General features: G+C 37.9%; 1 protein-coding gene and 1 long non-coding RNA gene across 9 annotated transcripts; one reads left to right on the forward strand and one right to left on the reverse strand.

Moving 5' to 3' along the window:
• Positions 1-633: 633 nt before the first annotated feature.
• On the forward strand, positions 634-117,005 carry PTBP3 (polypyrimidine tract binding protein 3). 8 transcript variants are annotated; one of them, XM_032308468.1, is made up of 15 exons: positions 634-845; positions 3,789-3,822; positions 39,508-39,589; positions 60,547-60,716; positions 64,782-64,928; positions 70,955-71,119; positions 80,486-80,596; positions 82,055-82,229; positions 101,075-101,152; positions 103,652-103,791; positions 104,036-104,069; positions 106,598-106,690; positions 108,218-108,434; positions 111,589-111,666; positions 111,814-117,005. In XM_032308468.1, the coding sequence occupies exons 1-15, from the start codon at positions 838-840 to the stop codon at positions 111,944-111,946; spliced, it is 1,665 nt and encodes a 554-aa protein (XP_032164359.1). In that variant the 5' UTR covers positions 634-837; the 3' UTR covers positions 111,947-117,005. The 8 variants fall into 8 exon arrangements, with proteins under 8 accessions (XP_032164359.1, XP_032164360.1, XP_032164361.1 ...); XM_032308469.1 differs by having other exon boundaries at positions 39,508-39,580; XM_032308470.1 differs by lacking the exon at positions 3,789-3,822.
• On the reverse strand, positions 82,267-103,388 carry LOC116570878. The gene is made up of 3 exons (XR_004277587.1): positions 103,313-103,388; positions 100,316-100,441; positions 82,267-82,334 (listed from the first exon to the last, which is right to left on the reverse strand). It is a non-coding gene; the product is annotated as an uncharacterized LOC116570878 (long non-coding RNA).
• Positions 117,006-138,624: the final 21,619 nt, after the last annotated feature.

Here is a 138,624-nt window from a genome sequence, read left to right on the forward strand (position 1 = left end):
CTCAACTGAGAGGTTCTCAAGTTCGGGCAGTCTCTTTCATTCATTTAAATCTCAACCACACCTATCGGGCGGGAGCGAGTCTCAGCAGTCGGCTCCCAGGACCCGGCGGACGACCCGCGGGGCCTCGTACTGGCGGGAGTTCGTGGCAGCCCGTATCCCGAGCCGGGGCTTCCCCGGGTTGCAGGGCCCGGGGCTTCGAAGACCACGGCCCCCACCGGGCCTCCGTGCATGGGGTCCAGCCACCGCCGCCACCAATCCACGGCGGTTTTCGGGTCCCGGCGAGACACTCCTACCTACATTCCAGAGCCGGGTCTCCAACGCTTTTCCCACGGGGAGACCGAGGTGTCCGAGCCCAGCAGCCCGAGGCAGAGCGGCCGGAAAGCTGGCGGGGCCCGCGGGTGGGCGGGCGGGGCGACTGAGCGGGAAGCACAAGGAGCGCGCTCCCGTGAACGCAGGAGGGAAGCGGGGGCGATGCGCGAGCACGCGCTGGGGAGAGAGGCCGGGAGGCGGAGTCTTAGGGCGACGGCAGGAAGAGGGCGCCCTGGAGCCGAGCGGGAGGCCGGCTGGGGGCGGGGCAGAGGGAGGGCGTCGACCCCTAGGGGGCGGGGCGAGGCGAGGCGGGGACGCGCTTGCGGGGTGGGGAAGGCGGGGGCGCGGCTGTGGCGGGAGCGTCCCTGGTCTCCGCCCCTGTTTCCCACTCTCCTCCACCTCCTAGCCGGCGGGGCTCCGGAGAGGCGCCGCTTGTCCGTCCCCGGAGCCACCCGGCTGCCGCCGCCTCCGCCCTCCGCTCGCGGTGAACCCGTCAGTCCCCGCACCGTGCGCTCGTCCGTCTGGGCCATGGATGGGTAAGTACTCGAAGGCGCAGCGGTTGTGCGGGGCTGCGGTTGCCCCGCTTCCTTTCGGCTCTCGGCCGGACGCGCCACGGCCGGGGAGCCGGGCGCTGCGCCGGCGGCCGGGGGAGCGACCCCGGCCGAGTCCGACGGCGGGGCTTCCGGGCGCCCGGAATCGCTGAGGGGCGGTCCGCCGCCCCCTCTTCTCCCCCGGCTGGGGCGCCCCCGTAATATCAGCCCCTTCACATCCTCACACCCGGAAGCGGAGGAAAGCCGGGTGCAGCCGCCGGGTGCAGCCGCGGGGTGCCGGGGTCCGCCCTCCGCGCGCAGAGTCCGGGGAGCCCGGCCGGGCCTGCCGACACTTCCTCTCAGAAAATGGTGCGCTGCGCTGGGGGAGGCGGAGGCGGCGCTCGGGGCGGGCGTCCTCCCGCTTGGGGAGTTGCTGTTTACCGGTGAGGTGGGGCGAGCGTTGGCGCTTCCCCTGGTGGGGAGGCGAGTGGCCGCGGAGAGGCAGACGGCGAGTGCACGCGTCGGGGCACGTCTGGGCGGCGACCTGGTCCCGAAGCCAGGGCCCCCCGCGGCGTGTCGACGTGCGGGGGAACCCGCCGAGGTCTCCGAACCAGGTCTGCGAGCTGTGCTAAGATCTCTGTATACCGGGCGTCTGGACCTGGTGATCGTGGACCGCAGCCCCCACATACCCCCAAAAGAAACTTCGTGAATTTCTGCAATTTTCGGGAGCGTTCAGACGCTCTGAAAGTGAATGAGGTCCGTGGCCAAAATAAAAATATTCTGGATTCACGGATTGAAAAATTTCGCTGAGAACCCAGGGATATGGCTTGGAACCTGATAGATAATTTAATATTCAAAGAAACGACTAGATTAGGATCTTCGTGTATTAATTGTAGCATGTGCATATCAAGATTTAAAAAATATCTCCTGCTCTGTTAGAGCTTGCAAATCCACTATTCATTCTCATTATATATTTGAGTTTTTGTTTGGCCTTTTACTTGCTTTTGAGGACAACATATCTGTAACCCCCCTGGTTGTAGAATATGTGGAACTTGCGTAAACAGTAAAAGCCTTGTACATGTTACCATAGAGTTGATGACTGTTGCCATGCTGTGTAAAGACAATGGAATCTTCCAACAATTTTTGCCTTCGTTAGACTTCTTTTATCTACTTTCATAACGTTAAGTCTGTATGATATTTGGATTAACTCATTTGAATGCAAATTGCACTCTGCTGCAGATTTTAGAGTGCGGTTTTAGATTTCACTGATGGTTGTGATGTTCTATATTTTGTTTTAATTGAAGCGGTATTCGTTGTTTAATTGAAAGTTTTCTGAGGACATTGTTGAGAACTCATTTCACATCACCTGCTTCGGTTACACTTTATATGTGTGCAAAGTTTTGCTGCTTTAATTTGTGTGATTATGCCAACATTTCAGTTTAGAAAGATTGTGAAATTAGCGTCTCACTGTGTGTAGTCCGTTGTCGTTAGACAGTTTGACTTGAGCCATGGAAGCAGGCTAGCTTTTTTGTATTGGAAAATTGATAGTGTGATAGTGATGACAAAAGACTCCACTTACGCATCTTGGCTATTAAACTCTTGGGTAACTGAGAAGTGCAAACTTACTCTTTTGGATAGTTTAATAACTCTTCACCCTATATGTGGCTTTAAAGCTAGGAATGAGTTTTTTGGTTTGTATACGTGGGGCAGTAAGACATTCTGGAAATTAAGTTCAGGACCTATACAGTCTTATTTTCTATGCAGTGTTATTTGTCGCATTTAAATTTCAGACAAATGAATTGCAAGTTTCCAGAGTCTATAAGAAAAAATTAAAAATCGACATGGTTATTGTTTATTTTTTTACATGGTTATTGTTTAAAACAAATTTGCATCATTGAACAATCCAGATTCATAATTTTTTTTTACTTTTATTAAGTAATGGCATTATAGGATATTAACAATATATAGAATTTAGTTAGAGCTTTCTTTTAGGAGATATGAAGGAAGACTGTAATTGATTGTTTTGGTGTGAGAAAAGATGGATTTCTGTTTGGAGAACTTTATAGGAGTTTTTACACCTTGGGGTTAAGGGATGTGGTTTTGAACCCAGTGACTGCTTTCTGGAGGCTAACTAACTTTCTGCATTTTCCCACACAGCCTGAAAAGATCCTTTTTCATTATTTTGGATAGTTCAAAAAGAAATATCAATCCACCAGTCAATATATCTTTCAAGTTCTTCCTCAAATCCCAACTGTCGTGTGTGTGTGTGTGTGTGTGTGTGTGTGTACGTGTTCATTTCCTCCTGAGATAATTTATACTTAAACACAGTTTTGATGTGGTAGAGTTTTTTTAAAAAGCAGATCTTGAAAAAAAAGAAAAGAAAATAAAAAGCAGATCTTGAAAATTTTCATGTCTGAAATTTAATATTTGCATTTATTTTAGTTCTGAGAGACTATCTTAGTTGTATTTTGTTGAGCTGTTTTGGGTGGTAGATGGAAATTTGCAAGATACCTTCTATTTCTGTAAAAGCCACTCAACTAGTTTAGTTTTATTTAAAGTTTTAAAACACGGTCATTCAGACCAGTGATTTAAAAGAATGAACTTTGGCAATTTTAAGTTTTGATTTGGATTTGTTAAATAGAGGTAAATAGATAAACACATGTTAGTCATTTTATTGAAACAGCTGTATTTTAATAAATGCTGAAAGAATTGGATTTACTTTTTATTTCTTAAATTGTGGTTGAAGCTTTGCTTTATACTCTGCTGTTGCTAGACTGTCCCATCACTTTCCTTTGTATTAACATTTCACAATTCATCACATTCTTATTTTTATTAATTTTTATTATTATAATGCTTTTCCTTTTTTTCTTTAATCTTATTATCTCTGTCTTTGAAAAACTTGTTCTCTAACTTTGTTTCCCATTTTCTCTTTTTACTTTTTCCATACAGTGTTGTTACAGATCTTATAGCAGTCGGTTTAAAGGTAGGACTCTTTTACTATCCTTTCATAAGCTTTTTAAAATCTTTGTTTTGGCATTTTTTTTCCCCAGTGGTGATAATCATCTCATCTGTTCATAAAATTATGTTTTACTGTGTGATAATAATCTTTCATTTTTATTTAGCCCCAAAATAAGTGGATCTGTAGCTGATTTTGGATTTTACATAATTATATAGATTTTGGATTTTACATACAACATTATCTTGTATGACTAAAATGAAAGTTAGCCCAAAGTTACTTTTACTTTCTTACAAAATACTTTACTTTTACTTTTTACAAAGTTTTTACTTGAATTATCAGAGTTCATTTATTTGATTTTGTTTTGTTTTACGAGTTAGATGTAGTCTAGATTGTATTTCCCTATCATGTTTGTTCTTCTATTTTCTCTTGGTTGTATTTATGAGAAATAAAATAGTAATAGCAGCTAAAGTTTCTTCAATTCCTAGTATGTGTCAGCTGCTTTACACATATTTCACTAATTATGATAGTTTTTCAAGGTAGGTATTAAAAATTCCCATTTTATTTTATTTTAAAAATTTTACTTAATTGACAGAGAGACAAAGCGAGAGAGGGAACACGAGTAGGGGGAGTGGGAGAGGGAGAAGCAGGCTTTCTGCTGAGCAGGGAGTCTGATGCGGGACTCTATCCTGGGATAATGGCCTGAGCTGAAGGCAGATGCTTAACGACTGAGCCACCCAGGCACCCCAATAAATTCCCATTTTAGAGATGTAAAAATAGGTGCAGAGAGTTTGTTTTCAAGGTGTTATGCACCAGAGTTCAAACGCATGTCTTCCTGGTTCCAAAGCCTGACTTTTTTTTTTTTTATATAACTAGCTGTCAGTAATAAGGGTTCTGTCTAGAAAGTGAACAGGAGATCTGGATAATTAATATTTTACAGTAATAACTCTTCTAAGCTAAGTCACATTAGTTTTATCAGTTTTTTCATTTATTGAATTCTAAAATATAAATCAAGTAAACAATATTCACCAATATGAGGCTTTTAAAATATAAACGGGTGTGTTAAGGTTTCCTTTAGCAATTTGATATTTGATGTACCTGAGTTAGGAATCTAGTTCTAGAGGCCACTTATGGTTTGGATTACTACAGAAAACAAAAATAAATAATTCGTGTTTATATTATATGTATTTTGTATAAGGTTGTTTCACCACTTTCTGTCTTCCTGTATCTCTTCTTCATCTCTTCTTGCACTTCTAGCAATTTCAGTACTTCCACATTTGCAGTTACTGGATGTGGTGGCGGTGCTCTTATTCTTAAAATACCATAAAAAATAAGCATAATAGCATATGAAACTAACAATAGGATTCTTAACATTAACATAATAGGGAACCACTGCTTATACTGTCATTTGAGGTTGGGTGGAGTTAGCTTGCTTTGGCAAACTTTGAACATATTTTATGAATTGAAAATAAATGAAGGAATCTCTTTAGTGAGATATGCTTTTCTTTTTTTTTTTTTTTTTCACAGATACGTAAGTTACTTTCTCTTTTGGGAATGACACTAAGAGATTAGAAACTGCAGGCTCATATCTAGGACCACTTTTGGTGACTCTATAGGTACCTGTGAGGGAAAGGATATCTAAAGTGAATGTTGGGGTGCCTAGGCGGCTCAGTTGGTTAAGTGACTGCCTTCAGCTCAGGTCATGATGCTAGAGTCCTGGCATCGAGTCCCACATCAGGCTCCCAGCTCCATGGGGAGTCTGCTTCTCCCTCTGACCTCCCCTCTCATGCTCTCTCACTCTGTCTCTGTCTCTCTCTCTCTCAAATAAATAAGTAAAATCTTCAAAAAAAAAAAAACAGTGAATGTTGTTTGGTTTTAGCTGAAATGTGATTTGCGATTCTAAAGTTTATCTGGCACAATGAATACATGAGACATTTAAAAAACTTAACCATTTTTGAGTAGAGAAATTATGCTTGAAGGGATATTATGGCTTTTTTATTATGGGGGAAAATATATCTTAACGATAAATAAAAGAAAAAGATTAGACATGGCAACCAGGTTTGAATACATGATTTTGATTTCTTACTACCTGTTCAGTAGCAAGCACTTTGAAAACAAAGATCACATCCTGCTCTGAAGAGATCAGCTGACTTAGTTGTTTCACTAGGCATTCTATATTTTTATAGACTTAAATATTGGAAATGGCAATAAATTACTCATTATATAGAAGATTTTTCTTAAGATAGTTCTCCTTCTTTCTTGGATCCCATCCAGGGAGTTTAGTTACCAGGTAATAGGCTGATAAGGCTCATAATTCATCTAGCTTATATAAACCAAAATAAGCAAATTCAAATAAGTCCTTTAAGAATGTCAGTTACTAGGGGCGCCTGGGTGGCTCAGTGGTTTGGGCTGCTGCCTTCGGCTCGGGTCATGATCTCAGGGTCCTGGGATTGAGCCCCTGGGATTCTCTGCTCCGCAGGAAGCCTGCTTCCCTCTTTCTCTCTCTCTCTCTCTGCCTGCCTCTCTGCCTACTTGTGATCTCTGTCTGTCAAATAAGTAAATAAAATCTTTAAAAAAAAAAAAAAAGAATGTCAGTTACTTAAAAAAAAAAAAAAAAAAAAAGGAATGTCCGTTACCTTCCTCTGTTTGTTATCTGAATATGACAATACAACAAATAGTTTCAGCCAGTGGCAAAAGTGGATTTCAGGTTATGGTTCATAAGCTGCTTTCCCGGATTCAGAAAAATATGCATTTCATTTTTAAAGAATTAAACATATCCTTAAATATGAAATCCTTTATTTTAGGGGAAGAAAGCTGCATTATTTTTAGAGATGACTGATAATGAAAATATGTCAAGAACTTTATTATACCAGAGTGTCTCATTTGGTTAAAGGATCTGCCTTTAGCTTGGGTCTTAATCCCAGGGTCCTGGGATCAAGTCCTGCATTGGGCTCCCTGAAACAGGGAGCCTGTTTCTCCCTCTGCCTCTGCCTCTCTGTTTCTCAAGAATGAATAAATAAAATCTTAAAAAATTTTTTTTTTTATTATACTGGATAAATCAGACTGTCAGCATTGTGGGTAACATAGCTTTTTGTGTGTGTACCTAAGTATATTTTAAATTTACAGCTTATATTTTATTTACTAACTAGTTTATCTGAAACTCAAGTAGTTCCCATATTTTTGGTTATTTTCCCAAAGTACTGTAATCGTTATTAAAGCAAATGATTTTTGGGCACCTGGGTGTCTCAGGCCATTGAGTCTGACTTTGGCTCACCCAGGTCATGGTCTTCAGGGTTTTGAGATTGAACTCCCTGTTGGGCTCCCCACTCAGCAGTGAGTCTGCTTTTCCCTCTCCCTCTTCCCCTGCTCATTCTCTCTCTATTTCTTCTCTCTCTCTCTCTCTCTTGAGCTGGGGAAGGGGGAGACCAGAGGAGGAGGGAGAGAAGCAGACTCTCTGCTGAGCTGGGAGGCTGATGCTGCTCAGTCTCAGGATGGAGAGATCATGACCTGAGTCGAAATCAAGAATTGGCCACTTATCCGACAGGCACCCGCTCCCTTAAAACCTGATCTTTTTAAAATGATGATAGTCCATATGTTTTCTGAGTAGTCTTCCTATTTTAAATGATTAGATGAGTATAGAAAAACTCACGTTTAGTGGACTAAAATTGGCTTCTAATAAGTACCGCCCTGTCAGTATAAAGGAGAGAGCAATATAACAAATTTAAATTAATTTTGAAGATTCATTTTTTATTTGCTTGACCAGAGTTTAGCAAACTCCAGGCTGTGGACCAAATCCAGCGTGCCACCTGTTTTGTAAATAATTTTGTTGGAACCGAGCCATGCTAATTCCATATTGTCTGGTGACTTTCACAATAGAATGGTAGAATTGAATAGTTGAAGCAGTTATCATATGACCACGAAGCCTAAAATATTTACTTTCTGGCCCTTTTTAGAAAATGCTTGCCTGCTGCTGTGCTTGAGCTGTACAAAATGTGGAAGGCCTTTGCTGGAATTTTTTTTTAAATCGGGCTGTAATTTACATAGAGTGAAGGGTACACAGTGCAAGGGTACACAGTGTGTACTCAAGGGTACACAGTGCAATAAATTTTAACAAATGTATCCACCTGTGTTTCCTCCTCCCCAGTCAAGGCACTAGAATATCACCATAAAATATTCTTTGTTGTCTTTTTCCAGACTCATTGTAGGCAACTGTTCTGATTTCTATCATTGTAGATTATTTTTTCCTGTTTCTGAACTTAAATGGAATAAAATATTTACACATCATATACACAGCTCTTTGATGTCTGACTTCTCTTACTCAGCAAAATGATTATTTGTTTGTTTATAGATTTATTTATTGGGGGGGATGGGCAGAAGGAACCAGAGAAAGAGTCCTTAGCAGACTCTGCATGGTCTCTGCCCCATCTCCTCACCCTGAGATCACCATCTGAGCTAAAACCAAGAGTCGGTTGCTCAGCTGGTCCCTCAACCGACGGACTGAGCCAGCCAAGCGCCCCTCGGCAAAATGATTTTTAGCTTCAGCCATGTTGCATGTATCAGTGGTTGATTATTTTTATTTCTGAGAATATTCCATTATGTGAACATATTACAGTATTTAAAAATCTGTTCTTGGGGCGCCTGGTGGCTCAGTGCGTGAAGCGTCTGCCTTTGGCTCAGGTTGCGATCACAGGGTCCTGGGATCGAGCCCTGCATCGGGGTCTCTGTTTGGCGGGGAGCCTGCTTCTCCCTCCCTCTCTGCCTACTTGTAATCTCTCTCCTCTCTCTCTCTCTGTCAAATAAATAAATAAAATCTTTAAAAAAAAAATCTGTTCTCATGTTGGTAGATGTTTGGGTTCTTTTTAGATTTGGGCTATTCTGAATAAAGCTGCTATGATCATTTGTTTATGTCTTTGAGTAGATGTATGTTTCATTCTACACCATACCTAGGAATAAAATTAGATAATGTATATGTTTAAATTTGTAAGAGACTGTCAAACTATTTTCTTTTAAATGTTGTACCACTTTATACTCTTAACTAGCTTTGTATTAGAGTTTAGGTTGCCCACATCCTTGTTTACATGTGCATTTTGCCAGTCTTCACTTTTATCCATTCTAGTGGGTTTAACCAGAATTGCTAACGGTATCTCATTATACTTTTAATTTACACTGACCTCATAACTGGTAGTGGCACTTACCTTTTTGCATATTTCTACCCGTTCGTGTGTTTTTAGCCATTCACATATCTTTGTGACTGTCTGTTTTTTTTTTTTTAAAGATTTTATTTATTTGTTGGACACAGAGAGAGATCACAAGTAGGCAGAAAGGCAGGCAGAGGGGGAGGGGGAAGCAGGGTCCCTGCCAAGCAGAGAGCCCGGTGCGGGGGCTCTATCCCAGGACCCTGAGATCAAGACCTGAGCTGAAGGCAGAGGCTTAACCCACTGAGCCACCCAAGTGCCCCAGTCTATCAAGTTTTTTACCTTTTTTTTTTTTTTTTTTTTTTTAAAGATTTGTTTATTGGGGCGCCTGGGTGGTTCAGTCGGTTGAATGGCTGCCTTCAGCTTGGGTCGTGGTCCTGTGGTCCTGGGATTGAGCCTTACTTCGGGCTCCCTGTTTACCAGGGAGTCTGCTTCTCCCTCTGCCTCTGTCCCCTGCCCCACGCTCTCTCGCAAATAAATAAAATATTAAAAAAGAAAAGATTTATTTATTTTTAGGAAGAGAGAGGGAGGGAGGGAGGAAGAGAGGACATGGGGAGAGGAGCTGAGGGAGAGTCTTAAGCAGACTAGCTCTGAACACAGAGCATGTGGGGCTTGAGCTCAGGACCCTAAGATCATGACCTGAGCCAAAACAGAGTTGGGTGCTTAAGCAGGTGCCCTTTTTACCTACTTTAAAAAAAAAATTTAACTTTAATTTTTAATTTTTTAAAGATTTTAATTGAGAGAGAGAGAGAGAGAAAGAGAGGAAAGAGAGCATATGAACAGTAGGGAGGGGCAGAAGGGGAAGCCGACTTTCCATCGAGCAGGGAGCCCCACACAGGTCTTGATCCCAGACAGGAACCTGAAATTATTACTATTTTTTTAACGTATAATGTATTATTTATTTCAGTGGTACAGGTCCGTGATTCATCAGTCTTAACACAATTCACAGCACTCACTATAGCACATACCCTTTCCAGTGTCTATCACCCAGACACCCCATCCCTCCTACTCCACTCCAGCAACTCTCAGTTTTTTTCCCGAGATTAAGAGTCTTTTCCATTTTGTCTCCCTCTCTGGTTTCATCTTGTTTCATTTTCCCTCCCTTCCCCTATGATCCTCCATCTCGTTTCTCAAATTCCTCATATCAGATCATATGATAACTGTCTTTCTGTGATTGACTTATTTCGCTTAGCATAATACTCTCTAGTTCCATCTGCATCCTTGCAAATGGCAAGATTTCATTTTTTGATGGCTGCATAATATTCCTGTGTGTGTGTACACCACATCTTGTTTATCCATTCATGTGTTGATGGACACATCTAGGCTCTTTCCATAGTTTGGCTATTGTGGACCAGGACCTTGAAATTATGACCCGAGCTGAAGGCAGACACTAACTGAGCCACTACCTATTTTTTTTTTTAAATAGATTTCTTGCTGTGGTGCCTGGCAGGCTCATTCAGAAGAGCCTGTGACTCTTGATTGATCTCAGGGTGGTGAGTTCCAGCTCTGCATTGGGTGCATAGGTTACTTAAATAAATAATTAGATGAAAAACTGGGAAAAAAAAAGATGGGTTCCTGTAGATAGCATATAGTAAGACTATTTTTTAAAAACTATTTTAGGATTTTATTTATTTAAAGGATTTTATTTATTTGTCAGAGAGCAAGAGAGAGAGAGAAAGAGCACTCACAAGTAGGGGGAGCAGCAGGCAGAGGGAGAAGCAGGCTTCCCGCTGAGCACGGACGCCTGCTCCTCCCCCTTCCCCGCCAAGGTGGGACTCAATTCCAGGACCCCAGGGATCATGACCTGAGCTGAAGGCACTTGCTCAACTGACTGCACCACTGAGGCATCCCAGGGTTGTTTTTTTAAAAAAGCTTTTATTTATTTATTTGAAAGAATACAACAAGGTAGAGGAAGAGCGAATGAGAGCAAGCTGGAGCATGTTGGTAGAGGGGGCAGAGGGAGAAGAAGCAGCAGGTTCCTTGTTGAGCAGGGAGCTGACAGGACCCTGGGATCCTGTGCTGAGCCGAAAGCAGACAAAAGCCACCCAGGGGCCCCTAGTAAGGTGTTCTTTAAATCTTGTCTGACAGTCTGTCTTTTAATTGTATATAGACCAGTCGCACTTCAGGGGATGAATTAGTTGTATTAATACCTACCTTATCCATAATTGTTTTCTGTTGTTAAAAAACAAAATCAGGGGCGCCTGGGTGGCTCAGTGGGTTAAGCCTCTGCCTTCGGCTCAGGTAATAATCCCAGAGTCCTGTGATCAAGCCCCTCATTCGGCTCTCTGCTCCACAGGGAGCCTGCTTCCTCCTCTCTCTCTGCCTACTTGTGATCTCTGTCTGTCAAATAAATGAATAAAATCTTAAAAAAAAAAAAAAAACAGTCAGTCTAGTTAAATTTGAAGATCTGATTGGATTTCTTAAGTGATTCATGAATCAGGTAGCATCCCAGTGAATAAGAGGGGAGCTTCAAGGTGTTGTACAACATAGGTTTTTAAAGGAAGGAAGGTGGGGCAAGAAGTTATTAGTGAAAGAAAAGAATTGTTTAGGCAAGATCACCTTCTTTTACAGGGGTCTTACTATGCAGATTACCTCATCTTCCTCTGGGGGATTGAGAGAGTGCTCTTTGACAGATTATTTTATTGAGGCTGATCAGAAAATTCCTGACTGACGGGTTAAGACAATTCTGGGGGAGGTTGAAACTGCTAGTAGGTTAGGGATTAAGTCCAGATTTCATGATTTGTCTTAAGTGATGCCATTTTGGGCCTGTGGTTTTCTTTGTAACACTGTTCATTCACTTGTTCTTTGTTTTTATTTTCTTCATTCCATTTATTTACCTTCCCTGGTTTTGAGTTCATTTATCTCTCCTCTCAGCACATTATACTTATTTTAAATAGTTTTTTACTGGTTTCCCTATTCTAGTTATGTTTATAAGCTCCTCAAAGACTATTTAATTTTGATAAACTTCTTTTCCATGTTTTGGTTATGGCTTTTTGTTCTTGTCTAAGAACTCTGCTTATCCCAAAGGTAGAAAGATACTCTTTATTTGTTTTAAGAAGCCTCTACTTTGAACTTTTTAAAAGGTTAGGTCTGAGGTGAATCTCAGATTTGTTTTTGTGTGTCTTAGAGGTGCAGATTGACTTGTTTCCATAGGGTTATCAAGTTAGTTCTGCACCTTTTGTTAAAAAGGATTTCCTTTCTGTAATGAATTGTTTTGGTACCATTATTTGAAAATCAGCTCAACATTAGTGTCTGTTTATGCACAATGAATTTTTATCCATTATCTATTTATTATGTTAATATCACCCTGTTTTGAAAACAGTGGATTTATACTGTGCCTTAAGATCAAGATCTAGTGGGGCGCCTGGGTGGCTCAGTGGGTTAAGCTGCTGCCTTCGGCTCGGGCCCTGATCTCAGGGTCCTGGGATCGAGTCCCACATCGCGCTCTCTGCTCAGCGGGGAGCCTGCTTCCCTCTCTCAGTCTCTCTCTGCCTGCCTGTCTGCCTACTTGTGATCTCTGTCTGTCAAATAAATAAATAAAATCTTAAAAAAAAAAAAAGATCAAGATCTAGCATAGGTCCTCCAGCTTTGTTATTCTTTATCAATATTGTTTTAGTTATACTAAGTCATTTGTATTTTCCTTGAAAGTTTACAATCAGCTCATCAGTTTCTGTCTAGAAGCTGGGATGAGTTGGGTTGCATAGACTATATGGGTCAATTACGGAGAAATTGATGTTTCAGCCATAGTGAGTTTTGTAATTTGTGGAATAGAGTATATCAGATTTTTAGGTCTTCTGTAATTTCTTTTAGTGCTTCTTTGTAGTTCTCAGTGTTTACTGAAATAAACAGGTTTACATGTATATTTTAATCTGTGTATATATTATTTTTATACATATATAACCTGTATATATTGTTTATATATTTATGTAAGTATATGTAAAATATATATTTAACCTGTATATGTACATTATATATGTGTGTGTGTGTGTGTGTGTATATATTCGGTGTTTACTGAAATAAACAGGTTTACATGTATATTTTAACCTATGTAAACCTGAAATAAACAGGTTTACATGTGTGTGTGTATATATATATATATATATAATATTTTATTTATTTATTTGACACAGAGAGAGATGACAGTAGGCAGAGAGGCAGGCAGAGAGAGAGGAGGAAGCAGACTCCCTGCTGAGCAGAGAGCCCAATGCAGAGCACAGTCCCAGGACCCTGAGATCATGACCCGAGCTGAAGACAGAGGCTTTAACCCACTGAGCTACCCAGGCGCCCCTACATGTATATTTTAAATATATTCCTTTTTCCTTTTTATTGTAAGTTGTGTTCTTGTCAATATACAGAAATACTTTGCACATTTTGTTATTGTATTTTTTTAATTGCTTAGGATTTTTTTATGTACATGATCATGTCATCTGTAAATATAGTTTCATTTCTTATGATTTTTTTTCATGCCTTAATCTAAAATTTAAGACCTCCAGTGTAATGCTAAGTAGAGGTGACAACATGCTTGTCTTCTTCCTGCTCATAAGGGAAAGCAGTACATCTTCATTAGCTGTAGGTTTTTCTTAGATGCCTTGCTCCTGTTAAAACATTGCTTTCTGGGGCGCCTGGTGGCTCAGTGGGTTAAGCCTCTGCCTTCGGCTCAGGTCATGATCTCAGGGTCCTGGGATCGAGCCCCGCATTGGGCTCTTTGCTCAGTGGGGGGCCTGCTTCCCTCTCTGCCTGCCTGCTTCTCTGCCTGCTTCTCTGCCTGCTTGTGATCTCTGTCAAATACATAAATAATCTAAAAAAAAAAAAAAGATTGTAGCTTTGTTTAAAAAAAAAATTGCTTTCTGGGTGCTTGGGTGGCTCAGTTGGTTCAGCCATTATCTTCGGTTTGGGTCATGATCCTGGAGTCCTGGGATTGTGTCCCGCATAGGGCTCCCTGCTTGGCAGGAAGTCTGCTTCTCACTCTGACCCTCCCCCTTCTCATGCTCTCTCTCTCTCTCATTCTCTTTCTCTTTCAAATAAATAAGTAAAAACCTTTAAAAAATTGCTTTCTGTTCATTGTTTGCTGTTTTTTATTAACATGAATGGATGTTGGATTTGGATTGTTCAAGGTATTTGTGTATTGCAGCTAAATTGTTGAATATATGTGCATAAAATTGCTAATATTTCCTTATCTTGTTAATCTCTAGGATCTGTAATGATTTTCATCTTTTCATTTCTGATATCAGTAATTCATGTTGTCTTTCTTTTTTTGCTAATTGGTCTAACTAGAGGTTTTCAGTATGACTGATCTTTTTCAGAAGGCAATTTTTGGTTTCATTTATTTTCTCTTGTTTGATTTTTCTGTTTCATCACTTTCACTCTGTTATTAAAATTTATTCTCTTACATTTTCTGTGGGTCAGGAATCTAGGTGTGGCTTAGCTGAGTCCTCTGACTTTGGGGCACTTACACAAGAGTGTTATCAAGGTATTGGTAGATGCTGCAGTCATCTTCTGTGGAAGAATCTGCTTCCAAGCTTGGTCATATAATTGGCCAGAGTCTGTTCCTCCAGAGCTGTTGACCTGAGGGCCTCACTTCCTCATTTGTTGTTGGTTAAAGGCCGGCCTAATTTCCTCGCCGTGTGGGTCTCTCCATAGTGGAGCTTGCTTCAGCAACTTGTTTCTCCCAAGTAACCAATAGACAGAGTAAGAGTTAAGCAGAAGTCAGTTTTTCGAAACCTAATCTGAGAGGGGCAACCTATCATTTTTGCTAAAGTATTCTGTTCTTAGAGGTATGTTGCTAGGTGTAGCCTACACTGAAGGGTAGGGTGTTATACTGGATGTGAATACTAGACAGTGGGGATCATCTTAAAGGTTTGCCTACTACTCCATAAGAGAGTACAGAGTGGTGTAGGGATAATATACATGTTCAGCTTTATGATAGTTCCAGTACTGATTGACAGTGTTTGAGAGTTACTATTATTATAATTCTCACCAACACTTGGTATTTTCACTCCATATATTTTTTTTTACTCGGTATATTTTTAATGTAATCATTTTAATGCTATAAATTTTCTTGTAAACACAGCTTTAGCCACATCCCAAAAGTTTGATTTATTGTTTTCATTTTTATTGAGAGTAAATAAAACTGCAAGAAAGTAGGAGATACGTAACTTAAATGAAATGTACAAATTCCTCAAAAGACAGAAAATATTAAGTGACCGAAACTGACATGAGTTAGAAAGTTTTCCTTTTCATAAAGTGTTTGTTTAAGATTAGTATTATTTGTTCCTTAAATCTTTGATAAAATTCAAGATAGCTATTTGTGGTAAAGTTTTAAATTATGAACTCAGGTTTTAAAAAATAGATCCTGTGTTAATTCAGATTTTAAATTTCTTTAGCTGTATCCCACAGATTTTCATATACTGGTGTGTGCAAGTGTGGGGAAGATGCAGAGGGAAAGAATCTCCAAGCAGACTCCCAGCTGAGCTAGGAGCTGGAGACAGGGCTGGATCTCACAACCCATGAGATCACCACCTGAGCGAAAGCTGAGAGTTGGATGCTTAACCGACTGAGCCACCCAGACACCCCTGTTATACTGGGTTTTTACTTTCACTCAGTTTAAAATATTTTCTTTTGTGATTTCTCCTGTGACCCATGGTTGTTTCTAAGTGTGTGGTTTAATTTGTAAATATTTTAGGTTTTTCCAGATATCTTCATGTTACTCTTTTTTTGTGTGTGTGTTACTCTTTTAAGGTTACTTTGTATTGTATCATTTCAGTCTTTCTACATTTCCTGGAATTTGTTTTAATGTCAAGCATATAGTATGTATGAATGGTCTATATACATTTGAAAAGAGTGTATAGTCTACTTTTGTTAAGTGTATTGCCTTATAAATGTCAATAAAATAAGCTGTTTGAAAATTCAAGTCTTTTGGGTGCCTGGTTGGCTCAGTTAGTAGAGCATCCAACTTTTGATCTTGGAGGCTGTGTGTTTGAGCCCCACGTTAGGTGTATAGATTACTTTAAAACAAAGAAAATTCAAGGAGCTCCTGGGTAGCTTGGTCGTTAAATATCTGCCTTCGGCTCAGGTTGTGATCCCAGGGTCCTTCCTGGGATTGAGCCCTGTGTTAGGCTCCCTGCTTGGCGGGAAGCCTGCTTCTCCCTCTGCTACTCCCCAGCTTGTATTCCCTCTCTGGCTATCTCTCTTCTCTCTCTGTGTCAAATAAATAAAATCTTGAAAAAAAAATTCAAGTTTTCTGATATATTTACTGATTTTCTTTTTGTTCTGTTAAGTACTGAAAGAGGAGAGAATTGGCATTTCCATCCATAATTACAGATTTTTAATTTCTTTGTAGTTATGTCAGTTCTTGCTTCATTGTGTAGGGTGTCCCTCACTTTGAATTTAATCCATTCCTTTGTGTCTCGATTTAGGTTGTGTGTTTTTGGCAGGAATACCCCAGAAATGATGTTTTTTCTGAGTGTATTATATCAGAAGGCAGATGGTGTTGATTTGTTCTTACTTGTAGTGTTAATTTTGATACTTGGTTAAGGTTGCATTTGCTAGGTTTTCCACTGTAAATTTATTGTTTTTCCCTTGAAAGTTTGGTTGATCTAACTTGCAAAGCCATCTGGGCCTGGGTTGGGAGTAGAAGATGGGAAGTCTTTATTTATTGATTCAACATCTTTAACTCATATGGTTTAATTCAGGTTGTTTCCTCTCACAGTAATTTTGGAATTTTATATTTTTCTAGGAATGTATTCATTTGATTATTTATTTCATAAGTTTATTCTGTAGTTTATAATACTCATGTTAATTTTTAATCTCTGTAGCCTTTATTTATTCTTTTTTTTGTTCTGAATTGTTTCTTTTGTCCTTGATCTGTTATGCCAGAGGCCCAGGTATTGTTTTAAAAGAATCAGTCTTTGGTTTTTATGAATCTTTAAGAGATTTTCAGTTCTTGATTTCATGGTTTTCTGTTCTTTAAAATTTTTTCTTCTTTCATGTTTGTTTGGGTTTGTTCTCTTGCTCCTTTCCTAACTTCTTTGAATTGGATATTTAACCCACTAATTTTTTAATTTCCTGTTTCAACTGTAAATTTATCTTAAGGAATTAAATTTGGAAGCCACAAGTTTGTGTTTTCATTTCATCATATCAAGTATTTTTACAGTTTTCTTATAATTTAAAAAAAGTCCTTTTTAATTTTTTTTTTTTTTAAGATTTTATTTATTTATTTGACAGAGAGAGTGAGCACAGGCAGATAGAGTGGCAGGCAGAGGTAGAGAGAGAAGCAGGCTCCCTGCTGAGCAAAGAGCCCGATGTGGGACTTGATCCCAGGACCCTGAGATCATGACCTGAGCCGAAGGCAGCTGCTTAACCAACTGAGCCACCCAGGCGTCCCAAAAAAGTCCTTTTTAACTCAGGGTTGTTCACTGGTGTTAAAATTTTAGTTTCCAGACATTAGCTACTCTTTTGTTATTGTTTCTATTTTTATTGTAGAGTTTCTGTCCAGTGTATTCTTTTAGATTATATTGAGATCTTTTTTTTAGGAACTAATGCAGGAATTGGCAAACTATGACCCAAGGGCTAAATAGAGTTCACTGCCATCTGTTAAGCTTAAATGCTAAAATGGCTTTTACTCTTGCAAATAGTTAAAAAAAAAAATACTGTATCTTGTGATAAGTGAAAATTAGATGAGATTTGAGTCTCAGCGTCTGTAAGTGACGTTTTATGGAAGACAGTCGTGCTTATTCGTTTTCATATTGTCTGGTTGCTTTTGTATAGTTGTGGTAGAGACCGTATGTTCAGCAAAGCCTTAAATACTTAATATTTGGCCCTTTACAAATCAAGTTTGCCCACCTGACACAGTATCTTTTTTTGTAAGTGTGTTTTCTTAGTTGGATGTCTGTTTCTGTAGTCATTGGATCTATTAATTCAAGTTATTGATTGTATTTGTTTTTTTCTGGTCATATTTTATATGTTTGTTCTATTAGTTTGTAAGAGGCATGTATTAACATTTCAACTCAACTGTTGATTATCTTTTTTCCCTATTATATTTCATCATCATGATGATGACCCAGAATTTTAATTTTGGATTATACATACTTCTCATTTTCTTTAGGACTCAACTCTTTTTTTCTTTTTCTTTTTTTAAAAGATTTTTATTTATTTATTTGACAGATAGAGATCACAAGTAGGCAGAGAGGCAGGCAGAGAGAGGGGGAAGCAGGCTCCCTGCTGAATAGAGAGCCCGATGCTGGGCTCCATCCCAGGACCTTGAGATCATGACCTGAGCCGAAGGCAGAGGCTTTAACCCACTGAGCCACCCAGGCGCCCCGAGGTTTTAGCTTTGAGTCAAACTGTGGACGGGACATGAGTGAAGGAAACCTACCATTCTCTTGTTGCAGGGCAGAATGTAGCAACTATAAGGATAAAAAATAAAAGTGAAGCTGGCAGAGGCAGGGAAGGAGAGCACAGATTACTTTTCCTAACAGTTTCGTCTTTCAAAATGGAGAAGTAAGAGGTGGTCAGATTGACAAAATAAACAATAAAATTATGAAGTTTAGTATTTAAGATTTAAAGGTAACTTATTTAAGAATTAAAATTAATAGCATATATTTCAAACATTAAGAGGGCAAGAAAATAGAAAAGTTTAATAAGAGATAAATTTTTAAGTTTTAATATTAGAGTTGGTGTTTTAAATTTTTAAATTTTTATTTTTCTAAAGACTTTATTTGAGACAGAGAACAAACAGTGGGGAGGGGCGGGGGGGGGGGAGAGAGAGAGAGAGAGAGAAGCAGATTCCCTGCTGGGCAGGAAGTCATTACGATGCAGGGCTTGATCCCAAGACCCTGAGATCATGACCTGAGCCCAAGGCAGATGCTGAACTGACTGAGCCACCCAGGCACCCTAAGTTGGTTTATTTTTAAAGTTGATAACTCAGAAGTAGTGGTGTAACCATATTATCTAGGGTTATAGGGACAACCATTACAAAGTCTGAGAACTATTTAAAGATTAGGATTGGGTGGAGGGATTTGCTTTATCATTTATAATAGTTGATATAGGGCATGTATTTGATGAAAGTAAAAATTCATAAATAAAAGTTAAGAAAACAGTGGTAGTTCAACAAAAAATAAGTTCAGTCATATATATATAGGAGAAGTCTCACGTGCAGTGTTGCCCTCCTAGTCTTTCCCCCAAAGGTAGTAATTTTATTAGCTTTTCATTTACTTTTCTGATACCGTTTATGCAAGTAAAGGCAAGTATACATATTTTTTTCTTCCTCTTCCAGTACAGAAGGCAGCATATTTATATACACTGCTCTTCACTTTAATTTTCTCAACAAAGCAGAGGGAATTTTCCTCAGAGTTTCCCCCTTTCTAATTTTTTAAAGAAGATTTTATTTATTTATTTTAAAGTAATCTCTACACCCATTGTGGGGCTTGAACTCAAAATCCCGAGATCAAGAGTCACATGTTCTACATACTAAGCCAGCTAGGCATCCCATTCTAGTTTTTTTTAACAGCTGCAGAATATTTTGTGGATATAGAAGTTAATTCATTAGGTCCTCTATTGGTGGACTCTTAAGTTATTTACAATACTGTGCTATAATGAACAGTTCCTAATGAATAATCTTTATAGATATTTCCTGTATATGCAGGTGTATCTGTGAAGTAGAGTCTTGACATGGGATTGCTATATCAAATTTTAAATATGTTGCAGGTAAATAATACCAGAAACTCCATTGCAATAGTACTATTTTGCATGACTATGTTCTTGGTGAGATTATGCTGTTGAACTTTTGGATTTTTGCCAGTCTTACTGGTGAGAAATGTTATCTCGGTTTAAGGTTTTTTTTTTTTTTTTTTTTTTTAAAGATTTTATTTATTTATTTATTTGACAGAGAGAGACACAGCGAGAGAGGGAACACAAGAAGGGGAACAGCAGAGGGAGAGGGAGAAGCAGGCAGGCTTCCTGCAAAGCAGGGAACCCAATGCAGGGCTCTGTCCCAGGCCCTGGGATCAGGACCTGAGCCCAAGGCAGATGCTTAACGACTGAGCCACCCAGGCGCCCCTAATGTTTTGTTTTTTAATATATGAGTGAGTGAGATAGAGCATATTTATATATCTTTAAGGGTGGTTGTATTCCCCTTTCTTTTGGGTGTTGGTTCTCGTCCTTTACTTATCTTTTAGCTCAGTCGGTCTTTCTTTTCAACTTAGAAGCTCTTTGTAAATTAGAGAGATAAATCCTTTGTCTACATGAATTGTACATAGTACTCCCTGCGTCGTTTGATCTGCTTATGAAGCTTTTTTTCCGGCCATGTGGAGTCTTTTGATTTGAATTTTATGTATTAGTGTGTTTGCTTATTTTTAGTGTAACTGGATTTTGAATCATGATACTGGGCTCTCCCTATTCAAGACTTATAAAAGAATTCATTCATGGGTTTTGTTTTGTTTTGTTTTAAATACTGGTGTGATAGGGGTCCGTGGATGGCACAGTCGGTTAAGTGGCTGCCTTCGGCTCCGGTCATAATCCCAGGGTCCTGGGCTTGAGCCCTGCATCGGGTTCCCTGCTCAGCGGGGAGCCTGCTTCTCCCTCTCTCTCCATCTGCTGCTCCCCCTATTTGTGCTCTCTCTGTCAAATAAATGGGTAGAATCTTTTGAAAAAACTAATAGTGTGATTATTTTTCATATTTAGATTTTTATTCATTTAGAGTTTATGCTGGTGTATGGTGTGTGTGTGTGAGATATGGGGTCAACTTTATCTTTTTCCAAATGGCTATCCAGTTTTCCAGATACCATTTATTATAAAGTCCAACTTCTCTAAATTGATGATAGATTTTAGTACTTTAGCTGTTGCAAAAGTAATGTGACCATAGGTATAAAACCTGGTCATTCTAATTGTCAGTTAACCTCTGAGAGAACAATAGGCAAAGTGGGAGGGAATCTTCCTTCTAAATAATAATAGCTACTAAGTCCTTTATGTGTATTTTTGTGTGTAATCATCACAGCACTATGAGGAAGGTGTTTTTATTTTCCTCATCTCAGACATGGAAACAGGAGCAGAGAAAGCAAATAATTTATCCTTCATTTAGAAAGTAGTGGAGTCAGAACTTAAATCCAGAGAGAGATTCCATAGGCCTATGCTGTTTTAACACATTTAACTCTACAACACTGTGTCCAGTCTCTGATTGTAGTGGAGGCAACAAACACAGAGTCTCCTATTTCTCCCTCTTTCAAATTTATTGCTAATGCTGCTGCAGCAGCAAAGGTTGTAGAGATGGAACCGCAACTAAAGTGTGTCTGGGTTCCAGCCTTACCAGAGAGCTGCAAGAAAAGTTAAGATTAGTTTGACCATTTAGGATTGTCAATGTACAGAAAATAGTTAATGTAGCCAACTGGAGACTGCTGTCCTTAGGAAGGCTGTTTGTAAGTTGGCGCTTGGCTAGAGTCGCGGCTGGTAAACAGTTCCCTGCATTGATATGACTTGTCCTTAAATGATAAGAATGTCTTAAATGATAAGAATGTCTTACTGTTCTTAGAGTGTTTGTGTAAATGATACGGTTTATACTTTCTGGGAGTCTGGAATTTGGGTACATGCTAGGCAGAGGGTATCTGGGTGACCAGCTCCCCATAAAAACCCTGGGCAATGAATTTCTAATGACTTTCCCTGGTAAATAGCTTTCCACAAGTGTTAACCACAATTCATTGCTGGAGGAATTAAGTATGTGTGGCCTCACTGGGCGAGAATTCTTAGCTTGTACTTGGTGTCCCCCAGATTTTGCTCCATATACCTTTCTTCTTGCTTGCTTTGCCTTGTATCCTTCCATTGTAATGAGTCTTAGCTGTGAACACTTTATGCCAAGTCTTCTGAGTCCTTTTAGAGAATTACTGAACATGGAGTTGGTCTTGAGGCTAATTCTAGACATCGACATTAAAATGTTTGTTTTGATTTGGACGATAGGGGTATGTGTGTATATGTAGGTGGGAATTGGAGAGAGGGAGAAAATGAAGGATGTATATAGAATTTGAGATTTTTATAACTTTGGGGAGTTAGCAGTAACAGGAGCTGAGACTGACACCAGAGAAGAGTTTCCTCCTTTACACATAGAAGGAATACTGGCAGATTAACAGTGCTTTGTGCTCAGTCATTACTGCAGACAGGAACTTCATTCAGCCTCTTTTGCTAATGATGACCTGTGGAGCAATAGCATCAACAACCAAGGAGCAGAATAGTAGCTGCAGAGTCAGCCTTTTTACCTGAGCTAGCACTCCTCAGATTTTAGGATTTGTCATTCAAGAGAGGGCTCCTGCTTATGAAAATAAGACATTTTCTTGAGAAGTTTTGTGAGTGACAATTGTGGGTAAAAGAAGAAAGAGCCAAATGCATAATCATAGGTTTTTAACATCTCTCTTAATTATGCTAGAATAAGTTGACATAACCAGCATTCTATTTACAAGTACTACTTCTGCCCCTCTCCCCCAGATTAAAAAAAAAAAAAGCATTTTATTCCTGTCTTGCTGTGTGTCAGTATACAAGAAGTCCTTTGTGAGAAGGAACTTTGGGTATTTATTGTAACATTAGACTAGAAGAGGATAACAAACCTGTGATGTTACCCTAACCTAATACCTTAGATCAAACAGGCAGTATGTGATGGACTAGATTCGAATGAAAGATGTGTTGGCAAAGCACATGCTCTGTTTTTTATACCGTGGTGCCTATATTGGCTTTAGGGAAATTCATATTCCATATGGCATTTGGTTAATAAGCACCATTATTTTTGGAAATTGTTTTTTCTAGGACAAATATATATATATATATATATATTTAAAGATTTTATTTATTTATTTGACAGACAGAGATCACAAGCAGGCAGAGAGGCAGGCAGAGAGAGAGGAGGAAGCAGGCTACCCGCTAAGCAGAGAGCCCAACGTGGGGCTCGACCCCAGGACCCTGGGATCATGACCTGAACCGAAGGCAGAGGCTTTAATCCACTGAGCCATCCAGGCACGCCTAGGACAAATAAATATTATACTGTTTTATTAGAATCAGAAATGGAAGCATTGTTTCTAGTCTGCTTAAGTAGTAAAGTGTATTTTTTTTTTTAAGATTTTATTTTTATTTATTTGACAGAGGAGATCACAAGTAGGCAGAGAGGCAGGCAGAGATAGGTGGGAAAGCAGGCTCCCCACTGAGCAGACATGCTGGGATCATGACCTGGGACAAAGGCAGAGGCTTTTAACCCGATGAGCGACCCAGGCTCCCCAGTAAAGTGTATCTGTAATTTAACTAAGATCAAAAGGAGGTTGGAATACTGCCCTATTTTTGTGCTGCTTTGGAATTCCACTGGGAATTCCATTCACTCTGATTTCTTAATGTTTGTTCTTTAAGGAAACATGAACCAGCTTAAGTCCATATGATGTGGCTCTTATCATATTTAAAGGTGCTTATAGTTCACTAAATGATGCAAAAAGAAATTTTACTTTATTTTTTAAAAGAAATTTTAAGAAATATAAAATTAAATAAATGTTTTGTTAACATTTTTGAGATGGCAGTATGGTAATGGTCAATAGAAGAGTTAACCAAAAATCCTCATGAAATGTATTTGATTGAACGATCCATGGAAGGGGCGCCTGGGTGGCTCAGTTGTTAAGCATCTGCCTTTGGCTCAGGATCCCAGGGTCCTGGGATGGAGCCCAGAGTTGGGTTCCCTGCTCAGCGGGAAGCCAGCTTCTCCCATGCTCCCCCGCTCCATTTGTGTCCATTTCTCACTGTGTCTCTCTCTGTCAAATAAATAAATAAAGTCTAAAAAAAAAAAAAAAATCCATGGTGACAAAATTTTTATTTATTTAATTATTATTTTAAAACATTTTATTTATTTGAGAGAGAGAATATGAGTGTGGGGGGAGAGGCAGAGGAAGAGGGAGAAGCAGAGGCCCGACTGAGCATGGAGTTTGACGTGGGGCTTGATCCCAGGACCCCAAGATCATGACTTGAGATGAGAGTAGACGCTTAATAACTGAGCTACCCAGGTGCCCCAGCAAAATTTTTAAAGTTCACTATTTTTCAAAATGAAAATAACCCCTTTCTCTCTGATTAATTAGTATTTACACATGACAAGTAGAGAAGCCAGATATAATAATCCCTGCTAATATTTAGGTGAATTTGCTTTTCTCAACACAGTAGCTAGAGTGATCTTTTAAAAAGTAAATCGGATTATGTGACTCCTCTGTTCAAAACTCTGTGTCCCTCATTTCACATAGTAACATTTTTTAGAATGGCCTTCAGTGCCACACATTATTACACACCCTCCTAATGTCTTTATTTCTCTTTACCCCTTGCTTACTCCTCTGAGAAGTTGCCTTCTCAGAGTTTTCTAGAATATGCAAGGGATTCTATACCAATTTCTTCTGCCTACAACATTCTTCCCTCAGTTATCTACATAGCTTACTCCTTACCTCCTTTAAGACTTTGCTTAAAGGTAACTTTAAGTCTTTCCTTCACTGCCTGTTTAAAATTGTAATTATCCTCTTCATCTCTGGCTGCTCCTTTCCCTACATTTTTTTTTTTTTTTAAAGATTTTGTTTATTTATTTGTCAGAGAGAGAGTGAGCGAGAGCGAGCATAGGCAGACAGAGTGGAAGGCAGAGTCAGAGGGAGGAGAAGCAGGCTCCCTGCGGAGGGCAAGGAGCCCGATGTGGGACTTGATCCCAGGACGCCGGGATCATGACCTGAGCCGAAGGCAGCTGCTTAACCAACTGAGCCACCCAGGCGTCCCTTCCCTACATTTTAAAAGCATGTATGACTTTATTTATAAAAAGATTATTTTTTATTTATTTGTGAGAGTGAGAGAGAACATGGGCAGAGTGAGGGACAGAGGGAGAATCAGACTCATCTCTGAGCCTGGCGTCTGATGCCGGACTGAATCCCAGGACTCAGGGACCATGACCCAAGCCAAAGGCAGATGCCCAACCAACTGAACCACCCAGGTGCCCCAAAAAGCACTTATAACTTTAAAAAGTATTATGTAATTTAAAATTTTTTGATTATTATCTGTTTTCTTCTGCAAGATTGTAAGCTCCGTACATTAGGGGGAGGGTTTTTTCCATCATTCACTGGGATTTTCCCCAGAAGTTAAAGACCTGGCTCTCATAGTTGGGTGCTCGGTAAATATTTGTTGGATTTGTTGAATGAAGGAATGTTATTGCTAAGGCAGTTATACACATTGAATTCAATGTGGACTATGCTGTACAGTAGGAACGGAATATTCAAATCAATGGCATTTTGGTTGCATGTCCTGAATTAGAAGGCCTTTGGAGGAATAATTTGTCCTTTAAAGAGTTAATATTTTTTGCTAAGATGCCCATATAAAATGAAGGGACTCAGGATCATTTTATTGAAATAGGTTCATAAATGGGATTTTGAACATTGCCACAGCTGCATATATGAAGAATTTACCCCATCGTTGCCTTTTTATTCTCACTGTTCTAAAATCTCACCAGTGGCAACTTTGGAAAGGAACATACTACAGATGAACAATGTGGTAACTGTTTTGGGATTGTTGGTGGTGGTAATTGTTTTTTAAGAAATGTGTTTAGGCACGATCACACAATTAGTAGCTGAGGAGTATGTTTGTGGGAATATGATCTCCAAGTCATTTGTAGGGGTAGAGTTACCAATAATAGATAGTGCCTTTGGGTTTGGATATGCTTTGAGTTGGAGGAGGCTGTGAAAGGGTGAATGTTAACAAAAGGCTGAATTAAAAAACAAAACAAAACTTGGAGTTACTGCCTTAGAGTTAATCTGAAAGCTTCTCTGAATATTCAGTTTATTTCCTTTTCTAATTTTTATTCCTTTTTGAAGCAAAAAAGATTTGAACATAGGTGCCACGTATAACATTATAGTAGGTTCTGTGGAGGAGGGTATAAAGGTGATTAATCAGGAAACCATAATCAACAAGTGTATATAGTATGGTGAGACTTTACATAATAGCACTTTTGTTTCTATTTATGAAAAAACATAGTTAACAGAGCAGGATTAACATGTTTTCTGTTCTGGAAAGTGTTCACAAAGCCTCACTAAGACTGTCTGCTAGAAATATTAACAGAGGGGACTACCTTGGCTTTACGGTAGAACTTGGATATTAATTCCAGTATGCAGATTCTTATATTTAAAAAAGAAGTACTAGGATCTTAGACAATTCTGGGGTAATTTTGGTAGCCTCTTTTTTATGGTCATAGAATAAAACAAATGCTATCTGAAATTCATATGCATTTTAAATGTTATCTGAAATTTAACTTGTTAGTAAAGGTTTATTTTCACAATCTTCCTTACATGTTACTTTAGCAAGTGTTTCTTGGTTGTGTGGATTGCCTTCTATCATATTAATAATATCTCTTCAACACGAACTAAAACCACTTCCCATCAAATTTGATAATGAAGCACTTTATTTGTGCTGCTTAATTATAATATTCCTTTGCTTTGTTGTCATGTGTATTTCATTATTCTTCAACAGGAGAGAACTTCAGTAATTGATACTTGAGGCAGCTGATTGGTGTGTTGACTTAGCCAGAGAGCTAACAAGTGCACAGAGCAACTGCTGCACTTATGTAAATTTACTTTGTGTTTCTAAGGAGACTGTTGATCCAGTGTTTTCATACAGCCTACCTCCCGAGATGTCTTCATTATTCGGCTTATTAAAGCCTTTTTGTGTAAGGTTAATTTGTTTGTCTGTAGCACAGGGGTCTTCATCCTGCTTATTTTCCAACCCATCTCTTAAATCATAGTAGTCAGCCCTTATGAGAGATACTCAATTTACCTAGGTCTGCATTGCTCTTTCCTTGGTATAATGGAAAATTGCTTTTCAGACATTTAGGATATAAATATTAAGTATAATTTTCAGATTTTTTTTTTGAACTGTAGTGGTTTGTAATTATAGGTGGTGATGTGTTTTTAGGAGAAAGAATATATGTCTAGGAAAGAAAAGTTGTTTTTTAAAAGAAAGGACTGTTTAAAATAATATGGAACTAATTGAGTTTTTGTCATCTTTTACAGAGCTTTACAAAATAATATGACTTTTGGGATTTGAGCTTTATAATATTAAACAAACCTTTGTTTTCTATAATTTGAAAATTAATTATTGGGGGGGAAAGCTTAGCCAGTAAAGTTTGATTATCAGAATACTTTTCCTATGACCTCATTTTCAAATGTAAGCTCCTTTTGCTCTCCTTGTCTTTTGTTTATCAATCCTGAAATTATTAGGGTCAAAATAAAGTATCATAATTATTTGAGAGATGTGTGGTTTAGTCTACCTGAGGAATAGTCAACCCTTTTTCTGATATAAGACAGGATTCCCAGGTCTGAAACTTTAGGATCAAATCTTGTTTCTTGTGTATTAAGTATAAAAATAAAAATAGCCATTCCAACACTTCCACCTAATTCCCTGATGTTTGCTTTACATATGTGTAATTTTTGGAAAGCTTTTCCTGTTGCTCTTGAAAGATCTAGTAGAATTATCACACTTAAGTGTTTTTATTTTGAAGACTCTGCAGTGTTAATCATTTTCTTATTATTACAGTTTATATTTTATGTGGAAACATTGAATGTGACAGTTGTTATATTAATTTATTTAAGATGTCATATAAATTTAAATTATTGTGATTTTTGTATATGTATGTACTTGATCACATTTTTAGGCCAGATTTTTCTTTTACAGTTAGAAGTCCAAATGGTAATTCAGAGATTAAGAATAAAGTTTTTAAAAATTTGTTAAATGAATAGTTTTATTATACTTGGTTGATTCATCATTTAACCATGAGAGGAATTAGGCCAGCTGCAAAGTTAGGGGACATGGTCCACAGAAGACTACTCTTATCTGACACTAGGTAAGTTCTGGGGGTTTCCAGAACCAATGTTGAGGTCCCATAATTTGCTAGAAGGATTTATAGAACTCACTGAAAGCTGTTAGAGTCATGATTACTGGTTATTACAGGGAAAGTATATAGATTTTAGTTTGCTGAGGGAAGAAACACATTTGGCCAAGTCTGGGAAAGTACCAGACACAGAACATCCTTTGTCCTCTCTATATGGCATTAGGATACATTATTTTCCCAGCACCATTGTGTGACAATACTTATGGAGTATTGTCAAATGGAGAAGCTCACTTGTGCTTTAGCAATTAAGTATATTTTTTGTTGAGAAGCTCCTTTATGTAGGCAATATACTGCATTCTAAATGAAGTAATAACGTAGCATAATTCCATGATATCAATAAGTTGCAAGTAACACTAATATTAAGAATCCATTAAAAATAATTATGAAGAATATAACAATGTAGCAAAGGCTTACCACTTATAAAAGGATTATAGAGAGGAGCCTAGATTCATATTATAACTTTGCAAAATGCACTTAAAAATGAATTATAAAAATAAAAATCTAGCTATTTAACATCTATAGATTTATTCTGAGATAATTGAATGAGTATGCAAAGTTGTGTAAATAAGGATAGGTATAGTGAAAAATTTTAGTTTTTTTCTTCTTTTAACAGATCTTATCAGTGTTCTGCAGGAAAGGTCCTAATGTCCAGGCTGATACTTTATTCTTTCTCATTCCCAGTTCTATAAATAAACAGAACTTTATTAAATATCCTATGTAATCCTATACAAAGAGGGTTTCAGCTTTATTTATTAGAAATGGATATATATTTTAATAATTTGTTACATAAAATGCGAAAAGCATTGCTTTCAGTTTTTGTTTTTGTTTTTTTTAAAGATTTTATTTATTTGAGAGAGCACACACATGAGCATTGGGGAGGGGTAGAGGGAGAAGGAGAAGCAGACTCCCCGCTGAGGCTAGAGCCCCATGTGGGACTCTATCCCAGGACACTGAGATCATGACAGGAGCCAAAGGCAGACCTGTAACTGACTGAGCTACCCAGGCCCCCAGTTGCTTTCAGTTTTTAAGCGAGTTTTATCAAAACCAAGTCTTGTATCAATTTTTTAAATCAGTTTTTGTTGTTAGAATGGGGAAGTGACTTTTTTTTTTTTTTACAAAGTTTACTTTATTGAATGTTGCCTTTCACCTTTTGGAGATTATTACCTAGTAATACTTACACTGAATACATGTACCTTTTGAAAATGAGTAATTAATCAACAGTGTTTATTGCAAGTGTTTAAGGGATACCTTTGTATTAGAAATGTTAATCCTCAGAGTAACCCACAAGGATGGGTACCATTATGATTCTTTTTTATAGATGAGCAAACTGAGCCTAGTATCAGACAAAGGTAAGTTTAAGGTGGAGCTGTTCAAACCTACTTATGGTCTACTCTAGAAGACTGTATTTTAAACCACTTTATGTTCTGTGTTTATTACAGTATTTCTATAGTAGTTCTCAGTTGGGTACATGTTAGAGCTTTGGAAATAATACAGGTTTTGCCTCAGCCTGGATCTTCTAGTTAAGAATCTCTGGGGTGGGGACGCCTGGGTAGCTAAGTGGGTTAAAACCTCTGCCTTCAGCTCGGTTGTGATCCCGGGATCCTGGGATTGAGTGTGCGCAGCAGGGAGCCTGCTTCCTCCTCTCTCTCTCTGCCTGCCTTTCTGCCTACTTGTGATCTCTGTCAAATAAATAAATAAATCTTTAAAAAAAAAAAATCTGGGGTGGCGGGGCGCCTAGGTGGCTCAGTGGGTTAAGCCTCTGCCTTCAGCTCAGGTCATGATACCAGGGTCCTGGGATTGAGCCCCACCCACATCAGACTGCTCAGTGGGGAGCTTGCTTCCCCTTCTCTCTGCCTGCCTCTCTGCCTACTTTTGATCTCTCTCTCTCTGTCAAATAAATAAATAAATAAATAAATAAAATCTTTAAAAAAAGAAAGAATCTCTGGGGTGGGACCTTATAAATAGTATTTATTGTATTTTACTTTTTTTTTTTTTGAAGATTTTATTTATTTGAGAGAGAGGGAGTGAGAGGGAGCACGAGAGTGGGAATGAGGGGCAGAGGGACAAGCAGGCTCCCCAGAGCAGGGAGGGAGCCTGATGCAGGATTCGATCCCTGGACTCCAGCATCATGATCTGAGCTGAAGGCAGATGCTTAATTAAGCTATCTGGGCTCCCCAAATAGTATTTATTTTAAACTGGTTATATGATTCTAATGCATAACCAAGGCAGAAAGCCATTACATGTAATGTACCTGGCACTGTGCTATAGACTGTGGAGAAATATAATCAAATATAAGGCACAATAATAGACCTCAAAGTAGCTGAAAAAAATCTGTGCATACATATTTGACAAAATGTGTGATATTGATAGTTAAACATACAGGAAAGATATATTCTGCAAGTGTGCTAAAATCCTAAAACATACACATTTTAGACAATCATACAATTAAGACAATCAGAATAAAGAGGCAAGAATAAAGATGAGCGTCTGGGGCAAATTCCAGGACAGGAGTGTTACCATGAGTAGGAGGTCCAGGTTAGAAAGAGCTTTTAATAGCCATTACAATAAGTTTAGACTTGATTAAATAGTAAGCAGCAGGTAAAACTTTCATGTTAATTGTTGACTGGTGATTTCCTAGTTAGTAAACTAGGTAAAAGTTTATTAAATGAGATAGAAATAGAGCTGTGAGTAACTCAGTTCTCTTCCCAAAATGGAAACTGAAGTGGCATGTGTGCATTAAGAAGACTACAAACAACTTTTTTGGATTCTTAGCTCTCAAGCACTGTGGGGTCTGTGTTAAAGTTTGACACCTTTGCTAGATGCATTTTAAGTAATCTCCCCTGCGTCCAAGGGAGTGCTTTTCTGAAAGTTTGTTCCTTTCCCCCCTCCAAGGTTTTATTTATTCATTTGAGAGAGAGCAGAAGAGCCAGTGACAGAGCACAGGCAGGGGGAGTTGCAGAGGGAGAGGGAGAAGCTGACTCCCTGCTGAGGATCCCTGCTGAGCAGGGAGCCCATGGGGCTCCATCTCAGGACCCCAGCATCACGACCTGAGCTGAAGACAGACGCTTAACTGACTATGCCTTCCAGGAGTCCCTGAAGATTTGTTCTTTGTTAGCTTTTTTTTTTTTTTTTTTAAGATTTTATTTATTTATCAGAGAGAGAAGGGAGAGAGAGCAAGCACAGGCAGAGGGAGAAGCAGGCTCCCTGCTGAGCAAGGAGCCCGATGTGGGACTCGATCCCAGGACGCTGGGATCATGACCTGAGCCGAAGGCAGCTGCTTAACCAACTGAGCCACCCAGGCGTCCCTTTGTTAGCTTTTTGATACAAAAATTCTAGAGCAAGATTTGGTTCCTTGCAGGAGAGTTTGGTTCTTTGGGTAACTGAAAGGTGTTTGCACTTTTGGTTCTCTTCTCTGTAATGGCTGTCTTTCATGAAACTGCTTTATTCTTTTTTTCAATCAGTCTTTTAAATCCTTTGGTAGAATTCTTATTTGCTTTTCCTTTAGCTGCTGTATCCCTTTGTATTTTATTTGGCAGAGGCTGTTATATTTTATTTTATTTTTTTATTTTTACAAAATCAAATCACTGTTATTTGGTCATAATTTAAACTTGTGTAATTTTTCTGGTGTATATTGTCTGCCTTTTGATTCTTTCCTTCCTTTATCCTAGGTATAGATTGCCATAAGTAACTCATATGATTGTGTTTTTGTTTTGTTTTTTGAATGTTGTCTGCCATTGAAGGGATGCCTTCTGGATCAGCACTATATAGGCATGAACTCTGAGAATTAACTGTAGTAGTTCATAGCTTGATCAATCTTTTCTTATCCCTTACAGGTTGATTCAGCATAGGTGATGGTAATGACTGTTTTAGGCAGGGAGGAAGTCTCAAGTCAGTAGGAATCCGCTGGCTCAGAATGATGCATCTCTTGTTTCATTGTTTTATTTTGTTTATTTTTTTTTTTTACTTTATATTTGGAAAAAATTTAGAGGTGTAAAGATACTATGGAAGGGTCCTTTGTACCCTTCACAGTTTTCTCTGATGGTTGCATTTTAATTATAGTGCATTATCAAAACAAAGATGTTGATATTGTACAATGCCTATTTATAATTCTTTCATTTTATTGTTTGTGTAGATTCACATAACTATCACCTCAATCAGGATACAGAATTGAGGGGCGCCTGGGTGGCTCAGTGGATTAAGCCGCTGCCTTTCGCTCAGGTCATGATGTCAGTGTCCTGGGATTGAGCCCCGCATCGGGCTATCTGCTCGGGCTCTCTGCTCGGGCTCTCTGCTCGGCGGGGAGCCTGCTTCCCCCTCTGTCTCTGCCTGCCTCTCCGCCTACTTGTGATCTCTCTCTCTGTCAAATAAAATAAATAAAATCTTTAAAAAAAAAAAAAAGATACAGAATTGATCAGTCCCCCACAAAGATCTCCATTCTCGTACCCTTTTATAATCATACCCATTACCTGCCACCAACTATCTCAGCTCCCTTGCAACCACTTCTCCCTTTTTCACCTCTATAATTTTGTCATTTTGAGAATGTTACATAAATAAAATCATAGAACATGTGATTTTTCATTTTGAGAATATGGTTGTTTGATTGTTTTTTTATGTTTCATTTTAAAGAAACCACCAAACTGTCCAAAGTCGCTGTACCCTTCCTGTCAGCAATGTATAAGAGATCCACTTTCTTCCACATTCCTCCCTTGCATTTGATACTGTCATTTTTCCTTATTCTAATTGTTTTGATAGGTGTGTGGTGATGTCATAGTCTTAAATTTTGTTTGAAGTGCTCTCTGTGGTTTTAAAATTTGCATTTCCTTAATGTCTAATGGTGTTGAGTATCTTTTCATGTGCTTAGAGGTCATTTGTATATCTTTGGAGAAAGGACTTTTCAGATGCTTTTTGCCTGTTTTTTACAAATACGTCTTTTTATTATTTAGATTTAGCAAATACTTTCTCCCATTCTCTGGCTTGTCTTTTCATTTTTTTGATGGTGTCCTTGAAGTACATTAGCTTTTTTCTGTTTGTTCTTATTTAAATTCCAGTTAATTAACATACAGTGTACTACTAGTTACAATATAGTGATTCAGTACTTCCATACATTGCCCTGTGCTCTTAACAGGTGTATTCCTTAATCCCCATCACTGTTTATTAAACATGTGCTAATGATGAGGGAGCAGGAGGCTGGCTGAGGACAGAGCAAAAGCTGGCGCCTTGCACCCCCTCTTCACCCACTCCCCTCCATATGTGTGGCATTCCTCAGGCACCCCTGACCGCCATAAAACGATAAATGGCTCACTTGCAGGGATCACAATCCTGCAGAACAGGAGCCTCCCTTGCTCTGCAGATGTCCTAGAGGTCTAAACAGGGAGGTTACCTTATCAATAGCACAAATTTCCAGAGGCAAATAACTCTCGGTTCCTGAAGCCCTAATGTCTCCCTCCCACCATACACTGGAGGAGACGGAGGTAGAAGGGAATGTAAATGACAGCAGGATCACAATACCCCACCAAGAATCTCCCAATTATCTTGATGTTAATGCCTTACCTAAAGACGACATTGATCAAGCCATAAGGGCAAGGACTCCCTCCGGCATCTTGTAGGCTCTCCCTAACATGTGAAAACTCTGTTGAAACCTCCCATCCCTTCCCCTCACCTTCCCCCAACCGCAAGGTATATAACATGCCTACCCTCACAACCTGGGGCAGCAGCTCTTCCTGCCCACGGGTCCTGTCCCCGTGCTTTAATAAACCACCATTTTGCACCAAAGATGTCTCAAGAATTCTTTCTTTAGTCGTCAGCTCCGAACCTCACCCCACCGAACCTGACTTAGGTTCTGGGACTTCATCACTTCCACCCACTTCCCTCCTGGTAACCATCTCTTTGTTCTCTTTAGTTAAGAGTCTGTTACTTGGTTTGCCTCTCTCTCCTTCTCTCTCTCTTTCTTTTTTCCCCTTTGCTCATTTGTTTTGCTCCTTAAATTCCACATACGAGTAAAATTGTGTGGTATTTCTCTTTTTGTGACTGACTTATTTTGCTTTGCATAATACCCTCTAGCTCCATCCATGTCATTGCACATGGCAGGATTTCATTCTTTTTTATGGCTGAATAATATTCTATTGTGTATGTATACCTCAGCTTCTTCTCTTTTTTTCAAGATTTTATTTATTTATTTGACAGAGATTACAAGTAGGCAGAGAAGCAGGCTGAAAGAGAGAGAGAAAGAAGCAGGCTCCCTGCCGAGCAGAGAGCCTGATGTGGGACTCCATCCCAGGATCATGACCTGAGCCGAAGGCAGAGGCTTAACCCACTGAGCCACCCAGGCGCCCCTATACCTCAGCTTCTTTATCCATTCATTAACTTTTTTTTTAACTTCTTGAGGAACCTCCATAATGTGTTCCACGGTGATTGCACCAGTTTGCATTACCCCACAATAGTGCAAGAGGGTTCCCCTTTCTCCACATCCTTGCCAACACCTTTTTGTTTCCCATGCTGTTGATTTTAGGCATTGTGACAGGTGTGAGGTGATATCTTCTAGTTTTGCTTTGCATTTCGCTCATGGTAAGTGATGCTGAGTATGTTTTCATGTGTATTTTGGCTGTCGGTATGTCTTCTTTGAGAAAGTGTCTCTGTCTTTTGCCTAGGTTTTAATTGGATTATTTGTTTCGGGGGCGTTGAGTAGTATCCGTTCTTTATATATTTTGGATACTAACCATTTATTGGATATGTCATTTGCAAATACCATCTCCCAGTCTGTGGGATGCCTTTTAGTTTTGTTGATTGTTTCCTTTGCTGTGCAGAAGCTTTTTATTTTGATGTAGTCCCCATAGTTTATTTTTGCTTTCATCGCCCTTGTTTCAGGAGACCTATCTAGAAAGTAGTTGTTGTGGCTGATGGTCAAAGGAGTTAGGATTTTTACAGTTTTTTTTTTTTTTTAGATTTTATTTATTTATTTGACAGAGAGAGACAGCTAGAGAAGGAACACAAGCAGGGGAGGCGTGAGAAGGAGAAGCAGGCTTCCCACCGAGCAGGGAACCTGATGTGCAGGGCTCCATCCCAGGACCCTGGAATCATGACCTGAGCCAAAAGCTAATGACTGAGCCACTCAGGTGCCCCGGATTTCTACTGTTTTTGTGGGTTTTATTTTTTCAGGTCTCAAATTTAGGTCTTTAAACTGTTTTAACTTTATGTTTGTATGTGGTGTATGAAAGTGGTGCATTTTGTTCTTTTGCATGTTGCTGTCCAGTGTGTCATTTAGTTTTGGCCATATTTCTGAACTCAATAATACAGTAGCATAGTGTATAATCTTTTGTGACTGACTTCTTATGTGACTGACTTAGCATGCTTGTGAGATTTATCAATGTTACTGTATGGAGCAGTAGTTCATTCTTATTGCTATAAATCACTGCGTTTACAAAAATCTGTCCACTTTGCGAAAGAGGAACCCTTTTACACTGTTGGTGGGAGTGCAAGCTGGTACATCCACTCTGGAAAATAGTATGGAGGTTTCTCAAAACATTCAAACAGAGCTACCCAGGGGCACCTGGGTGGCTCAGTGGGTTAAAGCCTCTCTGCCTTTGGCTCAGGTCTGAGTCCCGCATTGGGCTCTCTGCTCAGCAGGGAGCCTGCTTCCTTTCCCCTCCCTCTGCCTCTCTCTCTGCCTATTTGTAATCTCTGTCTTTCAAATAAATAAATAAAATCTTAAAAAAGAAAAAAATAGAGCTACCCTATGACCCAGCAATCGCACTACTAGGTATTTACCCCAAAGATACAAGTGTAGTGATTGGAAGGGGCACTTGAATCCCAATGTTTACAGCAGCAATGTCCATAATAGCCAAACTATGGAAAGAACCCAGATCAGATGTCCCTTGACAGATGAATGGATAAAGAAAATATGGGGGGGTGTATGTGCGTGTACATGTATATCTACATACACACACACATATAACAGAATATTAACTCAACCATCAAAAAAAAAAAAAGAAAAGAAATGTTGCCATTCGCAATGACATGGATGGAAATAGAGGGGAATTAGGCTAAGTAAAATAATTCAGTCAGAGAAAAAATTATTGTATGATTTCACTCCTATGTGGAATTTAAGAAACAAAACAGTAGTATAGGGGAAGGGAGGGAAAAATAAAACAAGATGAAATCAGAGAAAGGGACAAACCATAAGGGACTCTTAATCATAGGAAACAAAACCAAAGGTTGCTGGAGAGGAGGGAGTAGGGGAATGGGGGTAACCAAGTGATGGACATTAAGGAGGGCATGTGATGTAATGAGCACTGGGTGTTATATAAGACTGGTGAATCACTGACCTCCGCCTGTGAAACTAATAATACACTATATGTTAACAAATTGAATTTAAATGAAAAAAATTTCTTCATTTACTTAAAAAGAAATCCATCCATTCTTTCATTGATAACTGGCTGTTTCCTATTTGGCAGGTAGAAATAATGCTGCTGAGAACATTCTCATTTGTTTAGGTACAGATAAACATGCAATCTCCTGAGTTTATCCATAGGAGTAGAATACATAAGGATTGTAGATTCAACTTCACCGTTATTGAGTCCCATCTTCCAAAGCTGTGCCAGCTTGCACTCCCAACTAGTAACATACTCGTTTAGATGCTCCATGTTGTTATCGACTCTTGATATTGTCAGTCTCTTTTAATATCTAGTATTTTATTGTGGTTTTAACCTCATTTCCCTGATGACCAGTGGAATCAAGCATCTTTTCATATGTTTATTGGATACGATAATAGTCATTTAGATATAGGTTAGAAAAATATTTGTTTCTGGTTCACTTACAGGGTTGGTGGCTGTTGTGAAGCTATATGTGTTTTTATTCTGGAAATTAGGCTGAAAGAGCAGCCCCTCTTGGAATATGCTCCTATTTCAGAGGGAAAAGGGAAAAAATTATCAGAAACTGCTCTAAAATCTTTTGATGCTTCTGTTTGGATTTATTGAAGGTCATGTCTGTTCATATTCTGTAGGCCAAAAAGCCTATCACATCATCATGGATGGAGGTGAAAAATCCTTTCACAGGAGGAGAAATCACAAATATTCTGAAACAAAAAGTCTGCCACTTTGTTAGGTATCTGTTGAACTATTGTGGTTTTCTTTTACCTTGACTTTTTTTTGCTAATGAGGTTTTTTTTCCCCCTCTGGTTATAAAACCTGGTGGCTCAGTCAGTTAAGCATCTGACTCTGGGTTTCCGTTCAGGTCATGACCTCAGGGTCCTGAGGTGGATCCCTGCTCACGGAGTGGGGTGGGGATGGGGATAGCTACTTGAGAGTCTTCCTCCTCCTCCCTCTCCGTCCCCCTCTGCTCCTTCTCCGCTCTTACTTGCACTGTCTCTCTCAAATAAATCTTAAAAAAAAAAAAATCAGTAAAACTTGTTGGGATTATATGTAATTGCAGATACTTTCTTCCTCTCTATAACTTGCCTTTTAGATTCCTCATGTCTTTTCCTAAATAAAATTCTTTAAAAAAAAATTGACATGTAGTATTAGTTTCAGATGTGCAACATTAAGATTTGATATTATATATATTGTAAATAAAATTATTAATTTCAATGTCTCATTTGTATTTTTCCTTCATAGTTGTACTTCTGTGTCTTATTTAAGAGAATTTTCCTTACTCCAAAATTATGAAGATACTCTTCTGTTACCTTCTAGAGTCTTTATTGTTATACCTTTTACATTTTAGTGTGCAGTCCTCCTAGAATTAGTGCTTAGTTGACATTTTAACATACTTCTATAAGTCTAGGAAAAAGCTAAAATGGTTTTAGTAGTTTCAAATAAACTCAGTTTACATATAGAAACATATTAATACTAAACTCATGTATATGTAGGAAATATGTCTGTTAATAACACCTCTTGTACCAAATTTCTCAGAGATAAAAACATACTGGGCATGTTTAAATTTTTACTGCTTTTAAACCTGCAGAAATTCATCTTTCTCCATAGCTGCAAGTAGCCAGTGAACCACAAAGTTAAGGTATTATCAGGAATATAATATATATTGGTCCTTCGAGAAGTTGAGATTTTCATTTTAATTTCGTTTTGTGTGCTTACTTAATTTCTTCCTCTTGTCCCACCTTGTCTGTATAAATTTCTAGTGAAGAACCAAAGGGAATAATATCTGGATGTTTAATACAGGATTGTTTAAATACTTGTATTTCTATTACGCAAATACATTGGTGGTTTGCCTTTCTTTAGCAAAGGCTGAAGTTTTGTCCTATAGTTATACTTAACACCTAAACATTAAACATCTTTTGGAGAATTATAACTATTCTAATATTTGTGGAATAATTTGAGAATTAAGTTTTATCATCCTGTAGACCAAAATATTTGATCTTAAGAATTGACCAAGTAAGGGCACCTGGGTGGCTCAGTTGGTTGAATGACTGCCTTCTGCTCAGGTCATGATCCTGGAGGCCTGGGATCGAGTCCCGAATGGGGCTCCCTGCTCAGCAGGGAGTCTGCTTCTCCCTCTGATCCTCTCCCCTCTCATGCTCTCTCCCTCTCTCAGTCTGTCTCAAGTAAATAAATAAAATCTTTCAAGTAAATAAATAAAATCTTCAAAAAAAGAATTGACCAAGTTAATCAGTGATATTTGGAAATTGTTTGATTTTAACTCCTTTTTTTTTTAAAGATGTTATTTATTTATTTGACAGAGAGAGACAACGAGAAAGGGAACACAAGCAGGGGGAGTGTGAGAGGGAGAAGCAGGCTTCCAGCTGAGCAGGGAGTCCAATACAGGACTCCATTCCAGGACCCTGGGATCATGACTAAGCCACCCAGTATCCCACAATTGGTCAAAACTCTTACATATAGGAAAAAGGAAATTATTTAAACACAAGTTGTTTAAAAAATCATACACATTAAAGATCATTGTGAACATTAATGAATAAAAAAATCACTGATTATAAAGGATTTGGTTAATATAGAAATAAGTTGTGTCTTTGTGTTCAACTTTAAAAAAATACATAGGTATCAAGAAGTTGGGATGCTTAGCAGGTACTACACTAATGATTTCCATATGAGTACTTAGAAATAAATATGCTGGGGGCATGAGTGTGGCTCAGTTGGTAAGTGTCTGCCTTTGGCTTGGTTCATAATCCCAGGGTCCTGGAATTGGGTCCCACATCGGGGTCCCTGCTCAGTGGGGAGCCTGCTTCTCTTTCTCCTCGGCCCCCACTCGTGCTCTCTCTTTCTGACAAGTAAATAAAATTTAAAAAAACAAAACCAATTTCAGGGTGCAACCCCTAAATGTGATTTCTGGTACTTCAGATATAACATCTGTTCATAACAGGGTTGCAGGATTATGTCCCCCATTATGTGATAGCAATATTTCTTTCTTTCTTTCTTTCTTTCTTTCTTTAAATAACAACCATGTGGCTATGCAGTAATTTTTCTTCTGTAAAATTTACTTCCAACCTTTATTTAGATTTTGTGATTCTTGAGGACTTCGCCTTAAATGCCTTGATCTTCAGACAAAGTAATATTATTAACTTTTGATAGTTTTAGTAGTAAATGTGGACCATTATCCAGGGCTCATTTTATTAACATAGTATTTATTGGTCTTGCTTTTCAGCGGGGATCTGATGAGCTTCTCTCTTCTGGTGTCATTAACGGACCTTTTACCATGAACAATTCTACTCCTACAGGTGTGTATGGTGAGTTTTCACTTTTTCAAAATCTAAAATGTTTTCTTTCTGTGAGTTTCAAAAAAAATTTTTTTTTACAGTGTTCTTTGCTCATCTTACAAACATATTTTGAAGTCCATTATTTATAAAAAAACTAAAATTTATTGCAGTCAAGCTCACATAAGTGAAATTACCAATTGTAGATCTTAAGTTTTAAGAATTTGGATCTAATTTAATAATTACTTTTTTGATTGATCTTCTTTGTGTATTTAGTTGTGATAAAACTGTCAATCAGTTGGTGACCCAGAACAATTGAGTAAAAGCTGGATTTAAAAGCCTGTGTTGAATGATGGCTTAGCATATTAGAAGTATTAAAACTATAAGATCCCATGATTTTTTAAAAATTGGAACATAACTTACATTCCGTAGGTTACCATGTGGTTTAAAAATAAATGTTCTTGAAATTTGGGGACTGTAAAATGAACTGGTGGAGTATAGTTAAGAGGCTCTTACTGTACAGAATATCCCAGTTAGGGATGGTAATTTGTACTGTACCACTAGCAGTTGTGATAGAACAAAAGCATTCACAGAAGGTGAAATTGATAATAGCTGGTGACTGATTGAATGTTTGAATAAGGGATTCCATCAATGATTTATTTCCAGGTTTGGACTTGGATAATTGGGTAGATGAATGGTGGTGCCATTTATGTAGAATATATAGGAAGAAGTTGGACAGCATAACAGGTTCAGATTTTTATATGTTGAATTTGAGGTTCCTTTGCAACATCCAAATGGAAGTGTTGGGTAGTCACTGGATTCTTCTGGTCTCACCATCAGGAGAGAAACTTGGAAATTAGCATCATCCAAAGTTGAAAAGGCATGAAGAGTGGAGAGTTTCAGAAAAGGCCAGATATTTATTTATTTATAAAAATTTTATTTATTTATTAGAGAAAGAGTACAAAAGAGTATATAAGCAGGGGAGAAGGAGAAACAGGTTCCCCACTGAGTGGGGAGCCCAGTGCAGGGCTCAGTCCCAGGACTGTGGGATTATGACCTGAGCCGAAGGCAGATGCCCAGTGAACTGAGCTACCTACGTGCCCCTGAAGGCCAGATTTTTATCCAAATGTTTTTGGGGTTACAGGGAATAGAAAATGAGTGGACCTCACTTTCCAGACCCTGAGCGATATGGTGTTTAGGAGAATGAATGGCTTTTTTGTGAGGATTGTATAAGAGAAGTAGACTAAGTTCTATTAAGGCAAAAGATGCAATGAAAATTCATGGAAGAGATTAAGAATATATGGGAATTAGTTAACCATGGTACACTGTTCTACAGTACTAAATGGAAAGGTTTTGTGGACAGGACAGCAGCAGAGGACTTGTTCTTGTAGAAGTGTGAACAGAGTAATCGGAGCATGAAACTAAAGTGTTTTCTCAAACTTGAGCTGGCATCAGAATCACCTGGAGGGCCTGTTAAAGCATAGCTGTTGAGTCCATATCCAGAATTTCTAATAAAGTAGATCTGAGGTGGGTCCTCAGAATTTGTATTTGCACAAGTTTCTGGGTAATAGTGATGTTGCCTTGAGGAACCATATTTGGATACTGTTGTATGAGGAAATACTAGAATCTAAAGTTTCTAAACCTAATTATCCTCTTGGTCAGGTATGTTTGTAAAAATGCTTAAAAAATAATTGTTGTAAAAAAAAAATTGCTAGAGACTTAGGGAGCTTGGGTGGCTCAGTTGGTTAAGCCTCTTGACTCCCGATCTCAGCTCACATGCTTTGATCTCAGGGTCATGTGTTCAGGTCTCATGTTGTGCTCCATACTGGGCATGGAGCCTACTTTAAAAAAAAAATAAAATAAATAAAAGCCTTTACTCCTAGAGTACAGTAAATCTAAGGTGGGGCCAATTATATTTTTATTTTAAAAATAGGTCACTTTGGTCATGTATATGAACTACCAGGATGGATAACCAGAAAGATTTCATGTTTGTTTATTGATTACTTAGGAAAAGAAAGACATATGAAATGGGAGTTTAGCTGGCAGCAGCAATTTGTTGTTCTGTTTTGCGTTTATGTTTTGAATGTCTTATATCCCATTCTGTGTTCAGTGTTTCTCTTCCTGAAGTATATCCTCTTTAGTAGCTATTTCTGCAAAGCTCTATAAATGGTAACCTCTCAGAGTTTCACTAAAAACGTTTATTTCATTATCACTATTCAATGTTAGTTAGCTATTTTGAATTTTAGGTTGCCAGTTTTTTCTCTTAACACAATGAATGTATTGTTCTATTATTCTTTTGGTGTCTGTTGTTGAGAAGTCTGTTGTCAGTGTTGGTTATTACTTTGTAGGTAAAATTACTTCTCTATAGTCATTTTAAAACATTTTCCTCCTTATTTTTGTTCAGTGGCTTAACTAGCTATTTGTAGATATGGATCACAGATTCTCAACCCTGGATGATCACTAAAATAGCTTGGGAAGCTCTGAGGAAAATATAGATACCTTGACCACACCAATTCTAAAATCCTGGGGTAGAGGGATGAGCAGTTTGTTTATTGTTAAAACTTCTTAGATGGTAATCTTAAGGTTCAGCTAGTGTTGAGGACCATTGCTAGAGACTTACTTTCATTCATCTTTCTTAGGAGTGACCCAGCTCTTCCCAGAACTGCCTTCTCCTGGAACTCCAGTTAGAAACGTATAGGACCATTTCATTCAGTCCTGTATTTGTTTTAACCTCTTACATTCATTGTCATGTCTTTCCCCTTAAGGTCCTATATTTTGGATGATTTCCTTAAAATGTTTTTCTGATTCACTTATTCTGTGTTCAGCTTTGTGTGATGTGCTGTTTAGTCCTTCTGTTAAATATTTTCTTATAATGTATTTTTTTTCCTTGTGTGAGTCATAATTTTTAGCTGAATTGCTTTTTCTTTTTTGAGGATCTCTAAGGTGTTTTGTGTTTGCTCTGCTAAACTTTCTAAGGTATCACCAGCCCCTAACATGGTCTAATGTGTATCAACGTTGATTTATTGCCTTGGAGATTCTTAGACCAGAGAAGAAGAGAAAATTCAGAATCTAAACATTCACATTTCCCCATCAGAATCTGAACAGAGATGGGCTTCCTTTTTAAATACTTTCGAAAGATGAGTCTGTCTTTTCTCCTTTCTTTCTTTCTTTCTTGATGAGAAGTTTCTGATTTTAGTTTGCTTTCACTGAGGGCCTTGGCTGTTGACATGACTTGGGGAAATTTCACTTTTTTTCTTTTGAGGTCATTTATACAGCAAAACTATTTTTGTGATATTTGGTCTAATATTTGCAAATTTCTAAAAGAACTAAAATTTCAAGATTTGGGTGCTCCATTCCTTGACTATAATAAAGATTCCTTGTTGATTTTGAACAAATTTGGAGAGAAAGGTTTTAGGGCTCATTTACAAATGAGTTTTTAATGCCTGTGTGAGGTAGTTTTTTAAAGATACAGAAATTTGAAAAATTACATTGATAATGGGTAGGTCAAAGAGCCTGGTGTACACTTGTGCCGAAGGACCTTTTTGGTATTCAGTGTAATCTTATCACAGAATTTTTGTGGTTCATTTAATCTAAATGTGGATTTAAAAATAATTTCTAAAATTTGATGACTCTACTATCTATTAGTAGAATATTGCTTGTTTGGTAAAGGAGTTAAGTATGTACTAAACTAATTGCAAGTACACGTCTGCCCTGTAGGACTGTTGCACAAAAACTTATGTTTGTATTATTACCTCAAAAAAAGTTGATCTTTAATGTAGAACTTTTTTTTTCCTTTGCTTTTGAGAGGGAGGAAGTTGGGGCAGACGGAAGGGAGAGAAACAATCGTAAGCAGGCTCCATGCTGGACATGCAGTCTCGTAACACTGCAGTCTCACAACACTGACATAGTGACCTGAGCTGAAATCAAGTCAGATGCTTAACATACTGAGCCACCCAGGTGCCCTTTTAATACAGAACTTTTAAAACTCAATTTTCAGGGCACCTGGGTGGCTCAGTGGGTTAAAGCCTCTGCCTTCCGCTCAGGTTATGATCCCAGGGTCTGGGGATCAAGCCCCGCATCGAGCTCTCTGCTCAGCAGGGAGCCTGCTTCCCTTCCTCTCTCTGCCTACCTCTCTGCCTACTTGTGATCTCTGTCTGTCAAATAAATAAAATCTTTAAAAATAAATAAATAAATAAATAAATAAAAAAAAACTCAATTTCCATTAGTATTAGGTATTTCACTTTTGATAGAGTGATTTCCCAAAAGCTTTATTTTGATTCCACTGAAATGATTCAACATTCAGTCATTTTTAGGTAATAACTGATTTTTCATTGTTAGCAGATGATGATAAAACTGATATAATTTAGCTTTTGGCAAAGTTCTATTGATGGGGTTAACATTATTTATTTATTTGTTTGTTTTAAAGATTGTGTTTATTTATTTGACAGAGATCACAAGCAGGAAGAACAGCAGGTTGGTGGGGGGGAAGCAGACTCCCTGGTGAGGAGAGAACCTAATGTGGGGCTTGATTCCAGGAAGCTGGGATCATGACCTGAGCCGAAGGCAGAGGTCCCCAACCCACTGGGCCACCCAGGTGCCCCTGGGGTTAACATTATTAACACCTGTTACTTTACACATGGAGAAGAAACTTCCCAAGTTAAATTAATTCAGAATTACACAATTGTGGTTTTACTGCAAGACATCAAATGGAATTGATGATAAGCACAGTTGTTGTGCCTTTCCTTCTGGGAACCTGACCTTTGATCTCATGTTTATAGGTCTTATTTTATGTCCTTTGATAATTATGAAAAAGTTTTACACATTTCTTCATGAGTTGTATACTTCTCTTTTTAAATTTAATGTTCGGAATTATGGCAGAGACTATTGTGTACTCGAATACCTTTTGGTTTTCTTTAGTGACAATGCTAATTTTTATCTGGGTGTGTTGCTTCTCAAATTAAACAGCCATGTTTCAGTCTTCCTTATAGCTAGGTGTGGTCATGTGATTAAGTCCTGGCTAATGAGATACAAGTAGAAGTTAACAGGAGATAGATATTTCTGGCACATTTCCACATGGATGCACTTTTTCCTCTTTTATCCTACATCCTGCAGGAGTTTCATCTTCCATCTTACATGATGCAGATGAGGGCTGCACCCTAACAGAAAGACAAGTAGAGCCCGAGTCACTGGTAACTTTATATGTCACCTTCTGGATTTGGAAATTTCTACAGTTGGACTTTTTACATGAGCAGTGATTTTTTTTTTCTTTTAAGCAGCCATTATTTGAAATATATTATTATTATATGCAGGACTGTGATTTCAGATAAAAGTAAACAAATGAGGTGAGCCCTGTGATCACCTTGGCATGTTTTCTGGGCTCTATTTAAGGTTGGGGGGAGCCCCGGCAAACATGGCAGAATTGCTCAGTTGAAGAGGCAGAGATCCATGCTTGGGAAGGGTGAGGCAACTGGGAGCTATGGAAGCAATGCATGGGACAGGAGGAAGCTCTGTGAGTAAAGTGCTCCAGAAGTCTTCCTTTGAATCTGTTGCCAAATAGTAAGCTACACATGCCTTACCAGTAATGGTACACCAGTTCTAGCATAAAGGCTAAACCCACTCTAACAAAGCTTCAAAACAAGTTCCAAAACAATTGCCTAATCTGAAACTACCTTTTTTCCCAGAAAAAACTCTGGCACATTAAAGGAATAAAACAAATTCTAGTGCTCACATTGTTGACTATTCAATCAAAAATTGCCAAACATGGAGAGAACCACAAAACTGTGACCCATAACCAGGAGGAAAATCAAGCAACAGAGAGAAAACTAGATGGGGCACCTGGGTGGCTCAGTCAGCTGAGTGTCCAGCTCTTGGTTTCGGTCCAGGTCATGGTCTTACAGGATCAGGAGAGTGAACCTCATATTGGGCTCCACACTCAGAGTGGAGTTGTCTTGGGATCTTTCCCTGTTCCTCTCCCTCCTCTCTGTGTCTCCTTCTGCTCTTGTGCATGCATGTGCGTGCTTGCACTCTTTCTCTCTTCCCCTCCCAAATAAATAAATAAAACCTTAAAAAAGAAGGAGACCTATGAAAGGACAGAGATAATGAAATTAGCAGATTTGGAGTTCGGAATGGTTATTAAAAGCATATTTAAGGATTTAAAGGAAACTGTTAGCATAATAAGGAGAAAAATGAGACTTCTAAAGATAAGAATATGTCTGAAAAACACATGGTGTGGCATTAATAGCACATATGTTCTGCAGAATAAGTGAACAGTCAGTTCAAAGACAGCAGTAGAAGGGTGCCTGGCTGGCTTAGGTCGTAGAGCACATAACTCTTGATCTCTTGGTTGTTAGTTGCAGCCCCACGTTGGGTGGAGAGATGACTTAAAACAACAACAAAAAAGACAGCAGTAGAAACTAAAGCACACAGACCAAAAAAGATTGAGGAAGAAATGAACAGTGTTCAGTAAACTATAGGAAAAAAATCAGGTGGTCCAAACATATGTGTGAATCAGGTCCCAGAAAGGAAGGTGGAGGCAGGGAAACATAAACCTGAAGAAATAGTGATTGAAAATAATTCCAAATATGGTAGTAATTATAAATCCACATAACTAAGAAGTTCAGTGGACCCCAAGCCGATAAATATAGTGAAAACCACACCAAGGCTCATCATAATAAAATTCTTGAAAACCAGGAATGCAAAACAAATCTTAAAAGTACCCAGAGGGGAAAAAGTCCCATTTTATTCAGTAGAACCAAGGTAAGAATGATACAGAATTTTTTGTCTGAACTGTAAGCCAGAAGACAATGGAGTAACATCTTTAAAGTCTGGAAATAAGTACAATCATCTATATCCCTCTGAAGTTTCAAAAATGAAGTTAAAATCAAACTTTCTTTGAGGCAGACAAGAGCTGAGAGCATTTTTCAGTAACAGATGTCTGTTACATGTCTGTTAGATGTCTGTTAAAGGAAATTCTTCAGACTTGAAAATGATACAGGTGGAAATTTGAGTTTGTACAAAATGGTAAATATCCACAGAGTGGATATGACTTCTCCCTCCTTTTTTTTTTTTTTTTGTTTATTAATTTAAGATAATTGAAAGAGGATTCTGGGAATAAGTGGAGTAAGAAGCACCAGGAATCTGACTCCCCTGCCTAGACAACAATTGCACTAACAGACTCTTTCTGTAATTTGGAACTCTGGAGTCTATTGAAAGCTTGCAAGTTGTTCCAGAGGAAGACTTAGAAGGTAAATTGTGTTTAATTTTGATCAATTTCAGGTCTTAGCACTGTAGCAGCTACCCATTGTCTGCCTTTTTTTTTTTTTTTAAGATTTTATTTATTTGAGAGAGAGGTAGGAGAAAACATGAATGGGGGAGGGGAATGGCATGGAGTGGGGAGGGGGGAGCGAAGAGTGGGGTGGGGGAAAGAGGGAGAAGCAGAAGTAGGCTCCGTGCTGAACAGGAAGCCCGATGGGGGCTGTCCTGACCTGAGCTGAAGATAGACATTTAACCGGCTGAGCCACCCAGGCACCTCCCATCCTCTGCTCTTAAATCACACGGCAGGGAGCTACCTACATGTTCCAAGAGCAGCTTACAAATAGCTTGAGGGAGCCAGCATGGGTAGAAAGGATATTGTCCTCTTAACTCTCAGGGATCTATGTTCTGATTGTTAATTGCTTCTTCTGAGCACATAGTTGGCAGACAGAGGCAGGCAGCCATTGTCTTTGCATCTCCTTCTGTTGAAGCAAACTCCCCCTTCCTCCAGTGACTTCTAGTTAATTCAGAGAACTGGCACTTGTTCCTTTCCTATTTCCCTTTCACCCGTTTTGGGAGTGAGGTATTAGAGACTAAGACATTAAAAAAACAACTGCTTCTATAGGGAAAATTAGAAAGTGATAATACATGCCAGGGAAAAAGGCTCAAAAGAAACCAGATAAGACTTTAAATTTATATAAACCTAAGGCCGGTTCTCGGTACAGAGATAGCTTACAACTATCAAAAGAAGAAAAACCATAACAAAAACTAGAAGACCCCAAGGAAGGGGAAGAATCTGATTTCTAAAGTTACCACAGCCCCCAATTATTTTTTAATAAAGATTTTACTTTAAAAGTTAGCAACTCTTTTTATTTTATTTTTTTTAAGATTTTATTTATTTATTTGACAGACAGAGATTATAAGTAGGCAGAGAGGCAGGCAGAGAGAGAGGAGGAAGCAGGCTCCCCGCCGAGCAGAGAGCCCGATGAGGGGCTCGATCCCAGGACCCTGAGATCATGACCTGAGCCCAAGGCAGAGGCTTTAATCCACTGAGCCACCCAGGTGCCCCTAAAGATTTTACTTTAAAGTTTTTTTTTTTTTTTGAAGATTTTATCTATTTATTTGACAGAGACATAGCGAGAGAGGGGGGCACAAGCAGCAGGAGTGGAAGAGGGAGATGCAGGCTTCCTGCTCAATCCCAGGACTCTGGGATCATGACCTGTGCTGCAGGCAGACACTTAACGACTGAGCCATCCAGGTGCCCCTTAAGATTTATTTATTTTAGAGAGAGAGGGAGAGTGCATGCTCAGTGGGTGGAGGGGTGGAGGGATAGAACCTTCAAGCAGACTCCCCACTGAGTGCAGAGCCTGACATACGGCCCAATCCCATGACTTATGCCTGAGTCAGAACGAAGAGTTGAATGCTTAACTGACTGAATCGTCCAGGCACCCCAATAAAGATTGCATTTTTAAGTAATCTCTGTAACCAACATGGGGCTTGAACTTACAACCCGGAGCTCAAGAGTTGCATGCTCCATTGACTGTGCCAGACAGGTATTCTACCACACACAGCCCCAAATTCGATGAAAAGTTTGCGTATAAACATCCAAGAAGCTGAACTCTGGTAAGATGAACTCAAGAAGACTCACATGAGACACATTATAATCAAACTTTCCATAAATCTTGAAAGCCAAAAGGAAGAATCAACTTATCACATATAAGTGATCCTCAATAAGAATGTGAGCATGTTTCTCATCAGGAACTTTGGGGATCAGAAAGCAGTGGTCCAATATATTTAAAGTGCTAAAAGAATTAAACTGTCAACTGAGAGTCCTGTATTTGGCAAAACTGTCCTTCAAAAATGTCTTTGTGTTCTAGCTTAAATAAATTAGATTTTTTTTTTTTAAAGGGGAGAAGCAGGCTCCCTGCTGAGCAGAGAGTCCAATGTGGGGCTTGATCCCAGAACCCTAAGACCATGACCTGAGCCAAATACAGAGACTTAACTCACTGAGCCACCCAGGTGCCCCAATAAATTAGATTTTTAAAAAATCATTTGTGTGTGACATACTTGACTCTAAAGTCCAGTTACAGATTTAAAAAAAAAAAAAAAGAGGGATGCCTGGCTGTCTCAATCAATGGAATCTGATCTTGGGGTTATGAGTTCAAGTTCCATGTTAGAGGTAGAGATTACATAAAAATAAAATCCTAAGGGGCACCTGGGTGGCTTGGTTAGTGAAGCATCTGCCTTTGGCTCAGGTCATAATCCCAGATTCCTGGGATTGAGCTCCATGTTGGGCTCCCTGCTCAATGAAAATCTGCTTCTCCCTCTCCCTCTCTCTCTCTGCCCCTCCCCCTTCTCCCTCTGCCCCCTCTACCTGCTCTTGCACTCTCCCTCTCCCTCTCTTAAATAAAGTCTTAAAAAAGATATGGTGTGTATGTCTGTATAAACATACACACACACATACATAGAATGGAATATTCAGCCATAAAAAAGAACAAAATCTTGCCATTTGCAATGACATGGATGGAGCTAAAGAGTATTATGTTAAGCAAAATAGAGAATGACAAATACTATATGATATCCCACCAGCAGTGCACAAGGGTTCCTTTTTCTGCACATCCTCACCAACACCCATTATTTCTTGTGTTACTGATTTTAGCCATTCTGACAGGCGTAAGGTGATATCTCATTGTAGTTTTGATTTGCATTTCCCTGATGGTAAGTGATGATGAGTATCTTTTCATTTGTCTGTTGGCCATCTGCATGTCTTCCTTGGAAGAAATGCCTGTTCATGTCTTGTACTCATTTTTTAATTGCATTATTCATTTTTTGGGGTGTTGGAGTTTTATAAGTTCTTTATGTATTTTGGATACTAACCCTTTATTGGATGTGTCATTTGCAGATAATCTTCTCTGTAGGTTGTCTGTTAGTTTTGTTGATTGTTTACTTTGCTGTGCAGAAGCTTGGTTTTGCTGTAGTACCAATGGTTTATTTTTTCTTTTGCTTTCCATGCCTTGGTAGATATATCTAGAAAGAAGTTGCTACAGGTGATAATCAAAGAAGTTACTGTCTGTGCTCTCTTTGAGGATTTTCATGGTTTCAGGCCTCACATATAGGTCTTTAATCCATTTTTATTTTACTTTTGGTATGGTGAAAGAAAGTGGTCCTGTTTCATCCTTTTGCATGTTGCTGACCAGTTCTCCCAACACTATTTGTTAAAGAGACTGTTTTTTTCCCATTGGAATTCTTTTCTGCTTTGTCAAAGATTAATTGTCCATATGGTCATGGGTTTATTTCTAGGTTTTCTCTTCTGTTCCACTGATTTGTGTGTTTGTTTTTGTGTTAGTACCACAGTGTTTTCATTACTACAGCTTTGTAATATAACTTTAAGTCTGGAATTTGTGATGTTTCTAGCTTCATGTTTCTTCTTCAAGATTGCTTTGGCTGTTTGGGGTGTTTGGTGATTCCATACCAAATTTTAGGATTATTTTTTCTAGTTCTGTGAAAACTGCTGTTGGTGTTTTGGTAGGGATTGAATTACATGTGTAGATTGCTTTGGGTAGTATAGACATTTTAACAGTATTTGGTCTTCCAGTCTGTGAGCATGGAGTGTCTTTCCATATCTTTATGTTCCCTTCGTTTCTTGAATCAGCATTTTATAGTTTTCAGAGTACAGGTCTTTCACAAGAGAATGGCATTTTTAAAAGTTATTAATCTAAAAGCTAGTGTGTGACTTGTTTCTAGCACTACATTTTTTCCCATGTATTTTGGGAGACTAATGCATTTAAAAGAATTTTTAGTTCGTGTTTTGGGGTACACGTATATAAAGTTATAATACTGTGACATCAGCAACAGGAAAGGGTGGGGATAGAGTGTAAAGGAACAGAGTTTTTGCATATTACTGAAGATACACTGGCATAAATTCAGATTAGAGTGTTACAATTTAAGGATATTAAGTATAGTAGTCCCCATGGTAACTACAAAGGAAATAGCTGTAGAATATGCACAAGAGGAAGTGAGAGTAATCAAAGTCATAGGGATGGGGAGTAGAATAGTGATTGCCAGGGACTGGAAGAAGAGGGAAATAGGGAGTTACTGTTTAATGAGAATAAGATTTCAGTTTTACGTGATAAAAAGTTACTGAAATGGAGCGTGATGATAGTTGCATATTATGAATGTGCTTAATACCACTGAATTCTCCATTTGAAATGGTTAGGCTAGTGAATTTTGCTATATGATTTTACTGCAGTAAAAAGAAAGAAAGAAAGGGACAAATGTATAGAGTGCTCTCTATGGAAAGGACTACAGGATACATTAAGTGTTGGGGCACCTGAATGGCTCAGTTGGTTAGGTGTCTGCCTTCGGCTCTGCTCATGACCCCCAGGGCCCAGCATCGGGCTCTCTGCTCAGTGGGGAGTCTGCTTCTCCCTCTCCCTCTCCCCCAGCTTGCGCTCTCTCTTCTTCTCTCTCCCCACCAGCAAATGAATAGGTAAAATCTTAAAAAAAAAAAAAAAAGATACATTAAGTGTATAAAACATGATGTAAAAAGAAAAAATTGACTAAAGCAAGATAATAGTAATATATTTGGGGAGCTATGGCATATGTGAAAAGTAAAATATATGACAGTAACAGAAAGGTTTTTATGAGGGAAATAAATATATACTTAGAAAAGTTCTTACATTGTACCTAGATGTTATCATTTGAAGGTAGACTGTGCGAGTTAAAGATACATACTGATGATTTATCCCCAGAGCAATTACTTAAACAAAAGTAAACAAAGAGTGTAAAGATTCCAGTTAAAAAGCAGAGATCAACTGTATTTTATGTTTGTATGTTTCATTTATGCATAACATATTATCTTTTCTTGATAAATTGATTCCTGTATTATGAAAAGTCTTTTCATCCCTGGTAATATTCCTTTTTGTGAAGTCTGCTTTGTCAGGTATTAGTATAGCTACTCAGCTTTATTATGATTACTGTCTACATATTTATCTTTTTCCATCCCTTTTATTTTGAAACTGAAATTTTATGTTTAAAATAAATTTCTTGGGGCGCCTGGGTGGCTCAGTGGGTTAAAGCCTCTGCCTTTGGCTCAGGTCAAGATTCCAGGGTCCTGGGATCGAGCCCCGCATCGGGTTCTCTGCTCAGCGGGGAGCCTGCTTCCTCCTCTCTCTCTCTGCCTGCCTCTCTGCCTACTGTGATTTCTGTCTGTCAAATAAATAAATAAAATCTTTAAAAAAAAAAAAATAAAATAAAATAAAATAAATTTCTTCTGGGGCACTTGGCTGGTTCAGTCAATAGAGCATGTTTGAGTCTTTGTTTTGGGGTTGTGAGTTCAAGCCCCACATTGGGTGTAAAGATTACTTAACAAAATATTTTCTTATTTTTATTTTTTATTTTAAAAAATATTTTATTTATTTATTTGTTAGAGAAAGAGAGAGTACAAGTCGGAGGAGCAGCAGGCAGAGGGAGAAGCAAGGATCCGCTGAGCAAGGACCCTGATGTGGGCCTCAGTCCCAGTACCCTGGGATCATGACCTAAGCCAAAGGCAGAGGTTTAACCAACTGAGAGTCCCAAAATATAAAGGTTTTTTAAAAAATGGATTTTTTCGACACAACATATAATTGAGTCTTGCTTTTATCAGACTGATAAACTGCCTTTTATTTGGAATCTTTTGCCATTTCCACTTAATAAAATTATTTGACATGGTTGGTTGTAAGTCTACCATCTTGCCATTGTTTTCTATTTGTACCATTTATTCTTTGCTTTTTCTTCCTTTGTTTCCTGGCTTTCTTTAGACCATTTTTTTGGGTATTTCATTTTATTCATTATTTATCATTTTGTGTTTTATTATATTTATTTGTATTTCTTGGTAAGTGTATAAAGAAAAATATATGTAATTTTAATATATATTAATATATAATTATAACATATGCCATCTTATTTATGATATAATTATATATTATGATTTTATTTATAATACATAATTTTATTTATAATTAATATGTAATATATGTTATCTATTATATATAATTTATATATGTTATATATACATGATAACAGAGCTTCAAAATATGTAAAATGAAAGCTAATAGAACTAAATAGAAAAGAAATAGAGAAATTCACAGTTATAGCTGGAGATTTCAAAACTTCTCTCCCAGTAATTGGTAGCATAGTTGATAGAAAATCAGGATACAGAACAAGGAGTTGACAGACTCTGACATGTGGGCCAAATCTGTCTTATTTGTCTATTTTTATATTTCCTGTGACCTAAGACTGATTTTTACATTTTTAAGTTGTGAGAAAAATAAAGAACAATATTCTGAGATACATGAAGCTCATATGAAATTGAAATTTCAGTGTTTATACATAAAACTTTATTTGAACCCCTGCACTCTCCTTTATTTACATACCTATGGATGCTTTTATGCTACCACTGTAGAGTTAAATAGATGCAACAGAGATTATATGGCTCACAAAGCATAAACTACTTATGTACACCTTTAAGAAAAAGTTTGTAGATTCCCTAATATAGAGGTTTTGAACACTAACAACTAGGTTGTTTTAATTGATAATGGAACGTTTTCTGTAACATTATCAAAATACACATTTTTTTAAGTTCACATGAGATGTCACCAAGATAGGCTATATGTGGATCCTAAAACAAGTCTCAATAAAGGTGAATGCATTAAAATTATGTAGAATTAGTTCTCTTACTTCATTAAAATTATATTAGAAATCAAAAAAGTATAATCCTCTGGGTGCCTGGGTAGCTCAGATAGGTTAAGCATCTGCCTTTGGTTCAGGTCATGATCCCAGGGTCCTGGGATTGAGTCCCGCATTGGGCTCCCTGCTCAGTGGGAAGCCTGCTTCTCTCTCTCCCACTCCCCCTGCTTGTGCTTTCTCCCTCTCTGTCAAATAAATAAAATTCTTTTTTAAAAAAGGGTATAATCCTCAATTTATGGGGGAAATTTTCTTAATTACTTCTTAAAAAAAGGGTAATACTTAACCCATGGATCAAATATGTCACAAAGGAAATTAGAAAATAGTTTGAATTGAATTAAAATCAAAATACAATTTACTAAACTTTGAAGGGTACAGCTAGAACTGTTCTTAGAAGGAAACGTATAGCTTTAAATGTTTATATTAGAAAAGAAAAAAAAGTATAAAATGAATCATCTATGCTTCTAAGCATAGCAAAGAAAAGTCCCAAATAAATAGAAGAAAGAAAATATTAAATATGAGGAGCATAGATTAAGGACATAGAAAACAAGCAGTAGAAAAAAAATAATGAAACCAATGGTCGGGTTTTTTTTATAGGTCAATAAAATTGATAAACTTTTGGGTAGACCAAAAAAGGCGAGAAATTACTAACATCAAGAATGCGCCTGTACATTAAAAGGGTAATGTTATGGACTGACTGAATGAATGTATACCTCTCACATTCTTGTGTGTAAGGCCCAGTCCTCACTGTAATGGTATGTGGAGATGGGGCCTTAAGAGTTGGAGCCCCCAGGGCGCCTGAGTGGCTCAGTGGATTAAGTCTGCCTTCGGCTCGGGTCATGGTCTCAGGGTCCTGGGATCGAGCCCCATATAGGGCTCTCTGCTCGGCAGGAGCCTGTTTCCCCTTCTCTCTCTCTGCCTGCTTCTCTGCCTACTTGTGATTTCTGTCTGTCAAATAAATAAATAAAATCTTTAAAAAAAAAAAAAAAGAGTTGGAGCCCCCATGATGGGATTAGTGTCCTTACAAAGAGATACCAGAGAGCTTGCTCTTGGCTCTGCCCTGTGAGGACATGGAAAAAGGTACCTTGTCTAAAGCCAGGAAAAGAGTCCTCATTAGAAAGTGACATGCTGGCATCTTAATTTTGGGCTTCTAATCTCCAGAACTGTGAGAAACTAAATTTCTATTGTTAAACCACCCTGTCTGTTGTATTTTGTTACAGTATCCTACACAGGCTAAAACAGAGATAAAGAAAAGATTATGAATAATTTTAAGCCATTAAGATGAACAGGCATTCATTCAGTTTAGAAGTGGACAAATTCTTTGAAAAATACAAAGTACCACAACTGATGCAAAGTGACTAGAAAACCCAAATAACTCCATACCTATTTAAAAATTGAGAATTAAAAAGTTAAAGACCTAATGGCTTTGTTTTAGGAAGTAATAATACCAATGCTATACAAACTCAGAAGAATACTTTCTAATATATTTTATGGAGTTAGTATTACCCTTGATACAGGAGGGAAAAGAAAACTATAGATTAATATCTCTCATGAAAATGGACCCAAAGATAATATTTAGAAGGCATTAAATTAAATTCAGTTATATGTCTGTAGAGAGGAGATCATATATCATGAATGAGTGAGAATTATTCCAAAAATACAAAGTGGTTTAACTTTTGAAATTAGTGCAACATACTCTGTTAACGGAATAAAGAGAAAAACTTTATGGTCATCTTAACATATCCTGAGGTGTTATTTGAGAAATTCAGTTTTTATTTGTGATAAACAAGACCCTCAGCCACTAGGAATAGAAGGGAACCTGTTTACCCTGATAAAGGTATGAAACTACATCATACTTAGTGTTGTTAAGAGAATCATATCCTCTGAAATCCATAATGATGCAAGTATGTTCAGTCTCATTATTTCTATTCAACTTTGTACACGAAGTCCTAGCCAGTTCAGTAAAGCTAGAGTAAGAAATAAAAGGCAGGGACGTCTGGGTGGCTCAGTCAGTTGAGTGTCTGCCTTTGGCTCAGGTCATGATCCCAGGGTCCTGGGATTGAGTGTCACATCCAGCTCCTTGCTCAGAGGGGAGTCTGCTTCTCTCTCTGCCTTCTGGTCTCTGTCTGTGCTCTCTCTCTGACCAATAAATAAATAAAATATTTTTAAAAAAGAAAAGAAGTAAAAGGCATACATGTTGGAAAGTAAGGAACAAAGCTGTATATGTAGAAAGTTCTAAAAAATTACTAAGGTTGTAGGATATAGGTTAAGCAATATATGCAAGATTGTTATACTGAAAACCACAAAACGTTGTTAAGGGAAATTAAAGGGGCTTCAATAAATGCAGAGAGAAATCATGATATATATGTTTTGGATGACTCAAAACTGTTACGTGAATTCTTTCCCAGATAAGTACCTGATTTCAAGAATGGCCATTAAGGGGCTTCTGGCTGGCTTGGTTGGAAGAGCGTGGGACTTTTGATCTCAAGGTTATGAGTTCCAGCTCCACTTTGGGTATAAAGATTACTTAGAAAAAATAAAAAAAATTTTTAAGAAGAATTGCTCTAAAGCTATCGTAATCAAGACAGTATGGTGGTAGTATATGGTATGTGTTTAGTTTGAGAGGTGGGGGTTTTTGAGGGAGGACTGACTACAAAGGAGCACTGGGGAACTTTCGGAGATGGTGGGAAGGTTCTATATCTTGATTTTTGCAGTATTCGACAAATTGCATTTAAAATGTAGGTGGATTTTATTATCTCTAAAGTATAACCTAATAAAGTTGCATTTTTAAAAAGATCCATATTTGTAGGATAGTTTTCCTGGTGGATTTCTTCAGTTTCGAGATGGGAATATATGAATTTTTACAAGTCTCTTCTACTTATTTTTTTGGAACCTAATATGTAGCAGGCATTCAGTAGTTTTCAATATATTGTTCAATAAGATGCAAGGTTTTTACAAGCTAAGTATTTTGAACGCTGATTTTCATAATAAAAATTTTGGAAAGTCTCTAATGTATTTTGTACAGAGAGTAGTTCTTCAACGTTATGTATTTAATGCATTATAATTTCCTTGTTTCCTGTTGACTTTTAGTAAGTTATGCCTATGTGATTAGTTATATATTTTCCATTTTTCAGTGGCTATAACCTTTTCTGGGGTCATCTAGGTGAGTAATTCTTAGATTTTTAGATTTATAGAATAATAAAATTTTTAGTTAATTTTGAGCAATGTCTTAAATTTTGCTAAGTAAGCACATCAAGAGAAAAAAGTCACGTCACCTACAGTCATCATTTTAATACCAAAGACGTGGAAAGAACATCACTTTCAGGTAACACAGTCCTTCCTAAGAAAATCGAGACATATTATTGGTTATTATATGCTAGGCATTATACCTAGTATTTAGAATTTTTTTATTTATTTTAGAGCCAGAGTTCAATCAAGAGTGTGAGCAAGAGCAGGGGGTGAGGAGGCAGGGGGAGAGGGAAAAAGGAGACTCCCTGCTGAGCAGGTAGCCTGATGGGGGGCTTGATCCCAGGACCCTGGCATCATGACCTGAGCTGAAGGTAGACTCTTAACTGACTGAGCCACCCAGGTGTACCTACGTCTAGTATTTAAATATGTTACCTAATTTAATTTTCAAAATACCTGTTATTATACCCATTTTAAAAAAAAAGATTTTCGTTATTTATTGGACAGAGAGAGACACAGTGAGGAAAGGAACACAAGCAGGGGTAGTGGGAGAGGGAGAGGAAGGCTTCTCACTGAGCAGGGAGCCTGATGCGGGGCTCGATCCCAGGACTCTGGGATCATGACCTGATGCTTAACAACTGAACCACCCAGGTACCCCTATTATACTCATTTTTTTTTTTTTTTAAGATTTTATTTATTTACCAGAGAGAGAGAGGGAGAGAGAGCGAGCACAGGCAGACAGAATGGCAGGCAGAGGCAGAGGGAGAAGCAGGCTCCCTTCCGAGCAAAGAGCCTGATGTGGGACTCGATCCCAGGACGCTGGGATCATGACCTGAGCCGAAGGCAGCTGCTCAACCAACTGAGCCACCCAGGCGCCCCTATTATACTCATTTTATTGGAAAAGATTTTGAGGCTCAGTTATGTCAGATAACTTGGTTAGAACAGGTTGTCTGATTTAATAGCCCACGCTCTTAACATAGGTCAGGCACTTTTATAATTCAGAACAATTAACCTAAAATGGTGGGTTTCTATAATTTTTTTTTTTTAAGATTTTATTTATTTGAGAGAGAGAGAGAGAGGACAAGCGAGGGTGGGAGGGGATAGAGAAACAGACACCCCGTTGAGCAAGGAGCCCCATTCAGGGTTCAGTCCCAGGACCTTGGGATCATGACCTGAGCCGAAGGCAGGCGCTTAACCCACTGAGCCACCTAGGCACCCCTAATTGCATATTTCTTGATAAAAATTTGTTACCATAGTTCTTTATTTCATAGTCTAAAACGAGCTCAAATAGCATATATAGTTGTTTTTATTCACACAGGTAATGATTAAAACCTCTGTTAAAGAAACAACCTTATAAATGTTCTTTGATTTGTTTTGGAATATTCTGGGTAAACTGATAAAATCCTCTTGATTTTAGGGTGTTTTTCCAGTCTTAACACCTTGTGCTGGTTAAGAAAGCGCAAGATTGTGGTACTATTGTCTCACCATCTAGGCCTACCAGGAGAGTGCAAAAGGGCACACACACCCTGTGCCCAGCTTTCACGCTTATTTAGAGCATGAATTACAGTGTTCTAATTTAGTGACATTATTATCATTATAATCCACTTAGGTCTGCACATACTTTGAAAATTTATGTTAGTGTCAAGTTGCTTGTTTTTTTCTAGGAATGGTAAGACATTTTGAGATTTTTGTGCTAAAAAAATGATTAAACTTTTGTTTGAATGACACTTTTTACACTTGCTAGCTGTGTACAAAAATCACTTATTTTCTGAACCTCTGTCTCTTCATCTGTTAAAATTAGTAAGATTTATTTCATGTATATTTTTGTCAACTCAAATGAGGCAGTATAAGTGAAAACGGTGTGAAAACTAGAAACAAAGGGACATTTTAGTTGGTTGGAAGCCCATCAGGGTGTTTAAGGCAAGATAATGATGTGATACATTATTTTAGTTTGGTTGGTAAGTTGGAGTTGAGTGGGGCTAGAGGGAGAGTGAGTAGAGGAAGGCACAGTGGAAGGGGAAGGATCGTAGGTGAACTTAGTGACTTCGAGAGTGGACATGAAAAATGTAATCAGTCATTTTGAAAGGGAAAATCAGTATTTCTGGGTACTTATGAGGTGGGAAAAGAATTTCTTCCCTCCCAGGTTAATTTGCAAGAAATATTTGACTGCCTGGGGGCGCCTGGGTGGCTCAGTGGGTTAAGCCGCTGCCTTCGGCTCGGGTCATGATCTCAGGGTCCTGGGATCGAGTCCCACATCGGGCTCTCTGCTCAGCGGGGAGCCTGCTTCCCTTCCTCTCTCTCTGCCTGCCTCTCCAACTACTTGTGATTTCTCTCTGTCAAATAAATAAATAAAATTTTGAAAAAAAAAATTTGACTGCCTGTTATTTGCGGTCTTGCTAGGCATTTGCTATATACAGGCACAGTCAGTAAGGACCTATAGGAACTGGTAGTCTTTGGGGTCTGGGTAGGATGCTGCCTGCATTCATGAACAGAAAATTTGGGAGTGAGTCCTTGTTTGGGTTATTAAGTCAACCTACCCACTTGTAAGCAAGTGAGTTCTGTGCCACAGATACGGTTACAGAATATTGCTATATAGTTTTTATGTGGTCTTCATGTTCTTTGTTTGCAGAGTTCCATTAATGTTTGGAAAAATGACAGTTTTAGGCATTTGGGAAGATTGTATTTTCCTCCTAATAGTGTTAAGTATGGTACTACTTAGCATTAAAAAAAAAAAACCCACTGTAGGGGGGTGAGAGGAATGGGGTGGCTGGGTGATGGACGTTGGGGAGGGTATTGCTATGGTGAGTGCTGTGAATTGTGTAAGACTGATGAATCACAGACCTGCCCCGGAAACAAATAATACATTATATGTTAATTTTTTTAAGAACACTATAATGAAACTTAGGGCTTTCAGATAATTTGCATTCATTCAGTCATCCATGGTGCTATTTTTGGGGAAAAACATTTCTGAATCTTATGTACATAAATTTGAGTATTCATTATAGGCTTGTCAGTTCTAGTTATTGTCAATTTTAAAAGGATTTAAATAAAATTTAGCTGTAAACTCGGCTAGTGGATTTGTTTATTGTATAGCAGTGGTTCTCAAACTTCAGATTGCACCAAAATCATGTGGAGGGCTTGTTAAAATATAGGTTACTGGGTCCTAGCCCTAGGTTCTGATTCAGTAGGGCTGGGGTAGGGCTGAAAATTTGCATTTCTAACAAGATGATGCTTATGTTAAGATCTACTGTTACATAATAAGGAATAAGATTATGTTAGGAAACAACAATTCAGCTTCTAAAAAATACTTCATAAAAAGATCAGTAAAAAATAATAATGCCTAAGAAGTAAACTTAATTTTCATAATGATACAGTTCGAATCCAAATCCCCTCAGGATGTGGTAAATATAAAATTTCTTTTACAGTCTTTCTTAAAAGTTATTCTTATTTATTTAGCACTAGAACAAATTAGAAAAATATCTTTAAAAATACATTAGAGACATTATAAAATTGTTCTCTACTCACAACTAATAGTTGTCTATTTAGAAGTATAAATATGTAATTTATTTAATGCTTTTCCTTGAAGTTAAAAATGAGAATTGAATTTTTAACTAATTTAATACTTGCAGTGAAAAACCAAAAACACCCATTCATTCATTGAAGGTGGATGGTTTGTTTTCCATTGTCCTTCTCTTCTCTGATCAGATCCATAGTGTCCTGAATTTCAAAAACTAAAACTGTTGGAAGGATGAAACATGACAATAGGGTTAATGTAGTATGTCAACTTAAATTAGTTTCAGTAATTTCAAAAAAATCTTATATTTTTTTAGCTAATGGGAATGACAACAAGAAATTTAAAGGAGATAGACCTCCCTGTTCGCCTTCCCGTGTTCTCCATCTTCGCAAAATTCCAAGTGATGTCACCGAAGCAGAGGTCATATCATTAGGTCTACCATTTGGCAAAGTTACTAATCTTTTGATGTTGAAAGGAAAAAGCCAGGTATGTAATATTTAAAGACTGAACCACAGTGATTATCTCTGGGTGTTAGGACTAAAGATGACTTTTATTTTCTTGAACTTTTCTATGTTTTCTGGATTTCATTTTCTTTAGATAGTTTTTTAGTTCTTTAGATAGAATTTTTTTATGTGTGACAGGAAGCAACAAAAAAATATTAACACAGAACATAGAATTATTTTTTAATCAGTGACTTGGCCTTTTCTTCCTTAACAAAAAACCTTTTATATTCTTAATTACAGAATGGTTTATGAAAAAACCCTTTGATTATCAGAAGACCAAGACAACAGAGAGAGAGGATATAAATTATACCTTATTTGGCAATTAAAGAACATTTAAGTTTTCTAAAATCTTTATAGAAATGTGTAGTATATTTTAACTGTAGAATTAATATATATTTTCTTTAATAATTCAGAAGAGGCTGTTAGAATTTTTTCATTTCAAGAAGTTAATAGGTTTTTCTTAAGATGAATAAAGAAACTTGCTTTTGTGGTGACCAGGACAAAAATACAACACTTTTTATGTTAATTTGAACAATTGTCTACTTTCTTGTTCCAGCTTAGACCCCACTAGGATGAATTCTTTAGTTCTTTTCCAGTTTTTGGTTGTCCTGAAAATCTTTTATGCTGAGCATTGCTGTAAGAAGACAACAAATTTAGGCCCCAGACATTGTGTAATACATTGTGATAAATCCCTATTTCTTAGAATTTTCATAAATAAGTTTAAGAAACATAAACAGATTTATAAATAGATTGATATGTGTTGATTATGAAAGAGATTGGAAGATGTCTGATTCTGGCCCTTTAGTAAACGAAATAAACATTCTCATTTAGTTCAGATGAAATTATTTAAATCTGGAGAGGTTAAATAACATGTCTTAGTATTCAACTTCTGTTGTGTTTACACTTCTCTCTTACATCTTTTGGAGATTGTACATGCACTTGGATCTATTTTAACTCATTTGCCACTGTTGAGAATAATACGGTTTGCATAGTTTTAGAAGAGCCAGTGTGGCCAAGTCTAATGGCTGTGAGATGTATCATGGTTGTGTATCATGTACATTATCAAGTTTCATGGAGTATATTCTGTACATTCTTTCAAACTGTTACGAGGAGCAGCAAGCACGATCACACTTTGTCTTTTTCTCTACTACTGGTTAGGGGTTTTTTATTTATCTGTAGTGCTAACTGACTGTTATGTTAAGTGTTTGTCTTTGGATCATAAATCTTGTTTTGAAAATATTTTGTTAGTAATATACTTTAGCGAGAGAGTGTCATGTGAGCCGTTAGAACTACTAGGAACTACCTAGCCGTTAGGACTAGGTATAGTCTATCCTTTGGTACTGTGAGGTAAAGTGTTGAGGGCAGCCTGGGGGATATCCATACCAGCCTTTCTGTGGCTAGTGACTTTTGATTTTTTCTCTACTCCTTATTATGAAAATGGATTTCTCTGCATACTTTGGGAAAACCTAAATAATTCCTTTACTGGGCTCCATGTGGAAAAAGTTATTTTTGTGTATGAATTTTTAGGTTGTATATACTTTCAGGAAAAATTTTCTATCACAAGAACCATGAATTCCAAAGATGTTTAGCTTTTCTTTTGTGTGACTGTTAGACATTGAGTTTAGTTCTTTGCATTTATGAAGGAGTTTTCAGAAAGATACTGTTCCCCTGTAGAGTGAATATTATTAGCAAACAATTTTAAATTCTTTGTTGAAAAGATGATTAAAAACCAGATAGGAAGTATTATTTAGCTATTTTGATTACCTTGATCATTTTTAACCTCTTAGACAAACTAGTAAGTATATTACTGATACAGTTGGATAGTGGTTTTAAATTGCAGTGTGAACATTTATTCCTTGAAGATGGTGGAGTTTTATCTATTTTGGATTGATTAATGATATTTGATCTGCTATCACATGGCTAACATTACTACTTCATAGAATATTGTTAGTTAAAACATTTAATTGGTTCACTTGTGACATTTGATTGATACGGTTAAGCATCACATTTAATATTTGTCAAGTTAATATTCCTTTATTGGAATATTTGCCAAATAGAAACATTTAGCAAGTAATTTAACTATAAACAAATAAGTAGTTTGTTTTATAGATATTTGCCATTATCTGTGTTAAGTACATTTTGTTCTTAATAAATATACATTTTTATAAATGAAGTATTGTATGCATAATTTGAAGTGGTTACTGTACACTTGCTAATTACATACTCTGTTGTAGTGAAAAAGAATTGAATTGTCTAAGTAGAAATTTGCATTGATTTAATCAGGGGTTCTTCCTGCATTTTAAATGTGAGATGTTGGGACGCCTGGGTGGCTCAGTTGGTTAAGCAGCTGCCTTCGGCTCAGGTCATGATCCCAGCGTCCTGGGATCGAGTCCCATATCGGCCTCCTTGCTCGGCAGGGAGCCTGCTTCTCCCTCTGCCTCTGCCTGCCATTCTGTCTGCCTGTGCTCGCTCTCTCCCCCCTCTCTCTCTGATAAATAAATAAAAAATCTAAAAAAAGAAAAAAAAAGTGGGTTTTTTTTTTTTTTAAGATTTCGTTTCTATTTATTTGAGAGAGAGAATGAGAGAGAGCAGGAGAGGGAGGAGGATCAGAGGGAGAAGTATAGACTCCCTGCTGAGCAGGGGGCCCAATGTGGGGCTCAGTCCTGGGACTCCAGGATCATGACCTGAGCTAACGGCAGTCGCTTAACCAACTGAGCCACCCAGGTGCCCCTAAATTTGAGATGTTCTTACAGGTAGTTCCTAGGGGTCAGAATGGTTACTATTTCATCTTCCTAACAAACCATTAAGATAGGGTGGCGACAGCCAGAAGCCATATAGAGAATACGATGTAAGTACCAAGGATCTTCTTCCTCTCAGCTCTTCCTATATTCTTTTTCAAATATCTGATATGAGTACAATGATTACAGATACAGATATTAAAAGATGAAATTCAGTTGAGTAAATTTTGAAGATTTTATTGGCCTTTATTCAGCAATTCATGAATTGGGCAGCATCCCGTCTAGCAGATAGAAAGGACCTGTGAAGAGCAGTGCAAAATGAAAAACTTTTATAGGCAGAATAGGGTGAGACAAGGAAGTTACTAGCAGAATGAATTGTGTCAGGCCAGTTCACCTTTCTTTAGGAATGGTGGGGGGTCTGTCAGGCAGATAACCTCACTAGTGCTGACCAGGTAATTCCAGATGGACTGGTTTAAGATTCCACTCTTGGGAGAGGTTGAAACTATAATTGTTAGGTATTAAGTCTTGGTTGGTAACTTAGGCTTAATACAGGTGATATTATTTTGGGTGTTGATTTTTTTTTTTTTTTTTAAGGATTATTTATTTGTCAGAGAGAGAGGGAGGGAGCACAGCTCGCACAAGCGGGGTAGCCTCAGGCAGAGGGAGAAGCAGGCTCTCTGCCAAACAGGGAGCCCGATGCGGAACTAGATTCTAGGACCCTGGGATTGTGACCTGAGCGGAAAGCAGATTCTTAACCAACTGAGCCACCCAAGCATCCCTCTCTATTTTTTAATACAGATCTGAAAAAAAGTGACTTGAATGACTCAAGTCAATATTCACTTAATGTAGAAAGTTCCCCCATTTCCCTGATTTGAACAATTGAGCCTTTGCACCTGCATGCTCTTTTTAATTGCATAATAAACTTAACTGTATCATAAAGAGTTGTTTAGTAAAAGGTAAAGGAGAGCAAATCATTATGTCCCCCCATCTTTGGGAAGTTTTTCTTTGGGAAAGAACGATTAAATCTCAACCTCCTGAAAGCATCAGGTGTGCTGATGCTCCCTTTATTTTTGCCTTTTTAATTATTTCTAGATTTTAGAGAAATAGAAAAAAGAGAAAAACCAAAAACCACACGAAATCATTTATTCAACTGGCAATTTCCCAGTCCCAAATCCTTTATTTGAACCCAACTTTTCAGATATGTTTTCAGTTAACATCAGTGATATGCTTTGAAGCAAAAGTCTTTTCATAGTTCTTAGCTGTCTTTCAAAAACATGAGCTTTCACTTTGCTTTCTTGTGTTTATTGCAGGCTTTCTTAGAAATGGCTTCTGAGGAAGCTGCGGTTACTATGGTGAATTATTACACTCCTGTTACTCCTCACCTTCGAAGCCAGCCTGTTTTTATTCAGTATTCCAATCACAGAGAACTTAAGACTGACAATCTACCTAATCAAGCTGTAAGTATTAAAGGCATTTTAAAAATTAGTTACAAGAACGCATGGTATAATAACATAGAATTAATTTTCTGTTTTTCAGAGGGGAAAAAAATCTTGTGATTTCCTTCATGTTAGGATGCTTTATTAGTAAAGATTATGTGTCTAAATTCTTACCTGAAGGCTTAAGTAGTACTACTTAGAAATAGATTTGAAGTTCTGATGTTAGGAATCATGTTAGTTTTCCCTTGAAACTTTTTATAAGTAAAAGAAAAACTTATATTTCTATCTATCTCTTAAAATTTCAGATCTAAAAGGAACTTTTCCCAGAATATACAGACTCCATAACAGAGGCAGTAAGAATTTGAGTGAAGCTTCTATAGTGATGTTAAGTAACGGAATTTAACATTTAAAATGTTAATAAAAATTTATATAGAAACATTCATTAAATATATTTTGACCCTTCTAGATAAATGTGGAATGTAGAATATCAACATCTCTAACCTCATTTTTCAGTTTTTGATATAGTTCGTGTTGACTTTTTCTGTGTTTCTCCAGGTTGATATGTAGTAGCTAAAATAGTAATTTGAAGTTATTCAAGGGTAGAAAAATTGATCCACAAAGCAGGAAAGAGGTTTTTTACTATGTTAAGAGCAAGTTTGACCCCTATATTCTTACTCTAGGCAAAAGAACTCCACCAGCTCTTTGAATTTAAATTATAGTTTTCCACATTCTTAAAACAATAACTTTTCCTGTGCATAATCCTTAAGTTCTAAGAGCTATTAACGAAATATAATAACCTATATAAACTTAGTATTTGAGATGTCAGATAATACATTTTTTACATATTAGACTTTTTAAAATGAAAAACTGACATAAATACTTAATTGCATACAATCTCATGGTAAAACATTGAAACAATCTAGAAAAGTAAAAAATAACAATAACAACATTGAAAACAATCCAGTTATCCAGAGAGAGCTAATTAGGTAACATTTTGCTAACAGTTTGGTGTGAACCCCTTTTCTATTCAGGTGTATAATTGTCTACGTATATAATTTTATATCAGTGGAATTGTAATGTTTTGAAAGGTGTTTTTTTCTATGTAATATGTCATGGATGTTGTTTTATGACAACAAGGGTAGAATTACTTCACGATTTTTAAATGAATGCTTAATACTCCCTTCTATAAGATTGCTACAATCTATCAGTATCTTAATAGGCATTGAAATTCTTTCCAGTTTTTTGCTTTTACAAAAAACACTTTATGAACATTCTTAGGTATCTTAGCCCACTTGCAGCATTTTCTTACTAGTTTACATATGTGGCCTTATGGATTGCTTTTTTAAAAGAATATGTTTTACTTGGGGGTGGCTGATAATGTGTGAGCAAGCAGTTTTCTTGTCTTTGTTAATACACTATGTGAGAAATTACATCTTATTGTTTACTTAGTATTTATTTGATAAGTTATAGTGATTTCTGTTAATGCAGTTTTTTCCTGGTAAAATATATATAACATAAAATATGCAATTTTTAATGATTTATTTAACGATTTAACGAGTTCAGAGCATTTGGTACATTCACATTGTGTAACCCATCACCACCGTTTTCTCCAGATTCTTTCATCTTCCCAGACTGAAACTCTGTACCCTAAATACTAATTCCTCATTCCCCCACTCCTCTAGCCTCTGGCAGCCGTTCTACTTTCTTTCTTTCTTTTTTTTTTTTTAAGATTTTATTTATTTGACAGACAGAGATCACAATTAGGTAGAGAGGCAGGCAGAGAGAGAGGAAGGGAAGCAGACTCTCTGCTGAGCAGAGAGCCTGATGCGGGGCTTGATCCCAGGACCCTGTGATCGTGATCTGAGCCGAAGGCAGAGGCTTTAACCCACTAAGCCACTTGGGGCCCCCATTCTACTTTCTGTCTCTGAGTTTTGTCTGCTAATACAGTTTTTAAAAAAGTATATTTATTTATTTGACAGAGATAGAGAAGGAGGGAGAGAGTATGGAACCAGAGAGAGAGGCAGAAGCAGACTCCTTGCTGAGCAGAGAGCCCAGGTTGGGGCTTGTTCCCAGGACCCCAGGATCATGACCTGAGCTGAAGGCAGACTGTAAACCGATTCACCCAAGAGTCCCTGCTAATACAGTTTTAAAAATATTTTTATGCAATAGTCAAATCTCTTTAAGGTTATATTATGGTTTCTGATTTTGATACCATGCTCATAAAGACCTAGTGTAGCAACATTTAAAAACTTTTTTTAACCTATTCTCATACTTTTATGTTTTAGCTGTTTTTACTTTAATGTTTAAAGTTTTATTTTATTAGAATATTTGGAGTTGGGGAGTGAGGGTATAGGTTTTGGTCTTTTTTTTTCTTCTTAACTCCCAGTGACCAGTTTCTCCCTTACCGTTTTTTTAAATAACCCATTTATTATTATCCAGTCATGTGATACTTGTCCTTTGTCAAGTTCTGGTTTTCCACACACTTGCTTTCCCCTACTTACAATATACTTCTCTCTCTCTCTCTCTCTCTCTATATATATATATATGCTTTTCTAGACATGCATACACATTCTGCTTGCATGGCCCTGATATACTCTCATGTGTGGGCTGCTCACTTGCCCACATTACTTCATTACTCAATGTCTAATTCGGACTACCTTTTAGATTCCACTCTGCTCCATTCCTATTTCCATGTTCCTAGGGCTAATGACATCTCCAGTATTGATACATTATTGAATAGGGCTGTTTCTTTTCAGCCGTTAGATATTTACTGTATTTTAAACATTTGGGACACCTGGGTGGCTCAGTTGGTTAAGTGTCTGCCTTTGGCTCAGGTCATGATCCCAGGGTCCTGGTATGGAGCCTTGCTTCCGGCTCCCTGCTCAGCGGGAAGCCTGCTTCTCCCTCTCCTACTCCCCCTGCTTGTGTTCCCTCTCTCACTGTCTCTCTGTCAAGTAAATAAATAAAATCTTTTAAAAAAAATTATGCATTCAGGGCACCTGGGTGGCTCAGTGGGTTAAAGCCTCTGCCTTCGGCTCAGGTCATGATCTCAGGGTCCTGGGATCGAGCCCCGTATTGGGCTCTCTGCTCAGCAGGGAGTCTTCTTCCCCCCCTTCTCTCTGCCTGCCTCTCTGCCTGCTTGTGATCTCCGTCTGTCAAATAAATAAATAAAATCCTAAAAAAAACTTATTCATTCATTCTTCTTCTTTTTTTAAGTAGGCTGCATACCTAGCATAGAGCCCCATGCCGGTCTTGAACTTAGAACCCTGAGATCAAGACCTGAGCAGAGATTAAGAGTCAGACGTTTAACTGAGTGAACCACTCAGGCACCCCCAACTAGTTACTATATTTTATTTATTTCTTCAGATAGAATAGAATTATTTTTATAACTCCTACCCCCCCAATTGTATTTGGGTTGATTTTACAGATTAATTTGAAGATAATTTACATATTTATATTACTCTCTCATCATTTGGAGGAGGAAGTTATATTTGTTTCCTGTCTTTCATTAGAGTTTTTAAATTTCCTTCATATAAGTCATGGAAGTTTTCTTATTAGTTTGATTCCTAAATATGTTAGTACAAGTCTTGAAGAAGAAATAAACAATTAAATAAAACTCTTAAAGACTGGATTATTCTAAAGGGAAACTGTGAGAAATCCCAGTTGCTTGGCAACCAAAGCCAGCCGAAATGACCTAGTTTATTCTTAGATAGCCTTGATTTCTTCCCAGTGCCCTTTCCATTTTGTTACTTTCTTGCAGTTTTTATGCATTGATGTTTGATAAAATATAATAATTTTTCTTTTAGTCAAAGTCCTGCACCAAAGTGGAAGTCAGAATTGAAAGTACCTGTTTGCATATATAAAATGTACCAAATGTCTTTTTATTCTGACAGCTCCAAAAAACTGATAAATTACTATTTCACTATCTTTTGTTTTTTGAATAACAAGATAACCCAAAACATGTACATAACTTCTTTTCCAGGCTATGGACTTACTTGCCAGAGGGTCAGGTGAATATCAAATATTTTTATCCTGTTATTTAAACTAAAATGGCTACTAAAAATTTAGATCATATTTTGAGGTACAGCATTTGAGAAATTTTTTTTTTAATTACAGTCATTGTGGTATAGACAGGTGTTTTTTTACCTTGTGGGTGAACATTCATAAATTTGACGAGATAACCATGGAAGGATTTTCCCCCAAAAATGTTGTCATAAAAAAAATCATCAAGCTGTACACTTAAGGTCTGTGCATTTTATTGTATATTCATTTCCATATCAGTTTTAGAAATGTCCTTTTCACATTATCCAGGCACGTTTAAATTTTTTTTTTTTTAAGATTTTATTTATTTATTTGACAGACAGAGATCACAAGTAGGCTGAGAGGCAGGCAGAGAGAGAGAGGAGGAGGAAGCAGGCTCCCCGCTGAGCAGAGAGCCCGATGCGGGGCTCGATCCCAGGACCCTGGGATCATGACCTGAGCCGAAGGCAGTGGCTTTAACCCACTGAGCCACCCAGGCGCCCCAGGCACGTTTAAATTTTATATGAAGCATATTTACCCTCCCCACAACAATAAAATATTTGTTGATTCTCCAATCATACTACTGCTATTTTCTTTAATTAATAGTTAATACAACTATTCCACAAAGTTTGTTTGTAAAACATTTAAAAATAAGGGACACCTGAGTGACTCAGGGGGTTAAACATCTGTCTTCGGCCCAGGTCATGATCGAGCCCCCTTAGTCAGAGTCCCTCCTCAGTGGGGAGTCTGCTCTCACTCTGCTTCTTTTCTCAGCTTGTGTGGGCTCTCTCTAATAAAATAAGTAAAATCTTTTAAAAAAATCTAAAACTTATCTCCCATTTTAGGAATTTTACCTCATAGTTTGTAGCATCAGAGACACAGAACATAAGTCAGCTATGTGAAATAATCTCTTTATATTTAAAAAAAAAAAACATTTCTCAAGGTGCCTAGGTGGCTCAGTGGGTTAAGCCTCTGCCTTCAGCTCAGATCGTGATCCTAGAGTTCTGGGATCAAGCCTCTTGATGGTCTCTCCCTGCTCAGCAAGAGTCTGCTTCTCCCTCTGCCTCTGCCCCTCCCCTGCTCCTTCCTCCCTCTGTCTCTCTCTCTGAAATAAATGAATAACATTTTTAAAAAAAGAAGAAGAAGATTAAAAAAACACTTGTCCTTTTCCCCCTGACTTTTCAGTTGCCCTCAGTGGAGAATATGACTCAATTTTATTTATTTTTTTTAATGCTTTGCCTAATTAAAAATTGAAACTGCAGAGTTTTGCAAAATAATTCTGTCTTCTTTTCAGGTATTATTTTCTCAGATTTTTATTGTCAAAAACATTTCTTGCATGCCTGCTACTCAGAGACCTTTGTACGCAGTGCATAATGAAATACTAATGCAGACTATATTGAGAACTGTAGAGTGATTAGGACAATATATACCAGGGCTGCTTATACTTCTCCATTATGGTAGTCCAGATTCCCAAGAGGAAGAGTGAAGGAAGAGGAACTACAAGAACGAGAATAGTAATATTAGTAGCAATAAGCATATATGTGGCATTGTTTAATAAAAAGGATTGGTAGGGGTACCTGGGTGGCTCAGTGGGTTAAGCCTCTGCCTTCGGCTTGGGTCATGATCTCAGGGTCCTGGGATCGAGCCCCACGTCAGGTCTGCACTCAGCGTGGAGTCTGCTTGGGATTCTCTTCTCTTCCTCCGCCCATACCCTACCCCTGTTCACACACACGCTCTTTGAAAAAATTAGGAGATAAAAATCCATCTCCAAATTTTCCTCTTCGCCATGTGTTTTTTTTCATTCAAGTAAATTTATGCACCTTTCTTAAATATTGTGTCATTGTTATATGAAAGCAAGTCTTTGAATCTTAACTGGTTACAGATGTAGGATATGTGCATCTAGAGAAAGTAGATATGTATATTTTTATTTAACTATTTTACTTCATAGTACCCTACACCAACTGATGTTTAGGATTCATGTAGTGCTTCAGTGTAACTAAAAGTTCTCATTTTGGATCATTTTATAGAGAGCCCAAGCTGCACTGCAGGCTGTCAGTGCTGTCCAGTCGGGAAGTCTGGCCCTTCCTGGAGCTCCTACCAATGAAGGCACAATCCTACCTGGGCAGAGCCCTGTGCTCCGAATAATTATTGAAAACCTCTTTTACCCTGTTACTCTGGAAGTTCTTCATCAGGTAAAGTGGACTAACACTCTTAAGAAAAGAGACACATGTGACCTCTAAACCCTTGATGTTTTATTATCTTTAGAGTTTTTTTGGTTGTTGATTTTGGCTGGTGTATTTGTTTAAATAATAATTTTTAAAAAAGTCTTCAACATCCTGTTTCAGGTAAGAAATAGTATCAATTAGAGATAAATTTTTTTAAGGACTCTATTTGTTTATTTGACAGAGAACACAAGCAGGGGGAGTGGCAAAGGAGAGGGAGAAGCAGACTCCCTACTGAGCAGAGAGCCCCATGTGGGACTCGATTCTAAGACCCTGAGATCATGACCTAGCCAAAGGCAGATACTTAACTAACTGAGCCTCCCAGGCACCCTAGAGATAACTTTTTGATAGCTTCCTTTTTCTAACTAAGATACTTGATTTAAAAGGATATATAAGAAATTCTTATTACCTAAGCATGAAAATGAACAAATTATAAAATCCTATAAAAACCACTAGTAATAATTATTCCTAGAAAGTTAAATCAATATAGAAAACAACTAACTTATTTCTTTTGACTCCTTTCATGTGAGTATTTTCATTTTAAAAACTCTGAAAGAAAGGTGTGTGATAATTCTGCATATGTAAAATAGAAGTATCAGATTAAGTGCTGACTGATAACCAATGTAATTTTCATAGGCTATTCATTAATATTTCTAAACTGTTGTGATAAAAGACACTTCATCAAATCATGGCCTACTATGAATATATTGAATTTAAGAACTGGAAACTCACTTAGTTACATAATTTTATAGTGGATAAAACAGACTCCAGTAATTGATTAATTGAATATTGTAGAGAGTAATTGAAAAGCCAGTTAGAACTCAAGCCTCCTGATTTGAAGCCCACTGTTTGTTTTGTGTGCTTGTTATATTTTTAACTAATGCTCCATATATACACATATCCTCAAAATGTGCAGTTACTTGGTAACCTGTATGCATGAACATTGGCATCTAGCCCAAAACCTTTAGTTAGTTTTTGTCCTCTTTTGCTGCATATTGATTCCATTTCATTATACCTGTCAACCCATATATCAAAATGTTAAAACACTAAAACATGTTTATTTCATATTTATATCTCAATATATATTGCATAGCATGATACCAAGTCAGTCCAAAATCATTTAATTGTTTTCCAGACCTTTGGATTTACACTACTAAGTGAAGAATCATAGGGGTATATATGTGCACGTGTAGTTAAGAATTGAATTGCATTCCATCCTAGTCTCACATTTTATCGATAAGGAAACTGGGGTCTTTAAAAGTTGTTACTCTCTCACAGACTTTGTACTAATTAGCAATAAAGCTCAGATATAGTTCCTGTGCCATGCATGTAAATATCAAAATATACCATTTATTAGGCCTACTGTGTTCCCTATGGTAGCTTTTTGCAAGCCATTTTCTAAATAAATGCATTTGTGAAATTTGTCTTAGGGAGGGTTCTAATAGTGCTATCCATAGCCACCCTCATTCCTTAAAAGGGTTCAACAGTTGCTTAAGTGATTCGCTTCTTGGTTCTGGTAGATTTTTTTCTTTTGTTACCCCAGAGTGTTACTGAACACTCTATGATCCATCAGCAGCGTTTGCTTTTGTAATTGTAACATTGAAGCTATTGCTATCTAACTTACAAAGGGTGTTTTTGTCCCTGTGGTCAACATAGCCATCAGATAGCCTTGAACTTAGCTTCCGTCATGTGGTCCTGTCCCATCTTTCCAGTTACTGTTTCACTGGGAGCAGTAACAAACCTTGTTTCTCTCCCAAAAGATCACAGCGTCCTTCAGGGTGAAGAGGAGTGATTCTGAGAGTCTAAGTAGTAACCATTGGAGAAAGACTCTCAGCCTTTCAGCTAACTGCACTCCATTCCCATTGCTGGTGGAATAAAACCAAAGTCCTTACTAAGTCCCTGCAGGTTCCCATACGCAGACCTCTCCCCATCTCTTTAACCTCTTTTCCTAATATTTTGCTTATTTAGCCCCCAGCTTTTCTGGCCCTTTTACTGTTTCTCCTCCCCCCAGTTAATTCCTGTCTTAGTCCATTTCTATTTCTTAGGCCTGGAGCACTCTTCCCTGAGTTAGTCACTTAGTTGAATCTACCTCATTCAATTTTCAGGTCAAATTTACCTCTTCAGTCTTTCTCTAATTATGTTAAGCCCTCTCCTCCAGCACTTTGTATCATTAGCCAACAAAAGTATAGAATAGCATAATGATTAAGGATATAAGGTCTGGAGCTCGTTTGAATCTTGGCTCTGGCACTTACTGTCTCTATAACCATGAGCAAGTAACTTGCCCTCTTTGTATCTTTTTATTATTTGTATGCATTTAAAGCCCCTAGAGAAGTGTATATATTAAGGTATATATTTGAAAGGTACATATTAAGTGCTCAATAAATGTTAGCTGTAATTATCAGATGCTAGTAAATTGCATTTGATTGCATTACTAAATTGCATTACTAAAATGCTAGTAATAAACTGATCCTTGCTCTTATTGTCTTGTCTATTAAAATATAATTTCATAAGTAATAGCATAAAATGTGATGACTATTGTGATGAAGGAGTATATGGAATTGTGATGAAGGAGTATATGGAAGTGTGGATTTTGTTGCTTCTGTTATAATTAATTAGCAGATTATTTTATACTTTTTGCCGAAGAGTTGCCATTAGCTTAACTGTTCTCTGACATCCATTGAAGCTAGTGTTTTTTCTTTAGCTCATGGTGAGGGGATTGAGTGGCTGAGATGAGAGCAGTGCTATTTCAGATGAAGAAGGCTAAGGGAGCTTTTCAGTATGACATTTGAGCAGAGAATTGAAGTATGCGAGGATATAAGTTATGTGTACATGGGGTAGCATAATCTAGTCAGAACAGGAAGTGCAGTCTCTAAAGTGGAAGTGTGCTTAATGCGTTGAAATATGAGAAATGAGACTATGTTGTTGTAGTGTAAGAAGTAGGAAGGCCATAAACGATAGAGTCTCAGAAGGGTTGGGATCCAGCTGATGGGAAGCTATTAGAAGATTTTGAGTACAGTAGTAAAACGATAGATTTATGTTGCAGTGAAATCACTCTTGTTGCTATGTTAGGAATAACGTATAGGTGTAAGTGGACGATCGTGGCATAGTCCAGATGAGAGATGGTGAGACCCACATGAGGATGTTGTCACAGGCAGTGATGATAATGGATGTATTTGGAAGGATTTTCGGATGGTTTGAGTAGATGTGGATTATGAAGAAAAAGAGAAGTAATCAGGAATGCCTTTGAGACTTTGGGTATGAGCCTCTGGTAAAATACAGAAATCTTGTACTAAGATAGTGAAGACTGAGTGAAGGGTCAAAAAGATTTGGGGCAAGGGTGGGAGGTAGTGGTTTGGAGATGTTAAGCTTCCTATTAGGCATGCAAGTGGTAGATTTTGAATAGACAGTTTGTAAATAAGTCTGGATTGGGTGTAAGAATTCAGGGCTGGAGATGTGGTTATCATCAGTGTATGGGCGGTAATTAAAACCATTGGGTTAGATGGCGTCACATAGAGTATTTATAGATAAAGAGGACATTTATCGACTGATCCATAATGTAAATTCAACCTGCATACTAAAAAGTTCCTTTGTGCATTGAAAAAGTTCAAAACAATGTTCTCATATAATCCATTACTTCCAAGTACTGTTATTTATGGGAGACTTTTATGAATGTCCATTAGATGAATGTCTTTGGGATAAAGGACTGATCGTTTTGAATTGCAGAACGAAGAAAAATAACTGGAAAAAGCAGTTATTTTGATATTGAAAGAATCAGTGCTGGTAATGTAAAATTCTTATTCTTGAGGCACAGTGAATGGTTCAGTTGGTTAAGCATCTGCCTTCGGCTTGGGTCATGATCTTGGAGTCCTAGGATCAAGCCCTACATTAGGCTCCCTGCTCAGCAGGGAATCTGCTTCTCCCTCCACCTCTCTACCTGCTCGTGCTTGCTCTCTCTCTCTCAAATAAATGAAAAAAAATCTTTTTAAAAATAAAATAAAATTCTGGTTCTTAAGTCTTACTGTTTTATTGGGTACAAAAACTATTGTAAACAAATTATAGCTAATACACTTTTTACAAGTGAATACAAATGAACTTTTTCAGTCTTTAGTAAGTGCTACTTTTATAAAAATCATGATGAAGATTAATTTTACCTGACTTTGATTTTAGTATTCTCTTTATCCCATTTTTTTTTAAAGATTTTATTTATTTGCCAGAGAGAGAGAGAGAGAGAGAGAGCAAGTGAGTACACACAAGCAGGCAGAGAGGCAGGCAGAGGCAGCTAGAGAAGCAGGTTCCCGCCGAGCAAGGAGCCCGAGGCGGGACTCGATCCCATGACCCTGGGATCATGACCCAAGCCGAAGGCAGCGGCTTAACCCACTGAGCCACCCAGGCATCCCTCTTTATCCCATTTTTAAAGTCTGAAAAGATTAAAATGCACAGGAAACATCAAGAGTTGAGTCTGTGTGTTTATGACAGCAAAATAAATATATTAGGGAAATAGAGTCACAGAGTCAAATTATTATTGTAATCAATATTAATAAATGTGTACATATTAAACTTTCCTGAATGATAATCTTATGAGACCCAATTTGTTTTAAAATTAGTATTTTGGTAATTATGAAAAGATGTTAAAAATCACACTTGAGGCATTAGCCTGGATTCCCTGATGTTGGTCCTCACTTACTTTGTTCAGAATTATCAGAATGATCTTTGTAGTTCTCTCTCAACAAATATAGTCGAGGGGACTCTGGATAACTCTCCATGATTAGCCAGTTCGGTCCATTTATTTTTTATTTATTAATTTTTTAAAAAGATTTTGTTTATTTATATGACAGAGACAGCAAGAGAGGGAGCACAAGCAGGGGGAGTGGAAGAGGGAGAAGCAGGCTTCCCGCTGAGCAGGGAGCCCGATGTGGGGCTCCATTCCAGGACCAGCCTGAGCCAAAGGCAGACACTTGATGACTGAGCCGCCCAGGCACCCCTAGTTCAGTCCATTTATATTCTGTTAGCACATTCAGTTAAAAATCACACAGCCAAACAGCAGTCAGGTTGTACATTGTACTTGGTGTTCAAGTTAAATGAGAGAAAGAATGTAAACATTAAGGAAATCTGAAAGTTAAGTGAAAATTACCTAGATTCTGGGCATAATTTAGTGTAAAATTATTCCAAATTTGAGAACAAATTATATGTTCTTGCTATTTCATTAATATTTTACATCAAAAATGTTTATTTAAAATTTTTTTTTTTTTAGATTTTATTTATTTATTTGTCAGAGAGCACAAGCAGGGGAAGTGGCAGGCTGAGGGAGAAGCAGGCTCCCCACTGAGCAAGGAGCCTGATGTGGGACTCGATCCCAGGACCCTGGGATCATGACCTGAGCCAAAGGCAGATGCTTAACACTGAGCCACCTAGGCGTTTTTTTTGTTTTTAAAAAACTGTGTGCTGGGGTGCCCGAGTGGCTCAGTGGGTTAAAGCCTCTGCTTTCTTTCTTTCTTTCTTTTTTTTTTTTTTTTAAAGATTTTATTTATTTATTTGAGAGAGAGACAGTGAGAGAGAACATGAGCGAGGAGAAGGTCAGAGAGAGAAGCAGACTCCCCATGGAGCTGGGAGACTGATGCGGACTCGATCCCGGGACTCCGGGATCATGACCTGAGCCGAAGGCAGTCGTCCAACCAACTGAGCCACCCAGGCGTCCCAAGCCTCTGCTTTCAGTTCGGGTCATGATCCCGGGATCCTGGGATTGAGCCCCGCATCGGGCTCTCTGCTTGGCGGGGAGCCTGCTTCTTCCTCTCTCTCTGCCTGCCTCTCTACCTACTTGTGATCTCTGTCTGTCAAATAAATAAATAAAATCTTAAAAAACAACAACAACAACAAAACTGTGTTACTATAATTCCCCAATCAGGTCTGAGTATACTTCTTTATCAGTTAATAATAAGCATTTACTGTGTACCTATTTATATGTTAAGAATTACACTCAGTGATATAGAAATGATTAAGACAAAGTATATACCTCCAAGGAGCTCTCAGTTTAATTAAAGGAGGCAGATAAGTAGACAAATGTATAGTACAATGTAAGTAAAACAAAATAAATATTTATATTCGAGACCAAGAAGGGAGTAATACTCTGATAAGAGAATGAACTCTGTTTATATTTGGGAGAGGCAGAGAGTTTTCTGGTGTCATTACTTCCTGAGCTTAGTTTTGGAAAAGATGAACGAAAATATATTGGTTTCAGCACAGCGTTCTAAGAAAAGGGAATACCCACACGTGTAGGCTTAGAAGTCTGAAACCACTTTGTATATTTAGAGAACTATAGACAACTGCACATTGTTGGTGTAAATAGTGTGGTATAAAAAGTATCAGGAAATGTGGTTAGAGAGGTACACCAGGGCAAAATTATATATGATATAATCTTGTACTTTAGAATACTACCTGTGGCTGCAGTAAAAAAAAAATCTGTTGCTACTCCTTTAGCCAACACTCAGTTGATGCACTCATAATATTTAGATTGGGGTGTGTATGTGTGTGTGTCCATAGTATCACCAAAGGTGGAAATAAGGAAAATACAAGACCTTTTCCCAAGAATGCTTATATCTTAAAGAAAGATACAACATAAAATATATATTCTTTGATAGTCATGTGAGAAAGCGGCAAATTTGGTCCTTTAAAAAAATTGTTACTATTTATTTGAGAGAGAGACACCATGAGTTGGGGTAGGGAACGGGGGAAGCAGACTCCCGCTAAGCAGGGAGCCTGCCGCAGGGCTTGAGCAGCACCCCAAGATCATGACCTGAGCTGAAGGCAGACACTTAACTGACTGAGCCACCCAGGCCTCCCAGTTAAAAAGGGAGGACCATTTGGCTATTAAGGATACTCAGAAATAGTATTTGATAATAGCAGTTTGGTATTCTTTTATAAATTCTAAGACTGTTATCTAGGACACACAAGTATACTGAAGAAATGCCCATTACAGGACCATTAAAAATACAAAAACAAGGGGTGCGTGGGTGGCTTAGTCATTAAGTGTCTGCCTATGGCTCAGGTCATGATCCCAGAGTCCTGGGATCAAGCCCCAGATGGCTTGGTGGAAAGCCTGCATCTCCCTCTCCCACTCCCCCAGCTTGTATTCCCTCTCTTGCTGTGTCTCTCTCTGTCAAATGAATAAATAAATTTTTTTTAAAAAAATACAAAAGCAAATTATTTATGTTTTTCAAAATAGTTAAATGAGAGATTAAGATCCTGGAGTTCTAAATATGAACATAATTAAATTATCTACATTTTTAAAGACATTAAATAAAGAATCCTCAGACATCTGATTTTTTTTTTTTTTTAAAGATTTTATTTATTTATTTGACAGAGAGATCACAAGTCGGCAGAGAGTCAGGCAGAGAGAGAGAGAAGCAGGCTCCCGCTGAGCAAAGAGCCCGATGCGGGGCTCGATCCCAGGACACTGAGATCATGACCTGAGCCGAAGGCAGCGGCTTAATCCACTGAGCCACCCAGGCGCCCCAGACATCTGATTTTAAATAATAACATTTTTTGGTTAGCTCTTCTAGGACAAATTGTTTCCACAAATCTTGGTAAATAGTACTATCTCCTCTAAGAAGTGTCTGACTCTGAGCTGATAATATGTTAAAGAATATTTTTGCCAAAAATTAGTATTTGGACTTTAAGATGATTTATTTTGAGGGGTTTAAAATATATATTCGTTTTACTATTTTAACCCCTTTAAAGTGTGTAGTTCAGTAACATTAAGTACGCTCACGTTGTTTTTCAGTTATCACCAAACATCTTGTATCTACAAAATGTTTTTTTATCTTCCTAAACTGAAACCCATTAAACAATAATTCCCCAATTCCCCTTTCTCTCAGTCCCTCCTAAGATTCTACTTGCTGTCTCTGTGAATTTGACTATTCTAGGTTACTCATATAAGTGGAGTCATGCATAATTTTTTATTTTGTCATTAGCATATTTCACTTAAATGTCTTCAAAGTTCATCCATGTTGTAGCATGTGTCAGAATGTCCTTTCTTTTAAAGGCCACATAATATTCCATTGTGTATATTTACCACATTTTTGTGGGTGGATATTTAGGTTGCTTCCATCTTTTGTAAGAAAGGCTGTTGAACATGGGTATACAAAAAGCTCTTTGAATCCCTGCTTTCAGTTCTTTTGGGTTTATACTCAGAAATGGAATTGTTGGATCATATGGTAATTAATTGTATGTTTTATTTCTTCAAAGAACCACCATACTATTTTCCATAGCAGCTACACCATTTTACATTCCCACCAATAGTACACAGGGGTTCTGTTTTCTCCACATCCTCCCCAACACTTGATATTTCTCATCCTTTTTCATTTCATCTTTATTCATAACACTTTTTTATGATGAGACATCATGTTGTTTATTTATGGTCTATCCTTCCTCAAGGCAGAGGCTCTTGTTATTCACTGGTGATTTCCCAGGGTGTAGAAGAGCGCTCTGTGAATATTGAATGAATTAGTGGAGCAGCCTCTAGAGGAACATTTTGTAGTTTCTCTGCCTATAAAAATCTCTAGAAATAGACGCTGATTCTCATGGCGAAATAGCTGATCCACAGGACTCTTCCGGTTTCATTCATATGCTTTGTAACACCATTATCTCATAACACTGATTAATTCCTATTGTAGGGTCATGTTTTCAGTATTGTGCCAGTTATGACATACAGGTGAAATACTTGAGTGCCTGTTGTCATGCACTGTGTCAGGCACTGTTTTAAGCCATGCATGGGTATAAATCATTTTTGTATCAACAGTTGTTTTTTTTTTTTTTTATAGATTACATTTGTCCGAGAGAGCGAGCGAGCGCGTGCGTGTGCACGTGCATGAAGGGGGAGTGGCAGGCAGTGGCAGAGGGAGAACCAGGCTCCCTGCCAAGCAAGGAGCCCAATGTGGGATTTGATCCCAGGACCCTGGGATCATGACCTGGGCCAAAGGCAAGCACTTCACTGACTGAGCCACCCAGGTGTCTTAATAGAGGAAATTATTTTCATTTAAAAAAGGAATTCAGAGGGCACCTGGGTGGTTCAGTCATTAAGCCTCTGCCGTTAGCTCAGGTCATGATCCTGGGGTCCTGGGATCAAGCCCCACATTGGGCTCCCTGCTTGGTGGGAACCCTGCTTTTCCCTCTCCCACTCTTTCTGCTTGTGTTCCTTCTCTCGCTGTGTGTCTCGCTGTCAAATAAATAAATATTTTTAAAAAAATAATAAATAAAATAAAAATGGAATTCATGAATCAAGTTATATTTATAAAGGTACATTAGCCTAATTTTTTCCTTGCTAATGTGAACTTTTTCCAGATATTTTCCAAATTTGGCACAGTCTTGAAGATTATCACCTTTACAAAGAATAATCAGTTTCAAGCCTTGCTTCAATATGCTGACCCAGTGAATGCACATTATGCCAAAATGGTAATTATGATCTTTCTTTATTTTTCATTTATCAGTCACTTCAGTGATAGCAAAGAATGCTGTCATGTCTTTTCCCTTATTGTAGTTCACAGTGTGTTTTTATAGTATATACATAATATAAAATTTTGTTTTAAAGGCCTGTTCCATATGCTTTTTAAAATAATAAGTAAAAATTAACTTCCTTCCTATGAAATGGTTTCAAATCATTTATCACTTCTCAGATCTTTGGGACTCATTTCTGTCATATTTAAAGTCTAGAATGGAGCACAGTATTCCTAATAAAATCTGACTAGTAAAGTAGAATTATCTTTGTCCTTGTGTCTTCATTTTCTTCTACTAAATTAGCCATATTGGTTGATATCATCATTTTTGTAACCATATTTGCTATTGAATTTTGTTGAGCTCTGAATTGGTGAAGATATTACATTTTAGGAAGTTTGCTGCTGTTGGTTTATATTGCCCTTTTTTTTTTTTTTTCCTTTGTATATGTGTTTGTGTGTGTGTGTGTGTGTGTGCTTGGACAAGATGTAAGATTTCATGTTCAGTTTGGTTATATATCACCCATGTCTTATTGAGATCTGTTCCTAACCCTAATTCTCTCTGGTATCAGTATCTGAATTATTTCTAATTTCTTTTCAAAGATAGGGACCAAGGTTTTTACTATTTTTTTGTATACTGTCTGCCTGTTGATTTGGAGTATAGACTTTATATTTGCTGTACCCTTTGTCTGTATATATTATTTTATACCATTATGATAATGTACTCATCAATAACTTATTATAAATATTTTTGTATATTTGCATTTTCTTATGTATTTTGGTTTCTGATTTCTGTTTTTATAAATCTTAGCATTTGTGGAGTGACTACAAATATCCCTTTGATAAGTTTTTGTTATTGTGAAGGGAGGCTTTGTTGATCTCTGGTCTTATATCAGAACTGACTGCAAAATTTCCCTCAGATTGTTATTCAGACTATTATAAAATAAATTTACAAGGGAAAAAAAAGAGATAGATACTTCATATGTTGTGGTTCTTACAAGTTCCATTTACAAGGGCTTTATTTCATCTTAACCTAAATAAAGTATACTAAAAAATTAAGATGAAATATAAAATCAAATCATTCTTAAACATTTGTTGGGACAAAATAATTAAAATGATAGCTAGTACGATGCTCAATAATGTATAATATTTTTCCAAGCTTTTACATTTCTCTTCTTTCATTTGATCTTACCACAGATAAGATAGGGATTATTATAACATTGTGAAAAACTGAGATTTTCTTTTTCTCTCTTATGTTCACGTAATGGGTGACAGAGGTACAAGTAAACACAGGTCTTTGGCTATTAGTCCATTGCTCTCTGCTTTATACTTGATTGCCACTATCTGTCAACGTAGAAGCTACTTGATTTATCAGTGTTGTTGTCTTGCAAAACATCAGTCCCTTTCTTACATGCTTTAGGCTCTGGATGGCCAGAATATCTATAATGCATGCTGCACTCTGCGTATTGACTTCTCCAAGCTCACCAGCCTTAATGTGAAATATAATAATGACAAAAGCAGAGACTTCACTCGTTTAGACCTTCCTACTGGTGATGGCCAGCCATCCCTTGAACCCCCTATGGCCGCTGCTTTTGGTGAGTAGTTCCATTTTGAGTCACAAAGCAAGTTCTCTGAAATTATAAGTTTATTTATTAATCCATGTGTATCACCCTTTTTCTTCTTGGATTCTCTCAGGATTTCTAAAGGAAAGAAAAAAATCTTGGAATAAAATGTGTTCATTGATTAAATCTTAGTAGATTCTGTTAGTTGGCAAAACAAATGGATTATCTAAAATTGAGTTAAAAACTTATTTTCTAACATTAATCTTACACATTCTTTTATAAGCCATACAACCACTTCCTTCAAATTAATAGTGTTACATATTAACATGGCTTTGAATGTGTTGATTTATAGCCATAGAGTATTGATATAAGTGCTCTTGAAAGAAATGCTTCTCTCTTTTGAAGTAGTAGTATTTTAAAACAAGGGCCTAAATTAATGCCCTTTATGTAAATGGCGTAATCCCATAGAAATCCTCTTCTTTGAGAAGAGAATTTATCTTATTTTGTTTGGTTTTTTAAATATCAGAACTCCTGTTTTTACCTTTAATTTGTGTGAAGTTGCATTTTTTTCATTAATAAAAATACAGCCTTCTGAATTGTCTCTGCAAATACTGCTTTGAAGAGCTTTTTATCCTTATTTAAAATTAGTTATCAATAGATTTATAGTTTTAAAACAAAATAGGAAGAAGCAGTGAATGGCCCATTTATATCATTAGGTTAATGTATGATACTTTCTGGTTTTGCCGCCCTCAGAAGTGTGGTTTATTATCTAGATCAGTATTAAATTTTATTTCCCATTGTGATTGGTTTCCCTTTCTCAGATGACATCGTGAAATACTGCTTATTGAGCCCTTAAGTCGTATTTAGTCCATCTTTATTTTACAGGTGAGAAAAATGAATCATTAGCCAAGTGTCCAGCATTTTCTGGAAAGTAGTCTGTAACTTTATTTCCAAGTAAAAGCTTTTTGTTATTTATAACTGGAAAAGCCAAGTGAATTGTAGTTCATGTTCCTACATTGTTAAAATTTTTGTTTTGGTCTAACCAGATTTTTGTGTTATAATATTGGTTACCAGCCTCTACTCAGCATATCCAGTTTGGTAGAGCCCAGAGGTCTTTGTAATCACAGTTTCAGCAATACATAATTGGGGCTGTAATTAAAGTTTACCAAAACTTGGCTATCAAATGCAGAATTGCACTTATTCTAGTAATTGAGTATATACTGTTGATATAATTAATGTCCGACATTGTGGGAGGAAGACATTTTAAAAATATGATCAAGAATTTTGGTTTCTGAATATACAATATCAGAATATTAACATCTTTTTTCATTGTTCCAATAAATCTCAATGCAAAGTAATGTCTCCATCTTAAGATAACTAATTCATCAACATAGAATAAATTTTTTTTTTTTTTAGTATTATGTGAACGTTTACTCTGCTTCTCACTAATATTTGATGTAGTTCACTGTTCCCTTGTTTTTTTCCTCTTGGCTTCTGCAGTACCAGTCTCCTGAGCGTTTCCTACTTCACTTTCTGTTCTTTTTTTTTTTTTTTTTTTAAAGGTTCTTTAGAGTTCCTAGGTTAAGTCATAATTACTCTGTTTTTAGTGACTTACATTATACCATTAGAAGAGCTTCTAAAATATGCAAATATATTTCTTAACACCCATGTAGTTATCACCCAGGCTAAGAAATAATATATTTATACAGCCTGAAGAAACATTCTTTGTAGCCCTCTCATTGATTATGTTCTCTCCCTCCCTGCCCCATGATGATCAGTCTCAAATTTGATGGTAATCATTCTTTTGCTTTTCTGCTTTTCCCCTAGTGTGTGTTTTTCTTACCATGCATTATGCAGCCCTAAGTGCTAATTTAAACATTTTTTCATCCTTTATTTAGAATTTTATGTAAATGGTATCATGCTCTTCATCTTCTTTTGTGACTTGTGATTCATCCATATTTATATATGTATATATGTGGCTATTGCTTATTCATTCTCAGTATTGTCAAGTGTATAGATACCCATTGTATGAATATACTGCCGTTTGTTTATCCATTCCTCTGTTGATAGACGTTTGGGTTGTTTTAGCTTGAGGCTATTATGGACAATGCTGCTTTGAGATTTTCCTGATCACCCTTGAGGTTGAATGTATTTTTATTTATTGGCCATTGTCCCTTACTCTTTAATTTTGTTGCCATTTGTGTGTGTGTGTGTGTGTGTGTGTGTGTGTGTGTTTGGCTTCTTGTTTTTTTCTTGTTTTGTTTTTGTGGGAATTTTTAAATATATATCATACCTACTAGTCCTTTGTTGGTTTTATGTGTTACAAATAGTTTCTTCCATTTTTGGCTTATTGGTTGTTCTTGTCATGGCATTTTTATTTAGTGAGATTAATTTGCCATGTTCTTTATAGTTGTGTTTTTTATGTCTTATTTAAGAAATCCTTTGTTACCAACCATAAGGAACTCTTGATTATAGGAAACTGAGGGTTGCTGGGGGATGGGGATGGGGTAACTGGCTGATGGCCATTAAGGAGGACATGTGCTATAATGAGCACTGAGTGTTATATAAGACTGATAAATCACTGATCTCTACCTCTAAAACCCATAATACATTACATGTTAATTTAAAAAAATAATTTTTTTAAAAAATTGAAGTTAATATGTTAGGACCAAGAAAGGTTATAAAAGGATAGATAGACACCTGTCTGTTATCTAATATGCCAAATTACTGCTAAATTCAGAGAAAGGTCTATCCATTAAACAAAATCATTAGCTATTAGCATAGGCCATTGAGCTACAAAGCCAAGGAAAGTGTATTCTTCAGTTTAGAATCCAGAGTCTAGTACCACGGCTTGATAGAGATTGGGAAGCTGTTACATATTATCAAGGAACCCACTTTTGCAGGTGACCTGAAAAAAAATGCGTTTTTTCCCCCCAAAGGACATAGGCCTGCTTTTAGTAGCCTTAAAAACTGTGTTTGGAACTGAATTAATGAACTCAACTCAAGACTGAATGAAGAATCAGTGACTAAAACCAACTTTTTTTTCTTTGTCATTATTTTCATTGTTCAATAGAAACATATTAGTGAACTGTAACTTCATCCTTTAACTAACTGTGTGACTTTGAGCAAGTTGTGGAACCTCTGTGTATCCCAGTTTCCATATCAGTAAAATGCTGGTAAAAAAGAAATGTATATCCTGAGGCGACTGGATGGCTTGGTTAAGTGGTCTGCCTTCGGCTTAGGTTGTGATCCCAGGTCCTGGGATCAAGCCCCATGTCGGGCTCCCTGCTTCTCTGTCTACCTGCTGCTCCCCCTGCTTGTGCACGCGCGCTCTCTCTCTCTCTAGTGCTCTCTTTCTCTCTCAAATAAGCAAAATCTTTAAAAAAAAAAAAAAAAAAAATATATATATATATATATATATATATATATCCAAAAAAAAAGAAAAGAAAAAGAAATCCTTTGTTACCCTGACATCATAAAGATATATACTCATATTCTAAAGTTTATAGTATTTTAGTAGTTCTGTTTTGAAATAATTTAAGTTGCAAGAATAGTACAAAGAATTCCCTTATAACCAGAATTATCCAGACTCCCTAGTTCACATCATTTCACATTTACTTCATCATTTCTCTGATTACTTTGAGGGGGTGGGTAGTTGTTTTTTCTTTTTCCTCTTGATACTGGAGTAGGTTGCAGGCGATATGCCTCTTTATGAAAACTCAGTGTGTACTTGCTACGAACGAGGATGTTGTTACCTAAACACGAACGAGTTAGTTAATCAAAATCAGGAAATTGACATTCATACAATACAAAATTAGAGAATATGGATTCTCTAATCCATAGACCTTTTAAAAATTTCACCTATTGCAGAAGTAATGTTCTTTATAAGAGAATTTTTTTCTGGTAGAGATCTAAACCAGTATCAGGCTAATTTATTTGGCATGTCTCTTTAGAGTCCGTTAATTTGGAACTTTTCCTCATTTTTTGTCCTCGGTGATCTTTGCATTTGTGACAATTTCAGGTTGGGTATTTCATAGACTGTCTCTCAATATGAATGTCTGTTTGAAACAGTGTTACCTTCTTGTCAGTTGATTAAATCAGGAGACACATGTCAGTTTATCCAGTTCCTGGTGATACTAACTTTGATCACTTATTAAGGTGGTTTTTTCTTTGTAATTAATTTGTAGAATGAATCATTGAGACTATATAAATAGACTTCTTCATCTCTTTTCACTCAATAATTTTATCATCCATTGCAAAAGTTTTTTGTTACTGTGTTGGCTGCCTTATGGGAGATTTGTTAATTCTGTCCTTCCTTTGACAATTATTACCTGGTATTTTATTAAAAAGGATTTTTTTTTCTTTTCACATCTTCCTTCCTCCCTCCCTCCCTTCCTTTCTTCCTTATTTCATTATGAATTAATTTGATACATAATATTGTGTGAATTTAAGGTGTGTAACAGGTTACTTTGATAGATTTATATATTGTAATGATTGGTGATGTAGTGATGTATATTATATCACATAATTATAGTATAATTATGATGTCTGTATTCATTATACTGTGCATTAGGTCTGTATGGCTTTAGTACTTATTTGTTTTTTTCATGTCAGTATGGTCTTAGAGATTCTTATTTTATTCTACAGGTTTGTACTATTATTTTTCATTTTGTGTTCAACTTTCCCAGGTTTGACCAGTAGGAGCCCTTTCACGCTGGCTTTTGTGGCCCTTTGACATACCCCTATCATCATTTGAACACTTCCTGACTTTCTGGCTAAAGATAGTTCAGATCTTCTTTACCTTCCCTGTCTTAGTGCTGCAGTTGGCTACTTCAATGAGTCCCAGTTCCTTTTAGTGGGAAATGGTATTTTGAAATCAATATCCAGGCATTAGCTATGCTCATTGGTAATAGGAGCATCGTGGTTCTGGGCATTTTGAATGAACATTACTGGGATATGTGTGTATATACTTCATAAATACATTTCTCTGTGTATGCTTCATAAATGTATGTCTCCATGTGTTTAAAAACCCACAAATTTTAACTAGCATCTTTTCATGCTGTTACCTCCCTAATTCAAGAAGGAGATACCCAGTGTTTTAGTCTCACCATGTTTACTTAATTTGCTCAATCCCTATAATATACAAAAAGTGGCTTCAGACTTGTTAACACATACCAGTTAATTTCAGCTGAATATTTGCTTCAGTAGTTTCCTTGGCCTTGTTCATGGGTCTGTTTATTAGTCTTTCCTTTTGTCATCTCACAGGGCTTAATATCTGATAGAGTAAATCTCTTCACCATATTCTTCAAGAGTATCTTAGCAATACTTGATCATCTTACTTATGAATTTTAGGATGAGCTTGTCAGGTCCTCAAAAATTTTAAAAAAGCTGTTGAGGTTTCCATTGGATTACATTGACATTATAAATTACCTAGAAGATAATTGACGTCTTTATAGCAGAGTCCTCCAGTCTTTGAATACTGTACATACCTCCATTTTTTTGAATGTTCATTAATGTCTTTCCAGAGAATTTGGTGACTCTTCTCCATAAATGTTTCCATGCTTTGTTTGATTTATTCCTCAGAATCATCCTTTTTAGATTCTAATTCTAGACCTACTATTTATAATCTCTGTGACTTTGGGCAAATTGCTTAACTGCTCTCCACTTTTGTTTCTTCATATGTGAAATGAACATAATAATAGTACTCAACTGGTAGGCTTGTGATAAATATTAAATGTGCTAATGTACATAAAGAGTTTAGAATGGTTCCTGGAATAAATGCAGTGCAAGTTTCAGTGATCGTTGTTATTTCACTGTTGCTAATATAGAAATTCAGCCTTGTTGTTTCTTGATTTTATATTTAGCAACTTGATAAAATCGCATTCCTTATTTCTTTTTGTAAGCCCTTATTTTCTTTTTCCCTACTTTAAAAAGATGCACTGAACTTCTAAAATTTATATAGAAATGGAAAAAGAAGCTATTGAGAATAGTCAAAGTAATTTTAAATAATTTTTTTAAATGCAAGACTTAATGTAAAGCTGCAGAAATCTAGCTAGTTTGGTGGTGTAAAAAGGATAGATAATATAGATTTACATTAATGGCACTAAATACAGAGTGTAGAAATAGACCCATACGTATCTAATTTGTTGATTTTTCAAAATGTAAAATTCCATAGGGAAAGAAGATCTTTCAGCAAGTTTTTGGACAGGTAGATAGATACTCATATTGGAAAAAGTAAACATCTTTTCTGTATCTTGTACTATACTGACAAATTTACTTGAAGTGGATCTTTAGACCTATAATGTAAGATTTTAAACCTGTACAACTTCTACAAGAAAAAATAGGAAAAAATCTTTGTAACTTGGGATAGACAAAGGTTTCTTAGAACATAAAAAGCACCAATCAAAGAAAGGAAATCATTTATGTATTGTATATCAAACATTAAAAGTTTTACTGTTTATGATATATTCAAAGTACTGAATGGGAAAAACCAGAAGCAAAGAATACTCTCCCTAGCAAAGCTATAATTCAGAATAGAAGGAGATATAGAGTTTCCCAGACAAACAAAAATGAAAGGAGTTCATGACCACTAAACCAGTTCTGCAAGAAACATTAAAGGGGACTCTTTGGGTGGAAAGGAAAGACTGAAAATGACAATATAAAGGTAGGAAACACAAAAGCAGAAAATATGAATATTTCTATAAAAAATAAGTCAAGGACATCACACACATAAAAGGATGTAATATAATAAGATATATCTAAAACATGAGGAGAGGAGGAAAGAATGTTCAAACTTGAACAACCGTCAACTTAACATATACTGCTATGCAGGAGAGATCTTTTACAAATCTAATGGTAGCAATAGATCAAAAACCACTAATAAACAGTCCAAAGTATAAAGAGAAAGAAATCCATGGACACCTGAGTGGCTCAGTGGGTTGAGCCTCTGCCTTTGGCTCGGGTCATGATCTCGGGGTCCTGGGATTGAGCCCCGCATGGGGCTCTCTGCTCATCGGGCAGCCTACTTCCCCCTTCTCTCTCTGCTTAGTTGTGATCTCTCTCTGTGTCAAATAAATAAATAAAATCTTTAAAAAATAAAAAGAAATCAAATATATCACTAAAGAAAATCAGGAAAAGATGAGAAGTGAAAGGCAAAGGATCAGAGAAAATCTTCAGAAATGGCCACAAAGCAAGTAATAAAGTGACAATAAACACATCTATCAGTAATTACTTTTTGGGGGCACCTGGATGGCTCAGTGGGTTAAAGCCTCTGCCTTTGGCTCAGGTCATGATCCCAGGATCCTGGGATCGAGCCCCACATAGGGCTTTCTGATCAACAGGGAGCCTGCTTCCTCCTCTCTCTCTGCCTGCCTCTCTGCCTACTTGTGATCTCTGTCTGTCAAATAAATAAATAAAATCTTTTTAAAAAATTACTTTTTGAATGTATAAATGGAGTAAATGCTCTGGTCACAACATATAGGTTGACAATAGATTTAAAAAACAAGAGCCATCTAGGGTGCCTGGGTGGCTCAGATGGTTAAGCATTGCGCCTTCAGCTCAGATCATGATCCCAGAGTCCTGGGATCAAGTCCCACATTGGGCTCTCTGTTGAGTGGGGAGGCTGCTTCTCCCTCTGCCTCTCTCTCTGTCTCTCATGAATAAATAAAATCTTTTTAAAAATACTAAAAAAAAACAAAACAAAACCCAGACCTGTCTATACACTGCCTCCAGGAGACTCATTTCATACCTAAGGACACCTGCAGATTGAAGTAAAGGGATGGAGAAACATCTGTCATGTAAATGGATGTCAAAAGAAAGCTAGAGTAGCAATACTAAAATCATACAAAATAGACTTTGAAACAAAGATTGTAACAGACAAAAAAGGACAAAAAGGGGACAATCCAACAAGAAGATAAAAAAATTATAAATATTTATGCACCCAATATAGAGGGACCCAAATATATAAAATAGCTAATAAACATAAAGGAACTAATCAATAGGAATGCAGTAATAGTAGGAAACTTACTTACACCAATAGATTATCTAAACAGAGAGTAAAGAAACAGTGGGTTTGTAGGACATGCTGGAACAAATCAGTTTAACAGATATATTCAGAATATTCCATCCTGAAATAGCAGAACACATTCTTCTTGAGTGTACATGGAACGTTCTCCAGGATAGACCACATATTAGCCTACAAAACAAACCAACAAATTCAAGAAGATCATACCTTGCATCTTTTCTGATTACAATGCTGTGAAACAAGAAGTAAACCACAAGAAAAAATCTGGAATGATCATAAATACATGGAAGTTAAAAAACATGCTAGTAAACAATGAATGGGTCAACCAGGAAATAAAAGAAATTTTAAAAGTACGTGGAAACAACTGATAATGAAAACACAACAGTCCAAAACCTCTGGGATACAGTCAAAGTAGTTCTAAGAGGGAATTAATACAGACTTGTCTGAGGAAGCAAGAAAATTTTCACATAAGCAACTTAACCTTATAGCTAAAGGAGCTAGAAAAGAACAACAAACAAAACCTAAAACCAGCAGAAGGAAGGAAATAATAAAGATGAAGGCAGAAATAAGTGATCTAGAAACTAAAAACAGTAAAAACAAAACAGCAGAACAGATCAGTGAAACCAGGAGCTGGTTCTTTGAAAAAAATCAGTAAAATTGATAAACCTCTAGGCAAACTTGTCAAGAAAAAAAGAGGAAGGACTCAAATAAGGTCACAAATGAGATAAATAATGAACACCAAAGAAAGACAAACAATTATAAAAGAATATTATGAAAAACTATATGCCAACAAATTGGACAACCTAGATGAAATAGATAAATTCCTAGAAACATAAACTATCAAAACGGAAACAGGAAGAAATAGAAAATTTGAACAGTCTGATAACTAGCCAAGGAATTGAATCAGTAATCAAAACACTTGCAACAAACAAAAGTCCAGGACCAGACGGCTTCACAGGTAGTTTCTATCAAACATTTAAAGAACAGTGAATACCTGTTTTTCTCAAACTATTCCAAAAAAATAAAAGAGGAAGGAAAACCTATATTCATTCTATGAGGCCAATATCATTCCGATACCAAAACCAGATAAAGACACCATTTAAAAAGAGATCTGCGTGCCAGTATCCCTGATGAACATGGATGCAAAAATCCTCAGTGAAATGCTAGGGCACCTCGGTAGCTCAGCTGGTTAAGTGTCCGACTCTTGACTTCAGCTCAGGTCATGATCTCTGGGTTATGAGATCAAGCCCCATATTGGGCTCCTTGCTCAGCATAAAGCATGCTTGGGATCCTCTGCCCCTCCCCCTTTTGCTCACATGCGCACCCACACACACCCCAACTCTCTCTCTCTCTCAATTAAGTAAATAAATAAGTCTTTTTTTTTTTTTTTTTTAAAGAGATCACAAGCAGGCAGAGAGGCAGGCAGAGGGAGAGGGAGAAGCAGGCTCCCTGCTGAGCAGAGAACCCGATGTGGGGCTCCATCCCAGGACTCTGGGATCATGACCTGAGCTGAAGGCAGAGGCTTAACCCACTGAGCCACCCAGGCGCCCCATAAATAAGTCTTTAAAAAAGAAAAATCCGCAGTAGGGGCACCTGGGTGGTTCAGCCGGTTAAGTGTCTGCTTAATTATTAACTGAAAGGACTATTATACTGTATGTTAACTAACTGGAATTAAAATAGAAACTTAAACGTTTCAGTGCTTGAAAGATAAGAAAATCAAAGGCAGACTACAGACTCGAAGAAAAACCCTTGCAACACATACATCAGACAAATTAGTTATATCAAGTTATATGAAGACCACTTACAGCTCAATAATAATAAACAAAAAGTGCACAGATTTGAAAAGATACTTTATGAAAGATGGTATATGAAGGGAAACAAGCACATGAAAAGATGCTCAACAGCTCTAGTCATCAGGGAAGTGGAAAATAAAATCACTGTAAGATAGTACTGCATGCGCATTAGAATATCTAAATTTTATAAAGTTTACTGTACCAAGAATTTGGACCAGTTTTCAGTGGCATACAGTGTTGGTGGCAATGTAAAATTTAGGTATGATACTTTGGAATAGAGTTGGGCAGTTTATTATTTTTACAGAGACAGCAAGAGAGGGAACACAAGCAGGGGGAGTGGAAGAGGGAGAAGCAGGCTTCCCCAGGCTGAGTTGGGAGCCCGATGTGGGCCTCAATCCCATGACCCTACGATCATGACCTGAGCCAGAGGTCTGGTGGCACAGTCATTAAGCATCTGCCTTCAATTCAGGCCATGATCTCAGGGTCCTAGGATCAAGCCCCGTCTGCTTTTCCCTTTCCCTCTGTCCCACACCCTGCTTTTGTGCTGACTCACTCACTCTCTCAGATAGATAAATAAAATCTTTAAAAATTATAAGAAACAAAACAGGTGAACTTAGGGAAGGGGAAAAATAAGATTAAAAAAGAAGGAGACAAGCCATAAGAGACTCTTAACTATGGGAAACAAACTGAGGGTTTCTAGGGCAGGGAGAAGGTTGGGGAGGTGGTGTAATTGGGTGATGGGCATTACGGAGGGCACGTGATGTAATGAGCGCTGGGTGTTATATGCAACTGATGAATCACTAAATTCTATCCCTGAAACTAATAATATAGTTTATATTAACTAAATTGAATTTAAATATAATTTAAAAAATATATATGTCAAAACTTCACAGAACAACTTTTATGTATATACAGTTTATTTGGGTCTAAATTAGGTAACTAAGTCTTACCACTCAGTCTAACGCTGACTGAGAGCTGTCTACAATTTCCTGTTTGCTTCAGAGTAAATGCTCACATCCTTAAGTTGGATTACAAGGCCCTCTGTCATCCACTCCAACTTTACTTTTTGAATATCTTTTTTGATGCCCACCCCCTTGCTCTTTCTGCTTACCTAACTGACAGTCCCTCCAGATTACAAAACATGTTAGGTATGTTTCTATTACCTAGTGGGTATTTCCCTCTGCCCGGAGTACTTTTCTCTCACATACCCTCTATTTTCTTACTGCCTTCTTTTTTTTTTTTTTTTTTTTTTAAGATTTTTTTTAAAGATCACAAGTAGGCAGAGATGCAGGCAGACAAAGAGAGGGGGGGAAGCAGGCTCCCTGCTGAACAGAGAGCCCAATGTGGGGCTCGATTCCAGGACCCTGGAATTACGACCTGAGCTGAAGGCAGAGGCTTTAACCCAGTGAGCCACCCAGGCACCCCTTCTTGCTGCCTTCTTTAACCTGCCCCGACCAGCCATCCCTCAGTACTCCTGATTCTTCCTGTTTTACTTTCTATAGTATTTGTCATCTTCTTACCTAAAGTTAACTTATTTACTGTATTTTTTTTCATCGCTAGAATTACGCTTCAGCGGGGTAGGTTGTTTTGTCTTTCATTTGCTTATGTTCGTGCCTGACCCAAAATAGGGGCGCCTACGTGGCTCAGTCAGCCAAGCATCCGACCCGTGGTTTCCGCTCAGGTCATGATCGTGGATCAAGCTCTGCACTCAGTGGAGAGTCTGCTTTTCTCTCTCTCTCTCTCTCTCTCTCTCCCTCCCATCCCACTTATATGGTCTCTCTCTCTTATTAAAATAAATCTATCTTAAAAAATATTTGTTAATGTTTATTACTCTGTTTTTCCTGCTGTTTTTGAAGTTTGATACTGTTTTGTATTTTCACCTAGGATTTTTTTTTTAAAAGATTTTACTTAATTATTTGAGAGAAAGAGAGAGACTGAGCAGGGGGAGGGAGAGGATGAAGCAGACTCCCTCCTGAGCCAACAGCCAATGTAGGGCTTGATCCCAGAACCCTGAGATCATGCTCTGAGCAGAAGCCAGATGCTCAGCCTACTGAGCCACCCAGATACCCCTCATCTAGGAATTTTAACTTTCATACTTATTTTATTAAAATCTAAAGTTAACTGATACTGTCCCTTTTCCTTACATAATATAAAAATTTTAGGGCACTTTAACTCCTTTTATCTTCTCTTACCTTCTCCTAACTCATGATATTTGTTATGTTTTAAAATTTTTTATTTTAATCTGACAATTATTAGTATTGTTTTATGTAATAAATATTCACTTAGATCAAGCCATACATGACTGTAGACTTTTTATTCCTTCTTACAACTCAGATATGCCATCTGGGTTCACTTACCTTCTACCTAAAGGATATCCTTTAGTATTCATTGGGGAAGTCCATGGTAGCATATTTGAAGTTTTCATTTGTTCAAAAATGTCTTTATTTTGTTGTCAATTTATTTTAAAGATTTTATTTATTTATTTGACAGAGAGAAAGATCACAGGTAGGCAGAGAGGCAGGCAGAGGGTGGGGGGAAGCAGGCTCCCTGCTGAGCAGAGAGCCTGATGTGAGGATCGATCCCAGGACCCTGAGATCATGACATGAGCCGAAGGCAGAGGCTTAACCCAATGAGCCACTCAGGTGCCCCTTTACTTTTATTTTTTAAGCTTACTTATTTTTTAGTAACCTTTACACCCAATGTGGAGTTCAAACTCATGACCCTGAGATCAAGAATCACATGCTTTCCTGAGTGAGGCAGCCAGGCACCCCTGCTGTCAGCTTTAAAAGATAGTTTTCCTACCACAGAGTTCTAGATATTTCTAGATATAAAATATATATCTAGGTATATTTATTGTTCTTTTCAGTCAGTGTATTAAATCATTTGATGATGTCTGGTTTTCATTTTTGCTCTTAGAAAGTCAGCAGTATCAACCAAACTACTGCTTTTTTCTCTCCGGTTATTTTTCAGGTATTTTCTTCATCTTTGATGTCTTGTAGTTTCAGTGTGATATGTCTAAGGATTTATTTACTCTGATTGGAGCTTTTTAGGGCTTCTTGATTTGATGGATTGTTGCCTTTTATTGGTTCTAGGAATTATCTTTTCATATATTTTCCCTTCTCACTGTTTCTTTTCTTACTTTGTAGAGCTTTGATTTGACCTGTTATACTGTCTTAACTGTATTTTGAGTGTCTCAGGTTTTTTTTCATATTTTCTGTTTCTTTATTTCTCTAAGCTCCATTCTGGATAATTCCTTAGGGCCTAACTTTGATTTTACAAATGGTCTCTAAACTATTGCTAATCTAATCTAATCTGTTGTTAAATTTGTCCAGTAATTTAGAGTTTAATAATTGTGTTTTTCAGGGGTGCCTGGGGGGCTCAGTGGGTTAAGCTGCTGCCTTCAGCTCAGGTCATGATCCCAGGGTCCTGGGATCGAGTCCCACATCGGGCTCTCTGCTCAGCGGGGAGCCTGCTTCCTCCTCTCTCTCTGCCTGCCTCTCTGCCTACTTGTGATCTCTCTCTGTCAAATAAATAAATAAAATCTTTGTAAAAAAATTGTGTTTTTCATTTCTAGAAATTTTATTTTGTCCTTTTTTTTAAGTGTCTCCTACCCTTCAGATATTTTTTGGCATATCTTTTATTTCTTCAAGTGTACTATTTAAAATCTTCATCTGATAATTCATTTTTTTTAAGATTTTATTTATTTGAGAGAGAGAACGAGAATGAGCGAGTGTAAGAAGGGGAAGGTCAGAGGGAGAAGCAGACCTCTTGCTGAGCAGGAAGCCTGATGTGGGACTGGATCCTGGGACTCCAGGATCATGACCTAAGCTCAGCTGAGCCACCCAGGCACCCCTCATCCGATAATTCTTATGTCTAAAATCATAGCATTTATGTCTCTATTAGATTTTTTTTCTTCCCTCCTTCCCTCCATCCCTCTTCTTTCCTTTCCTCTCCTCTCCTCGCCTCCCCTCCCCTCCCCTCCCCTCTCCTGTCTCTCTCTCTTTCTTTCTTGTATTCATTTTACTTAGAGAATTAATTACATGAGCTCTTTGAGGCTTGGGATTGTGGTATACTCCTCCAGAGAGAATTTGTCTGAAACACTAAAAGCTCTGCATTTGGGACCAAATGCAGATTTAGACCATTTCAGTCTAAATCCACAACTTTATTTTTTATTTTGGATTCCTAAGAAATATGAATTTGAGCTGCAAATTGGCATTTGGTTAGAACTTTTCAGAAATTTTTTTGTTCCTTCTTTGCTAGACACAAAGCCACCTTTTCTTACAGTCTTCTCTGAGGGTGAGATGGGTAGGTTATTTAGGCATACGCTTTTAGATTAATGCCATAAACATGGCCTATTGACTTCCTTCCTTGAGCCAATCCTAGAATTTGCATCTTGTCTACTACCCTTTGAGGCTGACAAAACCAAAGCTCTGTTTTTTGGGGTTAGCTTTTTTACCTGGTTATTCCTTTTTTTTTTTTTTTCCAATTATTTTTTAAATTAACATATATTATTTGTTTCAGGGGTACAGATCAGTGATTCATTAGTCTTATACAATTCACAGCACTCACCATAGCACATACCTTCCCCAGTGTCCATCACCCAGCCTTCCCTCCCTCACACCCCCTGACCCGGTTATTCTTTATCATTTTGTCAGCTGTTAGATTTTATAAAGATCTTTTCACTCGTTCATTGGGCATTTTCTGCATTAAGGTTAGTCTATATTGAGAGGAGAAGGGAGTTGGGGTAAATTGGAAGGGGAGGTGAATCATAAGAGACTATGGACTCTGAAAAACAATTTGAGGGGTTTGAAGTGGCGGGGGTTTGGGAGGTTGGGGTACCAGGTGGTGGGTATTATAGAGCGCACAGATTGCATGGAGCACTGGGTGTGGTGAAAAAATAATGAATACTGTTTTTCTGAAAATAAATAAATTGAAAAAAAAAAGGATAGTCTATATTATTTGATCTGCCACTGTATTCACATTTTCTAAAAACACTGTGGTTGTGCTTTCTTTTTTTTTTTTTTGTAGTACACACTCTTCATAATATTTTAAATGGCTCTATAGGTTAGAAAGTGACTCATGAGTTATTTAATCATTCTCCAATTTGGACATTAAGCTTTTTTCTTTAGAGCTTTGCTGTTACGAATATTACTGATAAACTGATTTCATTGGTAAAAATATTCACAATTTTTATTGCCTTAATTCCTGTTGTGGTGGTACATTTTCCAAATGTAAAATATCTATTCTTGGTCATTCAAATCTTGAGTCTTTATAAAGGTTTATATAATATTTTCATAAAGATACTAATTCATTGTCTCTGAAGGTTACTAAAATGCTTCTGTGTCTACCGGAGGAGTATATATTAATGGAAACTGTCAATGATACTTCTGTCAGGTTTTTTTTTTTTTTTAAAGATTTATTTATTTAGGGGCACCTGGGTGGCTCAGTGGGTTAAAACCTCTGCCTTTGGCTCAGGTCATGATCCCAGGATCCTGGGATCGAGCCCGCATCAGGCTGTCTGCTCAGCAGGGAGCCTGCTTCCTCCTTTCTCTCTGCCTGCCTCTCTGCCTACTTATGATCTCTGTCTGTCAAATAAATAAATAAAATCTTAAAAAAAAAGATTTATTTATTTATTTGACAGACAGAGATCACAAGTAGGCAGAAAGGTAGGCAGACAGAGGAAGAAAAGCAGGCTCCCTGCTGAGCAGAGAGCCTGATGCAGGGCTCGATCCCAGGACCCTGGGATCATGACCTGAGCCAAAGGCAGAGGCTTTAACCCACTGAGCCACCCAGGTGCCCACTTTTGTCAGGTTTTAACAAATGTTCTTATTAATCATATTTTACTTGGAAGAAATTACTTAAAATTTATCCCTGTTAATTGTTTGACAATTTTTTTCATTGCTGTTTAGCATTCTGTGATACTTCCCTCAAAATCTTTCCTTATTTAAAAAAAATTTTTTTCCCTTTCTTCTCTAAAACCTACCACTAGTCTTCTGTCCCACAACCTCACAATCCCCCCATAGCCATCTGTTACTAGTTTTTTTGTGTTTTAAAAATACCTCCTTGAGGGGCGCCTGGGTGGCTCAGTGGGTTTTAAAGCCTCTGCCTTCAGCTCAGGTCATGATCCCAGGGTCCTGGGATCGAGCCCCGCATCGGGCTTTCTGCTCGGCAGGGAGCCTGCTTCTCCGTCTCTCTCTGCCTGCCTCTCTCCCTACTTGTGATCTCTGTCTGTCAAATAAATAAATAAAATCTTAAAAAAAAAAAAAAAAACACCTCCTTGGGACGCCTGGGTAGCTTAGTTGGTTAACGTCTACCTTTGGTTCAGGTCATGATCCAGGGTCCTGGGATCAAGACCTGTATCAGCTCCCTGCTCCACAGAGAGCTGCTTCTCCCTCTGCCGCCCCCCCCGCCCCCCCCCCCCCCCCCGTCAAATGAATAAATAAAATCTAAAAACAAAAAACAAAAAACTAAAACCTCCTCACCCCCTGCACATCTCAGTGGTTTATAGCAATTAACATGTATTTCTTCATGCTACTGACATTTATGCAGCTGTGAATCCATTCTTGCAACAGCCTTTCACATGTATTTCACGTGTATCCAGGGCTCAGGCCAAAAGTGTCACCGCATTTGAGAAGTGACATTCTTGTGGCAGAGAGTAAGAAATAGGAGAGCTGGTGTAAATCCATAGTGCCTCTCGAAGCTTCTGTGTAGAGAGGGTGGTATATGTCATATCTGTGTACTCACATGATTTTAAGTGCAGTGGGAATTGCATAAAAATATGTGGTACTGCGGGTGCCTGGGTGGCTCAGTTGGTTAGGCATCCAGCTCTTGATTTCAACTTAGGTCATGATCTCAGGGTGGTGAGATCAAGCTCCTTATCAGCTCTATGCTACAGGTGGAACCTGCTTAGGATTCTCTCTCCCTCTCTCTTTCTCTTAAAAACAAGTGTGGTATTTAAGTCACAGTACTAGCCAGAGTATATCACGGAAGGGACAAGTAAATACTTGTCAACAGTAATATAGTCTGCTGTATCTCTCATGTTTAACTTCCTGGCATAAATTTTTGTAATTACTCATATCCATATTGAAGCTTCTTTGTGAAGTCTTCCTTTATGCCTTAAATATAGTTATTTCTGTTTTAAAAAATGAATCATTTTATCTGTGATCTTGAACGTACTTGAATGTAAGTTTATCAAGGACAGATTCTTGTCTGCTTTGTTCAGTGCTTCCTCAGCAATAGAAGAATGTTTGATTCAGTGTGCTTTCAGTAAATGTTATGTTTCTCTTCCTATTTCATCACTTCTTCTGTCACTTACCTCATTTTTTTTTTAAGATTTTGTTTATTTATTTGACAGACAAGATCACAAGTAGGCAGAGAGAGAGGAAGGGAAGCAGGCTCCCTGCTGAGCAGAGAGCCCTCTGGGGGGCTCGATCCCAGGACTCTGGGATCATGACCTGAGCCGAAGGCAGAGGCTTAACCCACTGAGCCACCCAGGCGCCCCTACCTCATTTTTTCTATTTTCATTCATTGTCAGTTTTCCTTGCTTGCTCTATCCCTGAAGTCTCTTAATGACTATACATTTTCTTTAATTATTTTAATAAATCATAACTGCATATTTAAGGAATTCTGTTAACTCTTTTTAATGAAGAGAATAAACTTTTTGAGCTTTTAGCTCCTCTGGAGAATATAGCCTACGTATTTCTTCCCATAAAATGCTCATCACCCTCTCATTAAAAAGAGAAAAGCAACACTCCCCTTGACTCTTAAAATCTGACTTCTCACTATTGTTCTAAAATTTCTTATTACATTTCTCATTCTCTTTGACTTTTATTGAGCCCCTACCCACCTAAATGCTGTTCCTCTAGATCTGAGAAATTATAATTCACTGTTCTGTTTTTTCTTTCTAAGTCTGTTCTCTTTTTTCTTAGAGTATTCTTCCTTCCTCTACCACTTAAGTGTACTATTACTCCCAGGTTCTATTTTTAACTCTCCATTTTTTTTGTCTTCTCTTGTATGTATGTGTTTCTTAGGGTGAATGCTCAAGCAGGAGGGGGGAAGTAGGGAGGAGCAGGAGAAGGAGAGGGCCAGAGAGGCTCCATCCGGCATGTGGGGCTGGATCTCAGGACCCCGAGATTTTGACCTGAGCTGAAATCACGAGTCAGACCCTTAACCCGTGGAGCCACCTCAGGCGCCCCATCCTCTGTCATTTTTAGTGGAATTCTCATTCATGTGGTTTTCACATTTGTTTCTACATAGATGATTTAAGATGTCTTAACACTAGTTAATTTCTGAATTTGCCTTACTTCCACTTGTGTCTTGCCATCACCTCAATCTTGACATGTCCAAAACCAAATTGTTTCCTACTAGTATTGATTCCTCCCATTGGAACTAACTCCTGTTTCTGTTGCTGGTGCATAGTCACCAGGCTTCTGAAAGAAAACGGAAGAATACCAGCATTTGTTTGGCATCTGGGATATACTGAGCACTGTGCTTTTCAATTACATCATGTCCAGCTCAGGTTTTATCTCCTGAGAAACCTTCAAACAATCACAGTGGATCCTCTGTGATCCCTTCTTAGACCACTTACAGTATTTTGTGTTTAAACCACTAGATCCTCAGTATATAAATCTCCAATAATTTATATTTTTTTGTTTGTAAACCTTTCCTAAACAGGGATTTTTATTTCATATTTTCACCAAAACAGTACTCTGTAGGTACAGTACATTTTAGTAAATATTTGACATTTTTGACAGAGAAACTGTGCTCTCAATAAGGGTATAAATCTCAACCTCAGTAACAAAACTTAAAAAATGAAAATGAAATAACCAGTAACACAAAACTAAACAGCAAAGCTGGACTCGTGAACCTCGGACCCAGCTGAAAGGGGTTAGCCTCTAAAGGGGCAGAGGCTCTTTATGTATACATTAAGAAGCACCTGTTGAACAAATCTTAACAGTATCTCTTTATGAATAATATACCGTCATGAGGTTTTTTTTTATATTGCTTTGATAACCATATTTATAGAGGTAGAATTATTTACTTTAGCTTCTCTTCCCCACTAGGTGCACCAGGTATAATTTCTTCACCCTATGCAGGGGCTGCTGGATTTGCCCCAGCCATTGGATTTCATCAAGCTACAGGTGATTTTTTTAAAGTTGAATTTGAAATGGTTTTGTCATCATCTGTATGTTCTAGGAACTTATCAAGATGAAAAATAGCACCATATTCGAAGGATTTACAATAAAAGCGTTATGTATATCAACCATAGAAGTGGCTCATCGTAGGGATTCCTGGGTGGCTCAGTAAGTTAAGTGTCTGCCTTTGGCTCAGGTCATGATCCCAGAGTCCTGGGATTGAGTCCCACATCGTATGATGCTCAGCTTCCTTGTCCTTATGAATAATTCCCTGTGGTTCCATTTCCAGCCCCTCAGGTTCCAGTGTATGTTCTGTATCATTTATATTATTGGTACAGATTATGATAGGTTGACTGTACTAAGTAACCTTACATTTGCCCTTTAGATTCCTGTATAAAATGTATAAACTGCTTATGTCTTTGCTGATAAGCTTATCAGTTGCACGTTGGACAGACCTGTGTCTTACTTAATTTGTGTTCTTAATGCCTTTGATGGCTTTCAGTACATTCTATGCAGTCAGTAAACACTTCAGTTATTTTTGTAAAAGATTTTATTCATTTATTTGAGAGAGGGGGAGAGAGAGAAAGAGCATGACTGGGGTAAGGGGCAGAGGGAGAAGCAGACTCCACACTGAGCAGGGAGCACAATGCAGGGCTCAATCCCAAGAACCTGAGACCATGACCTGAGCCAAAGGCAAACACCCAATAGCCTGAGCCACCTAGGTACCCCAGTAATTATGCAAATTAATAAATATTTACTATACTGCATATTTGTAAATCCTTTTTTATGTCACTGATGGTTTCAGAGGATTGCCATAGAGAGTACACATGCTGCTTGTATTAGGGGATATATAGTTTTTAGCTAATAGAGATAATTAAGAGATAGCAGCTGGTTAATATTTTGATAATGACTTCTCACTCTTCCAAATAGTAAGTGAAATGAATTTGATCATAACTTAAGGAAAAGAATAAAAATTACTTTATGGTTTTGTCTCCAGTGCCTAAAGAAAACCCTGAGGTTGCTGATTAAAAGTGATACAGTGTTAATCCTGGTGTACATATTACATTTCCAGTTTCCAACTGATTAATGAGTATAACTCTGTTTTAAATTGCAACATAGATCCTTTCTGTACTAATCTTTACATTTCTGTCCCTCCAATTTTGGGAATTTTAAGTACTCTCTGATGGAGAGGATGACATGTGACTAAAAGGGAAAGAGTAATAAGGTTGACGTTTAAGTTTTATGTTTTTGGTGGTTTTAAGTCATCTTAATATATATCTAATTAAATGAATAGTCTACCTGTTCCATTAAAACGGAGGCATTATACATTATTTTTATTTATTTGAAGCTCCCCAAAGTTTAATTGATAAACATTTGGAAGTAGTGATACAAGGTTTCCTTCATTTTAGATTGTTCTTTTTCACACACTATGTGTAAATCACTATAGACATTAAGAAGGAGAAAAAATGGCATAAAGGGGACTCCTGAGTTGCTGAGACTTAAGCTTTAGTAGGGGGATAGATACACACTACACACTTGGTGTAGCCAAATTGTACTGTTGGTGATATAGAATAAATTGCAGAAGTTGTTCAGAAGTTGCAGAGTTGGATTGGAGGGATATGGGAAGAGGCCATGTGAAAGACCACTGAATAAAGATTTCATGGAAAAGTATCCAGCCTGAGAAAGTGGTCTGTAGAGTTTTAAAGCTCAGCAGGATAATGATAGTAATAACCTTATTAGATCATCAAGCGGAGTAGTCTGAAAGTAAACTATGTTGCAGCTTAATTATGTGATTTGTGGCAAAGTGGTCAGACTCTATAATAAGGAATTTTGAACTTAAAGAATCAATAAATATCATTAAGGAACTGTTTCATTTTACATAAGCTAGAGATTTTACCTTAGTTAAGCTGAGAACACAGATAGTGGGACTTTCTGAAAAAGTGTCAGAAGTGGGACACTTCTGAAAAGTGTGTTATTTTAAGCATAATGTGTAGTGTCAGTATTCCAGTATTACAGGAAGTCTGCTTCTCCCTTTCCCTCTGCCTTATCCCCCTGCTTGTTCTCTGTCTCTCTCTCTTAAATGAATAAACAAAATATTAAAAAAATATATATGCATACATATTTATCTGATTTTATGGTAGAAACCAAATGAAAAACTACATCTACCTTATAGGGATGTGCTAGAATGTATCTGTTTCAAGAAAAGGAATACTTGCAGTTGATATACACTCCAGAAGCCTTGTGTCTTTAAGACTAGTGAATTCTGTTGCACTACAAAACATTGTGTTACAAATAATACAGAGTATGATGATGTCAAAGAATAAGGAACTTGACTCCTAGACTAACTCTGTAGGGCAGGAAACTGGCCTTTGATATCCTTATGGTAGATTTGACACATTTTCTTCTATATTTTTGCTTTCATCTTCATTTATTTACTTAAGATATATCCAGTGTTATAATTCCCCAGATAACCAATATATGAAATGCTTTTGATGTTTTAAAAAGGATTATCAGTCCCAGCTGTTCCTGGAGCTCTGGGCCCTCTCACAATCGCCTCCTCTGCTGTCACTGGAAGGATGGCTATTCCTGGGGCTGGTGGTATACCAGGAAATTCTGTTCTGCTTGTCACCAATCTCAATCCTGATGTGAGTTTGAAAGTATTATATAATTTTAGTCTTTTAGGCGGCGGTATAGTAATTTCTGGAGTGGGGTTATATTCAAATGAAATGTTTACATTTGTTTCAAGGATTTTTATTAAAGTTTATCACTAGTATATATAGGAAAATATAAAATCAATGCTTTAAACAAAGTCAACTGCTGTCTTTACAGGTAAACTTCCTTTAAATTTTTACTTAGACACTTATAATTTGTGTTATCCTTTTCAAACAGCTTATTACACCACATGGGCTTTTTATCCTGTTTGGTAAGTTCTTCTTTGCTCTTTTTGATGTCTGTGGTGTGGATTAAATATATTTCATCATTCAGAAATATTTATCAATTACCTCTATGTGCCAAGTAGTGTATTTGACACTGAGGGTAGTGTAGGAAGTAAGACTTAGTAATTACAGTTACAGTAGAGTTTTATAAAAAGGGAAATAAAGATTGTAATGGGAACATGGAGATGGGAGACCTAACCTAGCTGAGGGAATCAAAGCTGGTGTACCAAAAGAAATGACAGTTAAACGGACTTGTGAAAACCGAGTAAGCATTAGCCAGCAAGAAAGAGAGGGCAAGTGTCCTTTCACAGATCCTAGCAGTAGATGAGAGGGCTCCTGGAACATGGAAGTGAAGGAAACCCCACCCCCCAGTGGAAAATATAGGGGAGGCACATGTGCAATATGGGCAAGGTCATAGGAAGAGCTTTGTAAACTAAATTAAGGAGCTTGATTTTGAACCTAAAAACAGTGGGAAACCATTAAATAGTTTAAAGCAGGCAAGAGGTCAGATGAAATTCAAGTTTTAAAAAATGAGATTGAGGTTTTAAAAGGTTTCCAGACCTTCTAATATGTTCTTCTCTCATTTAAAAAAAAAAAAAAAAAAAAAATTTAGCATGTACTCCTAATTTATATGATTATTTATAAACTTTATCCATCTTTCACTGTACTCATCTACAGTATAATATGTACAAATATAAGAGCAATACAGTAAGTAATACAATAGGTCAGCATTTTAAAGCTTTTTAGTGATGAAAATTTTCATAAAAAACATTAATATGTAGTGAGAAGTATGATTTAACATGCTTCATTATTTTCAGAAATCTTTTCCATTTGATTTAGTATTCCCAGATCCATTCCAAGTTCACTTTATTTTAGTACTTGATCTTAATGTTTTTCATAACTAAGAAAGATAGCTCATAAAGACAAGTGATTTTAATGGAACTGTTTCATTGTCACTGTGCCTAATTAAGTATGATACTAATATTTCAGTCTAATCCACTTACTTTTGTTCCACATACCTAGAGAAGCTCCATTTTTTCCTTTTGTTAAATTGGTTGATGTTGAAAACTGTTGGCAGTAGAATTTTTTTTAACAGATGGGCTTAAAACTCACTGGTACTCTTTATTTGGAAGTTTTATTAGGATGGAAAATTGTTTCAAAATTTTGAGTGGATAATTGAATTTTTAAACAGTCTTTTTGAGATAGAATTTATAATCCTACAGTTCACCTGCTTTATGTATATACATCATTGATTTTTAGTAAATTTACATTGTTTTACACTCTTTATCACAGTCCAGTTTTAGAACATTTCCATCACCCCACAGAGATCCTTCATACTCATTGGAATTACTTTGGAAGTTTTTATTCATGACACGTTCATGTAATTTTCAATAACAAAATTAGGAATTAATGATAAATTTTCACATATCTCTTTAATAGCTAAAGTACATTCTTTCTAAAAGCTAATTTCTTATTCGTTTAAAAAAAATGTCACCCTCAGCTTTCAAATTGTATGTGTTATTTTTTAAAGAATATTTGTTTCAGATACTCATCATTTCTAAGGACAGCATGTTTGGAATGCTTGTCTTTTTGTTTTTAAATTTTAGAAGTGCCGTTCATCTCTAAGTTCAGTTGCTCTTAGGTGCTTGCCCACAAGATAACCAGCACTCTTGTGTGCCTTGAAGATTTTCAGTTATTCTCTCATCACATTACAAAGTATGATCATGGTGCTACTTACTTAAGGTTCTTATTTTTATTGTATTGGTGATACCCTGTAGCATATAAACTGCAATGTATTTTGGTATACTGAATTTAAAAAAGAGAGAATACTCTTCTTATAGAAATTTTTGCCTGTAATGTTATGTATATACTAAAAATTAGTAAGGTGTAGTTTTTCATATTGGCTCATATAAACAAATCAGTATAAATACAAGTTTGACTATTTCCCCCCTACATCCCAATGAATCATTTTGCCAGTCCTTTGGAATATGGGATCCACTTTGGGGAAGACAGGAATTGGGGTCAGTTAGAAGGCTATTAGGATAGTTCAGGTGTGAAATAATGATGGCAGCTTTGATGGTAATGAGGATGGGAAGAAGTAGACAAATATAAGAGATAATTTAAGCCATAACATCAGTGGGTACTAGTGATTGATCAGATGTAAAATTTTAAGGAAAGGGAGAAATTAAAAGATGACTCCCAGGTGTCTGAATATGTGAATGATGATAATATTTATTAGCAGAGTTAGTGAACGCTGGAAGCAGGGAGAAGAAAGAGGAGATGAATCTGTTTGGGACGTATTAAATTTGAAGTGTTTATGGGACATCCAAGTGAAAATTATTGAGTAGATTAAAAGATCTGAAATAGAAGAGATACAAATTTGGGTTCACACATGTGGAATTGCCCAGAGAATATATATGAGAAAAGAAGCCTTCTTTAAATGTATTTGTAATATTAAACATTACACAGTCGACATTAACATTTTTAATAAAATTGTTTTTGTCTTTTCAATTAGGAGTATATGGTGATGTACATCGAGTGAAGATTATGTTTAATAAGAAAGAAAATGCCTTGGTTCAGATGGCAGATGCGAGTCAAGCTCAGCTAGGTACTGATGATTAATAATAGTAATGATAATCTACCCCTTTTGTATGTGAATTTTCCTATAAAATAAACTTATAGGTAGTAGGAATATAATTTTACTGAAGAGTACCTCTTTATGCAAATGTCTTCATTATTATTTGGACCTGCTTATAGTTTAAGACTTAAAAATACTTAATACTCTTTGAAGTCTGAAGTTCATTCATCTATTTGAACATATTGTTGATGTTTAGAACTTTGACTCTAAGGACACCTGGGTGGCTCAGTTGGTAAAGCATCTGCCTTTGGCTCAGGTCATGATACCAGGGTCCTGGGATCAAGTTTCACATCGGGCTCCCTGCTCAGTGGGGAGTCCAATTCTCCCTCTGCCTGCCGCTCCCCCTGCTTATGCCTGCATGCTCGCTCTCTCTCTCTCTCTCTCTCTCTCTGACAAATAAGTGAATAAAAAAAACTTTAACTCTAGGGTTTTTCCATTAAATATAAACTAATAAATGCAACTTGTTTTATTTAATTTTTGTTCATTTATTTATTTGTTTTTCTTCCAAATTAAGTTTTCTGCAATTATTTCATGGCTTAAAAGTTTGGGCAAACTTCTTAATGATAGTGCAAGAAAATGGCATTCTGTGGTCTTATTGTTCATTGTTAAAGTGGCTATTATAAATATTACTACTTAACTGGGGCACCTGAGTGGCTCAGTGGGTTAAGTCTCTGCCTTTGACTCAGTTCATGGTCTTGGGGTCCTGGGATCAAGCCCCAGCATCGGGCTCTCTGCCCAGCAGGGAGCCTGCTTCCCTCTCTCTCTCTGACTACTTGTGATCTCTCTCTCTCTCTGTCAAATAAATAAATAAATCTTTTTTAAAAAATCACTACTTAGATTTTTTTATTTTAAAAAAAAAAGTGTTCCCAAGGGGAACCTGGCTGGCTCTGTTGGTAGAACATGCGACTCTTGGATCTGAAGTTTGTGAGTTCAAGCCCCATGTTAGGCACTTTAAAAAAAAAAAGCAAAACAATACTGTTGCTTGAGAGTAAACTACTTTTATTCAGTAACCATTTCCTGAGTACTTGATATGTTCTGTGCACTATGGAACTGTCTACCACTCTGCTAAGAAGATAGTTATTTTTTAAAGATTCCCTCTCTTCTATTGTAGTCAAGTAAAGTCATTTAATACATTTCTGTATGTAAGAGTTTTTTAATTTAAAACCCTTTTAACCCTCAGAACTGACAGTATAATCTTTTTTTGTTGTTGTTTATTTGACAGACAGAGATTACAAGTAGACAGAGAGGCAGGCAGAGAGAGAGAGAAAGGGAAGCAGGCTCCCTGCTGAGCAGAGAGCCCGATGCGGGACTCGATCCCAGGACCCTGGGATCATGACCTGAGCCGAAGGCAGCGGCTTAACCCACTGAGCCACCCAGGCGCCCCTGACAGTATAATCTTAAGTGACTAAATAAAAGGAATTTGTGATAATCTAGACAAATTTTACAGTGACTCTATCTTAATACACAGACTTTTCTTATTTTCTTCCTGTACGCCAGCAATGAACCACCTGAGTGGACAGAGACTTTATGGAAAAGTACTTCGCGCTACACTGTCCAAACATCAGGCAGTTCAGCTTCCTCGAGAGGGACAAGAAGACCAAGGTCTGACTAAGGATTTTAGCAATAGTCCTTTGCATCGCTTTAAAAAACCTGGCTCTAAAAACTTCCAGAATATCTTTCCACCATCAGCTACTCTGCATCTTTCCAACATTCCGTATGTACCTAATTATTTATTATTCATTTAGATGATTAATTATGTTTTGAGAGAGGTAGAAACTCTGAAATTATTCTAATGTAGCAGTTATCCTAGTCATTAATTTCTTGTGATATGGTTTATTTGCCATCATGTCTTAAGGTTATATCTTTAGTCATACACTCTAAAAGTGAAAGGTAAAATTTCTTTCCAAATAGGGAATTAGCAACTAGTTACTTCTCAGTTTTAAAAAGGCATTAAAATAAGTTTGTGCAGGGACACCTGGGTGGTTCAGTGGTTGGGCATCTGCCTCTTGGCTCAGGTCATGATCTCAGGGTCCTGGGATTGAGCCATGCATCGAGCTCCACGCTCAGTGTGGATGCTTGTCTGCTTGTCTCCCTCTCTCAGCTTGTACTGTCTCTCTAAAATAAATAAATAAATCTTTTCTAAAGAAAAGTTTGTATGGAAATATTCCATTGGTACATACTTAATTCATCTCTTTGTGTAGAATTAAAGGATTAACGAGCATAGGAAAATCAAATACTTTGTGTCTAAAAATATGGGGAAAATGAAGTTTCTAGTATTTATCTACAAGTTGCAAAGCCATATATATATAAAAGAATTGTTAAAGCCATGTATATGTTAATTACTTAAAAGCTAAAAATTACTTTATTGTGACCACTCTCTGTTAAGCAGTGTTGTAGTAGACTTGTTCTTTACTCATCTTCTAACTCAGGGATTAAAAGACTACACCCACAAGCCAAAGCCATGTGTTTTTATATGGCCTGTGAGCTAAAATTGATTTTTACATTTTTAAATGGTTGGGGGGAGTGGGAAGCAAAAGAGAAGTATTTTGTGATTTGAGAACACTATATAAAATTCAAATTTCACCTTCCAAAAATAGTTTCAGGCAGATAACCACACTCATTCATTTGCATAGTGTCTGGTTGCTTTTGAGCTACAGCAGGATAGCTGAATAGTTGCAGCAGAGACTCTGTGACCATCAAAGCTTAAGATATTTATTGTGTGGCCCTTTATAGAAAGCGGCTTGTAGTCCTTGATCTAATTCTTGAAATCCTTCACCTTTGAAGATGGCAGTTGTGTATAACTTACTCTAATACATGAAGAGGGAATGAACTTTGGAGAGGGTGGAGTAAAATCTGTGGGATATGCTTGTATGTGCCCGTGTGAGCGGAAATTGAAAGACTGAGGGAATGGAGAAGGGTAAAATTCTAGAACATTTTGAGAATGAGAATGGGGATGAATAGGAATAGAAAATAACCACTCAAAATAATGTGGAATGCTTAGGCTGCCAGCTAGTCTCTGGTTGGGCTACCTGAAGGAACCTTGAATCTAAACTGGACAACAACTCAAACCTCATGCCAGCTAGGAAACTGGAGGAGTCACTTAAGGAAAAACTCGAGATTACATGGACTTAGAAATGTCGCAGCTAATCATTATGGAGTCAGGTAGAGGAACAGCATACTTAGATACCGAGACAGACTCCTGTCATTGTTCCCTTCTTAAATACATTATCTAGGGGCTGGTCTCAGTTACAACATACAAAAGATGTGTAGGCAGAAGAGGGAAAGGACATTCATATTTTTTTGAATCGTCTGCCACATTCTGGGCACCATGCTGGTAACTTACATGTGTTACTTATATGTGTAAGTTACCGCATTTAATCTCCATATAATAACCTTTTTTTAATGTGGTAAGATGTATATATCATAAAATTGATAATCTTAATCATTTTTGAACGTGCTGTTCAGTGTACATTCACATTTTGTATTCCTGTTGTATAGCCATCACATCTGTCCCATCTATAGATTCTTGTCATTATCCCAAACTGGAGCTCTCTACCCGTTGAACAGTAATTCCCCATTTCCCTCTATACCCTGGTAACAACTATTCTGTCGCTGTCAATCCATGCATAGTAAAGTCATTAGTTTCATTTATCATTGAAACTGAGAGTCTCAGTTTAAGTAGCTTATGCAGGATCATATACCAATGAATGAGAAATAGAAATGTTAACTGCAGATCCAGTCATTGGTCTACCATTCCATCCTTACTGGCTGTCATGAGATGAAATACAGACATTAGGGCAGTTAAATCATCTCATAAGAAATTAGTGAAAGAGGAAAACTGCTGTGTTAGAATAATTTAGTCAGTTGACGCTTGTGATAGGCCACTGGATTAGTTATCTACTGCTACATAACAGATGTCCCCAAAACTTAACAGCTTATCAAAATAGTAAATGTTTATTATCTCATATTGTTACAAAGAGTCAGGAATCCTGAAATGGCTTAGCTGGGTTGTTTGATTAAGAGTCTCTCATAAGTTTGAAGGTTTTACTGGGGCCAGAGGATCCATCTCCCAAGTAGTTAACTTAATTATGCCCTTAGTTGCTGACAGGCAGTCTCAGTTCCTTGCCACATGGTCTTCTCCATTTGGCTCAAGCGTCCCCATGAAATGGTAGCTGGTTTCTTCCAAAGCTAATAATTCAAGGAAGGCAGGATGGGAATTACAATGTCTCTCAGCCTTAGAATTCAAACATGTCATTTGTACAGTACCATAAAGGTGGAGAGGACATCTCTTTGTTATGGGAAGGGAGTATCTAAAGGCCTGAATACTAGGAGGCAATAATAATAGGGACCCACCTTAGAGCCTAGCTCCCATATACATGTATTCAGAATTACCCTAAAAGCCATTAAAAATGTAGAACTCTGGTGGTCTATAGCCAATAAGTTGGAACTGGGAAATAATTATGTAATTTTATATTATTATATTATATATTATATTATATATCATATAGTAATATTAATGTTACTAATGGGTAATATTAGAAGTAGCTTTGGAAATCCATGAGTTAATTACTGAAGTCAGTGATATGGGTAATTATCCCTTTAAAAGAAATATAGATACATTTTTCTTTTTCTTTATATACCTGTTTATATCTTATGCAAAAGATTTGAGACCAGATTGCAATGCTGAGACATGTATGTGTCAATCTTAAACATCTTTCAGGGTACTTCCGAATCGTGTCTTCATTGAATGGCTTTATTGTCTTTGAAATGTGAGATACTCTGGAGATTTGGCAGTTGCAGCAGTTAATCTTTGGTTCATGTGAGAATTTGGGCTAAGGTAGTTGATACTCTCTGTGATGTTTTCACAGCCCTTCTGTTACAGTGGATGATCTGAAGAACCTTTTCACAGAAGCGGGATGTTCAGTGAAGGCTTTTAAATTCTTTCAGTAAGTCAGTGCTTTCAAGAAATACATTAACATTATTTCATGTGGTATGCAAATTTTTAAAGTACTTTAATGAAGTCTTTAGAGGGTTAGGAAGAATTATAGGCAAACTGAATTCTATATACTTTTTGTTTCTTATATTATTTTCAGAAAAGATCGCAAAATGGCACTCATTCAGTTGGGATCTGTGGAAGAAGCAATCCAGGCCCTCATTGAGCTTCATAATCATGATCTTGGAGAAAATCACCACCTCAGAGTTTCCTTCTCAAAATCTACAATCTGATTTTTTTGTGAATTTTTCTCCTAAGACTGGACCATAATTTCAGTAAAACCTTCAGACACAGACTGAAGCAGCTCAAGACCAATTCTGCCTCTTTCATGAAAGTAACTCTGGTTTGATATTCAAGTATATACAGAAAATCAAGGGATATTCTTTTCTTTTTCTTTTTTTTTTCCATTTTTCCCCCTTGCCAGGATGTGATCAAAGGTTTGTTTTTCCTTTGTACCATAGTTTCTATGAAAATAACCTTCAGGAAAAAAATTTTTTTTCAATAATTTAATTCCTTATACTAAGTTAGATTTCAAGAGGACAGACTTTCTTTTAGTTTGGGTCCAGATCAGCCTTATAAAACATTTCTAAAATCCTTTGTACTTTGGAAAAATTTAAACATACAGACTTTTAAAATTACTTACAACCAGGTTTTTAACTTTATGATTCAGAAGTTCAACCCCTATAGGAAATTATGTTCACTTATAAATTTTATTAATTATTTAGCATACATTGATAGGTATACACAAACAAATTGGGTTGTATTGGAAGAAAATTTATAAACTTGCATGTTTTCCTTCAGTGGTTTCTTTTTTTCACTGCAAGACACTCCTTGGAATAATACATATCTTTAAGTTTTTAAAACTATTTGGAGAAATGAAGTGTCTCAATTGTCCCCAAGGAAATTAAATAGAATCCAAGATCTGTTAAGGTGTCAAAATAATTATTAGTTTTATTAGGAAAAATCATGGTTTAAATTTCAAAATGACACTATTTGCTGAGTAATGTGATCTTGGAAAATTTGGAAAGAAAATCCTACTTACAAACTACTTTTTTATAATTGTTTTCAGAAAAAAAAGTTTACAGTCTTAAGGAAAATATTCAGGTCTATCATATGGTTTGACAGATTTTTTAAAAGTTATTTTTGGTAAGGTCTTATTTTAGAAAAAAATTAATCTCAAGGGTTTTTTGTACCACTATAATCTCTAATACTTATTCAGAATTACTGTGTATTTACTTAATTTCTTATTATGTGCCTTATTATGTGCTTATGATATAATAGGTTAGAATTTTATCTAAATATCTTGAAAGCTATATTGTGGGCTTGGTGAGCATTTTGTTTTTCTTTCCCTGTTTTGGTAAGGATTTTAAAGTTTTTTCATTGCAATTTTAAGTGGTTTTCAATAAGTAATAGTTTTTATTCAAATTTTTGGTGCTTTGGTGCAGAGATGGGGTAGGGAAGGGTGAATGGTTGGGGTAATAACTCAGTGAACACCTGTAGGCCTCTTTACATTGTGACCAGTAGTGGTCGTGCAGTCCGTGACAGAGCATACCAGTTTGGTACTATAAAATGCAATCTCAGTTTCTGGATCTTGTCTAACCTTTCTCACTCATTAGAATTTGTCTCAGGATTACTTGGTTTTTCTCAGTACTGAAGTGACATGCTTTTCTTTGTTACTATAACTTCATTACTGAGTGCCCGCGTACATGGAATGTGACAAGGTGGAGTCCTTTTTCATACTCTGTCCCTCTCTGTGGTTGAGTGTAAGAATACATTTTCATGTTGCTTCAGTGATTGTATAATGTAAAATTATTTCTTTTTAATTAGAAACTTTACATTCTTTAATTTTTTTCAGTGCTTGATCGGATTTTTTTAAAAAGCAGAATTTAGTAAAGGGGTCATTTTTGTCCATCCCTTTTACAGTTTTTAGATCCTCGGAGTAGCTCATCTCACCTTCAAAAATTTCCATTTCTTTGCTGTATTCCAACCATTAGCTTGAATGATGGAAGATTATTTCAAAAAATTGGAGACTACAGGAAATACTATAGGTTATTAAAAAGCAGAATTCACTCAACACTGAGCTATAGGTAGTTGGTAGATAGAATAGGAAGGAGGACACTAAATTGAAACCTTTCAAATGAATCCATTTTAGAATTGACTGAATAGATAGGTATAATCATTTATATAGTTTTTATTTTCTTCACTTACTGTGTTTTTACTAAAACACTTAAGTAAGGGGGGAGGGAAAAAAACAAAAATTTTTTGAGAAATCTCCCAAAATTTTCTTCTTTTTTCCAAGCATACAGGCACTATTATAATTGTCAGTGACACATTAAATTGGATTATTTTGTTTGCTTTGAGTTAGGAATTACTGTGTGATTTAATTCATGGTTCTTATAGCATTCAGTGTCAATGTAGCAGATGGGAGATCATAATAGCATTGAATGTAATTTTGAAGTAGGGAATGGCCTTTAAATCTGAGAAGACATTTGAATCCTTTTCAGGGAGTTTGTGTGAGAGTGTGTGTGTGTGTGTGTGTGTGTAGATAAATATATATACATACATGCACTCTTCTATGTTGTACATACATATGCACAGTACATACATTTTAATTTATTGACAAAATCAGATTAAGATTTGGAAAAGAGATATTCTTATCTAAAATAGTATGCTTGAAATCATCAATTTGGGTCTGAAATTAGCTCTAGTGCATGGATATTGTCCATATGTTATTTGCTGTTTGAATTATAGAGGTCTACAGTATTTTTTTGGCATAGTGTCTGTAGAAAGATTTAAAAATATCAGGGTAGTGGAAAAACTAGATCTTCGTACTTTTGTTTTGGCATGCATTTATTCAGTATCTTCTGAATAATGTTTATTTTTGCTGTTGAGCTGTCATAGTATCCTATTTTTAAGTTTATTTACTTTAAGGAGTATTGTCTTACCACTTTTGGAAGTGTCTTGACTTTTACACAAAGTATATATATTCAGGTCTTCAAAAAATAGCAGTACACGTTCAGCAGTAGCAATTTATGCCAAAAAGTTTTACTTTGAGATTTTAATAACTTGTGTAGCAGTAAAATGTGTTTTGTGTGAGATATAAATAGAAAAATGACCCAGTATCTTAATATCTTAATTGATAACTTACTGGAGAGTATCATAACTCCCAATAGCTCCTATAGAATGCTATAAATTATTCAAGACTAGGTAATCAGTTATTTTTAGTCATGTTTTTGATTCTGTTGTTAAAAGTTGCAGATCTCACAATATCTAGAGACAGAATTTCTGCCTGCTTAATTCCCTGTGGGAGCAATGCCTTCTTTGGCACCACCTAGGGTGATGATCATTGGTTCTACTGCAGTTGATAGAAAGTTAACTCTCATTATTGTCTCTGTTCATTTTCATACAAACTTTTCAAAGCTTCCATGTCATTAGGCAGTGAAATTTATATAGTGAATATATTTTCATGTAATTTCTGTTTCCACTAAATATTGTTGGATGAAAGATAACAAACTCAAAAGTAATGTATTTTCCCCCAGTGACTCACTTAAAAACCCTAAGTTTGCCAAACTATCAGTCTGTCTCTTTGAAAACCAGTGTGTACTGCTATTTTTAAAACCAAAAAGACAGCATGACTATGCGTAAAAGCATTTTTCTTAGCCTTTCCTTTGTCTTGATCAGTTGTTAACAAGAATAAAACTGCCAGACTTTAAATAGTCTACTATTGTGCTACAAGAAATACAGTTTAGATTGCACAAAAGTTTTCCTTTAAAGAAGATGAAACTCAGCTGTCCTTCAGAAGAGCTGTGTTGTTATCTGTAAGACTATTTGCAGTCTTTTTTCACAGCAAATTCTAACAGTTAGTTATGAATGGTTTAAAAGAGAAAATTACTAAAAAGTTTGGGGAATTTTATAGAGGGAGGAAAACAAAACAGGACCAAAGTTTATGTGCCTTCTTCAGTAGTCTTAATTGACCTTTTCTTCCTATTTGAGACTAAGGTAGTATCAGTATTCTGGTTTTCAGGAAATACATACTATATAGTTTTAAAAGAATGTTATCCCACAGACTATTCATACAAGCAAAGAATTGTAACTGTATAAATGAAGTCTCAGTTACACTTTTGCCTTTATCACATAATATTCATTCTGTAGCATTGTGCAGGTCCAAGAATGAGCTGCTCTACATCTTTGTGGTAGTCATTTTAGTTTTTGTAACCTGAAGCATATGTTCCAGAGAACAGGGATATTTGTCTGGTCCAGTGACCTTGGTGATAATAGTCATGATTGAAAGCTGCGTATAGCAAGCTTAAGTCAGCACTGTAAACAGATTTTGTTGTGTTATTTTCGGTTTTTGAATCTATGTAGTAGTTGTATTAACAAATATTTAAATAGATATTTTTGATGTCATTAAAAAAAAACACTCTGGCCTTTTCCCCCCTTACCATTATTAACCAGATCTTTTAAAAATTCATCCCACATTCAGAAAGTACTAATTATAGATTGCTGACCAAGCAAAATTTTACATCAAAATGTCACCTCATTGCTCTGACCAAAGAAGACTTACTGTTCTGGTTTAACTCCTCTCATTAAGCATTTTTTCCCAAGCTCCTTTCTGAAAGAAGACCCAGTGCAAAGCAGCCTTTACTTTCTATTTCCTGTTGGTGAATAGACTACTTAGAGAAAATGGGAATATAAGTGTGAACAGAATGGATTAGGATGACAAGGGTTTGATGGCATTTTCAGTACTGTATTTGAGTAAAACAAAAATAGCACAGCTAGGAGCCTCTGACATTGTCTTGTGTTTTATGTGGTCTGTTCATAAAATTCCCTTTTTCAGTTTATAAGAATGTTCATCTAAAAGAAGAAAATGCTGTAAATATTTGTAACAACTTTTTTTTAACCAGGCCAAAAAGGAAAAAAAAAAAAAGGTTTTTGGGAACAAGTTAACATATAAAGTGGTTTTATACAAAACATCAATTGTCTTGTATATTTTGATAAGCAGCAGTACCAGCTTTCATTTGTAACACAGTTTGTGGTGTTGGAAGAAAAGGATTCTGTGATTGTTTAAGTGGATTATGTTATAAATGCAAAGAGAAGATAAAATATTAAAAAACATATTTTCTAAATGCGTAGTGCATGGTTAATTTAAGCTTCTGTACTCTATAGTATATTCCATTTTCGTTCAGTTTGTATATTTGCTATTACTTGATAATCTTTAATCTCTTTTCCTAACAAGTATAGCATTGTAGCATGCCTTTTAATAAATGTCATGACATCTGTACTCTCTTAAAATTTTCTGTGTTCTTGTGTCTGTACTTTGGGTTTCCTCTTGTCTTACCTGTAATTCTAATGATGTCATACTTTCTTTTCTTTTTCATAGCCATCCATCTAAACTTGTCATAGTTAGAGGGAATAGCAAGCATGTATTCATACTTTAAAAACTGATAAAGCCCCAACTCTGCTAACCCCCTCTTTTAATTAAGGAGTGATTTTATTTTGAGAAGCAAAGTGCTTTTCTAATTGTCCTACAGTACAACTTCTTTTGTGGCCCTCTCCCTTTAGTACAAGTACACACTGACAGACTGTGTGAGTTCTTTCTCTCCCTGTGTATCTGTCTCTCCCCACCCCCCATAAACACACTCTTTGTCTAAGCTCAGTTGCCAAACAAAAGTTGGAACACTTTCTCCAGTTCAGTTTTTAGCTTCCCTATAGGATTAATATACATAAATTTGAAACATGAGGTGTGATCACAGACCAGGTTTGTGTTCGTTTTAGTTAAAAGGTAACAACAGTTACCAGCTGCCAGATACTTCTTTTCCTTAGACAAAAGTTCTATTTTTAAGTTCTTTAAAAGAGTTATGGATTGTCAGAGTTTATTTTAATCTTTTGCTTAGGATTTTTTAGAAGTAGGAATTTATTTTTAATGGAATTGAAAATTAGGTAACCACTGTTGATCTTTGCTGGCTAACCTGTAAAATCTTTTGTATCCATAAATGTAATTACCTTTTTTTTTTTCCAGTGTAAGAGGCATTTTTATCAGGAAAAGGTAAAATAGCTATGGCCAAATGAGGTCTTAACTGTGAAATGCTTATTTACATACCAGAAGGCTTCTAACCATCACTGAGTCATGTGGGTCTGAAATAAATGAATCTGAGAGACCACCTAGTTCAGTCTCCACTTTTTAAAGTCAGTGGTGTAAAAAAGAAAGTGACTGGCCCAAGGCTACATGACACTTAATTGCAGAGTGTGGACTAGAACGCAGGACTCCTTGGTATTACCCAGTGCCAGTATTGCCCCCAGGGATTCTGTCCTGCCAACTGTAATGAAGATTGTGATCTTTAAGTTCTGTACACAGAATCGAGGTGCTTGAATACTCTCCTGAAAACTACCAAAACCAATTTGAAGACACTGTTTAGTGCTGGGTGCTTTTGCTGAAGGGTAACAAATGTCTACCTACTTATGAAAAATTTCATCTAAAAATGTAATTTCAAGTTGCTAATTTGAGAACTCTTAAAAATGTAGTGGCTATTCATATTAGTTTCCTAGGACTCATATAACAAAGTACCACAGCTTAGGCGGCTTAAACAGAAATTTATTTTCTCACAGTTTAAGAACATGGTGTCCTGAGACCTCTTTCCTTAGTTTATAAATGGCCATCCTCTCCCTATGCGACACAGTCTTTCTTTTCTGTTTCTTCGTCCTAATCTCTCTTTTTATGAGGGCACCAGTCATAATTGGATTAGGCCCACCCATCTGACCTCATTGTACCTTAATTACCTCTTTAAAGGCCCTGTCTCCAAATAGTCACTTTTCTGAGATATTGGGAGTTTAGGATATCAACACAAGGATTTGGGGGGGGGGGCAAAATTCAGCCCATAGCACTATATAGCACTATTTAGTAAAGATTATTCATTCAGTTCACCGAGTACTGATTATATCAGATTATATCAGCAGTCGAGCTAAGTGCAGGGGGGAAAGATACAGAGTTAAGGACTTGATTGCCTTACCTTTTAGGTATGTATAAGTGTGGAATGTCGCCTAAATCCATAAACTAAGTCATTTTGAACTCTTGGCCTTCAATAGGAAGTCCCCAAAATGAATTGTGAGGCCTCTCTAGGCAATTCTAGTCAGAATACATATGGCTAAAGCTATCCTCTAGCTAATTATGAAGATGTAGAAACACATACACTGCAATAATTATCTACTTCCCAGTTTTAGAAGTGAGCCATTTCAGAGCAGTGAGCATTTCTAAGACATACCATTACTTGAACAGTTGAAAGAGTAAGAGGACACTGTCATGCTGTGTCCAGTTTTCAATGACCATTTGTTGATTAAACTGGGACTTAAATAATCGAATTTAGGAATAGTTCAGTGTTAAACTCCACTCTTTACAATTTAAGTGATTGTTCCTGCATCATTGATTTTTTTCTGTTGTCCTATTTCAACTTCTGGAAATTCGTCACTATATGCTTCTATCAAAACAATTTATGCTAAACTGATAAAACTCTATTATTTTTTAAAAGATTTTATTTATTTGATAGCACAAGCAAGAGGGAGAGGTTGAAGCAGAATCCCTGTGGAGCAGAGACCCTGATGTGGGGCTTGATCCCAGGACTCTGGGATCATGACCCGAGCTGAAGGTAGACGTTTAACCAACCAAGCCACCCAGGTGCCCCTGAACTGATAAAATTCTAATAACGGTTTGGTTGGAATTACTGTATTTGTACGCCATTGGATTTAGATGTAGAACTTCAACTATGTGAGTATCAAGAAAGTACAGTTGACCTGGAAAAGTTAGTAATTCTGATGTTCCATGCAGACCCCATTGAGATTGTCTTTAATCAAATGAAAGCTAGTATTATATTAATTCAAATAAACTTTAGGACAGGCACTATTAGAGATAGATTTCATAATGATATATAATAGAATATAGTTATGCAAGGAATTTAATGAAGCTACATGAATCTCAGAGGTGATGTTGAACAGGCTGTACACAAGAGAGTACATAATGTAGGGGCACCTAGGTGGCTCAGTGGGTTAAGCCTCTGCCTTTAGCTCAGTTCGTGATCTTAGGTTCCTGGGATTGAGGCCCGCATCCAGCTCTTTGCTCAGTGGGGAGCCTGCTTCCCCCTCTCTCTCTCTGCCTGCCTTTCTGCCTACGTGTGATCTCTTGTCTGTCAAATGAATAAATGTTTTTTTTTAAAAAAAAATACATAATGTATAATTCTATTCACATCATGTTCAAAAACAGGATAGGGGTTACCTTTGGTAAGGAGGTAATTGAGGGTATGAGAGGTTCTGGTCTGTGGTTAATGTTTGGTTTTATAACCTTTGTACCAGTTATTCAGGAGAGTTTACTCTCTTGATTATTCATTGAGCTTGTACACTTGGGATTTGTACATTTTTCTGTATGTTATACTTTAATTAAAAGGATTTTGAAAAATGATTGTAATTGAACAAGGAGCTAGAAACTGTTCTTCTTGCTTCCTAAATCAGCTGATTATTCTACCAGGTAAGTAAGACTTTGTTATAAATATTCAAGATCCCATGAACTGGGTTTCACAGTGCAGCCCTCCCACATATCTGTGGCATTTCTCTGACCATGGCATACCTATAGGAAAAATATTACCCAGAGCAAAGCAAAAAGCACAAACTGATTTCAAGTAAATTTTACTTCTTTTTGAGCAGTTTTACACAGAACTTATTCAGAGAAGATTTCATCAATAGTTTTGTTTCTGTAGCTATAAGCTTGATCATGTGGGCTAATCCCTCAATATATTTCCATCAAGGGGCGCCTGGGTGGCTCAGTGGGTTAAAGCCTCTGCTTTCAGCTCGGGTCATGGTCCCAGGGTCCTGGGATCGAGCCCCATGTCGGGCTCTCTGTTCAGCGGGGAGCCTGCTTCCCCCTGCCTGCTCTCTGCCTGCTTGTGATCTCTGCCTGTCAAATAAATTAAGAAAAGCCAGAAAGACCCCTAGCTCACAAGCATCCTAAGAGGAGAGACTATACAGAATGTTTAGCAAAACTTCTTGTCATTAAGATTCTTAATAAATGCTAATTGGTGTCATGAACTCCATGTACCTAATACCCACTGTAACCAGTGGCCCATCTTGTTTCATCTATTACTCATCCCATTCCTTGGATGATTTTGAAACAAATCCCAGTCATCCTATGATTTCATTTGTAAACATTTCAGTATGTGTAAGTCCATATGTTGTAGTTCCTGACAAAGTCTTTCAGTGTATAGCATTCCTTTCCATTGTCTTGTTCCCTTACAACTTATTTGTTGAAGGAACTGAGCTATTTTCTCTAAAAATTCAAGTGGTCTAGATTTCTCTGAGTATATATGTCCCTGCAATGTTATTTCTTTACTATGGCCCCCCACCTCTCGTTCTCTGTAAATTGGAAGCTGCTGCTTTCCTTACCTCCTTCCTGACTCCCCCCTCCCCCCGCCCCCGGGAAGGACAGGTAAGAATACTTCATAGATGACATTGGACACTTCATGTGTAGTGATGGTAGTTACCATTGATCACTATTACGTAAATCCATTAATTTTTTAGGATAACAAAATGCCAAAGTTCTATCATGCCTTTTGCATGTATTACTTTGATTGCTTTTATGTAATAAGAGAAACTTTGCTTATCAACTTTTTGGTTACTCTGAGGTACAATTTCTATGGGAAAGACAAGATAAACGATCCTTTTCCTTTACTTACCTGTTTTTTGAAATGATTGTTTTCTATCCTTGGTTTTGTTTTGTTTTGTTTTTCTTAAAGATTTTATTTATTTGTTTGTTTGTTTGTTTGTTTGACAGATCACAAGTAGGCAGGCAGAGAGAGAGGGAGAAGCAAGTTCCCTACTGAGCAGAGAACCTGATGCAAGGCTCAATCCCAGGACACTCAGATCATGACCTGAGCCGAAGACAGAGGCTTAACCAACACTGAGCCACCCAGGCACCCCTGGGTTGTTTTTTGTTTTGTTCTGTTTTTTTTTTTTTTAAGCCTGTGCTTTTGTGGAAATTTCAAACATTTGTGAAAATAGACTCGTGTAAGAAGCTTATGTTGCTGTACAATTCATATTCAGTGTTTACACCCCTCCCTGCTCATTCTCTGCTTCTATTTGGAAGATTATTAAATCATTTTGTATAATACTTTTCAAACTGGTGAAAGTTGTTTATAATATTTTAAAATCTCTACCTAGTAGATTAATTATGTTCTTTTTTTTTTTTTTTTAAGGGGGAAAGGGACAGGGAGAGAAGCCCAAGTAGGCTCCATACCCTGCACAGAGCCCAATGTGCGGCTTGATCTCATGACCCTGAGATCATGACTTGAGCAGAAATCAAGAGTCAGATGCTTAACTCACTGAACCACCTATGCACCCCAATTATAGTCATTTTTTAATCTTTCTTTTTTCTTTTTTGGTTGTGTCTTTTTTTTCCTTCCATCCTGCCAGAAGTATTTACAAAGAACCTACTTTTTGGTTGTTTTGATCTCCCCCAAATAAGTTTGTTTTTTAGCGTGTTAAATGTTTTTATTGTTTTTGTACTGTCTTTGAATTTATTTTGTGATTCTTTCGCAAAAGATTTTTGGTATATTAATCATAGCTGTCTACTCTGATTGTCCTGTTATCCTAAGGATTTCCACTACATATCCTTCATGACAAAAGCAAGTATCAGAGAAATAAAATTATTTATGTAGGAATAAAGCTTATAAAAAAAAAAAAAGAAGAAGAAGAAGGTTTAGGATTGTCCCAATGATTCTCTCACCCTTATGCCTTTTACTGCTGTACTTTCACATAGACTGTTCCGTAGACATATGTTTGCTGGGAAGATCTGAGGTAGGAAAAGATACTCTAGCCATGACATCAAGGAACATAGTAAAGGGAAAAGCACTAGGGTACCTTTTTTTTTGTAGCATGATAACTGGCTTACAAATTAGTTCTAAAGAATCTGTCTGATCTTGCTTCTCTCCGTCTTCCTCCTCCGGGTAACAAAGTTTTTTCCTTCAAATTTCAGTAACAGGTCAGCTATGTCCCTGAACAGCTGGTAGGTTCTCATATACAAAAGATGTGACTCATGTGACTTCAAGTCTGTGTTCTTTGCTTTGACAGAAGGCTAATCTACGTCTACTTTCAAGTCAAAGCAAGGGCCCTTTATTGGCAATAGAGTATTAGGTTGATAAAACCTGACTCGCTTATCTGAACAATTTCCTCGCAGCAGTAGGTGACTTCAGAGCACATGCCATAGTTATTACTGCCCTTGCATGATCATTTGGCTAGTAGCCACTTTTTGCACTGGACCATAAGCTCCATGAAGGTAAAGTCATGGTGCTATTTTAAAATTAAGCATTGTGTGCCCAGAACCCACTACACTGCCCTATATACTTAATAAATATTGGTTGAACAAGTAAATATATATACATACATATATATGTATATATATACACAGAGACATATATGTTCTTTATATTTTTACATAAATCTACCTGATTTATCGGTATCTCATGTTTTTAAACATCTCTCAATATGATCCAAGAGCAGTGGCTGTCAGCCTCACATTTTCCAAAACAGGCATAAGTATCTGTATTTTCAAAACATGGCTTCCAGGGTTTTTTTCTTTTTTCAAAAAGGACTACAAAATGAACTGTTTGCTTGGTGTATGCCAAGTTAGCTCACTTTTAGATTACCCTAAATTCGCACAATCAAAGTCATGAAGATGAAAGAGATTATAGGACTTTCCTCTGTTCAGTAAGTAGCAGTTTTTCCTTAAAGCACCCACGTGGAGACTAGCATAGAGGAGGTTATCTGTTGAATAAAAGAAAACTTGCCATTTCCTTGCAGTTGGTAGGAGTTTATGGTGGAACCAGCCCTAAATTCTTTCCCTTGGCAGTCCACATCCTCCACTCCTGAAATAAAACTGCTAAGACCAGGGGCGCCTGGGTGGCTCAGTGGGTTGAGCCTCTGCCTTCGGCTTGGGTCATGATCCCGGGGTCCTGGGATCGAGCCCCACGTCGGGCTCTCTGCTCTGCGGGGAGCCTGCTTCCTCCTCTCTCTCTCTCTGCCTGCCTCTCTGCCTACTTGTGGTCCTGTCTGTCAAATAAATAAAATTTTTTTTAAATTATTAAAAAAAAACGAAGACCATCATAAATAGAACCCTGGTGTTTCTGGTGACTTTGTGGACAGCAAACTGGTTATTATAGACCAACATCATGTCAAAACTAAGCTATCAGCTGATCAATGAAACATACAGAAAGCTGAGTGATTACTCAAGGAAGGAAGTGGGAGTCCTGCCTCTGCCTACAAAAACAGCTACTCTCTGCTTCAGGGCTTTAGGAATTTGGTGACAAACTCCCAACAGCCCAACTCTTTTCTGCGGTATATGTATTTGCAGATCCCCACCCTTCCTGAAACTATTGCTTCTGACCTTTTGGGGGTAGCCATAACTTCTTCCATGATGTCCCCCCAAAGCATAGGATTTCTTACATATGGTCAATCCCAAGGAAGCCAAACTATTCCCCTGCACAATGTGTTAGTTTGCTACAGCTGCCATAACAAAGTACCACAAACTGGGTGGAACAAATTTATCCCCTCAAAGCTCTAGAAACTAGATGTCTGAGATGGAGGTTTTGGTAGTTCTAGTTTCTTTCCCCCTTGACTTACAGATGACTACCTTCTATGTCCTTACAGTTGTGTGTGTCCTAATTTCCTTTTAAGCACACCGGTCATATGGGATTAGGCCCACTCATCTGACCTCATTTTACCTGAATTATGTCTTTAAAGGCCCTGTTTTCAAAAACAGTTACATTCTGAGGGATTGGGGGTTAGGACTTTAATATATTTGGTGGGCGAGGGGAAGGGGGCATAATTCAGCCCATAAACATTTTTCCCCAGTTGCTCACGACTCTGCTAAGAGAATCTTCAGGACCTTAGGAGCCAGAGTCTCAGAAACGCTATTCCTTAATCTTACTGACTGGTGTCTGTGCTATTTGTGTGTGGTGGGCGGGGGGGGGGGGGGGACGGGAAACAGAATTGAGACTATAGAGGTTTGAAAGTAAAATTCTTAAATTGTTAAAAACATAATTCTTAAATATAATGGACATGAGTTAGGTTTTATTTAACTCATTAATGAAGGAGTTGGCAGTAGAATGATGTTTCATGTCATCAGTAGGGGAAGGAGTTCTGAAGTGAGATTTCTTTTTTTTTTTTTTTTAAGATTTTATTTATTTATTTGACAGACAGAGATCACAAGTAGGCAGAGAGGCAGGCAGAGAGAGAGAGAGAGAGAGAGGGAAGCACGCTTCCTGCGGAGCAGGGAGCCCGATGCGGGGCTCGATCCCAGGACCCTGAGATCATGACCCGAGCCGAAGGCAGCAGCCCAAACCACTGAGCCACCCAGGCGCCCCTGAAGTGAGATTTCTAATTTAGATATATAATCAGTTAATCTTCAGGCAATTAAACTGTAACACTTGGGGTTCTCTTCTCTACTATATATATATATGTGTGTGTGTGTATATATATATATGTATATATATGTGTGTGTGTGTGTGTGTGTATATGTATATATATATATTTTTTTTTAATCACACCCTCAATGGTAGTCCACAAGTTAACCTCTAACTTACATGATTGTTAATCACATGATCATCAATTATATATTATTTCAAAGTTTTAGATACTTTTCTTGCATAAGTAAGATCACCTCTTAGAATCTAATATATATAGGGGCACCTGGGTGACTCAGTTAAACCTCTGCCTTCAGCTCAGGTCTTGGTTGCATGGTCCTGGAATCCATCCCGCATTGGGCTCCCTGCTCAGTGGAGTCTGCTCCTGCCTCTCCCTCTGTCTCTCCCCACACGCTCGCTCTCATGCACTCTCTCTCTCAAATAAATAAAATCTTAAAAAAAAAAATCTAATCTATATTATCCTTCACCCTGACTCTCTTTGAGCAGCTTCGCCAGCCCAGGATCTTCAAAGAAATAGTTCTGAAGGTTGACTTCTGGCGTGGTGATGTGAAGAACTCCACTGACCTGCTCCCTAGTAATAGTGAAAGCTGGAGAAAAAAAAAAAATTAAGGACTCTGGAAATGGTCCTAAAGGCTTATTGAAGAGCGTTTAGGTAAGAAAACTTGCTAAGAAAGGTGAGAATCTGTGGTATTTGAACCAAAATAGCTCTTTCACCCCTCCCAGCTCCCACACTAGGGAAAGCAAAAACATTCCTCAGTAGCAGAACAATACCTTCTCTCCTCTTGCCCATAGCACCTTTCGCTGGGGCTACATCCCAGTGTGGTCAAGAGGTGGTGACTTTCTTCCTCTCAGCCCCTCCTCAAGATGGGGAATCTTCCTCAGGTGTGGCACACTGAGAATACTGGGATCCTGTCACTTTGGCCCTGGCTTGTGAAACAATGGTTCCATGCCAGGAAGGGCAAGCCAAGAGGACCCTGGGATGCTCCCCATTGACAAAGACTCTGCCCTTGACCAAGCTTTAGTCAGATTCTTTTCAGCTCTTTTCTTGAGTAAGTCTCCTCCTTGGAGTTGTTCTCACGAGCCCGTTTTTAGCCAGAATCCTGCTCAGTCAGTTCCGTGAGAGTCCTTTGACTTCATTAACACGACTTTGTTATTCTTCTGTCTTCATTAGGGTGACTTTTATTTTTGCAGGAGTCTCCTGTGTAGGTAAATGGTTTGACTTTTCATACAAGATCTTACAGAAATACTCAAGTTTCCAATGGAAAGCACTAATGTGTGTCGATTCCTTGAGTCCCTCCCTTAAAATCCTCACCATGCTATTTCCACCATTCCTGGACGGTGAGATTGTGACTGTTATACAATCAACTAAGATCTCCCCTCCCACATCTTCTTCAAAAAAACCTGTCTTAAATCAAACTTCCACTTAATTCTGACCTTATATCCCTTATCTGAGACCATCTGAGACATTACACCAAAGCCTTTTCAAAGCTTACTGGGGTAAGTAATAAACTAGCTTTATCTTCTCAACAGGTAGGTTGGTGATATTTGGAGAGCCGAGTTTTGACACTGGTTTTGCATAGAAAATTTGATTTTGTTTTGATTTTTATGTTTATTTAAGGAGTCTGATGGAGACTATAGTGACATTAACTGCAGCCCCACAAACACACTCACCCTTTGGTAGCTCTAGTGCCCCCCATATTTCCCCTGCAAGAGAACTATGCCTGGTTTCCTCATGATTTGGGGAACATTCTGATTTACCGGGATGAAGAATCCTGTATACTGAAGCATGGGTATTAAGTTCAGTTCAACTGCACACATGTTTACTGGCACATGTCAGATTCTGGGCTGAGCACAGAGATAAAGTATTTACCCTCTGCTTCTGAGCTCACAGTGTATTCAGGGAGATAGACACATATACAAATAAGTAGAACACAAGGAGCTAAATGTCAGGATGAATTAGGTTGAAGTGTTATGAAGTAGACGAGGTGTCCAGTTTGCTGTGTGCTATAGGAAACGTTTCCTGGAGGAGGGGAGACCCGAGGGATGTATCATCCAGCCAGTGGGAAGAGCTGAATGAGAGGAACATGAAGATGCCATGCTGAAAGGCAGCATGATATGAATGGAAGGCGGACATTTAAGTATTGCCAATTTAAGGAGCTTTGGAAGTGTGATGCTAGGACAGGCATGAGCTGAGGCTAGGAACATGGGTGGGGTCTTGGTTTTGTTTTGTGCACAGTGGAGAGCCATGCAAGTGCTTTACACCTGTGTACCCAATATGGTAGCCACTAGCCGTGTGTGGCTTACTGAGCATTGAAATGTGGCTGGTTCAAACTGAAATGCTCTGTAAGTACAAAATAAACCCTCAATTTTGAAGACCTCCAATTTTGGTACAAAATTTGGTACAAACCCTCAATTTTTGTACAAAACAGTGTTAAATATCTCATTTATACCTTCATATTGGTTACATGCTGAAATAAGTTGGTAGATTGGGTTAAATAAAATACATTATTAAAATTAATTGCATCTGTTTTTTAAAATGTGACTGCTAGAAAATTGTGGATTACCTATGAGACTCAAATCTGTGGCTTGTATTTCTATTGGGAAGTGTGACTTTAATTGATTGGTGAAGACGGAAGTAGGTTGAGAATATGATTTCTGAAGTCAGACTACTGGGGTTCAAATCTTAGCTCTACCACTTAAGAGCTGTGTGATCCTGGGCAAATTTCTTAGTGTCTTGGTATATTGGTTAGCTAGCTTCCAGAACAAAATGCCTTTGATGAGGTGGTTTAACATCATTTCATTTGGGGAGGGAGCCGCAGAGGGAGACAATCTTAAGCAGGTTCCATGTCTAGCCCAGAGCCCAACATGGAGATCAATATCACCACCCTGAGATCAAGACCCAAGCCGAAATCAAGAGTCTGACACTTAACTGACTGAGCCACCCACGAGCCCCAGACTAGGTGGTTTAAACAACAGAAATTTATTTTCTTATAATTGTGGAGGCTGGAAGTCCAAGATCCAAGTTGTCAGCACATTTAGTTTCTCCTGAGGACTCTCCCCTTGGCTGGCAGATGGCCTTTCTCTTGCTCTGTACTTGCATGGCCTTTGCACTGTGTCCAGGTATCTTTTCCTATTATTCCTATTATGAGGACACCAGTCCTACTGGGTTCGGGCCCCACACTTAGGACCTCATTTAACCTTAATTACTCTCTAAAGGCAGTATCTCCAAATATAGTCACATTGGAGTTTAGGGCTTCAACATATGCATTTGGGGGGACAAATTCAGTCCGTGGCACTTGGTGCTTGGGTTGCCTCTCTATAAAATGAGGATGATAGAGGTGCCTGGCTGACTCAGTTGGTGAGCGTGTGACTCCTGATCTCAGAGTCATGAACTCAAACCCCACATTGGGTGTAGAGCTTACTTTTTAAAAGAAGATGATAATAATACCTTTCTCATGTAGTTGTTGTGAGGCATTAATGAGCTACTCTATATAAAGTACTTAGGATGGTGCCTGCAATATAATAAGTGTTATCCAAAGTTATCTATTATTGAACAGTCATCCGGCAGTCCAGGAAATGATGCAGACATATCTAGTGAATAGATATTTCCTCTTTCCCTAAGATCCTTAGGATGTAGCCCTGATACAAGGACAAAGCTAGAAAATAAGATGGGGAGAAAAATTGTTCCTTTGTCTCTGTCATAGAGCTATTTGTCTTAGCTACATGTTTGGAAGAAGGCAAAAATGTCTTGGGCACCTGGGTGGCTCAGTTGATTAAACATCTGCCTTTGGCTCAGGTCATGATCCTACTGTTCTGGGATCCAGTCCCACATCATGCTCCCCGCTCAGCAGGGAGCCTGCTTCTCCCAGTGCTCCCCGATCCCCCCCCCCCCCGCCCACCACCCGCCCCGGCTCATGCACCCACACTCTCTCTCTCAAAATTAAAATAAAATAAAATCTTGGGGCGCCTGGGTGGCTCAGTGGGTTAAAACCTCTGCCTTTGGCTCAGGTCATGATCCTGGGGTCCTGGGATGGAGCCCGCTTTGGGCTCTCTGCTCAGCGGGGAGCCTACTTCCCTTCCTCTCTCTCTGCCTGCCTCTCTGTCTACCTGTCATACCTGTCATCTCTGTCTGTCAAATAAATAAAGTCTTTTAAAAAATAATAAAATCCTTAAAAAAGATGTCTTAAACTAGGGAGGTGGGTCCTAATATTATACCATCATCTTATAGAAGTGTCAGGTAAATAGTGGTTTGGCCCGAAAATGATGGAGATTAGCATAAAGCTAGAGAAACCGTCACAATTTGCCATGTTCCTACACTGACCAGGCAGTCCACAAAAGATCTGGGGAGTCCTCTGCAATTAATGATCTCAAGTGGACATAAAAGGGTCAGGTGGACAAGGGACACCTTGCCCATCCATCTCAGACCCAAAGCCTGAAATCTAAAACGCCTCCGCCCTAAAATGTTGCGTATCCTAAGGTCACCCTCTTCGTGGAACCAGATCCGCCCTCCCACTTGGGCCAGGAATGTGAACAGGAGCGTCTTCCGACGGCCATTCCCTATCCCTCTACCCATGTTCATTCTCAGCACTACTTTTTCTATGTAGAGCAGTTTTTCTCAACTCTTTGATAAACTAAAAAATCTCATTCTCCTACCCTCTCTTTAGAGTCATTAGGTTTATACTAGGGGCACCTGGGTGGCTCTGTCGGTTGGGTGTCTCCCGACCTGGGACGAAGTTCCGTGTGGGGCTCCCTCCTGCACAGGGAGTCCGCGTCTCCCTCCTGCTCTGCCCCTTCCCCTACTAGTGTGCGCGTGCGTGCGCCCTCCTCTCTAATGAATGCGTCTTATGTGGAAAGCACAGCCTGCCCCAGCTTGGTTTACATCGCCAGAGGTGCAGACAGATCAGGTTGGCATTACACATTGAGGGAAATGATACAATGGCGAACAAAATTGGTTCTCTCTCTCTCTCTCTCTCTCTTTTTAAGATTTTATTTATTTGACAGAGATCACAAGTAGACAGAGAGGCAGGCAGAGAGAGAGGAGGAAGCAGGCTCCCTGTGAGCAGAGAGCCAGATGTGGGACTCCATCCCAGGACCCTGAGATCATGACCTGAGCGGAAGGCAGAGGCTTTAACCCACTGAGCCACCCAGGCGCCCCCAAAATCGGTTCTCTTTATGATAAACAAGGAACTACTTTATCCCTAAATTCTCCAATGTGCTATTCTAAATGTTTTCTTATGCAACTAACTCAAAGTTGCATCAGTTAAGCCCTTCTTGAGGTTTTAGCTGGCAAAGAGTGAGTATCAGGAAGGAAAAATTCTGCCCCACCAACCCACTGAGTTTCACAAAGGAAATTTGGGTCTACCGCCCCCCACACAAGGAAACGTTAGCTTGAGTTTATCCTGCAGCTGGACTAGAATAAGGTTGGAATTTGTTTTTCTTGGAAACCAGTTTCAGAATTCTTGTCTTTTAGAACATCGTGAAGATGAGAAAATGAAAAGATGTTCTAATATAAACTTGAATAATCTACAAATGGGTTTTTAAAAAATAAATGCTTGAAGAACAAACGCAGTTATTATTGGAGCCTTTATATCTCAGATTCAATGTCTTCAGGGCTTCTAGTCTATATTCCAAACAAAACAAACTCAATGACAAGCTAGCTTTTTCTGAAAAGTTTGAAAATGTTAGCCTCGCCCCAAAGTAAGATAATAGTTTCTAAATTTAGCCAAGGGACTTTCTTTGGCCACCCACAAACTTCAGTATGAAACTGCAGAAATTTGTACAAATTGAGCATTGGTACTCAGATATTCATGAAAATATGCAAATAAATCCAGTTTCCTACCTACCCCCTGATTACCATGATGGACTGCAGTCGGTCCAGGGACCTCACACTTAATGCAGTCACATAGAATCTTTGTCCTTTTTATCCCCTTTCCCTCGTCTGTTCAGTTTCTCATCCCTCCCACCTCCCCAGAGATCTCGCTCTATCCACAACCTATTATCGGTATCCATCATCCATTCTCTCCTGCTGCTTCTACCTTATTGGCTGCACTGGATTCTCTCCTTTAAAATGCTCTCAAGAGATGGCTGGGTGGCTCAGTGGGTTAAGCCTCTGCCTTCAGCTCAGATCATGATTTCAAGGTCCTGGGATCGAGCCCCACATCGGGCTCTCTGCTCAGCAGGGAGCCTGCTTCCCTGCCCGCCAGCCTGCCTCCTTGTGATCTCTCTCTCTGTCAAAAAAAAAAAAAAAAAAAAAATGCTCTCGAGTCTCTCCAGTCCTAAAAATGAGGAAATAAAACTCCCCAAACTCCTTTGCTTACCCTTCTGTTTCTCATCTTCCCCTTCACAGGCAACCTTGCAAGCAGAATTGCCTCTGCATCTTTATCTCTCTATATGCATCAAAGCCCCCCCCCTTTTTTTTTGGCCACATCATAAGAACTTCAAATCAGGACTTGCTTGAAAATAAAAACCTCTACTCCCCTTACAACGCAGAACACTTACTTAGTGTTTGCAGAGAGAACTGTAGCAGATGATACCAAACATGCCATGCAAATAACACCCTTCGGCTAACAAGTGTGCACTGGGCGCCACTTCGGTTCTCTAGCTTGTCCTCACTGCTTTCCCATCCCATAGTCTCCCCGTACCTAACAGCCCAGAATGTCACACTTGAGTCTCTATATTCTGTATTTAAAAACAAGTCTTTAAAATAGAATCAAAATACTTGTTTTTCCCCCCATTTTGAGATTCTGATATGTACACTTCCCACTTCCTCGTGGAGAATCCCTGATCTAGGGGTAATAAGTATTCAGGGAAATAAACAGACGACCCCAGCCTTTCTGCATCCATAGCAGTGACATCCCCAGAAAGTACAGATGACAAGAACATAAACACAGCTTTGCAATTAGGGCTTCTGAATGCCAGGTGACCTTTTCTCTCCCAGTGGGAATGTCGTTGTCATGTTTCTCTTTTAATTTGTGACTAAGAATGAATGTCGTCAGCTGCAATCTCTTGCTCTTCTGATTACCGGTCACTGTATAAATAACACTGCTATACGTAATTGGCTTTCCCAAGATTGCAGACCTATTTGAAGAGAGGCAGTCCTTTATTTAAGGAATAATGGAGATAAAACCTAAAGAGGTATTGTCCTTCCTGATACCAGGCGAATTTGAAGATAACTCCTGGCTCTATCATCCATCGGCAGATTATTGGCCGTTTGTTCATTCAGCACACTCTAAAGCACTTGCTCTGTGAGGTCCTAGGGTCACAAAGTCCAATAAGGCAAGGCTCCTGTGTGCCGGTGAGAGGGAGAGAGAGAACTAAGGAGGCATTTATGAAGCACTGTAAGTGGGGCGCCTGGGTGGCTCAGCCAGTTAAGCATCTATCTGCCTTCTGCTCAAGTCATGATCACAGGGTCCTGGGATGGAGCCACATGATGGACTTTGTGCTCAGCGGGGGTTCGAATTCTCCCTCTCTGCCCCTCCCTCTGCTGTGCTCTCTTTCACTCTCTTTCAAATAAGTAAAAATTTTAAAATCTAAAAAAAAAAAAAAAATTAAGCATAGTAAGAGAGAGGTTCATAAAAGGTAAGAGGGGCACAGTGGAAGAGGAAGGAGCCACAGTGACGTCTGCATGATATAATACTCAGGTCTAGGTGATGCTGCACTAACAAACCCTAAGAATTCATGACTTTCCAACTATGAATAAAAGTTCACTTCTATGAGTTGGGCAGCCATCTTCTATCTTGTTATCTAAAATGCACAAACCTGCAGTCTCCCCAGCAGCAGAAGAGCAATGACTCTTATATGTCCCAGTTCTTAAATGCCTTGTCCGAGGAGTGACACGTGGAACATATTTATGATACACAGTGTTATTGCATGGGATCTACTTCTACTGAAACAGCATTTGTTGTTTATCTGAAATTCAAATCCAACTGGGCATCCTACATTCTTACTGGCTAAATCTGGCCAGAGTTAAGGAAATGTTTGCCAACATTTTGTGAATGGTTGCCTCTCCCAGCAGCACTCACGGATGGGCCCTAAGCATCAGCCTCACATTTTGAGCTAGGCAGCCCCCACACGGGCCGAGAGCCCTTGCTGGCACGTAGCTTCCATTGGGCAGGCAGAGAAGAGCTTGGGCAGTGGCCCAAAGACCATAGCTGTTGGAGGAAATGCAGGGCTGCCTCTGTGGGTGGGAGAGCTGTCCATGCCCTCAGGAGCTCTTCTACATGCCAGAGCCTCCCCCACACCTGGCCTGGAAACTCACATGGGCTTCTGGGGTCAAAGCTGCTCCCATCTGGTCAATTGCAGAGGGACAGTTCTTCTGGGCACAGAGTCTGTCCAAATATCTTAGTGGCCACCCAACCTGGAGCAGGGCACAGGGCGAGGTGTGTTCTGGGATTGTGCCCTCTGTAAAAACTCTGATCAAAGGCTCAAGGGTCCATCTCCTAAGCTCCAGCATCCGGGTTCAGCCTTCAATATGGTAGAACATGGGCATGCTTCAGAGCATACGCTGGCAAGCCTCCCCCTGATATTTGCAGAGCCCAGGGCAGGAATAAACATACCTCATATTGAGAAACATACCTTCCTAAATACAAAATTGAAAAATATGTGAAAAGCTCTGACTTTTTTACAGCTGAAAGTTGGCAGGGTATTAAAGATGACTTTCCCAATTATGGCACATGTCTGGGTGTTCTGTTGAGAAGCCAGTGATGTTTGGGTAAGTACTAAAACAAAGACATTCATAATTTATAATATATATAGACATTCCATAAATTTTTAAAATTTATCTCGGCAAAATTATGTTGACATACTAAAGGTTTTCACATAATTTGTATTCCCTTGACAGTAATCATCCAAAGCAGAGGCTGGCAAACTTTTTCTATGAAAGACTAGATAGTAAAAATTTTAGGTTTTGTGGGCCATATGGTTTCTGTGAAAACTCTCAGCTTTGTCACTGTTACATGAAAGCAGCCACAGACAACATGTAAATGATGAGCAGCATAGCTGGGTTCCAATAAAACTTTATTTACAAAACAGAAACAGGTGGTGGACCAGATTTAATCCTGTAGGATTAAAAATCTATTTTAATTGTGTTCACAGGGTACAAAATTTGAATATATTTTACCAAAAACAGTGGATCACAATTAAGACAGAAATCTTCAATTATTTGAGTACATTTTTAAGTTGTTTTCTAAAATGTTCAAAATCCTCTGTTAAAATTAAGACTAAAATTCAAATTATGGTTAGTCAATATCAATATTTAAAGTCCAAGTCAATTTAAGTTTTAAATTTTAATTTAATTTATTTTTTAAAGATTTTTATTTATTTATTTGACACAGAGAGACACAGCAAGAGAGGGAACACAGGCAGGGGGAGTGGGAGAGGGAGAAGCAGGCTCCCAGCTGAGCAGGAGCCCAGTGTGGGGCTCAATCCCAGGACCCTGGTATCATGACCTGAGCTGAAGGCAGACACTTAATGACTGAGCCACCTGGGTGCCCAGACTTTAAATTTTTAAAGATTTGATTAAATCCTATTAAAAGAAAACTATTCACAATTCTAGCCTTTAATATTCACTTTAGTGCCAACATAAAGAACTGTTATCATGCTTTATCTGCATTAGATCTAGCACTCTCTATTTGCAAATTTAAAAATCATATGAACTGTTAATGTTGCAAAATGTTTCTCAACTGTCATGAATAGTTGTTGCAAAAACTGTGCAAATTTGTGAGTACCTTTAGAGCCACGAATTGGATAAAACATGAGGGAAAACAGAATATGGACACTCAGCACTCTGGGAAATGGTACTTCATCATGCCAGAGTCTGTTGCATTTGTACCATCCCAGAGAAGGGATTTAATAAGTTGATTACTCCGTCTTTTCTCTTTTTTATGTACTTTCCGTTTTCAATACTTCTTATAGTTTGAAGTGTCTACCTCTTGTGCCAACAGTGATATAGCGAGAAACTTCTAGGGCATGCGGAAGCTGCTGCCTCTTGTTTCAATAATGTGGGGCAAGAGAAATGGAGAAACACTTCCTGAGTCTGGATGGGGTTGATCATGGGATGGATGTTTAGACTTACAGGGTGCTTCTGCCAAGTGCGAGAGTAGGATCCTGTGTGAGAGGACACTTTGTGACTTTGGATAAATTAATTTTAATGTTTATGCCAAATATTTCTTTTCTTCCTTATAATTTTTCTGTATTAAGACATTTTGCTTTCGCAGGAGACCATGGAAGATGGCAGAGGGCTGGTCCTAGTGCTCAATGGCCCAGGCGTCTCCCAGGGCACATGAGAGCCATTGTGGCCAAACAGGTGCCACTGGGCCAGGAGATAATGGTCGTATGCTGTGGGGGCATGAGCATTGCTGGCAATTTCTATAGAAAGAAATTAAAATACCTGGCCTTCTTCTGCAGGAGGATGTTCGCCAGGCCATCCTGTGGCTGCTACCACTTCTGTGCACCAGCCATTCTTCATGAAGGTATGAGACCAGGCTGTCCTAACTACCTCAAGGTGTTTGATGGGCCCTACTGCCTTATGACAAGAAGAACAGAGGGTGGTTTCTGCAAGGTTGTACATCAGTAGCCTCCGGGAAAGTTCTCCTGAACCCATGAGCAGGCTCTGAGGCTGGCTGGAAGGGTGCTGACAGCCACTCCCCCCAAAGAGAAAGAAGGCCAAGATCCATTACCTGAAGGAAGAATTGCTTCTAAGGCTAGTGAAACAGTCCAAAAGGAACATTGAGAAGAAAAGAAAATACATAGAGGTCCTCAAGACTCACAGACTCCTGATCTGAACTTAATAAACACTTTTTATTCCTCAAAATATATTAAAAAATAAAGTTCCATAATTCACCTACATTGCTTTTATGATCAGATGTTGAAAACGCTATTTTGTGCATTAATCTAATTTGGGGGGCAGTTGGCTGACTCAGTCAAAAGAACATGCAACTTTTGATCTCGGGGTTATTAGTTTGAGCCCTACATTGGGGGTAGAGATTACTTAAAAAAATAAAGTTTTTAAAAATTAATTTCTACGAATATGATTGTAACACGCAGGACCCTCTGAAAAACAGAGTTCACGTTGGAGGGTCCTCCTACTATAATCAAAGAGACATTTAATCTAGCTTGGAGACATTTCCTAGGGAAGCTCTTTGAGAGAATGAAGGCATAGGGCTGGGAGCAAACAGGATTTTCCTTTTAGCTTAATTTGAATTGCTGACTTTCTCTTATGTGTGTCCATGGCAAAGCAGACACCTCCATCCCTTAGTAAATTTCTTTATGTGCAGATTTTTCTGCAAAAAGCCCCTTTTCTGTCTATCTCATGTTCCCTTTTGTGTTTCAATTTTCACCTGTTGAAATGTAACAAATTTTCACCTGTTGAAACGTAACCATTTTTTAGGGTCTTGCTTGAAGGTCTCCTTTCTTTCTTTCTTTCTTTTTTTTTTTTTTTTAATTATTTATTTAACAGACAGAGATCACAAGTAGGCAGAGAGGCAGGCAGAGAGAGAGGAAGGGAAGCAGGCTCCCCGCTGAGCAGAGAGCCCGATGCGGGGCTCGATCCCAGGACCCTGGGATCATGACCCGAGCTGAAGGCAGAGGCCTCAACCCACTGAGCCACCCAGGCGCCCCATCTTTCTTTCTTTTTTTAAAATGATTTTATTTGTTTACTTGAGAGAGAGCAAGAGAGAGAGAGCGCGTGCACAAGTGGCAGGGAGGTGCAGAGGCAGAGGGAGAGGGAGAGAGACAAGCAGGCTCCTCACTGAGCGGGGAGCCCGAGGTGGGGCTCATCCTAGGAGCTGGGGATCATGACCTGAGCTGAAGGCAGATGCTCAACTGACTGAGCCACCCAGTACCCCTGAAGATCTCCTTCTTCCCATGTTTCCTAATCTTGGCAGCCAGAAGCCCCCTTTCGGAGGCCCCGGCGGCCTTTCTTTAAGCCAGACAGAAATACTTCTCGAAAGCTAGGTTGGCTTATAAGCCGCGGTCCTTCCTACGTCTTTGCAGAGGTTACAACTGTGGTGTGTGGCTTTTGGAGGCCATGGAGTCTCCTTGTTAGTAACTCCCCTTTCACACCACCCTAAAGAGGTCCTAGAAGCTAGCCTGAGGCTGACATCGCATTCATTATTCCTGGGGGAATGGAGAGTTGGTCTTCAGAAAGACGTTGATAAAGTATTCTGGAATCCTCGAGTCTGAAAGACCAGAGGGCACACGCCATAGACCTCATCTAACACGGCAAAGTGTATTGTGTGTGCATTAAATATGATACACCTGAGTTACACAGAATTTGAGTGTTTTACAACGGTTCAGTCTGAGCACCTGGTTGGGGGGTATATCCACCTGATTCTACACTAAGACTATTCCCAGAGCACTGTGTTCAGTCCTGGAGGTAAATAACTCCTTGGGTAGATACAGTTTAAAAAAACAACAACAGGGGCGCTTGACTGGCTCAGTCAGCAGAGAGTGTGACTCTTGATCTCAGGGTCCTGAGTTGAAGCACCACGTGGGGCATGGATCCTACTTAAAAATAAAAATAAACGAAACAACAAAACCAGGGCGCCTGGGTGGCTCAGTTAATTGTCCATCTTTGGCTCAGTCATGATCCCTGGGTCCTGGGATTGAGCCCTTTGTGGGGTTACCTGCCCATCGGGGAGCCTGCTTCTTGCTCTCCCTGCCCCCAGTTTGTGTGCTTGCTCGCTCTCTCTCTCTCTCTCTCTCTCCCTCAAATAAATAAAATATTAAAATAAAAATAGAAAATAAAACAACAAAACCAAAAGGAGTTACTGAGAATGATAAGAGGTGCAAAGCCACATCCTAGAACATCGTAGAGAGAGGGAGGCCAGGTCCAGTGAGTTAGGATTTGAGGAAAGGCATTTTCACTAAATGAGAAGAGAGGGAATTTACCAGCTCGTATGTTCAGAAGCTGCATCTCACCTGCTGTGTTTATGCCTTGCACCTTTTATCCTTCTGATAGAATGGTATTCTGTATTTCCATCAGGAAGCACTCCTCTCCAGTTGATTCTTTGGGATTTGGAGGATGCTGACCCCATACTTGGGGACGAACCCAGGTGGCTCTTGGCTCATTATTGGCCCTATTATCCAGGACGGTGGTGTGGCTGGTTTGGTTATGGACACTTGTCTCCAGGGATAAACAGGCTCAAGGCTTTTGTGTCATTCTTGGGAAAGAGAAGCTTTCTCTGTCCACTGAGATGGAAGCTGAGAGGATATAAGAATGGCCATTGTGGGGCGCCTGGGTGGCTCGGTGGGTTAAAGCCTCTGCCTTCGGCTCAGGTCATGGTCTCAGGGTCCTGGGATTGAGCCCCACATCGGGCTCTCTGCTCAGCGGGGAGCCTGCTTCCCCTTCTCTCTCTCCCTGCCTTTCTGCCTACCTGTGATCTCTGTCTATCAAATAAATAAATAAAATCTTTAAAAAAAAAAAAAAAGAATGGCCATTGTGGGGATCGTGTTAT

This window comes from Mustela erminea, chromosome 12, assembly GCF_009829155.1.
Source record: "Mustela erminea isolate mMusErm1 chromosome 12, mMusErm1.Pri, whole genome shotgun sequence".
NCBI lineage: Eukaryota > Metazoa > Chordata > Mammalia > Carnivora > Mustelidae > Mustela > Mustela erminea.

Coding starts and splice junctions, on each gene's coding strand:
- PTBP3 (XM_032308468.1), top strand. Junction 82,230..101,074: donor CCCTATGGCCGCTGCTTTTG/GTGAGTAGTTCC, acceptor CTTCCCCACTAG/GTGCACCAGGTATAATTTCT. Junction 108,435..111,588: donor CTGCATCTTTCCAACATTCC/GTATGTACCTAA, acceptor ATGTTTTCACAG/CCCTTCTGTTACAGTGGATG.